This window comes from Neomonachus schauinslandi, chromosome 4, assembly GCF_002201575.2.
Source record: "Neomonachus schauinslandi chromosome 4, ASM220157v2, whole genome shotgun sequence".
Classification (NCBI taxonomy): Eukaryota; Metazoa; Chordata; class Mammalia; order Carnivora; family Phocidae; genus Neomonachus; species Neomonachus schauinslandi.
The window spans coordinates 102,082,805-102,226,983 of record NC_058406.1 but is presented as its reverse complement, the minus strand read 5'-3'; the positions used below and the strand labels follow the sequence as shown (position 1 = coordinate 102,226,983).

Sequence of the window (144,179 nt, the reverse complement as noted above, 5' to 3'; positions counted from 1 at the left end):
ATAAATATTTTTTTATTATAAATGTATTTTAAGAATGTAAATTACATGGGGCGCCTGGGTGGCTCAGCCAGTTAAGCATCTGCCCTCAGCTCAGGTCATGATCTCAGGGTCCTGGAATCCAGCCCCATGTAGAGCTCCCTGCTCTGCGGGGAGTCTGCTTCTCTCTCTCCCTCTGCCCCTTGCCACCCTCATGCTCTCTCTCTCTCTCTCAAATCTTAAAAAAAAAAAAAGTAAATTACAATCATATTACTAAAAACTTGGAAAATAGAGGAAAGCAAATAAAAACTACCACAATATAATAATTGCTTATTATAATGTATATTTTTAGAGTTGGAATCATAGACTGTAAATTAATATTCTGTTTATTTTTTCCTTTAATATAATAATATATAAAAACTTTCCCCCATATTATTAGAATTTCAAATGAAATGGTTTTCAAAACAAATGGAATTTCAAATGAAATAAAATTTTAATCTGTGGGGGCACCTGGGTGGCTCAGTCATTGAGCATCTGCCTTCGGCTCGGGCTGTGATCCCAGGGTCCTGGGATCGAGCCCTGCATCGGGCTCCCTGCTCCGCAGGAAGCCTGCTTCTCCCTCTCGCACTCCCCCTGCTTGTGTTCCCTCTCTCCTGTCTCTCTCTCTGTCAAATAAATAAATAAAATCTTTAAAAAAATTCTAATCTGTGGTTATAGCATAATTTATCCAATATTTTTTGTCTAATTGTTTATTTCTCTCTCTTTTTTCTTTTTTTCTCTTTCTGTGTGTGTGTATAAATAACCCTCTAGTGAACAGATTAACACTATGATTGCATTCCCATTCCCGTATTTTAGGATAGTTCCTTAGAATAAAATCCAAGAAGTGGAATTTCTAGGTTAAAGGGCATTAATATTTTTATGATTTTTTTTTTTTAAAGATTTTATTTATTTCAGACACAGAGAGAGTGAGCACGAGCAATGGGGAGAGGCAGAGGGAGAGGGAGAAGCAGGCTGCCTGCTGAGCAGGGAGTCTGATGCAGGACTCTATCCAAGACCCTGGGATCACAACCTGAGCCAAAGCAGACACTTAACTGACTAAGCCACCCAGGCACCCCTATTTTTATGATTCTTAATTGCCAAATTATTTTCCCAAAGGACATTTAACAAGCTATCATTGATGATGAGAATAACAGTTTTACTTCACTTGTCCTCATAGTGGTCATTGTCTGTCTTAAACATTTATTTAATAGGCTTATACATTCATTTATTCATTAAACATTTATTGAGTACTTATTATGCTCCAGGCAATGTCCTAAGCTCTCATGACACAGCAGTGAATAAAAGACAAAAATTCCTGTCTTCCTAGATCCTCTTGGATGAAACAATCAGCTAGATAAATAAAATATAGGTGCTAAGTGATAAAAATCAAGCATGAAGGAGTGTCACTGGGGAGAGCATTTTAATTAGAGTGGCTAGTAAAGATCTCATTGAGTAAGTGACAAAATTTAAAAATATATTTTAAATTTAAATCACAAGCCTACAGAAAACTTGCAAGTATAGAAGCAAAACCTTTTTTTTCTGAAGCATTTGAGAATTACCCATGTAATGTCCCACCTCCCCAAAGAGTTTAGTGTGTTTTTACTACAAAGACATTTCTCCTACATAACCAAAATATAAGCACCAAAATAAGGTATTAACACTGAGACATTAATACTGTCTTGTCCTCATACCCCAGTCAGATTTTTGCCAATTGTCTCAATAATGCCCTTTATAGAAAAAGGATCCTGTTCTGCATCAAGTTGTTGCTTTTAGTTATCATTTCTCTTTAGTATCCTTCAGACTGAAACAGTTTCTCAGTGTTTCTTCAGCTCTCGTGACCTTGATACCTTTGAAAATTCCAGGCCACTTATTTTGTAGAATATCCCCTAGTTTAGGTTTGTTTGCTGTTTCCTCATGATTAGACTTAGGGTTATTCATTTTTGGTGGGACTATGACAGAAACAATGCTGTGTTCTTATTGCGTCTTATCAGGTGGCACATAATTTGTTTGTTCCATTACTGATAATGTTTACTTTGATCACTTGATTTAGATGGTATCTTTCAAGCTTGTCCACTGTAAAGTTCTTCTTCTCTTCGTAATTAAGTGTTTTGTGGAGAGAAACTTGATCACACTCCTCATCAAACTTTCAGTTTGTTTGTTTAATATGTATATGAGCTCAGTTTCCTATTTTAGTCAGTGAGCGAGTGTCATTATTTTGGTGTTTAAATTGTTCTTAGATTTTCCCATTGGAACCTCTTCAAGCTTAGCTTCTGTGTCCTTTTGACATGGCCCCATCGTTTTTTGAGCACTTCCTTGTTTTCTGGCACACCAGTATGTTCCAGGCTTATCTTGTACTTTCCTGGCTGAGCCCTGTAATCCGCCATTTCTCTGAGGAGCCCTTGAGAATGCTATTTTGAAGTCACACTTTGGGTGCTAGGTGTGCTCATTGCTACTGGGGTTGAATGGAGTTGCTCCTCCCAGTCCCTTTTAATGGACAGAGAATATATGTGTATATATAAATTTATATATAGGTGTAATATATACACACACAATATTCACATAATTATATCTGTATTTGTGTCTATATATCTATATTGAAAACCATGAATTCACTCCAATTTCAACCTAACACCTCAGGGTTCATTCTAGTTTTATCCCCTTTCCATCTTTGTGCCTCTATAATCTGACAGTGAGAAATTAGCTCCCTTTATCCTCTATTTACTTATTTGATCAAATCCTCTGTGTATTATCAGTCTCTTCCTCTGCTGCCACACCTTTCCCTGCCTCAATGGCTTTCTGACCTCATTCAGCACGCCCCCACCTCGCTCAGGTCTGACATCCCATGCATGCCGGGCCACTCCTCTGCAAGGGGTCTCTCCTTATCCTTCTTGGCTCTGACACACCTCTGTGTACTAGTCTACCTGGTTCTGCCCCATCCTAATGTCTGTAAGACTGAAATGTTTAGGAAAGGAAGAGAAAGGGAGGAGGAAAAGTAAAGGAAAATTTTTAGTAAAGACCCAAAGGACATGAGAAAGCTAACTATTTGATACCTTGGTAAGACCACTTCGGATAAGGATAGCAAGAGTAGAGGCTGTGTAGTAGGAGCCTGGCTGGTGTGGTGGAGGGATGTCAAGGCCATACGGGTAGAACAGTGTCAGCAAGAAGGATGGCAATATTAGATAAGGTCTTGGAGATAAGGGGTAGAGCAGCGTAAGAAGGGGACAGGTCCTGTAGGGTTTGTAAGGTCTTTGGATTTTAGTCTTAATGGGAATGGGCAACTATTGGAGAGCTGAGCAAAGAAGTGAGAGCATCTGCCTTCGGTTTTAACAGGTTCACTCCGGCTATTCTCTGGAAAACAGAGGAGGAGGGGCAAGGACAGAAGCCAGGACACAAGTTAGGAGGCTATTGCAATAATCCAAGTGAAAGATGTTGGTGGCTTGGATCCTGGTGGTGATGGGAGAAGTGAATTGAATTGTGGGTATGTTCTGGAGGCGGGGCTGACAGGAATTGCTGACTGATGAGATGTGGCAGATGTGGGAAAAAGCGGAGTCAGGGTGGTACCAAGATTTTTGGCCTGGGCAACAGGAAGAATGGGATTGCCATTCCCTGAGAAGGGGAGGGCTGCAGGGGGGAGCGGGTTTGGGGGAGAGAGGTAGTATCAGTAGTTCAGACTGCAATACATTTTCATTAAGTTTGAGTCACTTGTTAAAAATCCACGTGGAAATGGCAAGTAGGCAGCTGAATATTTCAGTCCAAGCTGGAGATACAAATTTTGGGACTCATTGATAAATAGATGCTATTTAAAGCCATGAGACTGGATGAGATCATTAGGGAATGAGTAGAGATAGAAAAAAGAGAAGTCTAAGTACTGAATTCCTAGAGCATTTCAACACACAGAAGTTGGGGAGATGAAGAGCAAAAGAGGCTAAGAAGGAGCTGTCAGAAAGGGAGGAGGAAAAGTAGGTAAAAGAGTTACCTCGTTGTTGCTTTCATTCGCATTTCTTTGATTACTGGTTGCAAGTTCCTTTGTAGATTGTTTATAACCTTTATCAGTGGGCTTTTACTGTTTGATTTAAAAAAATCAATTGTATTAATTTGTTTATGTAATAGGGACTTTAACCCTTTGTTATACTAGATAAAAAATATTTCTTCTATTCGTCTTTTTATTTTGGTTATATGAATGTTCAAAATATTTATGTAGTAAATCAATTAGTGTTTTTATTTGTGATTCATCTTATTCTTATGAAGCCTAGAAATTTGTCTCATCCTCCAGAGATTTGATGATCATTGAATTCTATTTTATTCTAGCTTTTAATTGTCTTGATTTATTTTTATTGACTTGTGGACCACCTAGAATTAGTTGTTGTGCATAATGTGAGGTCAGAGTTTAAACCCGTTATTTTCTCAAGCAAGAGGGCTCAGTCAAACACCAGCAAGCATTATTTGGTTCAAGCAGTAATTCATAAATAGAGGGGTCAGCAGGATGCATGCGGCCATGTGCTCACCATCCAGGAGAGTGATGGGCTTGAGTGTACCATGTGCACTGTGGTCAAACATGGGAGCAGCCTTGAGAGTGGATGGAGCTGAATTTGGGTGTCAAATATCCTGAGCTTGGGTGCCAGTTCTTGAGAGAGCTGCTGGGAGTGCTGGCTGCCCAGCACTTGGATACTCTGGGGGAAGGTGAGATCAGGCATCTCCAGATACCAGCCAGCTCATTGTCAGGTAACCTTGGGAGAGCCCCCTGGATCATTCTTTGGACAATCTTTGTTGTTTCTCCACACCCACCAAATTGTTAGTTATTCCAACACTACTTATTATTGAATAATCTATCCCTTTGCCAGTGATTTGTGATATCTTTTTATTTTTTTATTTTTTATTTTTTTAAAGAGTTTATTTATTTATTTGACAGAGTGAGAGATAGCGAGAGCAGGAACACAAGCAGGGGGAGTGGGAGAGGGAGAAGCAGGCTTCCCGCGGAGCAGGGAGCCCGATGCGGGGCTCGATCCCAGCACCTTGGGATCACGACCTGAGCTGAAGGTAGACGCTTAACGACTGAGCCACCCAGGCGCCCCTGTGATATCTTTTTAAGCATATATTAAATTCTTATGTATTATATATATATATTTAAAGATTTTATTTATTTATTTGACAGAGAGAGATGCAGCAAGAGAGGGAACACAAGCAGGGGGAGTGGGAGAGGGAGAAGCAGGCTTCCCGCCAAGCAGGGAGCCCGACGCAGGGCTCGGTCCCAGGGCCCTGGGATCATGCCCCGAGCCTAAGGCAGATGCTTAACGACTGAGCCACCCAGGCACCCTTGTATTATATTTTATATATGTCTAATTATTTGAAAATATTAGTATCATTAGCATCAGGATATTTACATCATTAAGTTAAATTTTAAACATGTATTAATCTAATCTGTAAAACGTACTATCATTTAATACAGGAATAAGTGTTAAAGCATTATATATATTTACTATTCCTATTTCTGAGACGTCTTAAGTTCTTTCTCTAATATCAGAATTTTCTCTCTCTAGCATGAATGCTTCAACAGTAGAGAATTTTCAAATAAAGACAATGCTTAAAATAATGGTTTTCTATTTGATTAAAGCAGAAATTTGCAAGTAGGTTTATTTTCATTTCACTTTTGAATACATTTGATTTTTGTTACACTCTTCAAGATGAGGTATTTTTTTATTTTTTAAAGATTTTATTTATTTATTTGACAGAGACAGAGATAGCGAGAGCAGGAACATAAGCAGCGGGAGGGGGAGAGGGAGAAGCAGGCTTCCCCCCCAGGAGGGAGCCCGATGTGGGACTCGATCCCAGGACCCTGGGATCATGACCTGAGCCGAAGGCAGACGCTTAACGACTGAGCAACCCAGGCGCCCGGTATTTTTTTATTATTCCTTTATAATTATAAGTGGCTAATAATGTTATGGTTTATCTTTTTTAGTTACCTAGAAGATGCCCTCCTAACCTGAAAATGAAATTATCCATTGGAAAAAATACTAGTAAGATTAATACTGACTACTAAAAATGAGTCTTACCTATAATATATTGAAAGAATAATTCAGTAACCGAAAAATGCTTATCTCAGAAATTTGAGGATGGTTCAATAATAAATCTAATCTTAAACTTTGAATATGAAAAATATATATAAATACTTCTATATATATAGAGAGAGTATATATATAGATAGAGATACTCTTGGGGCGCCTGGATGGCTCAGTCATTAAGTGTCTGCCTTCAGCTCAGGTCATGATCCCAGGGTCCTGGGATCGAGCCCCACGTTGGGCTCCCTGCTCCGCAGGAAGCCTGCTTCTCCCTCTCCCACTCCCCCTGCTTGTGTTCCCTCTCTCGCTGTGTCTCTCTCTGTCAAATAAATAAAAATCTTAAAAAAAAAAAAAAGAAATTATATATACTCTATATATAAAACATTCTATTTTAAGTACTGATTAGGAATGAAATAGAAGGACAACTTGACATGATAAAATCTTTTTCAAAATAACAATGCTATTTTTTTTTTTTTTTTTGACAGAGAGATAGCACAAGTAGGCCGAGTGGCAGGCAGAGGGAGAGGGAGAAGCAGACTCTCCGTTGAGCAGGGAGCCCGATGCGGGGCTCGATCCCAGGACCCCGGGATCATGACCTGAGCTGAAGGCAGCTGCTTAACCAACTGAGCCACCCAGGTGCCCCACAATGCTATTCTTAATGGCAAAATAAATAAGAATATTTCCATTAAAATGAGGAGCAAAATTAAGGGATGCCGGCTGTTGCCTGTGCAAATAAATGAAGACCAACCAAACAAGAAAAACAAAAACTATTTATTCTGAGTTTGCTATAACAAGAGAGTCAGCTACCATCACTGGAGTTTTGTCAGTTACTCAAAGGCAGGCAGAAGATTGGGAAAGCTTTACAGTAGAGAAAAGGGAAGGCTTCACATGTGCTCTGCCCAACTGGAGACTATTGGCATGGGGAAGCTTGTAGACAGGCTAACTAGAAATGGGACATCGTATGTGATTGGTTAGGGGTGCATATTTTGCTTTCTATTGTTGGTCCCATGTTGGAAGTTGGGACCAAAATTGGGAAGGCTGTCAGTTATTAATGAAGTCATGGCCATTTGGGGCAGATTGTTACAGAAGTTATTGTTTAGCTTCTTGGATTGTCACTATAGATAGCAGCCTGGCTTCCTGTAAGTCTGACTTGTAAGAGGCTGGCTTCCTGGGTTATTTATTGTGGATAAGGGGTTGGTTTCCTGGGGAGGTGGCTGCTGCTTGTGGGCCAAGGTTCTGTTTTCTTTTCTTTTCTTTTTTTTTTTTTAAAGATTTTTTATTTATTTATTCATGAGAGACAGAGAGAGAGAGAGAGAGGCAGAGGGAGAAGCAGGCTCCCAAGGAGCAGGGAGCCTGATGTGGGACTCGATCCCAGGACCCTGGGATTATGACCTGAGCCGAAGGCAGACGCTTAACCATCTGAGCCACCCAGGCGCCCCAAGGTTCTGTTTTCTGTATGGTCTGGCCATTGTCCATTTGTATATTGTCTCTCAACCACTGTAATTTAAAATTGTTTTGAAATTTCTGACTAATGCAATAAGATAGTAAACAAGTGATTTAAATTCGGGGAGGGTGCAGAAAGTAGATGGTGGAATTTTTATCTTAAACTAAACGTTTGAATTAATAAAGACGTTTAGGAAAAAGCACTCTACTGTTCTGGCAATAATTAGGTAGGAAATATAATGAAAAAAGCTTTCATTCACCATACCAACAAATAAAATTTAGGGATGCCTGGGTGGCTCAGTCGGTTAAGCAGCATCTGCCTTGGGCCTAGGTCGTGAATCTGGGGTCCTGGGATCGAGCCTGCATGGCATCAGGCTACCTGCTCGGCAGGGAGTCTGCTTCTCCCTCTGCCTGCCGCTCCCCCCTGCTTGTGCTCTCTCTCTCTGACATATAAATAAATACAATCTTTAAAACAAACAAACAACCCCAAATAAAATTTATAGTTATGCTCTTAATGGAGTATGTTTGATCTATATAATCCAAACTATCAAAGAAACTATTACCAGAAGAAAAAACACTGGAAACATCTTTTAATAGAAACACTCTTAATTTTTCACCACTGAATAAAAGGAGAGGCATGCTAAGTTTTGGATGGAAAGCCTAAGCATTGTAAATATTTCAGGCCATCTTAAATCAACTTAAAAATTTAATACAATTTCTATTTAAATTCTCAATGGAATTTTTTGGGAGGCAACTAAAATTTTTTTCTAAAGTTGATCTAAAAGAATAAACAAAGAGCAAGACATATTTATTCATTCAATACATATTTCTTGATTTCTGTGTTCCAAACTCTAGGGGTACATTAGTGAAAAAGGTATTAACGTTTTAAAGTAATCCGATGTGAGTAAAATGTGTTTTCTTCTTTTCTAATGGATTGTTATCATTAACAAATTTAATTTTATGAAGATGTAGACCTGACATAAAAAATTTTGTTTTAAGATTTGTTTAAACAAATAAAAGTAGAAGTGTTAACATCTCTTTCTTACTAAATTCCTGTTATAGCACCTCCAAAGGGAAAATTCCTGGAGGGCAGAAATTTGCCTTTTCTACTTTTTGTAGCAGTGCCTTGTTTATAATAGTGTTTAGATTTTTATAATCCCCTCAGTTATTAGTTGTCCATTACAGAAATGCAAGAAGGAAAATATTTCAAGTATAGGCTAAACATGGCTAGAGTTTACTTTTCTTGAAGTATTTTCCCTTAAACTCACATTGTACTTGTTGTTTAGACAGAAAACATAAGGTTGTCTAGAGACATTTTATCATATCAAGGAAGGAGAAAAATAATCCCTAAATTACTATACATATTTAATCAACATATTGCCAATTCAGGTTAAATTGCTTAGTACAAGGAATACCTTGATGTCCACATTTATACCAGCTGAAAATAAAGAAAATGTTCTATATTGAATTAATTAACTCTGTGGACACTAAGAAGCAATGAACTCATGTTCTAATTGAAAGGCCAGATGCTATTGAAACAGGACAAGAAGAGATGAAGCAAGAGAATTTCTGAATTTTACTTTCTTAAACTGCAAGTGCTAAGTTAAACCAGTTTCTTACATTTCAAATCAGGGAAGAACACATTTTGGCCAATTTAGGAAACAGCATCTGGATTAAATGTTCTTGTTTTTCATAAGTACTTTGGAGAAGATGTGTACAGAATTTTCTTCATAAAGTTTCAAGAACAAAATCATAAGCAACAATGAACGTTATGTTTGGAATTGTATCTTTCTAGATTTGTCCATGGGTTAGCAAAGGAGGGAAAGTTGTTTTCTTTTGGGAGTATATGCCATTATTGTAGTTATTTGAAGGTAGATTTTAATTATAATTCCTTAAGGAGTGTCTGAATAATACTTCTACCTCAGAAGGACTAGTGTATGGATGCTTGCTGTCAGAAGGACTATGGGGAGTTGCCTCAGAATGAGGCATGGCAGACTGTGTAGGGAGCCTTCACAGTGGCTGCTTTCACTGTTAAAATACCAGTGAAATGAGGTGAGAACACACTGTCAGCCAATTCCCTCTATCTTCAGGCTCTAGTGGAAAATCCCTTCCTTGTCTTTTCCAGCCCTCATTGCTAAGCTCATGGCCCCGCCATCTTCACAGGCAGCCTCTGTGTCACTCTGATCCCTGCTTCCACGATCATATCTCCTCTGACTTTCCTGTCTCCCTCTCATCTATAAGGACCCTCGTGATGGCGTTAGGCCCAGCCAGATAATTCAGACGAATCTCCCCATCTCAAAACCCTTAACGTATCATACCTGCAAAATCCCATTTACCATGTACGGTAATATACTCACAGGTTCTGGGGATTGGGACATGGACTTCTGGGGGGGGGGTGATTATTCTGACTATCACAGTTCCTTTAAATCAAAACCTAAGGCAATATTTCCTTCATGGAGAAGTTTAAAGTGGTGTGAAATTATCAATGAGTATATAAACTAATTTCTAGAATAATTTGCTTTTTTTTTTTTAAGATTTTATTTATTTGAGAGAGAGAGCATGCATGAGGTGGGGGGCAGGGGCAGACAGAGAGGGATAAGCAGACTCCCCCCCTGAGCAGGGAGCCCAGGATCATGACCTGTGCCCAAGGTGCTTAACCAAGCTTAACCAACTGAGCCACCCAGGTGTCCCTAGAATAATTTGCTTTTCTAAAAAGCTTGTGAATGCTTTAAAATAATTGCATATTACAGAATAACCTGGACTTTCTGTATAAGTGAAAAAAGTTACGAAGGGTGCCTGGGTGGCTCAGTTGTTAAGCGTCTGCCTTCAGCTCAGGTCATGGTCCCAGGGTCCTGGGATCGAGCCCTGCATCAGGCTCCCTGCTCCGCGGGAAGCCTGCTTCTCCCTCTCGCACTCCCCCTGCCTCTGTTCGCTCTCTCGCTGTGTCTCTGTCAAATAAATAAATAAAAATCTTTTTAAAAAAAATTTATGGAAATAACTCTCAAATAATATCACTTGGTGACATATATGTCTCCTCTCTCTCTGATCAGAGGGATATCTTTCTAGATTTTGTTTTCCTTTGGTCCAAGTCATGTAACTTTTCTGTGTTATCATTTTAAAGATTTTTTATTTATTTATTTATTTATTTGAGAGAGAGAGAATGAGAGACAGAAAGCAGGAGAGGGAGGAGGGTCAGAGGGAGAAGCAGACTCCCCGCCAAGCAGGGAGCCCGATGCGGGACTCGATCCCGGGACTCCAGGACCATGACCTGAGCCGAAGGCAGTCGCTTAACCAACTGAGCCACCCAGGCGCCCTCTGTGTTATCATTTTAAATATACATTCTAAACCATCTGACTGTCCTTTAAAGGCTAAAACCTATTTGTGCCTTGCTTTATTACATGATTAGGAGACTTTCTAATTGAATTTAATTAGAGAGGATAGATTGAAACCAATATATACAGAATCAGGAAAGCAGAAACTTCTCAGAGGAGATCAGGGAGTGATCACAACTGCTCTGTGTAGCTAAAATAGATTTCCATCCCAAGATTCTGCTAATAAGAACTTGACAATTAAAGAGCTATAGTATTTCCAATTTCACTAAGTAGTAAATAAAATAGTAGATTGGAATACATTAATAAAAAGTGATATACTCTTAATCATATAATAAAAATTGTTAATTGAGTCTTATTTATTGTTTTTTTCTTTAGTAAAACCAATTAACTCAGTGAGAAATTTGATAAGGGGAGGAAGTTACATTCAGTGCCAGTCCAAACCTGGGTAGCTTAGTTGGTTAAGCATCAGACCCTTGATTTTGGTTCAGGTCATGATCTCAGAGTCCTGGGATGGAGCCCTGAGGGGAGCCCCACCCTGTCGGGCTCCCTGCTCAGCGGGTGGGCTCCTTGCCTCCTTCTCCTTCTGCCCCTCCCCCTGCTCTCGTGGGCGCGCGCTCTCTCTTAAATAAATAAATCTAAAAAAAAAAAAAAAAATCTAGTTCTCAGTCATTTGTAGGTTTTATTTTATTTTATTTTTTATTTTTTTTTTAAATATTTATTTTTGAGAGAGCGAGAATGAGAGAGAGAGAGTACATGAGAGGGGGGAGGGTCAGAGGGAGAAGCAGGCTCCTCCCTGAGCAGGGAGCCTGATGCGGGACTCGATCCCAGGACTCCGGGATCATGACCTGAGCCGAAGGCGGTCGCTTAACCAACTGAGCCACCCAGGCGCCCCATTTGTAGGTTTTAAAATTCACAGAATCAGGATTTATTTTTTAAAATTGTGTTTTAAAGATTTTATTTATTCATTTGACAGAGAGAGCACAAGCAAGGGGAGCGACAGGCAGAGGGAGAGGCAGAAGCAGGCTCCCAGCCGAGCAGAGAGCCCGACGCGGGGCTCGATCCCAGGATTCTGGGATCACGACCGGAGCCGAAGGCAGCTGCTTAACCAACTGAGGCACCCAGGTGCTCCAGAATCGGATTTATAAGCATAATGTGCTTACATGAGGAATAATCATTCACAGCAGATCTGAATAAACCCTCTTAATGTAACTTTCTAAAATCCAGGTTTGAAACTCCTTTCGATATTTAGAAAAATTTTCATATGATGTTTATAATTATTATGTTTCATATTATGTTAGAACACAATACAGACACATACCTCACCCCCTCCTTTTCCCTGCCATCTTCCCTATATTCAGCTAGAAGTGCAAGCTTTGTTTTCTAAGCACTTTGAAAGGAAGTGAACAGATCTGAGAAGTAAAACTGGAATACAAAGTCAAAAGTGTGAAGAAGTCTTCCACTAGCCAGGACTTTGGGGGGTGGGGTGGTGGAGAGGGAGACCTGAAAATCTTAATGCCCTGTTTTTTGTTTACTGCAGAACTGAAATTCTCCTTTATCTCACTTAGAGTAATTAGTCTACAGAAGAAGACCTTTTCTGCTTATAATTTTCAGGACTAATGTGACCATTTTGGACAACCTTTAGCATGATACAGTGGTTTTCAACCAGAGATGATTTTGCTCCCCAGGGGACATTTAGCAAAGTCTGGAGACATTTTTGTTTGTCACAGTTGGGGTTGGGGAGTGCTACTGCATCTAGTGGGTGGAGGCCAGGGATGCTGCTAAACATCCAACAATTCAAGGGCAAAGACTTATTGGCCCACAATATCAATAGTGTGAAGTTGAAAAATCTTGGGTTTATAGGATGTTATTTAATTTTTGACGGACTTTCTGTGGTAGTGATGTGAGATAGTGTTTAAAAATTTTATTATAAAAGTATAAGCACTAGAGGGCAGTACCTGCCCAACAGTTGCAACTGATGTTACTTTACTTTGGTGGGGGAGGGGAGGGTCTTTGAAGGAAAAAAAGAGCTTGTGATTTAGGTAACTTGAAGGTAAGTGACTGTAAAAGATCCTTAAAGAAGTATTTAAGTAATTCTAGATCAAAAGACAGTTTTAATGATTACCGTTTCTGAAGTCAGTAAAAGCAGAGCAAGAAGGGTTTTTTTTTTCCTTCTTTTTATAATGATATCTTGTGAACTGTTGCCAGAGAAAGGGGAAAATTCACGTGAGGTTTTCACACACTGAAACACTAACGTCGTTGCCACTAACACTTGTATTTGCTCTCTTGAAGCAGGTGATGGAAAGTCGCTATTCCTAGGACATAGGGATTCCTGTAATGCTGTTGAAGCTGTGTCTAGAACAGGGGAACTTAGAAAGCCAGTGATTGAACCCACTAGGCAACTCAGAGTCTGACTCAACTCTGTGATTCTATGAAACATAAATAATACCCAGTTTGTTGCTGGAAGTTATTTACATTAGCTATCTATACAAGAATGCAATAAAATTTTCCTAAGGGTCGGTCCAGTTTTTAAAAATGAAACAATTGAGGTGGGTGGGGGGATGGAGTCACTGAGGGATGGGCTTTAAGGAGGGCACGCAATGTGATGAGCACTGGAGTGTTATAGGCAACTGATGAATTATTGAACTCTGCATCTGAAACTAATGATGTACTATATGTTGGCTAGTTAAATTAAAATAAAAACAGAAGAAAAAGAAAATTCCTTTTTAGTATGAGACATCCAAGCTTAAGCCTGAGTTTTTGGGGATTTTAATAAAAATTGAACCCCTTCCCCAAAACAGGTTAAACCATTTGCTAAACTCATGTTAAACTCACATTTTTATTATTAAACATTCAAGGTGTACAGCATGGTATAAGGAATGGACACGTCTTCTCCAGTTGTATCCTTCCCTCCCTGCCTCCTGCCCTGCCCTCAGGCCCAGGGAACTGAGTCTGATGTTTAACATTCTCCTGTGTTTCTTTGTACTTTTATTACATGTGTTAAAAATGCACAGTAATATATAACTTTTGCATATTTAAAAACTCCATATGCATGGCATGGAAGTGTTCTATAATTTGTGTTTTTCCTTCAACATTATGTCCATGTTGATAAAAATAGCTCCAGTTATACCAACATTTATTTATTATCTTTACGATTATAAATATTTAGGTTGTTTCCAGATTTGCTAATACAAATAATGATGTTATGTACGTTTTCATATATAGTTGTTTTTGTGTACATGCTTATTTTTCGCTATTTTACCAAATATAATTTTTAAAAATGCAAAAACCTATAACCTGTTGCATCAGACTGTATATTTTCTGAAAGTCTTAAATATGAAGAGAATTCTCTGAATCTTATGCTTTCATTTGGTTTAAGTAATGAGCTTAAACACATCTTTTTTGTTGCTTCTGGGGCTAGGAAGAGGGTAGTAATTGGTGTAGTGGTACAGAATACCCATTAGGTTTATCTTTCTTTTGAGAGGGTGCTAGGAATTGAGAAAAGACTAGGAAAATAATGGGCTCATGTAATTTTTAAAAAAATATTTATTTATTTGACAGAGGGAGAGAGGGAGAGCACAAACAGGGGGAGCAGTAGAGGGAGAGGGAGAAGCAGGCTCCCCGCTGAGCAGGGAGCTCGATCCCAGGACTCTGGGATCATAACTTGAGCCAAAGGCAGACATTTAACTGACTGAGCCATCCAGATACCCTGGGCTCATGTAATTTTTGAACTTGAAGATCTCTTTTAAATATTCAAGAATAGGTCATATTAAAAAAACATAAGTAGTTCAGACTGACTTTATTGGTCTGGACTGGCTTTATTGCCTTCTGCTAGATCCATGAAAGCAGTAATTTTTGTCTGTTTTTGTTTATACTTGTAAAAATGCCTAGCATGTAGTAGATGTTCAAGGAATATCTGGTCATTGAATGAATGAATATATAGAACCCAATCCATCTGGATGAAAGTTTGAAATTCATTGAACTACTTGGATATTTATAATACATCACTTAATACTAAGCAATACTATATTTGGAATTATCAAGATATTCTTGTTTTTCATCTAGGTTTTTTACACAGTAGAAACACAGTTTTGACTTTGCTCTCCATGGTGAATAATAATGAAAAGAGCTAACCCTAGTGAGTAAGTGCTAGGCACAGTGCATTACATGTATACACTCTTTTAATCCATGTAAGAACTCTGTGAGGTAGGTATTATTATCATCTCCATTTTTACCAATGAAGAAACCAAACACAGAGAGCTTACATAACTGTCAGAAAGCTAAAAAGTGGCAGAGCAGATATTTGAAATCAAACAGTTTGGAAGAATTTTATTGTTTAAACCTGGGATCTTTGAAGTCTTAGAGTCCAATCCTTTTAAGTCAAGCTTTATAATAGAAATGTAACATGAGAGGCCCCAGGGTGGCTCAGTCAGTTAAGCGTCCGATTCTTGATTTCTGCTGGGGTCTTGATCTCAGGGTTGTAGGATCAAGCCCTGTGTTTGGGCTCCATGCTCAGTGGGGAGTCTGCTGGAGATGCTCTCTCTCCCAAACTCCCAATCCCCCTCCACACTTGCACTCTTGCTCTCTCTGTCTCAAATAAATAAATAGATCTTTAAAAAATATATAACATGAGCTACTTTTTAAAAAAAGATTTTATTTATTTATTTGACAGAGAGATAGAGCCAGAGAGCACAAGGTGGGGAATGGCAGAGGGAGAGGGAGAAGAAGACCCACTGATGAGTAGAGAGTGAGATGTGGGGCTCGATCCCAGGACCCCAGCACCTGGGTAGCTCAGTTAAGTGTCTGCCTTCTGCTGGGGTCATGATCCTGGGGTCCTGGGATCTAGCCCCATGCCCCGCATTGCATCAGGCTCCCTGCTTGGTGGGGAGCCTGCTTTTCCCTCTCCCTCTCCCTGCCCTCCCCCTGCTTGTGCTCTCTCTGTCAAATAAATAAGTAAAATCTTAAAAAAAAATTATTTTTATTTTTTTAATTACTTACTTTTTAAAGATTTATGTATTTTAGAGAGAGAGCGTGAGTGAGCAAGGGGAAGGGCAGAGGGAGAGGGAGAGAAGCAGACTCCCCACTGAGGCACCCTAAAAGATTTTTTATTTTTAAGCAATACTTACACCCTATGTGGAGTTTGAACGTACAATCCCAAGATCAAGAGTCTCATGCTCTACCAACTGAGTTAGCCAGGCACCCCCCAAATTATGAGCATTTCAAAAAAATATTCACAAATATAATTTAAAATGCCTACATGCCAATAGTGTGATGTATCATAATTTCTTCAGCCATCCCCAATGGCTAGACATTTATTCCAGTTTTCCATACAGGTATACTTTGGAGATATTGTGGGTTTGATTCCACAGCTCTGCAATAAAGCAAGTCAAATGAATTTTTTGGTTTCCTAGTGCATATAAAAGTTATGTTTATAATATACTGTAGTCTAATTAGTATGCAATAGCTTTATCTCTAAAAAAATGTATATACCAGGGCGCCTGGGTGGCTCAGTTGGTTAAGCATCTGACTGGCTCAGGTCATGGTCTCAGGGTCCTAGGATGGAGCCCCACCTCTGTCTGGCTCCGTGCTCAGTGGGGAGTCTGCTTCTTCCTCTCCCTCTGCCCCTCACTCCCCCCCCCCGCCCCCCGCTCATGCTCTCTCTCTCTCAAATAAATAAATAAAAAAAAATCTTTTAAAAAATGTACATACCTTAATTAAAAAATACTTTATTGCTGAAAAATGCTAACCATCATCTGAGCTTTCAGTAAGTCACTATCTTTTTTGCTGGTGGAGGGTCTTGCTGCAATGTTGACGGCTGCTGACTGATCAGGGTAGTGGTTGCTGAAGGCTGGGGTGGCTGAGGCAATTTTTAAAAATAAGACAACAGGGGTGCCTGCCTGGCTCAGTTGGAAGAGCATGCAACTCTTGATCTTGGAGTTGTAAGTTCAAGCCCCACGTTGGGTGTAGAGATTACTTAAAAAAAAAAAAAACTTAAAAAAAAAGACAACAATGTAGTTTGCCGTAGTGATTAGCTTTTCCTTCCACAAATGATTTCTCTAGCACGCGATTCTGTTTGATAGCATTTTACCCACAGAGCTTCTTTCAAAACTGGAGCCAGTCTTCTCAAATCCTGCTGCTGCTTTATCAACTACATTTATGTAATATTTCAAGTCCTTTGTTGTCATTTCAACAATCTTCACAGCACCTTCACCAGGAATAGAGTCCATCTCAAGAAACCACATTTTAAAAAAATTAACATATATTATTTGTTTCAGGGGTACAGGTCTGTGATTCATCAGTCTTACACAATTCACAATGCTCACCACAACACATACCCTCCCCAAAGCCCATCACCCAGCCAACCCATCCCCAAGAAACCACTTTCTTTGTTCATCCTAAGAAGCAGCTTCTCATCCCTTCAAGTTTGATCACGAGATTGCAGCAATTCAGTCACATCTCCGGCTCCACTTCTAATTCTCATTCTCTTGCTGTTTCCACTACTCTGCAGTTACTTCCTCCACTGAAGTCTTGAAACCCTCAAGGTCATCCATGGGGGTTGGAATCAACTTCTTCCAAACTCTTGTTAATCTTACTATCTTGACCTCTTCCCATGAATCACCAATCATAAGACATGAATCATGTCTTATAGCATCTAGAATAGTGAAAACTTTCCAGATGGTTTTCAATTTATTTTGTCCAGCTCCATCAGAGGAATCACTGTGGTAGCAATATCCTTATGAAATGTATTTCTTAAATAAGATTTGAAAGTTGGAATGACTCCTTGATCCATGAGTAGCAGAATGGACGCTGTGTTAGCAGGCATGAAAACAATATTAATCTCATAGTACATCTCCATCAGAGCTCTTGGGTGACCAGGTGCATTGTCAAGGATCAGTAATATTTTGAAAGGAATCCTTTTTCTGAGCAGTAGGTCTCACAGGTGGGCCTTGTTTCATTTCTAGAGCACAGGCAGAGTAGATTTAACATAATTCTTAAAGGTCTAGGATTTTCAGAATGGTAAATGAGCATTGGCTTTAACTGAAAGTCACCAGCTGCATTAGTCTCTAACAAGAGAATCAGCCTGTCCTTTGAAGTTTTGAAGCCTTGAAGCCATGCACTGACTTCTGCTTCTAGCTATGAAAGCTCTAGGTGACATCTTCTTCCAACACAAGGCTGTCTCATCTACACTGAAAATCTGTTATTTAGTGTAGTCACCTTCATTAATGATCTTTTTAGCTAGATCGTCTGGATAACTTTGCAGCTTTGACACCAGCGCTTGTCACTTCATCTTACACTTTTATGTTATGGAAATGGCTTCTTTCCTTAAATCTCATGAACCAACCTCTGCTAGCTTCAAACTCTTCTGCAGCTTCCTCACCTCTCTCAGCCTTCCCAGGAATGAATAGACTTAGGGCTTTGCTCTGGATCAGGCTTTGGTTTAAGGGAGTATTGTGGCTGGTTTGATCTATCCAGACCACTAAAACTTTCTCCATATCAGCAAATAGGCGGTTTTGCTTTTTTATCATTTGTGTGTTCACTGGAGTAGCACTTTTAGTTGCCTTCAAGAGCTTTTCCTTTACATTCACAATTTGGCTAACTGAATCCAGAGACTTAGCTTTCGGCCTATCTTGGCTTTTGACATGCCTTCCTTACTAAGTTCAGTCATTTCTAGCTTTTGATTTAAAATCGAGAGACAGGGCGCCTGGGTGGCTCAGTCGGTTAAGCGACTGCCTTCGGCTCAGGTCATGATCCTGGAGTCCCTGGATCGAGTCCCGCATCGGGCTCCCTGCTCGGCAGGGAGTCTGCTTCTCCCTCTCCAACTCCCCGTTTGTGTTCCCTCTCTCGCTGTGTCTTTCTCTGTCAAATAAATAAATAAAATCTTAAAAAAAAAATAAAAAAATAAAATAAAATCGAGAGACATAAATAAATAAATAAATAAAAATAAAATAAAATCGAGAGACTCTTCCTTTCCTTTAAACACTTAGGGGTCATTGTAGGGTTATTAATTGGTCTAATTTTAATATTGTTGTGTCTCAGGGAATGGAGAGGCCCAAGGAGAGGGAGAGAGGCAGGGGAACGGCCGGTCAGTAGAACAGTCAGAACACCTACAACATTTATGATTAAGTTTGCCATCTTACATGGGCATGGTTCATGGTACCCTGAACAATGACAATAGTAACATCACAGATCAGCATAAGAAAAATAATATAATGAAAAAGTTTGAAAATTTTTGAGAATTACGAAAATGTGACACAGAGACACGAAGTGAGCAAAGGCTGTTGAAAAAATGGTGCCGATGGACTTGTTCAATGTAGAGTTGCCACAAATTCTACAGTTGTAAAAAATTCAGTATCTGTGAAGCTTAATAAAGTGAAGTGCAATAAAACGAGGTATGCCTGTGTTTGTTTTGTTTTCTATTTTAACATTTACTCTGCATTCTTTTTTTTTTTTTTTAAGATTTTATTTATTTATTTGACAGAGCACAAGCAGGGGAAGTGTCAGGCAGAGGGAGAGGGAGAAGCAGGTTCCCCACTGAGCAGATGGAGCTCGATCCCAGGACCCCAGGATCATGCCCTGAGCCGAAGACAGTCACTTAACCAACTGAGCCACCCAGGCGCCCCTACTCTGCATTCTAATATATATATACATATATATATATATTCTTTTTAATTAACATATAATGTATTATTGGTTTCAGGGGTACAAGTCTGTGATTCATCAGTCTTATATAACACCCAGTGCTAATTACAACACATACCCTCCCGATGTCCATCACTCAGTTACCCCATCCCCCCACCCCTGCCCTCCAGCAACCCTCAGTTTGTTTCCTATGATTAAGAGTCTCTTATGGTTTGTCTCCCTCTCTGGTTTTGTCTTGTTTCATTTTTCCCTCCCTTCCCCTATGATCCTCTGCCTTGTTTCTTAAATTCCACATATCAGTGAGATCATATGGTAACTGTCTTTCTCAGAATGACTTATTTTGCTTAGCATAGTACCCTCTAGTTCCATCCATGTCATTGCAAATGGCAAGATTTCATTTTTAATGGCTGCATAATATTCCATTGTATATATATACACCACATCTTCTTTATCCATTCATCTGTTGATGAAGGCATGCTTGTGTTTGTAAACAAACTCTTTTTCATATTCAGGATTCTTTTCTTTTTTCTTTTTCTTTTTTGGGGGGCTCTATACTCTTTGTTTTTATTTATAAAAATCTTCATTTTTATTTCAAGTTTTTATTTAAATTCTATGTAGTTAGTATATATGGTAAAATTGGTTTCAGTTGTAGAAGTTAGTGATTCATCACGTACATATAACCCCCCAGTGCTCATCACAAGTGCCCTTCTTAATATCTATCACCCATTTAGCCCATCCCCCACCCACCTCCCTCCATCAACCCTCAGTTTGTTCTCTATAGTTAAGAGTTTCTTTCTTTCTTTTTTTTTTTATTTATCTGAGACAGAGAGAATGAGAGAGACAGAGAGCACATGAGAGGGGGGAGGGTCAGAGGGAGAAGCAGGCTCCCTGCCGAGCAGGGAGCCCGATGCGGGACTCGATCCAGGGACTCCAGGATCATGACCCGAGCCGAAGGCAGTCGCTTAACCAACTGAGCCACCCAGGCGCCCCTATAGTTAAGAGTTTCTTATGGTTGGTTTCTCTCTTTCTCTTTTTTTTCCCTTCCCCTGTGTTCATTTGTTTTTTAAATTCTACATGAGTGACACCATATGACATCTGTCTTTCTCTGACTAACTTATTTATTTCACTTACTATAATAATACACTAGCTACATCCACATCATTGCAAATGGTAAGATTTCATTCTTTTGTTGGCCGAGTAATATTCCATTGTGTGTGTGTGTGTGTGTATACCACATCTCTCTCTTTTTTTTACAGTATTTATTATTTACTTATTTATTTATTTATAGTGCAGGAGATGGGGGAGGAGGGAAGGGGAGGAGCAGAGGTAGAGGGATAAGCAGACTCTGCACTGAGTGCAGAGCTGGAGGTGGGACTCGATCCCACCCCCCTCAGATCACGACCTGAGCTGAAATCCAGAGGCTACTGCTCAGCCAGCTGAGCTACCCAGGTGCGCCTACACCACATCTTCTTTATCCATTCATCAGTCGATGGACATTTATACTCTTTCCATAATTTGGCTTTTGTTGTTAGTGCTGCTATAAATATTGGGGTGCATGTGCCTCTTTGAGTCAGTATTTTTGTATCCTTTGGGTAAATACCTAGTAGTGAAATTGCTGGATGGTAGGGTAGTTCTATTTTTAACTTTTTGAGGAAACTCCATACTGTTTTCCCGAGCAGGATTATTTTCTTTAGGTCCAATTCCTGCAAACGGAACTGCCATTCTGAAGAATATAAACATTTTTAAGGTTCATGATATATTTTAACAAATTGCATACTAGAAGGGTTGTCCCATTTGCACCTCATCGTGTGTGAAAGGGCCCATTTCACGGCAGTCACCAGCACTGAAGTAGTCTCATTTTTTTTTCTAAATCGAGAGACCAAAAATGTTATTTTATTGTTTTAATATCAATTCTTTGGTTGCTATTATTTAGTATGAACATTTCCTCGTATATGGCTGTTTTCTATATTATAATTTACTTTGCCATTTTCTCAGGTTTTTCTTATCACTTCATTTGAGTTCTTGATATATTAAGACATTGTTAGTTTTTTAAATGAATAGTGTTGATAGTTCCTTTAAAATAATATTCCTTTCAACACCAACTTTCAACATTAAGAGTTTTTGTTTTTTTAAATATTATTCGAAGAAAACATTTAGTTTCAGTTCTTTTAGGTGCCCTTTTGAACTGCTTTCTTATACTGTCAATGGCTGTGGGATCCATTAATTTCTGCAAAAAAATGTAGAAAAAATGCTTTTGGAAAAAAATACCTTTGGGAATATTTACTTTGGATTATCTGCACCAACTCTTCTCCTCTGATAGTGCCAATAGAGTTGGTTGCATGTGAAGATCTTTAAAAAATTAATTTATTGAGCTGCAAATCACATACAAAACAATTTTCACATTCAAATTTTGGAAAGCTGTATTGTTTGATTTGGAAAGGATGGATGGGCTATGCACCACTTTTTTTTTTTTTTAATTTTTTTATATCCCAAAACCTGAAGAGTGCCTTATTGTTGATTCCCAGTGCTCAGGACTGACTTTTTTTTTTTTTTTTTCTTTAATTAGTCCTGGTTTCTCTGGGTTGCAAACTTTTCTCCAGTAGCTGAAAACAGAGACTTCTGGGTACTTTTTTATTTCTTCTTTCTTCACAGTTTTAAAAGAGCCCCTTGCCTCCACTGTTTGTCATTATGTGTACTGAAGTACAGAATAGAAAATGCAAAACAAGACAGCTGTACAGGAGGTTTTTCTTTTTAAAGAAGTGCATAGACAAATGGCACAAGGTTCACTGTTCTCACCAGCTGAGAGCTGAGCTTCCAGAAAGCACTACTTCAGGGGAACAAGTGAAGTAGTGTGGGAGGTCTGAAAGTCTTCATTGACACAACAGCCGGGAGCCTCTTGTACCACATTGTCTGGTATGCGCTGCCCTTCGGAAACCAGCTCTTGAGACTGCCAGACTCCCAACATCCCCCAAAGCTTAAAAAATAGTTTGTTTTTGTTTTTTGTTTTGTGTGTGTGGGGTTTTTTTTTTTTTTCTTTTGGTCGTTGTTCTTAGTTTTCTAAGTGAAATTCCTGAAAAGGTGTTTGTTTTTGTTTATCTTTGCCCTTTGGGTGTTAGTCAATGATTCCCATAATCCCGTGGGGGTCTGGGCAGTAAGGCCATGACCCTGACAAATCAGTGGTCTAGCATTAGTGTTTGTTTTCTCGAGCTGCAAGCAAAAAGGAGCACTGGAGTGGGGGAACATAAGGCAAATCTGAAGCTGATGATTTAAGCCATTATTGATAGTTTCCCAGGTTTCTTGAAGGATGATATGGAGAGATTTAAGTTTATTGTAAGAAATAACTTTCCAGTGGAACAAGGTATTAAAAGTTATAGGTTTATATCGGTGAAGTTGTAGACTCATTTGTAAACGTAGAGAGCTCTTCAAGGAAGACACAGTCATCTGTGGCATGTTGGTTTGGTCTAGAAGGGCTGGGGCCAGGCAACCTCTTCATCAATGGCTTTCATTCAAGTCTTAATAGAGCTCTCTCATTTTGTGTCTTGAGAAAGGATGCGGCCTGTGCTCCTAACTTTGAGGAGCTCAGAGTCAGAGACCCGTAGCCTGGAAGATCCTTAGAGATCAGTACTCCACACTTATTCTGCAGGGAGCACCGAGGCCCAGAAGGGTTATTTGCTCAAGACTACACTAAGAGTTAGTGGCAGACTCTTGACTTTCTGGAAGCTAAATCTTTTTACGTCCAGGTTGGTATTTTTCCATTCACCTATTGTTGAAACTGCTTTATAGCTGTTAGAGAGCAACTCAAGACAATATATAATTTAAGTGTGAATTGAATAATCAGTTGCCATCGAATATGGGGAGAGTGCCTTGTTAACTGTAGTTATCTGGACGTATATGACAGATTTTGAGGAATTGGGTATGGTGCGGACATTACAAAAGAACCAGAAAAATCTGGTCTCTGTTCTGTGTTGTTGGGGGACATACACGAAGAAATTTACATCCTTCAGTCCAAGGCCGAAGGCTTTAAAGGTGCTCTCTGTTGGTGCACAGGCGCCCACGAAATTCCCCTGGCGAAGATCAAAATGAAAGCAGGGCTGGGTTGGGAGGTCAGGGGTGGGAGAGGAAGTGCAGTCCAGGTGATTCACAGATTTCTGAGTAAGCTTGGAAAGGCCAGCACACCTTTGGGGATTAACCTAGATTGCTAGACCTTTGGGTCTATGACAGGAGGGTCCCTTGTACAAGTCTGGATGTAAAGAACTTGAGTTGTCCCCCCCACCCGATAACTTCTGCTTGGCTGTTAGGAGTTAGTTCTTGGCCTTAATATTTGATTTCTTCTCGCCCTCTATGCCACATAGGTTTCCTTTCCCTTCTTAGAGGATTGCCGAAAGCAAAAGTAACAATCAGAACCATCTGCCACTTAAACAAGAGGAGATTTATCACTTTTTAAAAAAATTTTTTTTTTTAAAGATTTTATTTATTTATTTGAGAGAGAGGGAATGAAAGACAGAGAGCATGAGAGGGGGGAGGGTCAGAGGGAGAAGCAGACTCCCTGCCGAGCAGGGAGTCCGGACTCGATCCCGAGACTCCAGGATCATGACCTGAGCCGAAGGCAGTCGCTTAACCAACTGAGCCACCCAGGCGCCCTGAGATTTATCACTTTTAATAGAAAGGATGCTTGTTCCAACAGAAGAAGGGTAATCATCAGAGGGGAAAGCCTGTGGTCACTGCTCTGCAGTCAAGTTGGTGGGTGAGGGTGGGGGGTCCCCAAAGAGCAAACATCAGATACAGAGAGTTCGAGGCCAGAGAGAGCACACGGCTGGCTCAGGGAGCAGGAAGTTCAGTGCCTCTGCAGCAGGGCTGGAGTTTAGAGCAGGGGGCAGGCCCTGAGGCATCTAGTGAGGGGGGCGGGAGGGAGAGGCTGAGGCTGAGGCTGAAGAATCCAGATCTAGAGGGCCCTGTAAGCTACGTTAAAGAAAGTACATTTTAGAAAACAAATGAAGAGAAATAAAACCAAAAAGTTAAAAAAAATGTAGATTTTACCTCAAGGGCAATGGGGAATATTAGTATCATTTAAATTTTAGAATGTTCGGATTGCAGTGTGGGATGGCTTATGGAAAAGGGAGGAAGAGAAACAATGGAATCAGGGAGACTAATTACAACACTGTTCCAGCAGTTGAAGTGAGGGGAACCGATGGTCTGAACCACGTAGGGGCAGAACTGGGAGCAGCGCTTTTGGGCCTCAGGGCAAACATCCCCAAATTGACCTTCAAACAACTCTGTAATTCAAGATTTGCCCTGCAGATGGGTGGGACTGGTAATGTGCCTTTCAAGAACATTCAGTTCAACTAAACATTCTGGATATTTAGTGCTATTTTAAAAGTGCTGTTCTTTTAAAATAATTATGTAAATAAAAAAAAAATCTACCTCCTTTAGATTTTTGTCTCCAGGAACAAAGTACAGTCAACCCCTGGCAGTTGGTCTGGGACAGAGGTGGTGAGGGAGGGAGGTAATCAGATTTAGGAGATATTTAAGAAGTAGGCTGGACAAGGAAAGCTTTTGAGGGAAAAATATTTTGAATTCATTTTTTAAAGTTGTTTTTTAATTGAAAGAGTAATATATGCTATGGTAAAATTCAAACAATACTAAAGATATACAATGAAAATATGTTTCCTTAACCAAAGTTAACCGGCATTAATAGTTCTTATGCACTCTTCTAGAAATTTTTTGTGCCATTGTAAACTTATATAGGTGTTGCTGGGTGAACTGGGGAGACCCTGGGCCCTGGTGCCTTGATCCAGCCAGACCAGAAGAGTCGCCAAAGGTTCTTGGTCTTGTCATGAGAATGAATTCAAGAACAGACACATAAACCTGGATGAATAACACAAGCAGAAAAGTTTGTTAAAGTGAAAAGTGCACTCTGGAGATATGAGAGCTGTGTGCCCTGGGGGTTGGGTTTCTATCTTTTATTGACAGTTGTTAACTAGGGGGTAGAATATTTACTACTTGGGGTGGGAGGCAGGGTTTCCCAGTTTTTTTTCTTAATTTGGTCAGGAGTTTCCTGTGAGGGCATTGGCCATTTTGGGCCTGTTTGGTTTGATCTAGCTTCTTGTGGAGTGCTGTGGGGAGAGGCCTCCGACCTTCCCAGTATCTGCCCATGACTTCCTCATTGCTGACCTCCAGGTATCCTGTCAGAACCTAACTAACTGCCTACTCTAACACAGGCATACCTCAGAAATATTGTGGGTTCGGTTCCAGATCACTGCAATAAAGCGAGTCAAATGAATTTTTTAGTTTCCTAGTGCATCTAAAAGTCATGTTTATACTATACTGTACTCTATTAAATGTGCAATAACATTGTGTCTCAAAAATTGTACATTCTTTAATTAAAAAATACTTCATTGCTAGGGCGCCTGGGTGGCTCAGTTGGTTAAGCGACTGCCTTCGGCTCAGGTCATGATCCTGGAGTCCCGGGATCGAGTCCCACATCGGGCTCCCTGCTCGGCGGGGAGTCTGCTTCTCCCTCTGACCCTCCTCCCTCTCATGCTCTCTGTCTCTCATTCTCTCTCTCTCAAATAAATAAATAAAAAAAAATCTTAAAAAAAAAGACAAAAAACTTCATTGCTAAAAATGCTATCATGTGAGCTTTCAGCAAGTTGTAATCACTGATCATAGATCACCATAACGAATACAATAATAATGAAAAAGTTTGAAATATCATGAGGATTACCAAAATGTGATAGAGACATGAGGTGAGCCAGTGCTGTTGGAAAAAAGGTGCCCTTAGACTTGCTCGATGCAGGGTTGCTGCAAACCTTTGATTTGTAAAAAAAAGGCAATATTTGCAAAGCACAATAAAAAGAGGTATGCCTGTTCTTTTTAATAGTTTTGCAAAAATATTTATTTGTATTAAAATAAATATTAAAATATTTAATATCTCTCTTTTTATAAAAAGGGGAACACACTATGCACCCTGCTCTTCCCTTTACCAATTCACTGAAACATTGTCTTTTGGCAGTTTTGCCACATCTACTTTATTCTTTTTAATGATTGCTTCATGGTCCATTGAATTAATGTGTTATCATTATTTATATTGGTTTCCAAACTGATGGACTTCAGGGCTGTTTCCAGTTTTTGATATTTGAGTTAGATTTTAAATAAGAGCAGACACATGAATTAACGAAGGAAGAATTCTAGGTGGTGAAAGAGGTTTACACATGAACAGGGACCCCTAGCATTTTTGTGACTGAGGAGCTGTTCTTGACTTGCCTAAGCCTGAAGGTGATATATCTATGAGGGCAGAGGTGGGAGAGCAGTGGGTGTTTATGCAGACCTTCGAGTCTGTGTTGCAGATTCAGAATGTGACTTAAGAGCTGGGCATTTCTAACAGGCAGTACCCCACTTCGTCAGCAATTAGAGATCTTTCAGGGAAAGAGGTGTGAACACTGACCACATTCCCCTCCCATAGAAATGCCTTCTTGCCCCTCCATAGCTGTCACCCTATTGCATTCTATTTTTTTTTTTAAGATTTTATTTATTTATTTGACAGAGAGAGCGAGGGAGTACAAGCAGGGGGAGCGGCAGAGGGAGAGGGAGAAGCAAGCTCCCCACTGAGCAAGGAGCCTGATGCGGGGCTCGATCCCAGGACCCTGGGATCATGACCTGAGCCAAGGCAGACGCTTAACCAACTGAGCCACCCAGGTGGCTATTGCATCTAAATCTGCCGGCTATCGTAGTTGTTTCTCTGGGCACCCTCGCCGGAGTGAGAAACATGAAGGATTTGTAAAAGACAGAAAACAGGCTTGATGGCTTGAATAGAAACTTATGTCAGGGGAGAATGAGAAATGGGCCATCTGTGTAAGGCCACGCCCTTTCATCTAAGCCCATTTGTCCTTCCCACTGCTGTTGGAAGAGTTCATCCCGGATGTACCCATTTTTCAGTTGCATGATTTTGAGAGTCTCCAGCTTCAGTTCCCCTATCAGTAAAATGGGCATAATTAGTCCTGGTTGGCACAAGTACTGAGAAGGTTAATAAGCCAATGGATATGAATGGGCCTATTTTACTTTTTCCAAGGCCTTCACAGAATGGAATTTGTACAAGGCAATATGTGATCCAATCCAAGACAGTGAAGCATAATCTATTCTTTCCTGGGATGTGCCTGCCAGTGGCCAAGGTAAGCCTCAGCCTGTGTGCTTTATTTAAACAATTCCTGAAAGTTCATCACCTTTTGGAAAATATTACCAAATTTCTTACCTATCACCTTTAGGAAAATATTACCAAATTGTATATCACTCTGTGGTTGGCAAAGAGACCTTAGCAACAGTGGTCTCATATAAGCCTCCAGGAAACCATCCAGAGTAAGTAAGGCATATTTGATTCCCAGGTAGCGGGCGGTATAACAGGCTCAGAGAGATTGATGTAAAGAAACTGAGACTCAGAGAAGACACAGAAATAATAAACAGCAGAGATCAGGAATAGGTCTTCTCTAAACTACTTACAGGACTGATGAGGTGAGAGATAACAGCCCTGCTCTCAGTCTGCCTAGGCTTGTGATTCTCGTGTCTGTTTTCCCAGTTTTCCCCAGTCATATTTTACATCCTAGTAAAATGTATGTCACTTTTAAAATAATTTTATTAAAGATTCTATTTATTTGTCAGAGAGAGAGAGAGCATGAGCTCTCTCTTACGATAACCCTAGGAGGTAAGCAGAGCAAATAGGAGTAATTCCACTTTGCAATGAGGAAATAGATTTAGGAATTGAGACCTGCCCAAGGTTAAACACCCAGTAAGGAGCAGAGCCAGAATGGGAACCCGACTCTTTGGTCAACAACTTCAATGCCCTTTTTATACTTTCGTTAATGTTATTAGGCTTTTTATTATGCTTTTATTGTACATTTGTAACTTTTTCTAAAATTCAAATTAGATAACCTTGTGTAGACATTCATTACAAAACATTTATTGAGTACCTTGGTAAACTGGTCAGCATCTAGTTACAAGAAAAGTAAATAAACAGTTACAGTCAAAGATATAACATAGTTTGCAATTTGGAGATTTAATAAATGGTTTTTAATGACAGCATGGTGACAACTTTTCCTCAAAAGATAATAATCACAATTGACTTTTGTAAAAAGTGGGAGAAGGAAGTCACATACACACATACCCGTGTGTGTGTAACACACACAACCCTACCCCCCATCAGTGAAAATCATCTGAATTTTCCATGCCAGTAAGTAACTGGCATTTTCTTGGCATACTGACCGGCAGGGGATTACAGGCTGCCGTGTTGTGTATCAGCAGAGGAAGTCAAGTGGATTTCGGTATTCTGTTACTTTGATGTCACTGTCCAGCATTGTCTGGTCTTTTCCTTGCTAACAGATACCACAACATCATGTGAAAAAAAGAGAATTTGTAATAATTTCCTTTGTAAACAGCATATTTCTTGCTTGATAATGAAGACTTTGTTTACAGAAGTCCTCTTGCTATTTTGGGGCCATAATTGGTTGTTGGTCTGCTCATCCTTCTTAGTTCTCCAGGGCAAATGTGACCTGGAGCAGATTCTAAGAGAGGAGGGATGGGGCAACGACTTAGAGATCAAAGATTAGACAGAACAGTACCTTCAGAGCGCTAGATTTGGAATTAAAAAAAGAAGAAGAAGAGCAAAACTCCTCTATATAGTGAAGAATTAACTTTACGCAAAGAAAAGGGAAGAGTTGAAGCAGAGCTATGACTTTTGCCCTCTGCTCCCAGGAGGTGATCTCTAGGCATCTAGAATGTTCCACTTCATAGGGGCGTCTTTGCTCTGAGGCTGAGGCTGGCGACTGGACAGTCTAACGGTGTGATTTGTGACAGCTTTGGAACACGCTGTATCAGTTCCAGCCTCCAGAGGAGCTGAACACTGTGGGTCAGCAGTGTGGGCAGTGTGTGATTGAGCCCTAGTAAAAGCTCCGGACTCCAAGGACTTGGTTAAGGGTCCCTGGTTGGCAACACTCGAGGATTGTCCCACATTGTAACCAGGAGGAAGTAATGCCATCCAGGACTCCACAGATGATGAGAAGCTTTGTGTTTGGGCCCCGCAGATTTCACCCCATCTGTCTCTTCTTTTGGCTGGTTCTGATTTGTATCCTTTTGTTATAATAAAACTTTCACTGTGGGGCGCCTGGGTGGCTCAGTCGTTAAGCGTCTGCCTTCGGCTCAGGTCACGATCTTGGGGTCCTGGGATCGAGCCCCGTGTTGGGCTCTTCGCTTAGTGGGGCTCCACTGCTTCTTCCCCTCCTTCTCCTTCTGACCCTCCCCCCACTCATGCTCTCTCTCAAATAAATAAATAAAATCTTAAAAAAAACCACCTTTAATTGTAAGTACAGTGCTTTCCTGGGTTCTGTGAGTATTTCTAGCAAATTATCTTGAGGAGGTAGTGGGATCCCTGAACTCGTGACTGGTGACTGAAGCGAGGGCAACCCTGTGAGCACTGTGCCCTTCACCTGTGAACTTTGTCTACCTGTATCACTGGGGTCAGACATCACTGCGTTTCCCAAAACCTGATCTTAGATTTAGATTTTGGCACTTTCTAGCTTGGTTATTTCTGTCAGCTTCAGGGTTGTTTTTTTTCCCCTTAATTTGGGGGTCATCCCTGTTCTATTTTCCTTACGGAGTTAATTCTTAATGTGTGTAAAAGAATACGCTACTTAAAAACTGTGATGGGGGCACCTGGGTGGCTCAGTTGGTTAAGCGACTGCCTTCGGCTCAGGTCATGATCCTGGAGTCCCGGGATCGAGTCCCGCATCGGGCTCCCTGCTCGGCAGGGAGTCTGCTTCTCCCTCTGACCCTCCCCCCTCTCATGTGCTCTCTCTCTCATTCTCTCTCTCTCAAATAAATAAATAAAATCTTAAAAAAATAAAAAATAAAAAAATAAAATAAAAAAATAAAAACTGTGATGGGCCATCAAGATATATTAATATGACCACAATGGACGTAAATGGTGGGGATGAACGTAGCAGAGATGTGGGTGGGATAGGCAAGACTTTATTCCATCATTCATTACACAAATAATTTTTGTGTTTCTATATTGTGTGCAGAGTGCTAGGGAGATAAGAGTGAAGAGTCAAGGCCCTGCCCCTGTGGGGCCTGTATTCTACTCAGGGAGAGAGAGAATGAAAAGGCAAAAGTGGCAAATGATTAGGCTGTGGTCATTGTTGGAAGCAAAGAGTGATATGACAGGGAGCGGTTCCACTGGACGGGGTGCTTCCACTGGAAGAGACAGAGTGACCAGGAAAGAGCTCTCAGAGGAGCTGACATTTGAATAAAGATTTTAAGGAAGAGAACTAGAGTGTTTTTTAGGCAGAAGAATAGCAAGGGCAAAGCGCCTGAGGTGGGAAGGAGGTTGGTGTGTTTGAAGAATAGGAAGTAGGTCTGTGTGGCTGGATTGGGAGAACATAAGGTGGGAGATATGCATGGGTCAGATGATGAAGGGCCTTATTTTCCAGGAAAAGGAGTTTGGATTTTTATTGGATTTTTATTTTAAGAGTGATATGAAGCTTAGACGATTTTAAGTAGGCAAGTTACATGAATTGCTTTAAGAAGACATTCCAGCTGCTGAATGGGGAAGAGCTGAAGCAGAGAGAGAGGTCATCAGGAGACCATGCAGTTACTCAGGTGAGGGGCTGGCAGAGGACAGATAGAGAAATGGGCGGATACTAGCTATGCTTTTCAAGTAGAGCCAAACGCCTTGCAGTGGATTAGATGGTGGCGCTGGGCAGGGCACGAGGAAGAAAAGTGTGTTGGGTCCTCTGGGAAGCAGATGCCGAGGAGTGGGGAGTGTAAGAGGTATCAGAGGTGGGGTATATGTCTATGAAAGGAAAGGGGAGAGGAAGCAGGATTGGTCAGGGAGAGCCTCGGTCTGAAATGCAGGTAAAATCTTGGGCAACCCGTTGGGGAACTTCAGGGCAAAGGTGTCTTGTGAGAGGAGGTTCCATTGGGCAGAAATGTCTAGTCCCTAGTGACCCTTCACATTGCTCTCAGTCACTGGTGGGGGGCTGCCTGGGAGGAGCGTGCCCAGGCTTGAAAACTGAGGCAGATCCTGAAGTTTCTACCAGCTGGAGGCTGACGGCTGACTGCACTTCTTACAGCTGATCAGCAAGCTCTCTCCTGAAGACAGATCCAAGCGGGGCAACCCCATGGCTACCACAGTCCATCCCTTGTACCATGTGGATCCATTCTCCGGACACATGGTGGGGGGGAGGGGTAGCCCTTCCAGAGTCCTAGTGAGCTGTCTTCCTAAAGGGACTTAGAAAAGGATGGTCTGTGGATTAACCACAGGCTATTGCTGTGGCGGGTCTTGGGGCTGCAACTGATAAATGACTGTCTCCCTGCTCCATAATCCACTTCAAATTCCACTGTCCCTCTCTGCCAGAGATTATCCCACTCTCATCTCTGCTGGCCCTGATGGCTTGCCTGGTAGAGAAACCCAAGCCCTTATTCTTGAGGCGGTCTGAGACCCCAATAACCTCACCCTTCACAGGCTGTGCTGGATTTGCCATTCACATCACAGTTAGGCAACGGAGTGCCAAGAGGTGCCCATGGGGATCACCCGCGTTCCATACATATTCCTGCCCCATGTGTTTAGTAGCATTCCATCTCCTTTTGCTGGGCAGGCTCAATATCCCTGTCTCAGTCCCCATGCAAAGCCACCACCTTGCGTGTCACCCAGGATATGGGCTAGAGCAGTATTCCTAGGTATCCAACGTATTGTTTCCGGAACAAAGAGGTCCACGAGGTATGTGCTTCCTTTGTGGATGTAATATGCAGCAGTTTGTCTTTTCTTTATAGGAGATGTCCTAGCATGCCTCTGACCCCTGGGTCCCCCAAACTATTGCAGGGGGAGGTCCCTAGAATCTTCATAGAGTTTATATCACACCCTCTTGAGTGAGTGTGTCTTACCAAGGCTTCCAAGGGCCTTCTTGTGCCTTCTCTCCAATCAGCACAATGTCATTGATGCGGTGGATCAATCTGGGATGTCCGCATGGTCTAGATCTTTTCTGAATATATCACAACAGAGATTGGGAGAGTTGTTACAGCCTGGGGGAAAAGCTTAATGAATGTTGTTCAGTCCATGTGAATGATGCTTCTGATCCTCTTTCCTGATTGGGATACAGAAGAATGTGTATGTTACATCGATGGCCACATGTCATGTATTTGAAGCCATATTTATCTGCTGTAGCAATGAGACCACATCCAGTGTGGTGGCTGCAATCAGGGCTTGAACTGAGCTGGCTGTAGTCTACCGTCATTCTCTAGGATCCATCTATTTTCTGTAGGAACCAGACTGGAGAATTAAACAGAGTTATGATAGAGACCACTACCCCTTGAGATCCTTAAGGATGGTGCTGATTTCTGTCTTCCTTCCAAAATGGGATATACATATATATATAATTTTTAAAATTTATTTTCCCCCTTTCAATTAATTTAATTTCAACAATCTGTCAAAAAAGAGCCAATAAACAAATATTGAATTACATTTTGTTGGTTTTTTCAAAATGTCTTGTGCGTCTCTCACCCTGACCACCCTGCTACTTTTCCATATTCCATGGGCCGCGCGAAGATGCAAAGCTGGTGCGGTCTACTTGGAGCCAGTAGACAGGAGGGCAAGGAGGCCTGATGAAACACTTACGGACAAAGTATAGTTCACTGTGGGGTTGAAGTTCGTCAACATAAAGAAGGAAGCAACAATGACCAAGACCAGGAATAGGGTGTTGTTATAGAAGATGGAAAATGTTGTAGCTTCATAGTCAGCAACTTCCCTCTTCTTCCACAAGATTCTTTCAACTTTTTCCTTTCGAGACATCTTTCTGTTATCAGCTTCAGAAAGTTTGCAAGCCACTTCTTTGGCAACAGCATCCTCCCTCTTCTGTGCTACTAGATGGGGATGGTGGACACGATGAAGGCGTTCCCGAGGAAGAGCGTGGAGGACTTGGCTGAGAGGTTGCAGCTGAAATCCTGCAGAAGCAGATCCTCCTCAGATTGCTGCTTGGAGCCACCATGGGGGCCATGGTGGAGCTCATATTTTAAATTGAAGTGTAGTTGACACAATGTTACATGAGTTTTAGTATACAACATAGTGATTGGACAACTCTGTATGTATGCTGTGCTCACCACAAGGGTAGCTGCCATCTGTCACCATACAACACTATTATAATACCATTGACTATATTCCCTGTGCTGTACTTTTTACCCCCATGACTTATTCCATAATTGGAAGCCTATTACCCCCCCACACACACACATACCCCTTCACCCTTTTTACCCATCCCTCTAACTCTCCTCCTCTCTGGCAACCACCAGTTTGTTTTGGGATATTGTTTTTTATTTACCACATTGCTTTAGAGGTGTGAGAATGGGGAGAGAGGCACAATTTCAGAAGCTTCCCCACTGTGATAGCTCTTGTCACATAGACCAATGACCCAACATAGGGACTTTCCCAACAGCCAAAATCAGCTCCAGTTACACATACAGGAATGGGGCAATGACCACCAGGTGGGGCCATGGACCCGTGGAGCATCTTAAGATGGACTTCAGCCAGGACTCCATTTTGATGGGCCAGGAGTCCATCAGTCTAGTCCACCAAGCAGTCCACAATGACAATTTCAGGTCTCTGACTATCAGGATCATTTCAGACCTATGTCATACTGGATACCCCCCTCCTCTGGTTCACAGATGCCCAAGTAAATGGCTGTTAAGGCCCTTTGCCGGAAGGACTGGTGGAATTATTACAACATATACTTGCTGTAGGGTCCTTCCTCCTGGGGACTCATCCACATTTTCATTCAATAGATTTCAGGTCTGAAAACAATTTCAGATGTAGGAACTGGGCAAGGGATCATGACATTTTTAAAGTGTCTTTAAAACATTTCATATTTAACTGTGACTTAAAGACCTATAATAAAATTTATCATCTTATCCATTTTTAAGTGTGCAATTCAGTAGTGTTAAGCATATCCACAATGTTGGGCACCCAGCTCTAGAACTTTCTCATCTTGCAATACAGAAACTCTGTACCCATGAAACAACTCCCCATTTCCCCCTGCCCCCCAGCCCCTGGAAACCACCATCCTACTTTCTGTTTCTATGAATCTGACTACTTTAGATACCTCATGTAAGTGGAATCATACAGTATTTGTTTTTTGTGTGTGTGTCTGGCTTAGTTCACTTAGCAAAATATCCTCAAGGTTCTTGCGTTGGGCTCCACACTGGGTATGGAGCCCACTTAAAAAATAAAATAAAATAAAATAAAATGTCCTCAAGGTTCATTCACGTTGTAGTATATGACAGATTTCCTTCCTTTTAAAGGCTGAATACTATTTCATTATATGTATATAGCACATTTTGTTTATCCATTCATCCTTTGATGGACACTTGAACTACTTCCATCTCTGGCCCATTGTGAATAATGCTGTTACAGACATGGGTGAGCAGGTATCTCTTCAAGATCTTGCTTTCGATTCTTTTGGGTATATACTGGGCGTGGGATTGCTGGATCATGTGGTAATTCTGTTTTTATTTTTTGGAGGAACCACCATATTGTTTTCCATAGTGGATGCACCATTTTACATTGTTACCAACAGTGCTCAGGGGTTTCAGTTTCTCCAGTTTCTTCTGGCTGGAGACTGTTCCATTCTCTTTTTTATTTCTCCCTCAACTTTTGCTTGCAAACTGATTCCATATTGGTATTGTCAGCATTCTGCTTGGAAATCTCCTTAGCCACCTCCAACAAGTTTATTACGTTCATTTTCTATTTTCCAAGTACCACAGGTGACAGTTTCATAAATTATTCCGCTGCTATATAGCAAAGATGACCCTTTCCTCTGAGCATCCAATAGCAATTTCCTCCCTGCTCATCCAGCTGTACTAATGGTTTTCTTGCCGCCTGCCCTGTTTGCCTCTGTCTGCTCCCTGGGCCCAGTGCGAATGCCATGTGTTTTAGGTTTTAATTATGGACGTCTTCCACTTCCACGTACCGATTTCTGTTTCAGTATCTACTGCTGAATTGCAAATCACCCCCAAACTTAGTGGCTTAAGACAACAACAATTTATTCATTTCTCACAATTCTGTGGTTTGATCGGACATTTGGTCTTCGGGTCTTGCATGGTGTGCTGTGTTTAGCCATGTCTGTGCGGAGGCTTGGATGTTGGGATGATTCTATGCGGTTTCCGGACCTCTTCCCCACGTGGTCTCACATCTTCAAGAATGCTCGTCCAAGCTTCTTATATGCAACTGAATTTTAAGAAGCCCAGGCTTCTTACATGCAGTGAGGGAACTGCAAGACCTTTTAGGGTCTAAACTCTGGAACCTACACAATGGCACATTCTATTGGTCAAAGCAAGTTACAAGGCAAACCCAGATGCAAATGGCAGTTGGAGAAAGAGCAACGCCTCTTGAGCAGAGGACCAGTAAACTCACATTGCAAAAGAGCATGGAAGGAGGCTGGTTCAGCAAGGACCATTATTTAAGGATTTTCCACATTCATTTAAGTTTAAGCCGCCTGTTAGGCACTGAAGTAGAGACGTCAAAAGGGCACGTGGCTGTGCGTGCCTTGATCTCTGAGCGGGCTGGGGCCTGGAAAGTGAATTTGGGAGTCATCCACATATAGACATGATGCTTTTGTGAATTGTCCTGCCCACCCGGTTCCTGGTTGCTGTGTAAGTTTGGACTGTGGATGGGGCAGGGTGTGAGCGGAGTGCAGCCCACTGCAGCCAGAGCTGGGGGGAGGCTGGCGGGGAGAGAAACCTTCTGTTCCTGCCAGGGCTCCAAGTCCCCCTCCCCACTCGGGCAGAGAGCACTTCGCTAGGCTTCTCTTTCCCTTCCCACCTCAATTGAGACCCCAGGGCTAGGGATGAGGTTAGGACAGCTTGCCTGCACACAGAGGACGGAGGACGGGGAAGCATTCTACTGCCTTGCTTTGCCACCTACAGAAAGGAACCCAGGAAACTGAGGACCACATTGCCCTGCTCCATCTTCTTTCTGTTGTGTTGCATTCCTGCCAGGTGGGAAAGCTGCACGAGCAACCCGATTCTACCACTCCTGGCTGTTCTCAGCCTTCATCTAGAAGACAGTAATTGGGCGTCGTCACAATACTTTGTTAACCCAAACCTGATCACCTTTATTTTACACTTTTCTGTGTTTCTCGGGAAGAAGGGGCTCTTCGCTCTCATTGTTTTAATATCTGGAAGAAGGGAGAGCAAGAGTGAGGCTGAATCTAGCATTGCTGAAAGAAGGAGGTGATTTCAGAGTTATTCCAAACCAGCTGGAAAGACAGGGGAGACCACCCCAACTTGTCCAAAGCAGGAAGCAAAGAGGAAGAGGGATTAAGAGTTGGAGACTGGGGTGCAGATCAAGATTCTAGTGCTACCCACTCTTTTAGGAGTTACTCTTCTCCATATTGTCCCTTAAGAAAGAGAAAACTGCCTTATGCGCCTCGTTCCCATCACTGCACCAACCTCTACCCTCCTGATAACTTAGGAGGAGCTGGGAATCTGTATTCTTTCCAACCTTAACGCAGTTTTCCGCACATTTGTTAACTCTCCAAGATCCTATTTTTAAACTGGTTCTGCTATTTTTTGCATTCTCCCCCTGCCTGCTTCCAGGGCGGGGTTGGGCCGGGGCTAGGCTGGGGCTGGGGTGAGGCATGTACGAGAGTTTCTGGCTCCATCTCTCATTTCCTGAGCTGAGCTGGGTTGTACTAATTGACCTCAAGGGTCTCAGCTGTGCTAAGCTGGGTGTTTGTTAGATCTCGTTAGGCTTGTGATTAGTGCAGAAAATCTAGGTCAGAGGCAACTGGTTGGAGTGATGGTCTCAGGGGGTGTGAATAAAGGTGGGGAATAGCAAACAGGTTCCTGGTTCTGTGGGTGGGGTGAGCCAGGGACAGGGACCGGTGAGACTGGTGTCATACACACAGACGGAGAGACACAGGGTCACGTGCAGAAAGGCGCTCAAACTCTTGGGGCGCGAGTGTGCTGGCGTGCGTGTGTGTGTGTGTGTGTGTGTGTGTGTGTTGTATTTGCTCCCGCGTTTACTCGGGTTTCTTTCCAACCTCTCCTTATATGGTGTGGCTCCAGAGCAGGCTGGGGATTGGCTGCTGTGCTTGGGAGACTGGGAGCTTGGAAGAAAGGAGGAAGAGAACTGTACCGAGCAGGGGCTGGGAGTGAGAAGGGGAGGGGGCTGGAGCCGAGCTTCGAGCTTCGAGGGCCGTGGAATGGGGCTGGGCCCCCCCCCCCCCGCTTCCCTGTGAGGTGTAGAAATGGGAGAGATTTGGGGGCATGGTTTTGGTAGAATATACCGGTGACAGAGGGGCTGGGAGCTAGGGTCAGAGTTGCAGGCTCAGCAGGGCATGCTCTCCGAAGGCTGGAGCAGGACTTAGAGAAACTTGTGGGGTTCTCCGCTTTTCTTCTCACCCTAAACAGCCTACAGCTCTGCGAAACAGCATGCGCAGGAACCCATCAGCTCTTCAGGTCAACACCGCAGACATTTTCCTCCTGCCCCCCAGACCGCTACTTCACAAGCGAGTGCGGGGGAACAGGCAAAGTTGAGGAAAAGGTCACTGAAATATGCAATGGCATTTAGTTCTTCACCCGTCTCCACTCCTTACCCCGTTTCAACTCTGCGTCCTGGATTCCCCCATCTCCCCAGCCTAGGGCCTCCCAAAAGAGTCTCCCTTTTGGAGTTCCTTTGTGTAAGAAAGGAATATAGCACAACTGATGGGAGAGGGAAGGCGAGGAAGAAAAAATACACATCCTGAAGCAGGTCCACTGGCAACTGTGTAATAAGCAAGTGGGCTCACAGCCCCCTACCCAATCTACCCATTCACCCCAGAAGCCAGCAACTGGGAGGGAGTGGAGGCAATATGGCAGGTGAAGAAATTGGGCTGATGGAATGCGGGGAGAGAGGTCTGGGCGAGGGGAAGCTGGGCTCCCGTGCTCTTGTCCTCCCGTCCGCCCACCTTCAGGGTCCCAGGGGCAAGGCTGGCTTGGTGCTGACCGCCGCGGCTCCGGAGGACAGGCGATCTGGCGCCCCCCGCGTCCCCCCCATCTCCAGCCGTAGCCCCGTCCCTGGCGCTGCGTGTCCTTGAAGAAAGGGCGCGGGCACTGCGCGGGGCGTGCGGGCTCAGAGCGCTCCCGCACTACAACTAAGTGGCAGCGATCAACCGCGGGCCCGAGGCCTCCTAGCCCGCGCTGTCCCCAGCCCAGCGCGTCGTTCTCCTGGCCACAGGCGCCGCAGGCGTTTGCTGAGTGTCCGCGGCGGGCATTTCCCTCGGGCCCCTTCGCCTGCCCGCCCAACAGGAACTCTCCGTGCTGCGGAGGAGAAAACGGACAGTCGGAAAGCTGGTGCCTTGGGGCCTCATAAGGAAAATGTCGGAATCTGAACCCAGATCTGTCTGGTTCCAAAGCTGGGCTCGTTTCGCTCCCCTGTGGCCTGGTTCTGGGGCCTGGGCCTTAGTTCCGCGCCCAGAGGCCCCCCATCTTTCTTTTCTGCTCCCCTCACCTGTCCTTCTCCTCCCAGTGCCTCCCTGTGTCCTCTAGCCCCCCTGGCAGCCACAGGGAATTGGCACCTTGGGACAGACATGTTCTTCCGGCTTTTGTCTTTTTCTTCATTACGTAGGAGCAACCAGGAAGAAAAAGAAGAGGGAAAGTGCTGGTAAAATAAAATTAATACGAAGGTAGGGACTTCTACAAGGAAATATTTTAACCTTGATTTTCATGATTGGACAACAGGTGGGTCTACTGAGCATGTGAGTTTAGGAGAGCGAGGCCTGTCGGGAGGATGGCAAGTCTGCGGACCCAGATTTCCTCACCTGCTGCCTCAGGAGACCCTGGGCAGGACATTCAGGTGGCACTCTGGTGTCGTCTCCCTCACTCAAGTAGGATACATATTCGTCGGGGAAGAGACTTGTTTAGAGAACTACAGGCTAGATCTGGGGAAAACCTGCAGGATCGCATGGTGCAAGAACCTCTCTTCCATGGAGACATCCCCCATCGTGCTTACTTGGGATGTGCAAGTAACATCAGAGCAGAAGATTGGGAACTGAAGGGTCTGCACTCCCCCCAAGGGATTTTCCTTTTCTCCCTCCTACCGCATCTTCCTGAATGTCACATTGGGGCAGCCTCACCACCAGCACCAACAGGCCTCTGTCCCCACGTTCTCCCCTCTCACCCCCAAGAGGAGCGCTAGGTCTTGACTCTTGGAAGCAAGAGGAGATCTAGGGAAGAGGGTCAAGGGGCTAGCAAGGGGTGCATAAACTTCCAAGTGGCTTCTAACCCCTTTAGTTGATTCGTGAGGCTCTCTGTCCCCTTCCTGTCAAAACCCATTCAGCTCTTGCCTTCACAACCCTTCTCTGGCCCGTCACTGTTGCTAATCTGATCTTAGGAACTTCAGAGGGAAGAAGCAAACAAAACAGAATGAGTGTGTGAGATCTACCGTTGACAAGAATGCAAGGGAGACTGGCCAGGAGGGCGGTGGCGTGAGCACAGAGATGTTTTGCTGAAGTCGGGGCCTGATGAGTGTTGGGAGAGAGGTTTGAGGAAGGAGAGGGAGAGGCTACAGGAAACCTAGCTTGGCCAAAAGAGGAACCTGGCCACACGTTTGGTTTTCCCCTCAATCCTGCCCAGCTTGCATTGCAAATCAGTTTCGTTCTTAGTGCGGTTCTTCTGTGGGGTCAGCCGCCCCTAGTTCCCCTGCCCTGGGCGCCCCCCCCCCCCCACCGAAGGACCACACCAACTGTCCAGCACTGGATCTTCGCGTCGGTGTTGGGAAAGGTAGGGAAATGAAGGGAAGACACACGGCGAACAAGATAGCCAGGCAGCTCAGTCTCATTAAAGGGTATGAGCAAGAAGCTGGTGTGTCTGGTGGGATCCCACAAATCCTACTCAGGGCAGGGACAGATGTCACTTCTGTGTGCGCAGTTGGCAGTGGCTTCCATATCCCCAGGGCTAGAGCTGGACAGCTGAAATTTCACCCTCAGATTGAAAACCTGGAATGGGATGGAAGCGAAAAAGCCTCCCCCGCAAACTTGGCTTATGCACGTCCTTGGGAGCAGCAGAACGTTCCCTGCCGTGTCTGAGGGGTGGTGTGTGTAAATGGCCAGACTATGCCTTTACTCCCCCCTCTCTTCGTCTAGGTGAGAGCTTCTTAATACTGCTGTCGGGGTCACCTCCTCAAATCTGAGGCAACTGAGGTGCCAGAGAAACAGCCACGGATAAGGAAGGAAACGGGGGTGGGGGGAAGGTTGGGCAGCAGCAAGAGCAACGAGTTTGTGGGGTTTTTTTTTTTTCCTTTTTTTGACTGAGGTAAATAAAAAAGCTTTATCCTGCAACACTTGGAGATAAGAGTCCGTGTACCCCACCCCCCAAGTTCCAGCCGCTGTCCCCCTCGCTCACATCAGGCTCTTCCGGTACTGACTGTGCTGAGTGGCTGGTCTGAGGTGCGAGTCGGGGCTCTGCAGGTCCATCTGTCTATACAGGTCCCTCAGCTCCCTGACTTCCTGCAGCACCCTCTTTGCTTGGCTCCAATTCGAGGACGCCTCTCCCAGCAGCCGCTCTGTCTCCAGCAGCCGCTGCTCTGACTCAGAGTCAGGAGGAGACCCCGGGGGGTCCTTGGCCTTTCGCTTCCCATCTCCCAGTCCCTGAACCTCTGTCAGCAGCTCCTGAGTCTTCTCCAGTTTCCTGGCGACCAGGTCCTGGATCCGGGACAGCTGCCCCGGGTGGGGTGGAACGAGGCCTGGGGGGTCCCCGGCCCGCAGCTGGAGGGTGCAGGCCGGGGCAGCGTCCCGCTGAGACAGGATCTCCTCCAAGGAGGCACAGCGGCCTTTCTCTGCGGGGCTCAGCTTCTTGGGGGCCTGGGGCGTGTAGGTGGCCCCTTTGTCTGGCTTTTCCCAAGCCCGGGGGAGGCCGCTGGCTCGGTCTGAGGAGGGCTGGATGCGGTCTGAGTCTGCTCTCCGCCGGCTGCCGGCCAGGTGGGCCACAGACTTGTCCAGGTCCACGCGAAAGTTCTCGGCGCAAGAGGCTGGTTCCTCCGGGGAAGGGTCTTCCTCCTGGATCAGGTCCAAAGTCAGCATCCCATCTGAGGTAGAGGTGGAAGCCTAGGGAAGGAGAGGGTCGGGGTGAAGGGGGGAACTGCCATCAGTAGGCGGTTCAGCAGTGACTGTCTGTCGGAAAGACAGAGGCAAACTGGCCATTTTCCTCCTCCATCCTGACTGAGCCCTTTGACTTTCTTACTGTTTCTTATTCCTTTGATAGTGATTGGAACTTTTCTCTTATTGTTCTGTGATTTAAAGTAACTTCTCCTGCTCGTGTCCCATACTCTCCATTTTACTACAAACTTCCTGCAGAGTGCCTTTTTTTCTCCGTCTCAGGGACTCTAAGCATCAAATCGGGTTTGACACCCACAGGATGCTCCGCATGGCACAGCTGCTGTCCTTTTCCATCTGTGTCCTCTGAACCCTATGCCCCAACCGCCTCTGCCCCTTTAGAGCTCAGAACCCCGCGCCTTAAAGTAAAACTTGTTCTATTTCCAGAACACTACAAGAATACAAAACAATACAGGTACTATTCGGCACCTCATGTATATCGATATATATGTTGTTTCAGTCATTCATTCCTCACAGCAGTCCTTCAAGGTAGGCATGGCGCCTGCCCCCTTTCCTGCTGAAGAGGAGCGGCCTCAGGGAGGGAGTTGAGAGAGAGTAAACTGCAAAGCTAGGTTACAACCTGGTTCTGTCTGACTCCAAAGCCTGTATTCTTTCTACTATAACTGACTGCCTCTCTCTCTAGAGACCGAGAGCTCGGACAGTGAGAGGAACCGGCACTCGGTGTGTTGCGGGGGGTCACGGTGATCCTTCCTCCTGGAAGTGACTGCAGGGCCTGATGCCACCACTGTGTGGTTAATTTCTACTCCGTGGGACAGCACTCACCTCTTCTATGTTCGCTTTCCTTGTGGGTAGATCTCATTTTCCACCAAGAATGATACATTTATTGAGGGCAAGGACTTTTGAACTCATAGTAGGTGCTAAGTAAGTATTTCTGATTTGGAGGAATCAGGCAGGGGGACGGGGTGCAGGGACTTCCTGAGCCTTTGACCTTGGTACCACAAATGCCTCTGGTGGGCTGAATACTCTTGTCTGAGACGGGCCCACATGGAGTTGGCCCTTCAACAAGTTTTACTTTCTTACAATCTTACGTACCACAGCCATCAGGTGTCCCCGAGTTGGGGGGCGGCGGGAGTGTTGGATTTTTGCCCTGTCTCGAGTGGGGTGTGCAAGATAGCTGTCCTCCTCAACGGTGACCTGAAGAGATGCGTTGTGAGTCATGGGCGCTCTTCAGAGACTGTACCAACCCAGCATCCCCTGTGGCCTGAACATGCCTGGACTGGGAAATAAACCCACCCCATTGACTGGTTCTGAGAAAATCCAAGGGCAAGGCCTTTACTGCACATGCGGGGGCTCCAAGGCTGGCCCCAGGCACCACAAAGAATGGAAAGAGGAGTTGGTGGAAAGACTCAGAAGGTGGGACAATGGGGTTTTCAAAGGGAGCTAAAGAAGTACGGCTCGTGGCGGGTAGCAAGTTAAGTGGGGTGCACCCCCAAACCTCCCCCTTTACATGAGTCCTGGGTACTGCCTCTGCCCTGGTGCTCCTCCCCGCCACATGAGCCCCCCTGACCTCATCCAAGATACGGTTCTTGGCTCGGGTGATAGCAGAGTTGAGGGCATTGATCCATGATTCCTTCTCTTCTGGACTCACGGCCAGGAAGATCAGGTTGGGAGCCTGTGAGGGGAAGATTCTTGGTTCAGCCAGCGTTTTAGGGTTGGTGCCTCACTAGGAAGGGTGAAGAAATAAGGAATTATCATCTCATTCTCTTAGACCCAGCTCCTAGAAGGAGAGAGATTCTGCTTCCAGAGTCATCCACAACCTAAGGAAACCAGCCTCTAGTCCTAGAAGATGCCACAGCTTAGAGGTTGTTTTAGAAATGACCAAGGAAGAGCTAGGAAGGGTGATGGATATTACTACGTCATTGGAGATAATTACAGGAGGTTTGATAGATAATAAAGGACAGGTACTAAAATAAAGATCTTTAATGTCTGAGTAGACAGAAAGTGACAGGAACTTCCCGGAGTCCCCTCAGACAAGAGAAATTAGATTCAGAACTTCACCTATCAGGGTACAGGGAAAAGTGATTTTCTTCCAAGAATGTATGATGTATGTGTGCCTGTGTGTGTGAGAGAGAGACAGAGAGAAAGAGAGAGAGAGCTGATCTCTGTGGTTGGATAGTTTAAAGGCTGGCTCGCCTGGAGGGAAGGCAATGGCCACAATATTCTCAGGTTAAATAACAGAAGCTGGCAGGAGGGCAAGTGCGGGGCCTCTGGGCCCAGAGTGGGAGGAGAACCTGAAGGGCAAAGGTGTCCTCTGCCCCCGACATGCAAGCGGCCTCGGTTCCAGGGGCCCAGGAGGCAGGAGAGACATACCGTGTTGCCGGGCTGTTTGGAGTGGGCAAGAGTAAACTTGCTATGATTTTTCTTGCTCCTGCTCTTGGATTTCCGGAGCTCTTCACACTTTTCATAGTCACTCAGGTCAAACACCTCTTGAATATTTTTCTCATCTTTTACCTAGGGGAGGGTTAGAGGTGAGGTGCTGAGGAGATGACTTCATGCCTTCCCCCAGACTGTTAATTTAGGCCGGTTCTGGGAAGCAGGATGAGCCTAAGGAGAGGGGAGGGAGGACAGGGTAGGAGAGCTGTCTGACCCAAGGCCCACACAGGCCTGAGCGTGGGCATGGTCCTGGGGCACCCCTCAAGCCCCGACTCCTCAGGTGGGTTTCCATGTAAGCCCCTTATCCCCTTATCCACACTCTCTTCGGCTCAGCTCCTGTTTCCGGAGCCCCAGGATGTCTCTCTTCACCATGACCCCCGTTATGTCCTTCAAAAGACACGGCTTATGTGGCGGCTAATAGGTTAATCCTATCATCCCTGAAGACAGACAGACCTGGGTGGCTGTTGATCATCCAGAGGGAGGAGATAAAAGCGGGGTCAGCATCAGGGATGTCTCCAGGCAAATGCTACCTCTGGTCTCCCCCATCTTATTAAATGTTTACACTGTCGCTTTATTTTATTTTTTTAAAAAAGATTTTATTTATTTGTCAGAGAGAGAGAACACAAGCAGGGGGAGTGGCAGAGGGAGAGGGAGAAGCAGGCATTCGGGGCTCGATCCCAGGACCCTGGGATCATGACCTGAGCCGAAGACAGATGCTTAACTGACTCCCTACACTGTTGCTTTTTTTTTTTTTTTAAAGGTTTTATTATTTTTTTTAAGTAATCTCTACACCCAACATGGGGCTCAAACTCAGAACCCCAAGATCCAGAGTCGCAGGCTCCACTGACTGAGCCAGCCAGGCTTTCTTACCTGACTCCCTCCTCAAATATATATTATTCTAAAGAGAGTCATCGGCCTCCTTCATTTTGGGAGCTCCAGCACCATAGAAACAGCAGTGCCCTGTGCTGAGTTTGCTCAGACAAGCTGAAAAATACACCTATAGTTCCTGCCCTACTCCTGCCCTCCGAGCTCCTGAGACGACCCGGCCTGGCCCTTGCAGGCTTCGAGAGCCATTTAAGTCATCCACCTCTCCCTAGACAAAGATGCGCTTACACTGTCCCTGGAGGACATTTCAGACTTGTATTCTGCTACTTCTCTCCATGGTTCCAGTTTTGAGAGCTGGTTCTCCTTTGTGTCTAAACTGAGCCCTTCCTGCTCGTGCTGTCTCTCTTGCACCCTACCCTTTGCAGCGTTAGCCAGCATTTGGCCCTTCACCCTCCTGCCGAACGTCTCATCAGACCACAGTTCTCTCTCCGTCCTCTGACCCCAACCAGCCTTTGTGGAGGGCCACAAAACAAATTCCAGTAATACTTCTGCCGAGGTCTCGTGGAAACCTCTCCGTTGTTTCTCCTCTCCACTAAGGTGTTCCCCACAGGCCTGGGACTCTGAAGCTGTGGCTCATGGATTGTTCTGGCTTACAAGAGGAGAGGGACTTAGTCGCCGGCCCAGACGAGCAGCCTGTGATTAGAAAGCCCTTTCGCCCTCTACCATTTGAGCCTGGGCTCGGAAGACCCTGGGAACGAGAGATGAAGAGCGCCAGTGCCTGTCTTGTCAAAACTAAACAAACAGATAAAAGTAGTCTCCTGTCTCCCTTGGAAGACACCCACCCTCCCTGACTGGAACTGTTTCTTAAGCGCGAACTAGGAACTGTGTGCTCGCAGGTGACTTCATCTATTCCCCTGGTTCTCAGCAGCCTTGAGGTGGGGGAGTGAGTCTCTCTTCCACTGCCCAGCCCATCTCTGGTCTTGCATCTGCCTGTCCTTCGGACTCGCCGCTGGGGCCAGGGGGCTGACACAGAGGCGGAGGGCTCATCACACAGCCTCGCTGGGGTCAATGGCTGCTCATACATCTGCCTGTTTGTGTTGGCCCGGCGTGCCTTCCCCACGGCTTTCCCCTTCCAGGGCTCCCCGGCTTGGGGCTGGTAAGTGACCAGAGGCCTGGGAGGCTTGTGGATGGGAGCGGAGAAGGTGTTGGCAAGGGGTGTCTGAGAACAATTCCCGGAAATGTGGGGCAGGGAGGGAGGATGATGCATCAGCCCTCCTGTCCTTCTTCCTCAGGCTTGAGACTATCAGCAGCCGCCAGGACTCTTAGAGAGGAAAGTGCTGGGTGTGTGTATGGAGCCAGGGGAGGAGAGTTACTTGTTCTGTTTTCCTTTCAGGAAGGGAAGGGAAGGGAGAAGGGAAGGGAAGGGAGGGGGGTATTCTGCCTCAGACACGCTGACAAGGAGCTCCAGGAAGGAGACAGTGACAGAGGTTAGGCCTCGAGAGGGCAGTGGTAGGAGAAAGGGCAAGACAAACGGCGGGACGAGTAGATTCCAGTCCCACGGAAGATGGACAGCTCCGAGACCCTTGTCCCAAAGTCTCATTTATAACTACCCATCTTCCAAAGCTAGCCCTTCCTTTCCCCTGGGCCCACAGAAAGGGATTTTCCCTTACCAAAAAAGATGCCCTGAACCCAATTTCCTCTACCAGGAGATCTCCTAAGATCTAGTTTCTGTTCCTATACATCAACCCCGTGATCATAGGGTGCCCTTTGACTGAGAATGAGGAAAATGATTAATAACAACAAATACAGAAGGATTGCTTTGATGGAGGTGGTGATGGGAGACCCTGCTTTTATGAGGAGAGGTAACAAAAAAAGACTTGAAAATTCGAGGGGAGAGGGTTAGGGATATTCTTGCGTTAACACATAAATTACAAACATTATACTTTGCATTTTAAAAAAAAATCTTGAATCTATTAGCTCTGGAGCTTGTGGGAAGTGGACAGAATAGAGCCCAGAGTCCTCTGTCAGCTTCACCCTTAGCCCAGACCTGCTGTAGCATGGTAACGGGCTCCAAAGAAGAGGAGTAACAGTAGGCTTGTCCCCACTTCTCCTGCGCCCTTCTCAGCAGGGGACAGTGGGCCCCATGACCAGTCAGATGCTCCTGACTCACAGGACACCAAGCCTTGGAGGCTGAGGTCATTCGAGCCTTCCCCCTGTCTCTGTACTCCTTCATCCACAAACAGGGAGCAAGCACGCTCTTTCGCTCCAGACTCTTTTCTTTGGACAAATACAAACAAGAAAAGATGTCTTGTTCCTTCTACCCTTCCACTGTTCTCATGGTTCCCCTCTGACGTGTGGGAAGTTCTCCCTGATTGCTCACCAGAGTTTCCTGCCATTATGAAGTTCGGGGAAGACAGGAGATACCCTTTGACACTTGCTTATTATTATTATTTTTTAAACTGGAAAGCCAGCAAACTGTGGAAAAACCTTCTGTAGGATTCGGGATTGGGTAGAGGTGGCCCTTAAGAAGAAATCCTGCTGTCCAAGTCTTCTCCCACCGCCCTCCATCACCAAGTTCCCAGCCTGGTGTAAACAGTCAGGTCGAAACACCCAGAAGAGGGATGGCTCGGGCCCGGGCACAGCTCAGCTCTCCCCTACTTGCCTAGGTACACGTTCTGTTCAGATGAATACTTTCTCTAGGACTGCGCATGTGTCTGTTTCAATACCATAAAAGGATTTATTTACCTAAATATAGTCTACTGCAGAAAGCAGAAGAGGTTAGAGCTCCGGGTGGACTTCCCAGTTAGGCTGGGTGGGGGGGGTGCACAGGATTGGGGGAGGAAGGGCCACCCAACCAGGGGAGCACAGGACAGTGTCCTAGCCTAATGCGGACACAGTCTCAGAAGTAGGGGACTGGAATGACTTCCAACTCACGGAAGGCAATGTCAGTTTCTCAGGTGTTACTGATCTCAAGAAATAGAGATAAAAGGGAGAAGAGTGTGGGTTCAGTGATCTGGGCTCAGGTTCTGAATGCCGACTGTGGTTTTCATTTTAACTACCCAGGGACGGACAGGGGTTCCTGACTCCATTTGTCTCCTTTCTGATACAACTGGGGGAAGTTATGAAGAGGGTGGAGAATGAGTTCCTTGCTTCTTCTTTTTTTAATGGAGTGGGAAGCATACAGGTTAGGAGCGTTGGCTTCAACAGAAATAACTGCCACTCATAGATACTCTGCCTGAGGTCATATGAGACTGACCCAGGGTTGTGTACGTGTTTTCTGTGACTGGGGCAGCTGCAGCTGTGATATGACCCGCATATGCCCCCCTGCTAGAGACAGGACCGAGGAGGTCCACTGGCTGGGGGCAGGGGCACAGGAAGGGGTGAAGAAGAAGCTGAGCAGAGTTTTTCAGCAGCCGTGGCAAAGGAAAAAAAAAAAATCCTACCTCCAGCTAGCTGCCAGGATAGTGTAGGGGGCAGCAGGGGACACTTAGAACTTTTGGGACACCTTGGGAGGGGGGGTCGTCGTCGTTGTCAGAAAGGTGTTTGCCAAGAAAAATCATTAAGTAAAATGCACGCTCGACTTGGAATTCTAACTCGGGTCTTCTGGAGAAAGGGTGACCTTTCTCTGCAGATCTGACAGGGGTAGAGACCCACCGAATTGCTGAACTTGCTTTTGGAACAAAATGGGGGGGAGGTGAGGGAAGCGGGAGGCGGAGGTAGGTGAGTCCCCTGTGGAGGGACAAAACGGGGAATGTGAGGACGCAGGGACAGCGGAGGCAGAGGGCACCTACCTCCTTCTCAGAGATGTACAGCTGGTCCCCCTTCAGCACCACATAACGGTTTTTCCAAATCTCCCTGAAAATCCCTTTCCCGCAGAATTTCCGGACCCAGCCGACCTTCTCAGGCGGTGCGGACGGCTGGTTGCCATCCTGAAGCCCCTGCCCCAGGGCAAGAGCAGAACCTTCCGGTTAGGTGGCTATCGCCTTCTCCTCGTCTCATTCCGGCCCTCACGACCCCCCTCGGCTCCCCTCTCGCCGGCTTTCCCGTGACCGCCCCCCACCCCCCCAGAGGCTGGACTCAGGGCGCCCCGCGTTCGCGCCCCACTCCTCGGAAGGTTTTCACTCCGGGCAACTCTCTCCCCCACCGCTGCCCTCCCGCTTCCCCCACATAAACAACTCCAAGTGCGAGAGGAAGGGGCCGGGGCCCGGCCTGGGCGGAGGGTGGCCTCCGGCTGGCCGCCAGGTCCCCCGCCCCCTCCCGCAGCCTCGGTCCCCGCCGCGCCGGGATTAACGGCATTTTATTTTATTTCTCATTGTCTCGGGGCCGCTGCAGCGCGCACGCAGGCGGCGGCCGGCCGCCCGGGGGAGGGGGCGCCGGGGGGCGGGCGCAAAGTGAGCCAAGTCCAAGCCCCCGACCCAAGTCCGCACACAAAAGCCCCCCCCCTCCCCCGGCGGCGCCGGGGCCGCGGGGCCGGGGTCCTCGGAGCGGCCGGCGGCGGGCGCACTCACCCTCTTGGTGGAATTGTTCTTCTTCATCATTCCGGGTGGGCGCGGGCGCGGGCGCGGGGGGAAGGGGCCGGCTGGCGGAGCTGCCCCCGGCGCCGCCGCCGCCGCTCCTCCCTCCCTCTCCCGGACTCTCCCCTTCTTTGTAGCTCCGGTTACACTAAAGGCCGGCCTCCCTCGCACTCGCACACACACGCACGCCCGCTCCCCGCCCCTCGGCGCCCTCCATCCCGGCGCCCACGCGGCCCGGGCCCCCGCGCGCCCCCGCCGCCAGCTCCCCGGCCCGGCGCGCTGTGGGCGGCCCGGCCCGCGCCCCGCGGTTCCATCCGCCGGCCCGCTGACGTTGCGAGTTCAGAATAAAGGGCGAATCGCGGAGCCGGAGATGGTGCGCTCCCCCACCCCCCTCCTTTGTTTCTGACTCGCTGAGGGTGAGGAAGACAGACCTAAACCCAGCCGGAGAGCGGCTCCCGGGGCGGGGGACGGGGCGGGGGGTGGTCCGCGGGACCCACGCTCGCACCTGCGGCCGGAGCCGGGGGTGGAGCCCGAGACACCGACCCGCCGGACCTGCCCAGACAGCCCGCGGAGGCGGCTGGAACGGATAATGGAGAGAGGTTTAGGAAGACCGAGATAACCTAGATCGAGATCGTCTCCCTCCCAACACAAAAACAAAAACAAGAGCGGGAGGTGGGAGGGCGCCCGCCTTACCGAGAACCGGCATCTGGAATTCACACTCCCTGGGTGGTAGAGATAGTGGCCTGGGTAGGTCAGGTGCTGGGGAAAAGTTTTATGTTCCCGGAGGACCGGGGGTATTGGTGTGTAGGGGCACGCGGGGGGAGTGGAGTTCATAGTAATCCACATTGCTACCAGTTTACCAAGCCTCAGGCCTTCTTTGAGCCTCCTGAGTATGAAGTGGATATATGTATGAGCTCCATTGCACATAGAGAAAAGTGAGACTCAGGATGGCCGAGGGATATGCAGACACACACGCTAAGGCCTGGCAGGAGTAGATTTCTCTGTCTCCAAAGCCATTGTCCAGAGTACCATGTGGCTTTGAATACAAGCTCCAGGTGAGGCTTAAACTTCCTATTACCTGGGTATATCTTCCTGCTGCACTGACCTGGAAACATCCATCCGAGTCCAGTGGAGGGAAGGGCTCCATGCCCAGAGGATGCCCTGACTGGGGGAAACCTCTGCTGATGCCTCCCACACCAGATCTGCTTCAGAGCTTACAGAACAACATCTTCGTAACTTCATTTTTTTCCAATACAGATTTAAGGGGGGTGGGGAGTCAGGAAACCCAGGTTTGGGTACTAGTTTCATCATCACGACTTTGTGGCCTTTGGTCAAGTCACTGAATTTCTTTCTTCTTCTTCTTTTTTAAATTTAAATTTTAGATTTTATTTATTTGAGAGAGAGAGATAGGAGCAGAGGGAGAGGGACAAGCAGACTCCATACTGAGCTCAGAGCCCCAGGAGGGGCTCCATCTTACAACCCTGAAATCGTGACTGAGCAGAAACTCAGCTTAACCCACTGAGCCACTCAGGTGCCCCAAGTCACTGAATTTCGTTAGAACTCTGTTCCTCAACATAGTAAACGGTGAGGGATGAGCTGCCAATTCCATCAACAAGGAAAGTTAGAGGGATATAGGAGATCACCTGTCGAAGTCCTACGAAAATCTGCAAGTATTGTCCTCTAGGGCTAATTATTGAACAATAATAAGCTAACAAACACATTGCCTGGCATATGGTAGACATGCAATAACCAAAAAATGAATACAAATCCCTGGCACACAAGAGCCGGGAAAAGGAAGAACTCTTTTTTTTCTGGAGATGTCTCAAGATAAGAGAAAGTATTGACCAATTTTGTGGTTTCAGGAATGGGGTGGTCTTGGCTTTTTCTGGCATCTGTCAGATGAAGAAGGGGCTTTTCTCTTTTCCCAGCCACCCCCTGTCCTCCTAATCCAACAATATTCCTCTTAACCTCTTTCCATTTACCACAGTAATTAATTCCTCTATTTTAGACTGATACAGAAATTTATCGTTTCAAAATGCTCTCAGATATAATTTCTTTAAATCTTTAGTGCCACCTTGTGAGGTATATGGAATAAATATTATTCCCATTTGGAAAATGAGTAAACTGCATGGCAACTCAGTCGACTTGGCCATATTTACAAAGTTACTGGCTAAATGGATTAGAATCCAGGTGTTCTGACTCCAGTCTACTGTTTAGGCTTTGTGTACACACACACACACACACACACACAGGCACCCTCCTCTCCCCTTCCACCATCTCTATTTCTCACTCTCTGTTTAAAAAGTGCTTTAAAAAGAATGAGAAAATCCAGGATGTCTTCATAAATAAGGAAGCAAAATGTCCCAGTGTACTGGTGAGGAAAAAGTAGCAGGCATGCTCTTTTGAGGGCTTGCTGGCCAGGCAGATGAGAGCAGTTTGGATTTACAGTTTAAATAGATTCTGGCTTATGGGAGACAAGAGATTCATTTGCCCCATCTTCTTCCTTTCTCCTCTGTTCAAAAGTCAACAAATACTTGAGTGTCTGCTGTATGCAAGGTAGTGCGGTCCTTGTGCTGGAGCTTTGTGGAACATCAGGCAGAGGGACTGCTAAAAAATCAAAACCCTCCAAAGTAATTTTCAGATTCCAGAACAGATGCATGTGGGCTGGAGAACCTTTCCTATTTGCTCCGTAAGATGTTACATAAATCTCTGGGTTTCTCTCTCACTAACCTGCACTGCTGCACTGTCTCGTCTTACTGTCCTGCCCCTACCTGCCCTCACTTTGCCTCCCGGGGTCCTGTTACTCACACCTCTTTCCCTGGGCCATACTCCTCCCGGGCCTATTCCTCAGCTCACTTCTCTCTCACCAGGTGAACATCATGGCACCTGAATTGGGATTTTGGATTTAGGACTATTTCCAAATACCAATTCTTAAGTGAGAAATCTGAGTGAGAATTTATGGCTTTTACACATTGTCATAGCACTGTCTCCTCAGTGGGCTTGACACCATCGTACACACAAACCACAAAGATGACTCAAGCCAATGTCTCTCTTTGGTGGAGAAGATACTGGGAGGACTTGTGATGGGGTTACCTCCCTACTAGCATCACCGTGGGTAAGACACACCTGCCAGCAACTTTACTCTTCAGTTGACTGTTTTAAAAGCCACTCCAAGCAAGGGAGGAAGAAAGGAGCTATCAGCGATAAGGCCTGTGAGTTGCTGCTTGCAAGTTCACCGTGCAAAAACTGCTGTCCAGACAGTTGGTTAGCTAAAAACAGTGCCTTGGCTTTGTAGAGTAAATGGGACATTTGACTAGGGCATTTCAGTCTGTGGAAGAGAGGTCATTAAAAGCACATGAGACTTCAAGGAAAATGCTGTTTTTAAACTTTTTTTTTTTAAAGGTTTTATTTATTCATTTGAGAGAGAGAATGAGATAGAGAGAGAGAGCATGAGAAGGGGGAGGGTCAGAGGGAGAAGCAGACTCCCCGCTGAGCAGGGAGCCCGAAGTGCGACTCGATCCCGGGACTCGAGGATCATGACCTGAGCCGAAGGCAGTCGCTTAATCAACTGAGCCACCCAGGCACCCGGAAAATGCTGTTTTTAAAGGGTAAAGATAAAGAGCCACGGATAATGTAATCAGTTCTGTAAATCTTAAGTAAAAATGTAAGTCTTTGGGGCATCTGGATGGCTCAGTTGGTTAAGCATTGGACTCTTGACTTTGGCTCAGGTCATGATCTCAGGTCATGAAATCGTGCCCGAGTTGGGCTCTGCGCTGGCTGTGCAGCCTGCTTGGGATTCTCTCCCTCTCCCTCTGCCCCTCCCCAGCAACTCACATGCGTGCATGCCCGGGTTCTCTGTCTCTAAAAAAATACTTAAAAAATTATTTAAAAATGTATGTAAGTCTTTGATCCTTAATAAAGAAATGCCAACTTCTGGCATCAAACATCCTGAGGGTAAGGCTCACTTTTTAGATTTCTTGGTATTGTTCGTTGAGTAGGCACAATGGAAGCAGGCAAATAATAGGAGGAAGTGATATAAGAAAAGTCTCTGTTCCTTTTTGTCCTTTTTTATTTAATTATTTTTTTAAAAGATTTTATTTATTTGACAGAGAGAGAGATAGCGAGAGCAGGAACAGAAGCAGGGGGAGTGGGAGAGGGAGAAGCAGGCTTCCCGCCGAGCAGGGAGCCCGATGTGGGACTCGATCCCGGGACTCCAGGATCATGACCTGAGCCGAAGGCGGTCGCTTAACCGACTGAGCCACCCAGGCGCCCTGGAGGTTTCTGTTTATTTGAAAAAACTACGTAACTCATAAAATGCTGCAATTAAAATAATGTGTCCCCAAATGAAGGCAGTCTCACTTTATTATAAAAAAGGGAAAAATTTGTAAAAATATACCTAAAAATGACCCACAAAAAAAAAAAAAAAAGGAAAGGAATTTAGATCTTAGCTCTTAGCTGAAATATGGACACAGCCTTAGGGCTTCACATGAGTATGAGTTAAAGAGACAATGGAGAAAAGGGAGAGGGAATGGGGAAAAGGGAGATGGATAGAATGACCTTTATTTTTTCCCTTATTTCTTGAGCTGCTGATTAGTGCAGTGGGAGGGTTGACAGGAATCCGATCTTTCTGTATAGTGATTTTGTATCCCCAGGTTGGAGACAGGAATCAATCTTATTGTCTATTATTAGTGTTTGCAATGTTCTAAGTGCTTTATATGTATTATCAAATTCTTATAATCCTATGAGGATGGTACTTTATTACTCTCATTTTTTCAAAAGATTTATTTATTTTAGAGACAGAGTGGGCAAGCGGGGAGAGGGGCAGAGGGAGAGGGATGGAGAGAGAGTGGGAGAGAGAGAAGCCGACTCCCCACTGAGCACAGAGCCCAATTCAGGGCTCAATCTCACAACCCTGAGATCGTGACCTAAGCTAAAATCAAGAGTTGGCTGCTTACCTGACTGAGCCACCCAGGTGCCCCTATTACTCTTATTTTACAGATGAGGACACTGAGCCACAAGGAGAGTAAATAGCATTCCCAAAGCCTGATAACTGTGACAGACTGGAACTTAGGCTATCTGAGGCTAGAGAATATTTTATGTTCAACATAAAAAGAAGGTTAAAAAATATATAAAGGACTTACAGAGAACCAGGGCAGGATTGTGCTGTGGTGTTTTTGCTATGATTCAAGGATGCCATAACTTCCTGGCATTAGTGACATCACCACTTTCCACTGCTTTCAAGAGAATCGAAATTGACACCAGAATTTATCATTTGCCTTGACATACTTTAAATATCCTTTGGATAGAAGCAATGCCTTCTCTATGTTTGGTGTAAAGCCAGCTCATGCCTTGTCTCATGAATTCCCATAAATAGTTATTAACCCCAAAGAAATAAAAACTTGTATCTTTTCACAAAATGGATTTTTATTGTAGTCATCCATGGTTTCTCAGTGCCACAAAAAACTGCAATGTAGGAACAATTTTTGGATGGTTCTTTACAGAAACATGATGAGTTTTCAAAAAATGAGGTGTGCAGGAATGTGGTTAATGAAAAGTAAAAGGGGTCAAGAGAAGAGAGGATGTGTATGTAGCGTGTGCATCAGATGATTACTTTTTAAACTCCTCTGAGCTCTGATAACCCTTTTCTTAAGTAAGATCCCAACAGAATTCATCAGAAACTGAAGTGATTGTGCTGTCAAATACAAGGAATACATCTGTTTATTTAATACGAAACCATGAGAAAAGTGGGTTGGGATGGGCATAGACTTATTCTCAACTCATCACTGGGAGTCTTGGTGTCTGTGCCAACAGTTCAGGAATTAGCAGGCTACTTGGAGATGGGTTATAACGACAAGCACAAAACCCAAGGCTCTTCTCCAACACCTCTGGCCAGCGGGGAAGGCCTGCAGAGAGCCTAGAGGGGAAGTCACGCCATTCTCTTCACCTCGCCATCACCATTTCATCTTCTGCTTGCTGACCTCGATGGAACTTGAGAGCTCTCCCTGCTTCGGCTGTGCAGTCCAGAAGCCAGAACTTCCTCTAGGAAACTGAGCAGTAGATTTGAGGTTACTCAAAGGAAAAAAAAAAAGCATCTCCAAAAACAGAGTATCTCGCCCATGACATGTAACTGGCTAAAGGATAGCATGATTAGTATGCAAGGAGTACTGGTCTGCTATTTGGGTGCAGAAGAGGAGCATCAGTTGAACGCTCAAACATCCGGACTAGAAGGAGGGCCCCTTAGTGCTCTTCCCCAGGGTTCTCACTAACCTGGAAGATCTGTTAAGACTGAGTTTCCAATTTGAAATTTCTAGTTAGGAACCCAGTTTTTTTTTTTTTTAATTTATCTATCTATCCATCTATCTATCTATCTATCTATCTATCTATCTATCTATCTATCTATCTATCTAGAAGAGAGAGCACAAGTGGCGAGAGGAGTAGAAAAGGGGTGGGGGGGGGAAATCTCAAGCAGACTCCATGCTGAGTGTGGATCCTGATGTGGAGCTGGATCTCATGACCTGAGCTGAAATCAAGAGTCTGATGCTTAACTGACTGAGTCCCCCAGGTGCCCCGGAACCCAGAATTTTTAAGGGCAAGGCTACTGTATTAATTGAGAACCGTGTTACATCAGCACCTCTTATTTGACTCTTAAAATGGCCTCAGAACATGGACTGTGCCTCTAGTCTCCGCTGTAGCTAGGGGACTCTGCAAAGTGGCACCAGAGTTGATTTTCTAAAACACAGATGATATCCTATTGCATACTTTCACCTCATCAGCTTTAAAACCTTTCTTTTTAATACCCATCACCAGGCTAACCCATCCCCCCACCCCTCTCCCCTCTAGAACCCTCAGTTTGTTTCTCAGAGTCCATAGTCTCTCATGGTTCATCTCCCCCTCCGATTTCCCCCCCTTCATTTTTCCCTTCCGACACGTATTGAATGGAGCACTGGTTGTTATATGCAAACAATGAATCATGGAACACTACAACGAAAACTAATGATGTAATGTATGGTGATTAACATAACATAATAAAATAAAATTAAAAAAATAAAACCTTTCTTTGCTTACAGAATAATGTACAGATTAAAATTCAAGGCCCTTGGGCACCTGGGTGGCTCAGTTGCTTAAGCGACTGCCTTCAGCTCAGGTCATGATCCTGGAGTCCCGGGATCGAGTCCCGCATCGGGCTCCCTGCTCGGCAGCGAGCCTGCTTCTTCCTCTGACCCTCCCCCCTCTCATGTGTTTTTTCTCTCTCATTCTCTCTCAAATAAATAAATAAAATCTTAAAAAATAAATAAATAAAATAAAATTCAAGGCCCTTCATAATGTATCCTCATAATAACTAATACTTGTATTTATTTTGTTCTGAGGACTGTTTTAAGCCACATGTGTATGTGTATATGTGTGAAGTAGATGCTATTATTCTCATTTGAGAGATGATGAAACCAAGCTATAGATAGGTGAAGTGACTTGCCAAGTTCACCACAGCCAATAAGCGGCTTAGCTGGGATTCAAACCCAGGCCCTGGAACCTGCGCCCTTGGGCCCCACGCACAGTGCCGCTTGTCCGCCCAGCAGCGTCCAGCCATTTGCTCTCCCCTAAACACCTCCTGAGCTTTCCCACCTGTATGCTGTGCTCTTCTGTCCTGTGTCTGAAACGACAGACAGCCCTTCTTTGTCTGATGAAATCCTTTTTCTCCTTTCAGGCTGACGATTAAAAGTCACCTTTTCTGTGAAGCCTTCTCAAACGTCTTCAGGCTGCATGGATCCCTCCCATCACTATAACCCTCACTGTTCTACTGCTATATGGGCTCCGTGTTGGTCTTCACCAGGTACCCTCTCTATTATTGCTGCCACACTAGACGGTGAGCTGCTCAGGGCGGGTTGAGGCCTTCTTCAGCTTGGATCTGCAGGGCTTAGCACATAGGCTGATATCTAGTAGGGACCCACTAATGGTGTACTGAATAAATGAGCTCATCAAGATAGCTACGCATGGGGGTGCCTGGGTGGTACGGTCGGTTAAGCATCCAACTCTTGGTTTCGGCTCAGGTCATGATCTTGCGGTCGTGGGATTGAGCCCCGAGCTGGGCTCTGCGCTCAGCTTGGAGTCTGTTTCAAATTCTCTCTCCCTCTCCCTCCTGCTCACTCTCGCTCCCTCTCAAATAAATAAAGTCTTAAAAAAAAAAAAGACAAAATAGCTACACGTTGGCAAGAGAGCCTTCGCTATGATACAGGCGTTTGGGGGCAGTATGGTAATTGTGCCGCAGTCCCTCTCAGGAGCCAGATCTGTAGGGAGGGTTAGAGGGGTGACCAGGTACCTTATCATTGCCATCGTTTTGCAGTTTTAGACCTGGCAGATTCTGGACTTGGAGGATTTAAATTCCAAACTCCTTTGCAAAAGAAAAAAAATGATGAAGTAGAGGGAAAGGAGTAGAAGTTAAATTTATTTATTCCCCTACTGAAATCCAGGCACCTCTGTCTGGCCTGGGCTTTTAGCCAGTTGGACTGGAGACACTTGGAGGGCAGAAAACAAGTGTCAGGGAATGAGGCAGCATTGCTTTTTTGAAAGATAACACAAGAAGTCTTTGATCAGTGACTTATGGTAAGAATGAAACAAATGTGCTGGGAAACCCTACAGGAATTTATCAGGTGATCTTTGCTTCGCTTCAGACTCTGCAACCAGTGCAAAGGAAAGAAGTAACTTAACTGAAATTATACTTCAAGATCCTCCTCTGTGTATCAACAAGACCCCACATTCTTGACTGCAAAGAGAAAATACTATTTATATTTGCCAAGTCTAATTTTGTTTCCTAGGGCCATTGTGACTTTCTAAAAAGTATCTATTTGAGGACTTTGATGAGTCACAGCAGAATGCTTTCAAAATTATGGGCGATGAACATATTGGTATCTATACCCCAAATTTTGACTATGTTTAAAAACAACAACAAAAAAAATGATTTTTGTTTTCTAGCTTTTTTTTTTGCATACAGAGATTTATTTAATTTAAATTCAATTAGCCGACATATAGTACATCATTAGTTTTTGATATAGTGTTCACTGATTCATTAGTTGCATATAACAATCAGTTATGATTGTTTTGATACAGCAATAAGCAAAGTAAAAAAAAATTAGATAGATTGTTATGATTCCTACCTTTAAGGGACTCTTAGAGACAGATACACAATCACAACTCAATGTGAGACAACATATAAACAAAGATGGTACCAGGAGCTAATGGAGGGGATTAATGCTACTGCTTGTCTTGGTTTGTGCTGTCATCATTCACAACTTTATGGAGAGAAGCCAGGTGGGCAGAGAAAAAGCCCTGATTTTATTTTATTTTATTAATTTATTTACTTAGAGGTGGGGAGAGGCAGAGGGAAAGGGAGAGAATCTTAAGCAGGTGCCCAACATGGAGCCTGATGTGGGGCTCGATCCCACAACCCTGAAATCATGATCTGAGCCAAAATCAAGAGTCCACCGCTGCACCAACTGAGCCACCCAGGCACCCCAAGAGACCTGATTTTAAAAAGTCAACCCCAAGGGTCACCTGGAGGGCTCAGTCGGTGAAGCGTCTGACTCATGATTTTGGCTCAGGTCATGACTGCATGGGTCCTGAGACTGATCCTGGTCTGGCTCCACGCTCAGTGGGGGAGTCTCTTTGAGATTCTCTCCCCCTCTCTCCCAACTTGCGCCCATATGCGCACGCACTCTCTCAAATATATAAATAAATCTTAAAAAAAAAAAAGTTAACCTCAAAAACTCTTGTATCATGCATTGGAAAAAGAGCTTCTTCACTTTTCAGTCTTTGGTAAGGAACTGGAGACTAACACTCAAAGGATTTTAGATTGTAATTACTAAAGTAATTGAGTTGAACAACTGTGCTTCTAAACAAAGCTGTATAAGACTATATCTATCTATCTCTCACTTATATCTTCCTCTTTTTTTCACTCTATTCCACAGATAGAAGTTATGAGTTTCTTCATAATAAAAAACCAAAGACATCAAAGGAAGTTAGAATCGAATGTGAAGTGGTAAATGAAACAAAATGAATAGAATTTATAGGAAGCAGGAGCCTAGAAAAAGACTTCCTGGAAAATAATGAGAAAAAAACCCCCCAAATATTTGTGTTAATGGAGTAATAATCTTCTAATTACAGCCAAACACTTAGCTGGAGACGCTGCAACATAGGAGTGGGTGAGAGAGAAGGATACGACGGAGCATTTAACAGCCCAGAGCACTGACAAGCCCTCTCCATGTCCACTGCTTACAGCTGTCGGAGCTGCCATTGTGTCTCGTACCTCTCTGCTTTTGCACACACTATTCCCTCCATCTGGAAGGCTGCCCCATCCCTCTCGTACTTTATCTGAACTGTGCATCTGTTACAACTCAACTCACATTATCAATCCTCTAGAAATTCATTTGCCTATATTTCTTTTTCTACATAAGCCTATAAGCTTTTTGAGGACACAAGTAATACATGAATACATTCTTTTGGCAAAAGTTTTAAATAGTACACATAGAGCTCAAGGCTCCTGGATCTTTCTTCTCCCCATTGCTCTTTCCAGAGGTAACAATTTGATTAACAAACATTTATTAACTGCCTACTATGTGCCAGGCACTGCTCTAGCAGCTATAAATACAGCAATAAGCAAAGTAAAAAAAAATTCTTCCCTCATGGGATTTATATTCCAATGGGAGAAGGGGAAGGTAAATGAAATTAGTAAGTAAAAAGTAATAATAACATAACAGTAATAATAATGGTGAGCTCATATCACTGTATGCGAGGTTCTCATTAGATAAAAACTATGCCACTTTACAAAGAAATGGAGGCTCAGAGAAGCCGAGGTCTCACATCTTGAAAGTGACAGAGTCGGGATACAAACCCAGGCATCTGCCTTCAGAGTTTGCTCTCCTAAGCACGATGCAGCATTGCCTCTCTACGGTATGTGAGATGAACAAAGTGCTTTGGAGAAAAATACAGCAGGTTTGAAAAAGAGTTGGAGTGGTGCTGGTGGTGTGAGATTTTAAATCCTGTGGTCAAGGAAGGCCTCACTGAGAAACTGACATCTGAGCCAAGACCTGAATGAGGCAAGGGAAGGTATCTGGGGGAAGGGCAAGTGCAAAGGGACCAAGGCCGGGTGTGTTCAGGGAACAGAGGGGAGGCTAGTGTGGCTCGAGTGAAGTGATTAAGGTACTGGGTAGTAAGATATAAGACTGGAGGGCGCCTGGGTGGCTCAGTTGGTTAAGTGACTGCCTTCGGCTCAGGTCATGATCCTGGAGTCCTGGGATCGAGTCCCATGTCGGGCTCCCTGCTCAGCAGGGAGTCTGCCTCTCTCTCTGACCCTCCCCCCCCCTCATGCTCTCTCTATCTCATTCTCTCTCTCAAAATAAATAAATAAAATCTTTAAAAAAAAAGATATAAGACTGGAGATGTTAAGGAAGGGGATGGAGGGGAGTATGCAGATGAGATCACGTGAGGCCTGGTAGCTTATTGTAAGGATTTTGATTTTTACTCTGAGTAAGATGGGTAACCCCTGGAGGCTTTTGTGCAGAGATGAGACTTTCCCTGAGTGACCTGGGCATGTCTCTATCACTAGACATATCCCTAGAGTGACCCAGAGAACAGACTGTAGGGTTAAGGGTTAAGGGTGAGGCAATTGTAACAATCCAGGTGGGAAATGGTGGTGTCATGGACTAGGACAGCAGTAGTGAGAGGTGTCAGATTCTGGACATATTCTGAAGGAAAGGATCATAAGATTTACTGATGAATCAGGATGTAGGGCAGTCAAGAAAACACCAAGTTTTTGGCCTACGTAACTAGAAGGATGGATATGCAATTAACTGAGATGGAAAGTCTGAGGGAGGACCGTGTTTAGAAAGATGTATCAGAAGCTTGGTCTTGATCATGTTAAATATGGGTAATTAGACATTCAAATAGAAGTGTCAAGTACACAGCTGAATATACAAATCTGGAGTTTGGGGGAGAAGTTCAGACTAGAAACAGTGGTTCTTAATGGGGAGGGGTGTGAGAGAAATGTGATTTTATCCCCAGGGGACATCTGGCAATGTCTGGAAACATTTTTGGTTGTCGTAACTGGTGGAATGCCACCAGCATCCACTATGTAGAAGCCAGGGATGTTGCTGAACATCCTACAGTGCACAGGACAGTTCACCGCAACAAAGAATTATCTGGTCCCAAACACTAATAGTGCTGAGGCTGAAAAACTCTGGATGAGAGATATAAATTTAGGAGTCAGTAGCAGACAGATTTTAAAGCCATGAGCCTGGATGAGATTGCCAAGGAAGTGGGTATAGATAGAGAAGAAGAGAGGTGGTCTAAGGACAGAGTTCCAGGGATTCCCAAAATAGGAGAAATGAACAAAAGTGACAGAGAAGGAATGGCCAGTGAAGTAGGAAGAACAGGAGACTATAGTTTCTGGAAGCTAAGAGATGAAGGTGTTTCCAAGGGAAGAGACTGAACAACTGCATCGAATGTTGCTCACAGGTCAAGTAAAATGAATGCTAAAAGCTGACTCTGGGGTTAGCCATGTGGAGGTCCCTGGGGACCATAGCAAGAACAATTCCAGAGAGCGATGGGGTGAAAGCCTGAACAGATCGAGGCTTAAAATATGTGGGTTCAAGAGAATATGAAGGAGAGGAATCAGAGACAATGATTAGAAACAATTCTTCAAGAATTTTTGCTACAAAAGAGAACAGAGAAATGATATGGAACCTGGAAAGAGATTAATACAGGGTTTTTAAAGGCGGGGTAAAAGTCAGTATGTTTCTATGCTTCTATGAATGATCCACTAGCATGGGAAAAACTGATTGAGGAGAGAGGAGTCAATTTGGAGTGATAACCTGGAGTAGGTGAGGGATGAGACCTGGTGCCTACCTGGGGGTGAGCTAGGCTACGAACACTGGTCCCACGGGATGGGACAGATGGCAGAGGGGGTGGTGGCAGTGAGAGCTTGGGGAGTTCTCTTCTAATGGCTTCTCTTACCAGTTAATGTACATCTTGAGTAATATCTTTTTGATCTGTGTATCTGCAGTAAAAAATAGATGCTGCATTTAGAGTTTGCTGAGTGAATACCTGAATCAGATATGTATTTCTATTTTATTTATTTGAGAGAGAGCGAGAGAGCACGAGTGAGAGAGCACAAGCAGGGGGAGTGGCAGGGAGAGGGAGAAGCAGGCTCCCCACTGAGCAGGGAGCCCAAGGTGGGACATGATCTTGGGACTTCAGGATCATGACCTGAGCCAGACAGATGCTTAACTGACTGAGCCACCCAGGCACCCCCAGATTCATATTTTTTTAAAAAGTTAAGACCTTATCTTAAATGTCACCTGTCATGCTAAACATTTTCTAAATATCCAACAGCAATTTTATCAGGAGCAAAGAAAACCATTGGCATTCAAGCACCGATGTCTGAAAATAGTAGGAATCTTATATACAGCTCTTCACTGGATATATGATTTACCCATAAAGAACTTCTCATTATTTCTCAAATGTGCTGTTCCTCTTTTTTTTTTTTTTTTTTAAGTTCCTGTCCTTAACTATGCTGTTTCCTTATCCCTGACTGCTCTTCCTATGGAAATCCAACTTATTCTTTAAGGTCTAGCTCAAATGCTATCTCCTCTGTGAAGTATTTCCCGATTACTTTGCCTGAATTAATTATTTCTATTTAGGACACATTTTACTTAAATTACATGCATTAACACCTCTCAAAATTAAAAAAAATTTTTTTATTTAAATTCAATTAATTAAGATAGAATTTATTATTAGTTTCAGAGGCAGAGGTCAGTGATTCATCAGTCTCATATAATACCCAGTGCTCATTACATCACATGCCCTCCTTAATGTCCATCACTCAGTTACCCCATCCCCCCACCCCTGCCCTCCAGCAACCCTCAGTTTGTTTCCTATGATTAAGAGTCTCTTATGGTTTCTCTCCCTCTCTGATTTCATCTTGTTTTATTCTTCCCTCTCTTCCCCTATGATACTCTGTTTTATCTCTTAAATTCCATATATGAGTGAGATCATATAATTGTCTTTCTCTGATTGACTTATTTCGCTTAGCATAATACCCTCTAGTTCCATCCACGTTGTTGCAAATGGCAAGATTTCATTTTTCGATGGCTGCATAATATTCCATTGTGTGTGTGTGTATGTGTATATCTTCTGTATCCATTCATCCTGTTGATGGACATCTGGGCTCTTTCCATAGTTCGGCTATTGTGGACATTCCTGCTATAAATATTGGGGTGCAGGTGCCCCTTTGGATCACTACATTTTTATCTTTGGGGTAAATAGCCAGTAACACTTCACAAATTTTTGTACCTGAAAACCCCTCACAACAGAAAAGAATGAATTTATTATTATTATTTTTTAAGTAGGTTCCATGCCCAATGTGGGGCTTGAACTCACGACCCTGAGATCAAAAGCCACATGCTCTACCAACTGAGCCAGCCAGGCACCCCTGAATTTATTAGTCTCAAGGGTATAGTCCAAATTGGTTTACCACCTTACATCTTTCTTTGAGGTCTGGTATTTTGTTTTTTAAAACTCCATAAAAATTTTGTTATTTTTCATAAAAGGACCTTTTAAATTTTGATATAAACATATTTTAAGGTAGTAATCAGTTATTTAATTCTACCTCTGAACATCTCCCCAAAGTATAAGAAAACAGACTCTCCAAAAGATGTGTCATGTTTATTTTGTGCTTTTTTGTGTCCCTGGGACTAATTATATCCTGATTTGAGAAATACAAAATTTTTTGATCCCCCTCCACTGGACCATACGATCATCAAAGATAATGACATCTTATTTTCTTTGAATTTTAGACACTGACTTGAATAATACCGTGTATAAAGCAGCTACTCAAGAAATATTTTCCCTTGTGCTCCCAAACAATATAATCATAACCTCCGTCAATATTGTGGCTCACATTTCCTCTTGCTGCTCTTTGATCGAAGCAATAATAGTAAACAAGACAAGACTAAACTAAACAAAAAGCCAACAACTTAAAGGTAGATGGACAGGTGAATGGAGAAGTAAACTGTGGTATGTTCACACAATAAAATGTTACATAACACTGAAAGATGAGTGAACAGAGGTTATATGGTACAATATAGATGAATCTTAGAAGCAATGTTAAGTGAAAAAAAATGAAACCATTTTCTATAAAGCTCAAAAATAAGCAAAGCTAAATAATGCATTGTTTAGAAATATATAGATAAGCAATAAAAATCTCCCACCAAAGCAAGGGAACTAAACACAAGATGTAGCATAGTGCTTACCTGTTGTAGGGAGGTAAGGGATGTAATTGGAGAGGAATACAAACAGATCCATGTTATTGGCAATTTTCTAGTCCTTGGGTTATGTGAAGGATTCAAGAGTGTTCATTATATTATTATACCTTCTAACTTGTATGTTACATATATTTATTTATAAATATAAAAACTATATTAAAATACAATAAAGGGGGAAAAAAGCTGAATGGGTTTCTTTACTCTGGAGTTTCTCAGAATCTTCAACACATTAATGTGAATTGTGACTTTCCAAGAGAAGGATGCAGTATTTTCTAAACTTAGTTGGCTATAGAATCCTTTTTTTAAGGCACTACCTATCAACACCCAACAAATACCAAACACATTTTCTATAGGACAGACCTTAGGAAACACTGAATTAAGACATAAAATATTTCCTTGATTATAAACCAGTTCCACTGAGGTTACTTTGTCCTATGACACTTTCTGACAAACAATGTACTGCCTACTTCCCATTTCCCACCTTAGTACTGGACACGTGACTTATAAAAACAAAACAAAACAAAACAAAAAGCCAAGCAAAAGAAAACAAACAAAAAGGAGCCCTTGGCTTTATTTCTTCTCCCACTGAGAAGAAACAGGACAAAAAAGCAAGCAATGGGATTCTGCATGTATCCAGCACTGTGCATGTATCATTCACCGGAGCGCGTGTGAGGAGGAAGGGTTATCCTCTTAGTCCACAGGGCACAAGATGGACTCCTCAGGGACAGAACTGCCTGTAATATCACTTACATGGAGGTCTGAAAGGAGGTTATCATCTGAAAACAAAAAGAGCTAGAGATGTATTTTCTCACCACTGGGAACATTCAAGACCACATCAATCTGTCAGAGCCACCACAACTATAGGAGTAGAATGGTGACCACCATAAAAAATGCAAGAAACGAAGCTCCCAAATAACCTACCTGCAGCAAGCATAGCTGCTGAAGACTCTGCAGACCTATTAATTACAGAGGTGCTGACTCTGGCAGCCTCAAAGGGGACATTTGAAGTGAGCGCAAATGGAACTTGAGCTACTAAAAATTTTTGTCCTCACAGACCACAAAGGTCATCTGGCAACAGGGCTACCTTCACAGTAAATTTCATCACTGCCCCAGTATATTCCTACTTGGGATAATAATATAATTCTGCTCTTGAATTATGTTAAAGTAAAGGTTTTCAAAGCAAATGATTTGGAAGTATAGGTGATGACAGAGGTGGTAATGATGAACAATACCCAAAGTCCCTTTTACTTTGTGTCCCCCAAATACAATAGGAGCAGTATCAGCGGCAGCGAGTAACAGAGTGCTTACACTGTGCCAGATTCTCCTCCAAGCATTTTATATATATTCTATATCCAGTCGTCACAATGATATGAAAGAACTATTATGACCTCCCTTTTACAGCTGAGAAACGGAGGTGCAAAAAGGTTAAATAGTTTGCATAAAGTCATACAAGTGGACACATGGCAAAAGTGGGATTTAACAAAGGTAGTCTGGCGCTGGGGCCCGTGCTCGTAACTGCTATGCACACTGCCTTTCAAAAGACCAAAGCGGGGCACCTGGGTGGCTCAGTCGGTTAAGCGACTGCCTTCGGCTCGGGTCATGATCCCGGAGTCCCGGGATCGAGTCCCGCATCGGGCTCCCGGCTCAGCAGGGAGCCTGCTTCTCCCTCTGACCCTCCCCCCTCTCATGCTCTCTCTCTCTCTCATTCTCGCTCTCTCAAATAAATAAATCTTAAAAAAAAAAAAAGACCAAAGGGTATCATGTCACGTGCAAGAGTGGAAGTTTGACTTCTTTGCCGATAGAGCAACAATGTCCGCAACAGCCAAAAGAGCCCAGCTGTCCTTCGACAGGTGAATGGATAAAGAAGGTGTGGTATATATGCACAATGGAATATTCCTCAGCCACCAAAAAAAATGCAATCTTGCCATGTACAACGATATGGATGGAACTAGAGGGTATTACGCTAAGTGAAGTAAGTCAGTCAGAGAAGGACAATTATCATGTGATCTCACTCATTACGTCGAAGTTAAGAAACAAGACAGAGGATCATAGGGGAAGGGAGGGAAGAATAAAATCAGACAAAATCAGAGATGGGGAGAAACTATAAAAGACTTAACTGTAGGAAACAAACTGAGGGTTGTTGGAGGGGAGGTGGGTGGGGGGATGGGGTAACTGGGTGATGGACATTAAGGACGGCATGGGATGTAATGAGCACTGGGTGTTATATGCAACTGATGAATCACTAAACTCTACCTCTGAAACTAATAATACATTATGTTAATTAAATTTAAATTAAAAAAAAAAGATACATATAAAAAAAAAGACCAAAGGGTACCCAAAGGTGATTTGTAAATCACAGGTCCTATTCAGCCCAGAGGCTCTAATGATAATCCCAGTGAAAGAACAGGTGTCTTGACGGATGCATCATTTGCGGTTGGGGAAGGTAATACAGCTGGAGGAATGACAATACAGTGGAGGAATGACAACTCGGGGCTGTGCTGAGGATAACCAACTACCCTTAGCACTTAATAATTCCAATGACATCAGGTTGATGACTTTTAAAAGTCTGTAGAATATCTTAGTATTTTATCATAAAAAAACACAGAAATGTAGATAATATAGAAATGTAGATAATACAGGAAGGAAACAAGTCACTTTTGTGTCACTCCACAGAGTTAACAATGTTGAACTTTTCCTTCCATTTTCAACCTTTTATTGTTTCACCCAATAAAGCCGGAAACAAATAAGCAAATATGTATTGGGTCTTATATACTGAACAAAAAAGCATATCCTATAAACTTGTAAGAGACGAGAACTTTGTCCTAAAATGCAACATTCTGGCTACAAGAAACAAACTATTTAACCAAGTTTACGCAAAGGAGAAAGGTGTACCGGATGGCACGGGGCTGGGTGTGAGATGGAGTGACCTGGAAAGGGGATGAGTGCTGCTCTGCGACCAGACGGTATCTACCTCTGACTCTCTTGCTTCTGTGTCTCTCATTTACTAACGGGATACACTCTATCACAACTCTGGTCCCAGCAGGAAAGTAAACTCCCCCTAGCATCTCTACAGAGATGGTGATGATTCCAACAGTTTCAAAACCGATCCTGAAATGCCCATAAGTGAACAAGAGTGTCCTCTGGATTCCTCTTCCTTTGAAATGCAAATTGTTACAGGATCCTAATTTTTTCTGTAAATAATTCAGAGATCAAACCAACTCGTGGTTACAGGAGAAGGTCCAAGTTTCTAGTGTTACTTAAGTAGAAATCTATAAAGTACCTATTGATGATATGAATCAGCCCCCTCCCACCTTCAAATTTATTTACAGAAATTCAAAATGCCAACTGTTTTCTAAGCCCTAAACTGTGCTCTCTACAAAAAAAACCCTGTACTCTCTACATTGTTACTGACTTACTCTGTCAGGATTATATTATTACCAACACTTAGGCATCATCAACAGCTGCAACTAGTTAATCAAGTTAACCATTTTTATTCAAAGAGCAACACTGTCTTAAATCTCATTCTTAATTACATTTCGATGACAAAAATCTTAAAACAACACTAAATGATCCCTTACTTTTGTACTATTTTTCTCCCTGCTTTGGTTTACAATTTCTTAGTAGGCAGAGAGCTACATACATTGTCCATTTGGTAAAAACAAATTTTGCCTACCTTATAAGTGACATTTATAAGCAAGAGATTAAAATAATCATAGCTAGATAAATCTTCTTAAAATATTATTTCAACCAAGTGCTTAGGTGCCCAGACTGGAAACAGACTGAGTTCAAGTCCAGCTTTGTCACTTATTAGCTCTATGACTTTAGACAAGGTTTTCACTTCCCTAAAACCTCAATCTCCGCATCTGAAAAATGAAATCAATGATAGTAATAAAAATACCTACTTTGTTGGGTCATCACGAGACTGAAACAAAACTGAATGGGTAAGGCAGTACAATCCAGTAGAAATGTAAACAAGTTACAAATGTGAGCTGCTGTGTAATTCTAAATGTTCTATAACTATATTAGAAAGGTAAAAAAGAAAGGTAACATTAATTTTTTTTAAGATCTTATTTATTTATTTGACAGAGAGAGAGAGATCACAAGTAGGCAGACAGGCAGGCAGGGAGCCTGATGCGGGGCTCGATCCCAGGATGCTGGGATCATGACCTGAGCCGAAGGCAGATGCCTAACCTACTGAGCCACCCAGGTGCCCCAAGGTAAAATTAATTTTAATAGCATATTTGACTTAACCCATATATCTAAAACATTATCAACTTCTAAAAATTATTAATGAGATATTTTACACTTCTTTTTTTGGTACTAAGTCTTTGCGATTTGATATATATTTTATGCCTGTAGCACACCTCAAATTAGACTAGGCACATATCAGGTGCTCAATAGCTACACGTGACTCGTGGCTACCTTATTGGATAGCACAGGTATAACGTGTTAAAACAGTGTCTAGCACATAGTATGTACTAAATAAATTTTAGTCCTTGGTATCATCATGATCCCCTTTTTAGGAATTGCTATGGATCAGTGTTTCTCCAGGTATGTGACTCATAACGCTAGCTAATATCAGATGGTTCTAGAGCAATGGCGTTAAAAAAACACTGAATTACACAGTAAGAAAACTATTCCTTTTTAAATTACTTTTTTATCTTTCTGACTGTATCAAGAAAAAAGTGTCAGTTTGATACTATAGTACTTTGTTTTTTAAAACTTTAATTTCTTATTGATAATAGAATTTACCAATTTATTTTATTTTATTTTATTTTATTTTAAAGATTTTATTTATTTATTTGAGAGAGAGAGAGTGAGAGACAGAGAGCATGAGAGGGGGGAGGGTCAGAGGGAGAAGCAGACTCCCTGCCGAGCAGGGAGCCAGATGCGGGACTCGATCCCGGGACTCCAGGATCATGACCTGAGCCGAAGGCAGTCGCTTAACCAACTGAGCCACCCAGGCGCCCTAGAATTTACCAATTTTAAGGGCATCGTTTGATTTTGACAAATGTATACAATTGCGTAACCATTTCCTTAATCAAGATATAGAACATTTCCATCACCTGAGCCAGGGCTTCTAAAAAATCAGGAAACTCGCACTGCCTCAACAACAAGAGCCCTGAAGTCAACCCCATATCTTTGAATACATAAAGTCAAATTGCTTTCCAGAAAAGTTATACCAATTTATACTTCTAGTAGTAATATTTGAGTCTGCCTCACTGCACTTTTAAGGAAATAGTCAGAGATGGGACAAGGGTTTATCAATATACAAGATGTTTATTGACATCATATTAAACAAAAATTGTAAACAATCTAAATGTCTAATAGTAATGGTTAAAGACACATTTTTTTTTTTTTTTTGAGAGAGAGAGCGTGCACGAGTGAGTGGCGGGGGAGAGGCAGAGGGAAAGAGAGAGAATCCTAAACAAGCTCCATGCCCAGAGTGGAGCCTGATGTGGGGCTCAATCTCATGACCCTGAGATCACGACCTGAGCCGAAATCAAGAGTTGGATGCTTAACCAACTGAGCCACCCTACGTGCCCCTAAAGACACAATCCTAAAGTTGAAATTATACAGCTATTAAGATTATTTTAAATAATTTTTAAAAAGATTTTATTTATTTATTTGACAGAGGGACAGCGAGAGCAGGAACACAAGCAGGGGAAGTGGGAAAGGGAGAAGCAGGCCTCCCGCTGAGCAGGGAGCCCGATGTGGGGCTCGATCCCAGGACCCTGGGATCATGACCTGAGCTGTAGGCAGACACTTAATGAGTGAGCCACCCAGGTGCCCCTATTTTAAATAATTTTTAATAACATGGGAAAGTATTCTCAATATAATTAAAAGTAAGAAAACAAGTAGAAAACTATATAGACAATATGATCCTAATTATGTCAAAAACAAAATAAAACGTGGGACGCCTAGGTGGCTCAGTTGGTTAAGTGTCCAACTCTTGATCTCAGCTCAGGTCTTGATCTCAGGGTCATGAGTTCAAGCCCTGTGTTGGGCTCTGCACTCAGCAAAAAACATAAAAACCAAACCAAACCAAACACAAAAGAAAACACTCAAAAAACTTTAGGTAAAGAAAAAATAGGAAGGAATATGCCAAAATATTGACAGTGGTTAACTTTAGTTGTACTGTTATGAAAGATTTTTACTTTTTAAAGATTTTATTTATTTATTCATAAGAGACAGAGAGAGAGAGAGAGGCAGAGGGAGAAGCAGGCTCCCTGCTCAGCAGGAAGCCCGATGTGGGACTCTATCCCAGGACCCTGGGATCACGACCCAAGCCGAAGGCAGACGCTTAACCATCTGAACCACCTAGGGGCCCAAGATTTTTACTTTAATATTTAATTTTTTTATTATAATGACAATGAATTACTTCGGGGGAGGAAAGCTTGTTTTTCTTTATTTGTCTTTGTTTTCAGAAAATAACTGAAAAATGGGACCATTAATTATTGTGCAGGCATATAGAGAGTTTAACTGAACCCAGGAGTATTACAGAGAGCCTACTATGTGTAGTCATTATTACTGGTTCAAAAGGGAATCTGGCAGTAAGAGGATTGTTGTTTTTTTTTTAAAGATTTTATTTATTTATTTGACAGAGAGAGACAGGGAGAGAGGGAACACAAGCAGAGGGAGTGGGAGAGGGAGAAGCAGGCCTCCCACAGAGCAGGGAGCCCGATGCGGGGCTCGATCCCAGGACCCTGGGACCATGACCTGAGCCGAAGGCAGACGCTTAATGACTGAGCCACCCAGGCGTCCCAGTAAGAGGATTGTTGATCTGGGGTCACCTTCTAGCAGGGTATGTTTTCCTCCTTGTCAAAATTCTTAAGTAACTAAACTGATAGCACTGGAGACTGAAGTGCTCTCTTCACCTAAGTTTAGGTGGGATTCAGGCAATGGCAGCACTGTTGGCTAATACATCTACCTAGCTTTCCTTCCCCTTCACTTCTATCCTGAATTCCAAGAAGACAGAGGGATTTCTTCTATTGGGAGAAGAATTCCATCCATACGGATCTGGTTCTTGGCCTCTCAGCTCACATAGCTAACTTAAAGTGTCAATTGCGGCCAGCAGGGACTAGAACTCTTTAATATTGATTGACTTGTGAAGTGATAAGGCAAGCCAGCTCAAATCCCTAACCAAGATGCTCATTTATTTGCAAGGTAGGATCATGTGCATCAGAAACACAACTAGAATAACAGATCAGTCTATTGTAGGTGAATAAATAGTGGGTATTGTTCATTTAAATACACCTAGGAATTTGCATTTTTATAACAACACATGTTTATTTTGAACATTTAAGATAAATAATACTTCTCTTAAGCATATTAGCTTTGATAGCCAGCATGATCCTGATAAAGTATGTCAGATTTCACGATTCTGCTCAAAAACCTACAATACACACAAAAACTAGTATGTGTTTATAGCAGCATTATTTATAACAGCTAAAAGGTGGAAACAGCTCAAATGTCCATCACTGACAAATGGATAAACAAAATATGATATATGCATATAATGAAATGTATTCAGCATTAAAAAGGAACGATTAAAAAGGATACAGGTTACAACATGGATGAACCTGGAAAACGTTATACTAAGTAAAAGAAACCACTGACAAAAGACTACATATTATATGGTTCCATTTACATGAAAAGTTCAGAACATGGAAATCTATAGAAACAGAAAATAGATTAGTGGTTGCTTAGGCCTGGTGTGAGGGAAATTCTTTCTGAGGTGTTGAAAATACTCTAAAATTGACTGTGGTAATGGTTGCACACATCTGTGTACATACCCCAAACCACTGAATTGTATACTTTAAAGGGATGAATTGTATATAACATAACAGAAGTTATATTTCGATAAAACTGTTAAAAAACAAACAGACCCCACACCCGACAATGCTCTCTAACTCATAGTGAAAACCAGTCCTCGCAAGAGCCGACAAGGCTCTCCACTGTGAGGCCCCAGATACCTCTCTCACTGCAGCTCCCTCTCCTTTTCCCAGCCTCTCCGGTCTCCTTACACACACTGCGTGATTGTGCCTTAGGACACGGCTCTGCTGTGCCTGGGATGTTCTTCCCTCCATCTGTTTGGTTCACTTCCTCACCTCCTTCAAGTCTTTCCTCAAATCTCTGAACGAGGCCTTTCCTGACACCATACTGAGTAGTGTAATTTATCCCCACAGCCCCCATGCAATACCAATTTCCCTTTACTTTGCTCTGCTATTTTCTTCCATAGTATTTATCACCTTCTGAATTACTATAAAGTTTACTTATTAAGTTTGTTTATTTTTGTCTCCCTCTGCATTAAAATGTAAGCTTCACAAGGGTTAGGATCTTTGTTTTATTCACGGAGGTATCCCATGCTCAGTAAATATCTGCTGAATGAGTGAATGAACTATTAACTTTATGCTGTTCTTGTGTGTTCAATATATATTTACTTATGTATTCTAGAACTTGTAACTCGGGCAAAATGATTTCTGACTGTTCCACATAGATGTTGGTGAAAATATCTGTCGTGCTATAGAACAACTCATGTCATATATATAATTCCTAGAAGCTGAAATTTGATGTATTCCTCCCCACCTCCTCTGCAATTGAGGGGCAGTATGACTAATGAGACAAATGAAGACGGAAGTTGGGGGCGGGCAAGCACTGAGACAGGAGACCACGGTATGCACACTGCAAACCCGCATGGACCCCAGAAGCACAATGGACTAACCACTTAGGGCAGGTACCTGCTGCATGTGTTCAGAGCCCTACGAAATCCACTACCCAGATCCTTTTTCAGGGCAGGTTCTCGGCCTTCAAAAAACCATGAAAATTATGCCTTTAAAGAGGTCCCTATGATTGGTTAGTATCTTTTTTTCTTTGTGTTTCATTATGTACAAAGGAGGGGGGGGCAATACAAAATTCATATTAAACTTCATATGGCTATGGAGAGAAGAAAATATTGACTGTCTCTCTTTATCCAGAAGGCAATTTTATTAAGAATGTTGCTAAGGAGGGATGCCTGGGTGGCTCAGCTGGTTAAGTGTCTGCCTGCCTTAGGCTCAGGTCATGATCCCAGGGTCCTGGGATCGAGTCCCACATCGGGCTTCTTGCTCAGTGGGGAGCCTGCTTCTCCCTCTGCCTGCCTCTGTCTCTCTCTCTCTGATAAATAAATAAAATCTTAAAAAAAAAAAAAAAGAATGTTGCTAAGGAGGTAATTAGCTTCTGGAAAATTCCTTGGTGTCTTAGTAGCATATACATGCCTTCTATTTTAAATGGTGTTTAAATCTAAACAAAGATAATTACAGTTACACCTAATCAGAGCAGGCCCTATAGAAACAAATCATATAGCACACTGCAAGCCCTATAGAACTTTGCTTCTTTGTAACCAGTACTTGAATCACTGAAAAATATTGTCACAAAAAAACCCTTTTAAAGAAAGAAGACACTTATATGCTACATTAACAAAATGAATGGTAAAAATCCTATGGTCAATCACCTCATGAGATGCAGAAAAAACATTTGACAAAATTCAACAACCATTTTGGATAAAAATTCTCAACAACATTGAGTACAGAGGTAATGTACTTCAACATTAATAAAGGTCACCATGACAAGCCCACACCTAACATCATACTCAGTGGTGAAAAGCTGAATCTCTAAGCTCAGGAACAAGACAAGTATGTCCACTTTCACTACTTTTATTTAACATAGCATTGGAAGTCCCACCCAGAACAATTAAGCAAGAAAAAAAAAGGCATTCAAATTGGAAAGTCAAAAGTAAAACTCGGGGCACCCGGGTGGCTCAGGCGTTAAGCGTCTGCCTTCGGCTCAGGTCATGATCCCAGGGTCCTGGGATCGAGCCCCGCATCGGGCTCCCTGCTTGGCGGGAAGCCTGCTTTTCCCTCTCCCACTCCCCCTGCTTGTGTTACTGCTCTCGCTGTGTCTCTCTCTGTCCAAAAAAATAAATAAAATCTTTAAAAAAAAAAAAAAAGTAAAACTTACTGTTTGCAGATGACATGATATTATATATAGAAAACCATAAAGATTCCACCAAAAAAAATATTAGAATGAATTCAGTAAAGTTGCAGGATACAAAATCAATATACAGAAATCTACTGCATATCTATACACTAATAATGAACTATCAGAAAGAAAAATTGAGAAAACAACCCCATTTACAATTGCATCAAAAAGAATAAAATGCCTAGGAATAAATTTAATGAAGGAGCTGAAAAGACCTATACACTGAAAACTATAAGACAATGATGAGAGAAAATGAAGACGCAAATAGATGGAAAGATATTCCATGCTCATGGATTAGAAGAATTAGTATTATTAAAATATCTATACTACCTAAAGCAATCTATAGATTCAATGCAATCCCTATCAAAACTCCAACAGTGGGGTGCCTGGGTGGCTCAGTCAGTTAAGCGTCTGCCTTCGGCTCGGGTCATGATCTCAGGGTCCTGGGATTGAGCCCTGCATTGGGTTCCCTGCTCAGCAGGGAGTCTGCTTCTCCCTCTCCCTCTGCCCCTTCCCCTACTCATGCACGTGCGCACGCTCTTTCAAAGAAACAAAACAAAAACAAAACACCTCCAATGGCATTTTTCATAGACATAGAACAAACAATCCTAAAATTTGTATGGAACCGCAAAAGACCCTAATAGCCAAAGCAAACTTGAGAAAGAAAAGAGTTGGAGACATCATGCTCCCTGATTTCAAACTATATTACAAAGCTATAGTAACCAAAACAGTACAGTATTAGCACAAAGACAGATCAGTGGAACAGAACAGAGATCCCAGAGATAAACTCATGCATATATAGCCAATTAATTTATGACAAAGGAGGCAAGAATAAACAATGGGGAAAGTCCAGTCTCTTCAGTAAATGGTATTAGGAAAACTAGACAGCCACATGCAAAAGGATGAAACTAGACCATTATCTTATACACAAAAATAAACTCAAAATGGATTAAAGACTTGAATGTAAGATCTGAAGCCATAAAACTCCTAGAAGAAAACATAAGCAGTAAGCTCTGTGACATTGGTCTTGGTGATAATTTTTTGGATTTAATACCAAAAGCAAAGGCAACAAAAGCAAAAATAAACAAGTAGGACTACATCAAGCTAGAAAAGCTTCTGCACAGCAAAGAAAATAATCAACAAAATGAAAAACCTACTAAGTGGGAGAAAATACTTGCAAATCATATATCCAATAAAGGGTTAATATCCAAAATACATAAAGAACTCATACAATTCAATAGCAAAAAGATCCCAAACAATCCGATTAAAAAATGGGCAGAGGATCTGAATAGACATTTTCCCAAAGAAGACATACAGGAAGCCAACAGGTAGATGAAAAGATGTTCAACATCAGTAGTCATCAGGGAAATGCAAATCAAAACCTGTTAGAATGGCTATTATCAAAAAGACAAGAAATAACAAGTGTTGGCAAGGATGTAGAGAAAAGGGAAGTCTTGTGCATTGTTGAGGGAATGTAAATTGGTGCAGCCACTATGGAAAAGAGTATGAAGGTTCCTCAAAAAAATTCAAAAAAGAACTACCATATGATCCAGCAAGTTGACTTCTGGCTATTTATCCAAAGAAAACAAAAACACTAGTTCAAAAAGCTATACACACCCCCATGTTCATTGAAGAATTATTTTCAATAGCCAAGATAAGGAAACAACCTAAGGGTCCATCAACAAATAGATGGATAAAGAAAATGTGGTGTGTGTGTATATATATACACACCCACACACACACATACACACACACAATGAAATAATATTCAGCCATAAAAAAGGATGGAATCTTGCCATTTGTAGAAACACTGATGGACCTTGAGGGCATTATGTTAAGTGAAATAAATCAGACAGAGAAAGACAAATATTGTATGATCTCACTTATACATGGACTTTAAAACAAAGCACAACAAAATAAGACAAAACCAAGCTCACAGATACAGAGAACAAACTGGTACTTGCCAGAGGCAGAGGGTGGAGGGGTGGGTGAAATGGGTGAAGGGAGCTGAAAGGTGCAAACTTCCATTTATAAAATAATTAAGTCATGGAGATATAATGTAAAGCCTGGCAACTATAGTTAATAATACTGCATTGTATATTTGAAAGTTTTGCTGAGAGAGTAAACCTTAAAGGTTCCCATCACAAGAAAAAAATTTTTTGTAACTATATGTGGTTGTGGATGTTCACTAGATTTAGTGTGGTAATCATTTTGCAATATATATAAATATCAAATTATTATGCTGTATACCTGAAACTAATATACCTCAATTTTAAAAAAGAAGGTACTTAAGAAAGAGGAGCTTAAATTCAAATAACTTTGAATGGCAAGGTGAATTTCAGATTCAACTAATGTATATCTTCTTTTGAAATTTAAGGGACATCTTCAGATACCTTTTGGCTTAAGATGAAGCTTACTTATATACAGGCCCCATTCTTACCAAAAAATTACATTAATTTCTGGAAATATACAAGGGAGAGAAGAAAGAATTGCTTTCTATTCTTTATTTTTTGTCTACAACTAAGATTTTTTTTCAATATGCAGTAATCTTGATATATTTTATTTAGTAAAAAAAAAAATTTTTTTTAAGTAAACTCTACGCCCAACATGGGGCTCAAACGTATGACCCCAAGATCAAGAGTTACATGCTCGGGTGCCTGGGTGGCTCAGTTGATTGGGCAACTGCCTTTGGCTCAGGTCATGATCCTGGAGTCCTGGGATCGAGTCCCCGCTTCGAGCTCCCTGCTCAGCAGGGAGTCTGCTTCTCCCTCTGACCCTCCCCCATCTCATGCTCTCTCTCTCTCATTCTCTCTCTCAAGTAAATAAATAAAATCTTAAAAAAAAAAATGCTCTACCAATTGAGTCAACCAGGCACCCCCAATCTTGATGTATTTTAGAAATAGAAGGTATCCCAGGATGAAGGTTACTCAAATTGCTACATCAGAGGTAAGGGTACATGTAATTTTCTAGGATGCAAGAGATCAATTTTGACCTATCTGCCATTACATTAAGTATCTTGTCCCAAATCATAAACTAGTAAGTGGTGGTGCTGGGATCTGACTGCAGAATAAACCTGTAGTGATCTCAAGTTTTACTTAAGAAATCAGGGAAATCAAGTGACCTGTATCCCAGAAATATCCTGCAACAGGCATTTCCCACTCTGGAGGGATAGCAGTTTCTATATCAGCACATCACACTCCCAGCTACAAGACATGATTTTTTTTTCCTGATCCAATATCCCACTAATCCATATCCTTGAAGGGCAGCCCATATCACATTTTACATGATTCCAAGTATTAAAGGAGGACACTCATCAGTCACATCTAAAAGTATACTGTTTCATGATCACCAGTCTCTTAAAATACTACTTCTGTGCTGTACAGCTCTTGAGGTCAATGCTGTGTGGCACTTACTCCTTTGGACTTTTCCTTAAGAAATAACCCACATATTACAGGGGCACCTGGGTGGCTCAGTCGTTTAGCGTCTGCCTTCGGCTCAGGTCATGATCCCAGGGTCGTGGGATCGAGCCCTGCATTGGGCTCCTTGCTCAGCAGGGAAGCCTGCTTCTCCCTCTCCCACTCCCCCTGCTTGTGTTCCCTTTCTCGCTGTGTCTCTCTCTGTCAAAAAATAAATAAAAATCTTAAAAAAAAAAAAAGAAATAACCTATATATTACATAGGGAATTGTACAATAAGCCCCCTGCACAAAAATTAAACCCTAACAATTCACAGAAACAAATTCTTAAACTTTCTCTCCCCCAAAACAAGGTTCTTTGCTAGCTCACAGTAGCCCCACTATATCCAGTTATAAAACTGATTTAAAAAAATAATTAACCTTTCCACTTACTGAGAGTCTAAGATTTCAAAATATATTAAGAGTTGTAATCTTACTCAATATGCTAGTAATACCCAAGGTCGCCCACACTCATCACGAAAATGGAGCCCTTCCACTAAAAACTGAAGCTAAGTTACTTTCGATTACTTAAGCCTTTACAATAACTGATCTCTGAAATACAAATTCCATTATTATTTTTTTAAAAGATTTTATTTGACAGAGAGAGAGAGAGAGAGAGCACAAGCAGGGGGAGCGGCAGAGGGAGAGGACCCTGAGATCATGATCTGAGCTGAAAGCAGATGCTTAATCTACTGAGTCACCCAGGAGCCCCTTTTTTTTTTTTTTTTTTTTTACTGATTGTGATAAATTTCACTGTTTACCTATTAGCTAGAGGTTATATCTTTGTAAATATAAATGATAAACACCTGATTTTGGATCATTTATGTACTGTAAACTTTAACTAAATATTTTCCAGGTTGGCAATTACCACAGTAACTCCCTCCTTAAAAAGTTTCATTGGTTAGGACCAGTGAACAATCCTGCTCAAGATTTTTATTTATTTATTTATTTATTTATTTGCTTGCTTGCTTACTTGATAGAGAGATAGTGAGAGCAGGAACACAAGCAGGGGGAGTGGGAGAGGGAGAAGCAGGCTCCCCGCTGAGCAGGGATTATTTATTTATTTATTTATTTACTTACTTACTTACTTATTTGACAGAAAGAGAGATAGCGAGGGCAGGAACACAAGCAGGGGGAGTGGGAGAGGGAGAAGCAGGCCTCCTGCCGAGCAGGGAGCCGGATGCGGGGCTCCATCCCAGGACCCTGAGATCATGACCTGAGCCGAAGGCAGACACTTAATGACTGAGCCACCCAGGTGCCCCCCTGCTCAAGATTTTATCAAACCTTCTATTGCTAATGCTATTGGCTCAAACATAATTCAGGGTACTGCTTAGCATACTGTCAGGTCAGACAAAGAAATACCAAAGCTGGCTAGTTGGAAGAATCTAGTCTAGACCTTTTGCAAAGCAGCCTCACTTTCTTACTTTTACATAAAAGATTATTTAATTGCTCAAGAACCGGAAAGTATTTGGGGTTATAGAACTAATGTGATTAAAGAAAAATGAAGGATTCGAAAACATGAGGAAAGAAGAAATTAACAAAAACATCAGGCAAATTTGAAAAAGAGGCAAAATGAACTTATAGGCATAGAAATATAACCTTTGAAGTTAAAAACTGAATGGACAAATTAAACACAGATGAAGACAGAATTATTGAACTGGAATACTGATCTGAAAAAATTACACAGAAGGCAGCACAGAAAGATACGGATATATAAATGAGAGGTTAAGAGACAGATGAAGGCCTAACACATATCTCATAGGAGTTCCAAAAAGGGAGAACAGAGGAAACAGAAAAGCAGCAATGTTCAAAGAAATAATGACTGGAAAATTTCCAGTAATTATGCCAAACATGAATTTTCATACCAAGTAGCATAAATAAAAATAAATCCACATTTAGATACATAATACTGAAACAAGAACACCAAAGACAAAAAGATAATCTTAAAAAGAATCAGAGAAGAATATATTGTCCATAACCCCAAAAACAATTATAGTGAGAGGAGACTTCTTTTTTTTAAGATTTTATTTATTTATTTGACTTCTTAACAGCAACAATTAAAAATAATATTCTATTGCCTTCTAACTTTTAAGTGCTGAGAATAAATTATCAACCTGGATTTCTAAACTTAAACTAAGATGTTTTTAGAAAAAAAAAATCAAGTTGACCAGGAGCTGAAAGAACTACTAAAGGATATTTTTAGTAAGAAGAAGATTGGATCAGAAAGAAGGACCAGGGTGAAAAAGTGGGAGGAATGGAAAAGGGCAAATACATGGGTAAATCTAAATAAATAATAACTGAAAATAATGATGATGATTAATTTGGGGATTATAAAAACAAGATGGAACCAATATGCTGGACAATGATAGCTTGGGATAGTCAGTTGGGAGGAAGCTGATTAGAGATCCTTCACAGGATCCTTCCAAGATCCTTGTATTATTTGAGAAAGGCAGAAATAGATTACTTTTAACCTGTTTCTTATTCATCCAACAAGCATCCTTTAAAGGCAAGTAAAACTAATCTACGGTGATAGAAGTCATAATGGTGATTACTTTGCGGGAGTTGTGACAAGGAGGGGATATGAGGCATAAGGGAGACTTCCAGAGGTGCTGGTAACATTCTACTACTTGGTTTGGGTGGTGGTTACATAGTTATATTCACTTTGTCATATTTCATTGAGTGGTCTGCTTACCATTTGTATGCTTCTCTGTATGTAATGAAGTATGTAAATATATGTAATATTTCTATAAATTATAAAAGGAAACTATGGCACAGTTTACAAAATAAAATTTTGATAGATTATAAAGCTATAACTTTAAATGCAAGTCCTAAAAATGATGGAAAAAATAGAGGTTAGTATTTATATAATTTTGGCTGGAAAAGAACTAATAAGCATGACACCAAAGGCAGAAATCACTGGTAGCTTTGACTACATAAAAGTAAAAAATAAAATATAATAAAATAAAACCTTTATACAACAAAATACTGTGAATAATGTAAAACAAAAACATCAAACAAGGAAAACTACTTGCAAAAATATGTAACAAATGGTTAATATCCTTAATTATATAGATATAATTAATAAAATTACTGGGGAAAAAAGGAATACCCCAATTGCAAAATGGGAAAGAATATGAACTGGCAATTCAAAAAGAAATATATAAATGGCCAGTAATCTTTGGAAACTGACAAAGAGGGGTGCCTGGGTGGCTCAGCCATTAAACTTCTGCCTTCGGCTCAAGTCATGATCCTGAGGTCCTGGGATTGAGCCCTGCACGAGCTCCCTGCTCAGCCAGGAGCCTGCTTCTCCCTCTCCCACTCCCACTGCTTGTGTTCCCTCTCTAGCTGTCTCTCTCTCTGTGTCAAATAAATAAACGAAATCTTTAAAAAAAAAAAAAAAGAAAGAAACTGACTAAGAGTTTCAGTAATTTGCTTAAATTCATAAACAGTAAGAGGGAAAGTCAGGATTCAAACCCAGGTAATCTACTTTTCAATTAATATTTCTTTAATGAATGAATGATTATATATTTAACACTAAAAGATGTTTATATTTACATCATAGACTACAAAATTCAGGTCATAAAACAGAATGTAGAAGAAATCCCTTTTCTGCTGATACACTCATATAAATGTTTATACAGGCTTAGAAATAAAAGGTCTGAAAAGATCAAAGTGTAACAGTGGTGAGATTATGGGAGCTTTTTCTTTCTCTTTATATTTTCTGAATTAAAAGAATTTCAGAATGAATGTGTACTACTTCCACAGTAAAGGGGAAAAGTTACGTTAAAAAGCCAAATAATAATACAAAAGGAGGGGCGCCTGGGTGACTCAGATGGTTAAGCGTCTGCCTTCGGCTCAGGTCATGATCCCAGGGTCCTGGGATTGAGCCCCACATCGGACTCCTGGCTCAGCGGGAAGCCTGCTTCTCCCTCTCCCTCTGCCTCTCTCCCTGCTCATGCTCCCTCCCTCTCTCTCTCTATCTCTGTGTCTCAAATGAATAAATAAAATCTAAAAAAAAAAAAAATACAAAAGGAAAAAGTACACAAACACCTCTAATGACTCCCAATATATCCGTGCGTATGTACATGGCTCGGCATGGATCTCTCAGGGTCTCTAATCATTAAATTCAATTATCATGCCACGCTTCTCCAGTCTCCTCCTCCTGTCTTTCCTACCCTTAGTTTCCAAATTAATCTTCCTAAAATACTGTGACCCTCTTGTAATTTTACTGCTTAAATAACTTTCAATGATTCTTCATTTTCTAGACAAGAAAGTGAAGATTCCTCAGCCTGGACTTCAAGGCCTTTCACAATTACGGCATTCAGTCAACCCTCTCACTTATTATGCACATTCCAGCTGGTTGACTATTTGCCGTCCTTTCTCTATGCTTGTTGTCTATAGCTTCCGTAACTTGTTCATGTGGTTAACTCTGCCTAGTATGTTCTCTCCCTCATGTCCATTTTCTACCCAAGGTTCAGCTTATGCACTATCTTCTCCATGAAACATTTGCTAATTTTTCTTAGTCACTCTGATAATCCATGGCTCTTTAGTTTGTCTCTCTAGGCACTTATTTTTTTATTTTTTATGTTCTATCTTTCCTAATAGACAATGATTTCCTTGAGGTAGGATTTTAATCTTATTCATCTTTGTATTCTTCTTACTAAATACTTATTGAATGAATATAATTAATCAACAAAAAGAGAAAAACTCGCAGAATTCAAAACCATTATGTTTCAGTATATTCAAAGTGCCAGTCTGTGGCTATAACATTTCTCCTTTGAACACAGGAAATATAAATTGTTAATGGTACAGGCTGGTCCTTACTCTTCAGGTCTTTGACCTAACTGGCTGATTTATGAAGCTAAAGGAGTTAGATCCTTCATCTCTATTACACTATGAACTGATGCATTTTGGTCTACCAGCAGTTTATTCAGCTTTATAAATTTAAGCTTTATTCTCTAGGAAAGGGAACAGAGTCGTAGGACTGAATGTTCTCCCTTACCTTTTCGTGTTATGCACTGTGGTTCCTCCCAGGACAATCCTCACTCCAGGAGTGGTACGGTTCAGGTTATAAACTGTTAGAGCCTCTTCATAGGTGGCTCCTCCAATTATAAACACAATGATATCCTGAGGTCTGCAATAATGAAGAAAGTTAACATCATAGGATAAGAGGGGAAAAAGGCAAAGATTTGGTGTTACTATTATATGCACAGTTTTAATTTCTAAATCTTTCATTTTTGGTGGAGGAAGCAGAATTAAAGCAGAATAGAATAAAAGGCTTAAAAAAGTTTTAATTATCTGAAATTGGCAGGAAACAGAGCAGGAATTGCTGAATAGTGATTTGCTTTCTGTTTATGAGCGGATGTCTTATAATTTCTGTGCTGTGGATTTCAGAATAGCACAATAGTGTTTGCTGGAACCAAATGTAGAAATATTCTTTTATATTCAAGAGGCTGCAGAGTACTTCACTGTGCCATGATATCAATATAGCAGTAATTTATACTTGTACTACACAACTCCTTTCGTATATAAACCCTCTGTCAAATACTTAGTACAGTGTCATTACAATGGCCTCTGTCCAAGGACTTCAAAGTATTTTGGAAAGTACCAGTATATTAGGATATTCCCATAAGATGGAAACTAGAAACATTTAATATTTTGAGTGTAAAAAGAGAATGGGACATATAAATTAATGGCACTTCTGGGAACTCCACCTCTTCTTAAAATCTTTGTTTTCAAATCCTTTGATAAACCAAGAAAAAAAAAAAAAACCCTGTGAAAACAAACAAACAAAAAACTCTTGAGTATAGTTTTGATACTGGACATACTGACATATCAGCTCAGTCACTTGCCTCACTGTGTAGTTTTATTGTGTTCCAATCTTTATCAAAACAGCTTCATAACAGAAGAGCCTCCTATTGGCCCCTTCTGTAGATATCAACAAGAAGGAGACCGTATCATTTCAAAACAGTTTGCCTTGTTTTTCTTTTCTTATGCCACCAAAAGAAGATAAAATTACTTGATCTTAGCAAGCAAGTAATTTTGTTAATGACTTATTGGACATTATTTAAAACTACATCAAGTAGAAGCATCCATTTTGGAGGTTATAGCACAAAACTAAATAGAAACCTCTTTAATCATACAGGCTTATGTATAAATCATGGAAAACCCCCCCTACATTTCCCTTCTGTTTGTCTCTTTCTAAAACCTTGAAGGAATTAACTGAGAGAGTATTTATTCTTATGGCACTTCATGGAAACAGAATCAGATATTATGGCTAAAATTAAAAATGTTCAGATAATCTCTGAATTGCAGAGAAACCCAATAAAAGGCTCCCAATGATGAAAAGGTGGTTATTTTGCAATTAATTAGGTAGAGAGTCAATCATGGCATTTCTATGTGAAATGCCTGGAACTTAAAATCATGCTTTAAACACTAAAATTACTTTTTCTGAGAGAAAGAGAGAGAGAGCGAGCGTGAGCAGGGGCAGGGGGAGGAGGGAGAGAGAGAATCCCAAGCAGGCTCCATGCTCAGCATGGAGCCCAACATGGAGCTGGATCCCACAACCCTGAGATCATGACCTGAGCCGAAATCAAGAGTCGAATGCCCAACCGACCAAGCCACCCAAGTACCCCACAAACATACTTTTTAAGACAAAATAAGCATTTAAGACTACTCACCTGAAACAATGTATTTAGCAAAACAATGCTTAAGAGTTACCTACTGTTATATATTCTATAATCATTTTTGCTATTTTATTTTTTATTTTTTTGGAAAAGATTTTATTTATTTATTTGAGAGAGAGTGTGAGCTAGACAGAACACAAGCAGGGCGAGTGGCAGAGGCAGAGGGAGAAGCAGGCTCCCCGCTGAGCAGGGAGCCCAATGTGGGGCTCAATCCCAGGATCCTGGAATCATGACCTGAGCTGAAGGCAGATGTGTAACTGACTGGGCCACCCAGGCGCCCCGATTATTTTAAAATATACTATTTTTGACTAGATAAATGTTTGCATATAATATAAAATACAAAAGGGTATACTATAAAAAAAGTGAGTTTCCCTCCCACCACAGTGCTCTTCCACTTCAGTTTCAATGTAGAGGCAAACACTACTACTTGCCTTTTATGTGTCCTTTCGGAGATATTGTCTATGTGTATATATAAGTAATTATATGCATAAATACATATTCACACACATATATACACACTACACATATAGGTATATATACGTATAGCACACACACACATACATATACACAAGTAAAGCATTTTATGTGCACTGTTCTGCTCCTTGTCCTTATCTTGGATCTAGTGTGCATTTTAAATTTTGGTAGATATCACCAAGTTGCTCCACAGATGTCATTCCACCAGTAACTCAGGAAAGTGCCTATTTCTCCCCATCCTTTCAGCACCATGTATTATCAAGGCTTTTGGTCATTTTAAGTTAATTAAGTTGATCACCTGTTCCTCCTTTATATACTTTCTTCACTTGGTTTCCAAGACATCACATTCTTGGTTTTCTTACTTCGTTAGTTGCTCTTTTTCAGTGTCCCTTAATGGCTTCACCTTATCTCCCTGACATCTTAATGGTGGAGTCATTGGTCTTCCTTTCTTCTTCATCTACACTTACTCTCTAGATCTACTTTGCCTAATGTAGTTACCATCAGCCACATATGGCTATTTAAATTTAAACTAATTAAAATAAAATAAAATATTCAGTTCCTCAGTAGAACTAGCCACATTTCAAGTGCTCAATAGTCACATGTGGCTAATGACTACCTTATAAGATGGCACCAATAGAGCACATTTCCATCATTGTAGAAAGTTCTATTAAACTTATCGATCATCCCTAGATGATCACACCCAAGTTGTATGGTTTTAAATACACCTCTCTGCCGATGACACCCAAATCTCTATATCTAGCCCAGACAGACCTGTCTCCTAAATGCCACATTTCTACTAGATGTTTAATAAATTTCTCAATTCAAATGTTCTAATTCCTCATCTCCCCCAAGCTTGTTTCACCCATAGCTTTCCTCATCTTAGTTGATGGCCAGTCTATCTTTTCAGTTGCTTAGGATAAAAACTTTGGAGTCATCCTAACTCCTCTGGAATGAAGCAGATAAGTTAGAGACATAGTGAGAGAAAGAGAGGGAGAAATAAGCAGTGGCCACACCATGAAAGGCCTTGAGTCTTATATTTCATGGGGGATCACTGAATCACTGAAGGGATATAACAGGTTACCATGATCAAATTTGCTTTTTTGGACAATTCTGGCAGCTGTGTGAGAATGAATTGGGGGATGCAGGGGGGGAAAAGATGGAGAACAAAAGGCCACTGTAAGACTTCTAGAAAGATATGATGAAAAATGGGACTAAAGAAATACCAGGAGTGGAGAGGAGGGACTGGATATAGGAGACAAAAAAAAAAAAAAAAGGACTCTTCAGTATTTGGTCAATGGTTAAATATGGAGGATGAGAACAAAGGACAGTCCACGATAACTTTAAGTTTTCTGGTTTTGGTGACTAGGTGTAGTGGTTTAGGTTTGAGGAAAAAAAGCAAGACTGATTTCCTGAAAGACAAAAACATGTGTTGGAGATACCTGTGGAACATCCCAGCAGAGATGTCCACTAAATATATTATCTGGACATTTAGGCCTAATGATTTCCCTGAATACAGGTGGCAGCTGAAGCCATGGAAATAGATGAGTTCGACCAAGGGAGAGCGTGTAGAGTGAGAAGAGAATCGAAAGACAGAGCTTTGGAGAGTTTTTAACAGCCACAGAACAAGCAAGATGAACAGCCAGCAAAGGCAACTGAGAAGGAAACTGTCAGAAAGGTAGGAGGAGAACCAGAAGGGAGAGGCCAAGGGACAAGTGACTTTCAAGAAGAACAGAATGGTTAACAGTGTGAGAACAGTCGGGTAAATAAGGTGAGGACTGAAAGAGACCACTGTGTGTGCTGTTGTATATGAATTTGTAAGAAAAGTCTTAGTGTATTATAGTGGAGTAAGAAGCCAGGGTGCATGGATTGAAGAAGACAGTGACTTCATCCAGGAAGCTTGACTGTGAAAGAAAGGAGACAGGTTAGAGGAGAGCCCGGATTCAAGGGCTTTATACTTACTGCTTGTTTAATAGGAGAAACCCAAGTATGCTTGTAGTCTGTGGGAAAGTAGTTAGACGAGGAGAAGCTGAAAATATAGGAGGCAGGGAGAGAAAGGGAGCAAGCAAATAATCAATACAGGAAGGCTGCAGAAGAGATGGTAGGAGTCTAAAACTAGAGCGCGGACAGAATGATTAGCTCTAAATAGGAAAAAGGATGTATTTCCTTTAGAACGGAGGAAGGACATAAAGGTAGGTATATGTAAATAAGTTTATAAATATGGGGGCTAGACACTGAGGGAGTTAATGTCTGACAGATTCAATTTTTTTTTTTCTAGGAAACACTGCTGTGGGCTGGGGTGGGTTAGGTGATTTGGAGAGAATGGAAAACATTCAAAACTGATGTGGAGAAACAGACAAAGAGAAAGAACTAAGGATGCATAAAAGTTTGAGTATCTGGGAAGGCCCAACTGAGTTTAGAAACAATGAATTTGTAGTGGCACTAATCCATAATTTGTGTGATTTCCTCTAGTATCACAGAGAAGTAGATACTAAGTTATTAATCCAATATTAATCTAGTGCTTTAGAGGCTGCAGGGAAAGAGGTTCTTTGTAACTTACAAGAAAGCATTACCTGAATCACTAAAATACTCTACACCATCAAGGTTTCTTTCCTTCAAGTCCTTGCCTCCAGTTACTGGCCAGCTTTCTCTTGCTGTGAAAGGTCATTTGCTTAGGAAATGTTGCATGATTATGACAGTAATATTTTTCTACCAAGTATGATGAACTCTTAATTATTCAAGGACTGAATATTCAGGTAAAATACAGGTTCTCTTCTTTTTCTCCAACTGATAGGTATTGTTTCGGTTCTGACTAATCTTTCTACAGAAGGGGAAAGGGAATATGAACAGCTAAGACTCAAGTTCAGTTCTTGTCAGACTCTTTAGGAATCGATTTCATAAGGGGATCAACTAAGCTACAGTTGGCTATAATTTTAAATAGCGACATGAGTCTCTGTAACCTTTATCATTGTATTACCCTCATGGATAGATACAATTTCTTTTCAACCAAATTTCAAAGAATGTAAATTTTTAATTCTTCCCACTCTATTGGTTCTAGAGTACCAATGAGCTGAGATAATAATGGCTTCTCAAATATAGTCATAACTGGTTTAATATTCATTAAAGGATGTGAAGAATGAGTTCTGTGGAGAAGAAAAATCCAATGTTGCAAGAATGTGCTGTCGAGGAGACAGAAGACATTCTGCCAATTGTTTGGTCTATGTTGTAACTATCTGGGTGTCAGCCTAGGTAGAAACAGGAAAAAAAAAGTAGTTGCAGTGTTCAGAAGTAATAAAATCTTCAAAGCTGAAATGAAATTCTATTCTCAGAAAATGAGTATTTTTTTTTTTCTTTACAGGGAGATTCCACATGCAATAATACTCTTTATGTTGAGGGGCAACCCTAGGCTGACACTCATTATGCAGTTTATCTTGAGTAAATACTCATTAATTGCACAGATTATTTCATTAAGAAGAAGGGAAGGAAGTTTCTCCCTTGCAGGGGTACAGTGACTGATGAGAGGAACCGGACAGTAACATTTTTGAGCTCCTGATCTGGTAAGTCAATTTAAAAAGCAGCTGAGCAGACAAACAAGGATCATCCAGGAAAAGAGATGCTGCTTCTCTATAGCTGCCCTCTGCCCATCATCTGCCTCAAGAGTACGTCTGTCTCTTGTGGAAAAGAAAGGCAAGAACTGGGAAGGAATAAACTCAAGCAGACTCCTAGAAGAGTGCAAGAACTCTATCCTTTAGTCTGATAATTTCAGGGTGCCAGAGTATTTTCGTATTACTGGAGAGGGAAGAAAATGTCGCAGATGGTAACTGTGGGTGTAGGTTATATTAATATAAGGACAAAACTTAGATACTGGGATAGATTCTTACAGCTTGACTTAATTGTGTACCTAAAAAGATGACTATGTTACATTTGGTTATGAAAACATTAATAAATGTTTTCCTGAACCTCCTACTACTTACTCAAGCTGGCTTAAGGAGGAACATCGATGGGGAAAAAAATACAACGCTGACATTTTTCCTTTTCTTTTCTTTCCCTGGTGAATTTTAAAAGTAGATGTTCTGATGAGGCCAATGGCAAAATACACAACAAATCATTTTTATATGATGACTGAAGCTAAGTGGAATACACAAGTTCAATTCTTTGTACACATCTTCCTGTGCTCTGTAATTCACTCCAGCAACCGAAGGCATTAATTAATTCAGGCAGCAAACATTAGATAGAGAATAGCAGCCAGTTCATGCTGCATATAGATATACAAGGACATCTTGAGAACTCAACCAATTTACATCTTATTTTATTATAAAAATAAACATTTTTCACATATAGAATTTTGGAAATCATTACTTCTATACATGAATAAACGAAGTAGAAAACCTTAAGCTTTTAAGAGGCAATATTTTATCTACTTTGTGGACCATTACACTTATGGCTAAAATTCAAATTTTTGAGTTCTTAGGGATAATAAGGATCTTAGGAGCATTTACTGTAGGAAAAAAGGCCAATGGAAAAGGACTGCTGTCTATTATAGAAACAAAATGAACTGCTGCAACAAGATTCCACTAAATTTATGTAAATGTGAAAAAGTACTTCCTTTTGAATTGACTGTGGAACGCATGACCAGATAGCTCCATTCTCTCACCAAATGTTTAAGTTGCTTGTTTTTATGAGGGACAAGGAGCAATTCTGGAGTGAGAAAGAAAAATGAGGCTGCTAAATAGAATAGGTGGGAGTCCCATCTGCAGAAGAAAGATCAAAACTCAATTTGTAGATATGGCTATACTGCCAAACAAGTTAACCACATATTTAATAGCTAAGGGCTAAAACAATTCTACAGGTGTTCCTGATTTCAAAGTTGTATTCTTGCCACATCTTCTTTGATACTTCCTAATAACAACAAAACCAAGGAATTCTATCACGATGAGACTTAAATTATCACAAGGATGACTAAAATCAATGACTCTTCTCAATGTGATGATCCAAGACAGCGGCTAGAACTGAGAGTGAGGCCTAGTGGATGTAGAGCCAAAATATTGTAGAGCATTACTGGCAAACTGTAAAAATCTAAATTTTCTGGTAACATCAACCAAATTTATTCTCTAGTTTAAATTTTCCAACTGTAAATCTTGTCATATCAACTGTTATAGATGCTTACATGAGAAATTCGACACCTATCGAACACCTATTTGTAAAGGACTGTGTTAAATATTGTGAAAAACCCAAATACTAATATAGTTCTTACTTCAAGAAAATGATACTTAATACAATATCAATATCTAATGGGACAGACAGATCGGTATACAACTAACTACTGTCTCAATATCCAGAGGTAACCATGCTTAACACTTTCTTGTTAATTCTTTCTGAAGTATGTATAGTATACATAAAGATATGCGTGCTTGCATATATATTACATACATACTATGGATAGTTGAGCAGACTTGTTTATATACACATGTGTATATAATAATATTTATGCTTAGATATGGGTTTTTATTTTTTACACAAAAAGGATATTATAGCATTTTGCTTTTCTATCCAATATATCTTAGAAAGTTTTTATATCACCCCATGAAGAGTTACGCTATTTTTTTTTTTAAAGATTTTATTTATTTATTTGACAGAGAGAGAACAGCGAGAGAGGGAACACAAGCAGGGGAAGTGGGAGAGGGAGAAGCAGGCTTCCCGCTGAGCAGGGAGCCTGATGCAGGGCTCGATCCCAGGACCCCGGGGTCATGACCTGAGCTGAAGGCAGACGCTTGACGACTGAGCCACCCAGGTGCCCGAGTTAGGCTATTTTTTTTTTTTTAAGATTTTATTTATTTATTTGACAGAGAGAGACACAGTGAGAGAGGGAACACAAGCAGGGGGAGTGGGAGAGGGAGAAGCAGGCTTCCCACGGAGCAGGGAGCCCGATGCGGGGCTCGATCCCAGGACCCTGGGATCATGACCTGAGCCGAAGGCAGACGCTTAACGACTGAGCCACCCAGGCGCCCCGTTATTCTATTTTTTAAGAATGCATAGCACTGTACTGTAATTTAGGTAACCAGTCCTCTATTGATGGATATTTAGCCTGTTTCTGTTTTTTTTTTTTTTTAACTGTTACAAATAATGTTTCGGTAACTATCCTTGTTTATATGTCTTTTTGTACTTGCACAATATATCTAGACAGCAAACTTTTAGAAGCAGAATGTTCAGTAGGTCTTTTCAAGGCCTCTGCAGTCTACCTGCTGTTAAGCAGGGCCAGAAGGTGGCGTAGGCATCTTCTGTGCCCTGTCCTGTTGTTTCGGAACCAACTTCTCTGCCTTCTTCAATGTCTCCGTTATGTTAGAAGCTCATGATGCGGTTGCACTGTTTTCTCCTGACCTCCTTTCCTGGTCACTCTCTTATTCCTTGAAGATTTTAGCTCTGGTTTACTGTCCTCCTTTTCACTGCTGTTCCTTTCAGGATTTTCAGTGACTTTCATATCAATGTGGATTACTCATCTCACATCCTGGTCTTCTCACCCAGGATGATGTGTTCTTCCATCCCTCATAACCAACACCCATGATTATAACCTAAACTCCTTCACTTTAAGTATCTGCATTGTGAAATCTTGCATTCAAGATCTCTTCCTTCAACAACAAGCTCAACTTCTAATTCACTTACACTAATACTTCTACTATAATAATTCTTTGACCTCATCAAGACCACTAATTCACTCAACAATACCTTATTTACCATCTAATACCCTCCTTCTGTTTTCAGTTCCCCAAATCCAGGTTGGGCCTAGCTGCCAGCCTTATCCTCATTTAAGCTAGTACAGCCAAAAGTTGCTGGAGAAAACCACACAACTAGGCTCATGGGCTCTATTTTAAAGGTTTTATTTATTTATTTATTTGGGAGCGGGGAGAGAAAAAGAGGGGGGGAGGGGCAGAGGGAGAGGGACAAGCAGACCCTGCACTGAGCGTGGAGCCCACTTGGGGCTTGATCTCAACACCCTGAGATCATGACCTGAGCTGAAATCAAGAGTCCGTCGCTTAACCGACTGAGCCACCAAGGTGCCCCTCTATTTTAAATTAATGACCATAAAACTCTAATGGGCACTCAATTTGGCTAGAAGTCCTACTTACATTTCCCTAGTAAATCTGATTCCTGGCCTGCAAGATGACAGTTTCACAATGTTTTCTCTTTTTACCCACTACCTCAGTTGATAACTTGACATTGTATTTTACTGAGAAAATAGAAGCAATCAGCTTAGATTGTCCCATATTCTCACCATCAAAATTGTTAAAAAGAAAAAAGTACCTCTGTTTCTATCAAAGGCTCCTCTGCTTATGCTCTGGATCCCTTAAAGACTTGTGCAGTTCTTCCTCTTTCTCTTCAGCATTTTTTTTTTTTAAAGATTTTATTTATTTATTTGCGAGAGAGAGAATGAGAGACAGAGAGCATGAGAGGGAGGAGGGTCAGAAGGAGAAGCAGACTCCCCGCTGAGCAGGGAGCCCGATGCGGGACTCGATCCCGGGACTTCAGGATCATGACCTGAGCCGAAGGCAGTCGCTTAACCGACTGAGCCACCCAGGCGCTTGTCTCTTCAGCATTTTTGACTTTTCTTTCTTTAGGGTAATTCTCATTAGATTACAATCTCATCAGATATGCTCTAGAATCTCTTTCCCTTGAGTACACACTCTCTCCTAGCTACCATCCCATTTCTCTGACACCTTCATGCAAAATTTCTTTAAAAGTGTTATATACATTTGTTATCTCTATTTTATCTTACATCCCATAACCCTAATTTGGTTTCTAATCTCCCGGAAACTGGGAATAGGTCACCAAAGACCTTCGTGTTGCCATATCTGATGGATTCTTCACCGTTTTCACCTTTACCTCTCAGAAGACTAGACTCAGGTTACCACTTGCTTCTTCGTCTGTATGACACTATGCTCTCCTGGTTTTCTTTCTATCTTTATGTCTCCTCCTCCTCAGTCTCCATATCTGGCTCCATGTCTTCCACTCAATCCTCAGTCCTAGGCTCTCTTCTTTTCTTTCTATGCTCTCTCCCTAAGTGATCTTATATATCTTATATCCCATAGCTTTAAATATCGCCAAAATCTTGTTGACTCCCAATTTATTATCCAACATTTCTACTTGGGTATAGGCATCTGCAACTTAACAACTTGATTGCCCCCCACCCCAACCTGAGAGTTATTCTTCACTTCTCTCTTATTCTATGGTAAGAGGGTAAGAGTAGATAATCTCTTTAGTGGAGTAGATGACTCCATTAAATAAGTCTATTGATTCTTTCTCTCCCAGCCTCCTTATCCAAACCTCTTTCATTCCTTACCTGTACTATTATAACGGCCTCCTAAGTAGTCTCCCTGCTTCTATTTTTGCCTTCAAATATCCATTCTCAAAAAAAAAAAAAGAAAAGAAATCAATTCTCCCTAGAAGATGATCCTTTAATAAGTAATTCAGTTCATGTCACTTATGTCTAAGCTCTTTAATGGTTTCCTTTGACATTTAAAATTTAAAAACCTTCTTAAGACCCTATGTAATCCAGCTCCTACTTATTTTTTCAACTTATTTCCTCCTTATTCACTATGCCCCAACCACACTGGGTTTCTTTCCGTTCCATGAACTTGCCAAGTTCTCTCTTCAAGGCCTTTGCTCCAGTGTTCCCTCTGCTTGGGATGCTTTTTCTCTTAATTGTTATGTGATTGGCTCTGTCTTGTAATTCAAAGCTCATCTTTTTTTTTTTTTTTAAGATTATTTATTTATTTGAGAGAGAGAGGAAGAGCACAAACAGGCGGAGTAGCAGGTAGAGGGAGAGGGAGAGAAGCAGGCTCCTCGCTGAGCAAGGAGCATGATGTAGGGCCTGATGCGGGGCTCGATGCGGGGCTCGATCCCAAGACCCTGGGATCATGACCGGAGCCGAAGGCAGACGCTTAACCAACTGAGCTACCCGGGTGCCCCTTCAAAGCTCATTTTAAATAGCATTTCCTCAGAGAGGTTCTCTCCATTTAAAACAGCCCCCCCACTTCTACAAAGTTACTTTGTAGCTTATTACACTATTTATTTCCTCAATAGCACTTATCTCATTCAAATCATAGTCTTTATTTGTTTACTAGCTTACTGTCTCCTTCATGTAAGTTCCTATAAGGGCAGGTAACTTGTCTTTCCTGTTTTATTTCCCCAGCATTTACAACAGTTTTTGACATACTGAAGACACTCAATAAATATCTGTTATATAAAAGGATGCAGCAATTGAATTATTAACTATATTTGTATTTAGGTAATAGTGACAAATGCTAACAGATGCTGACAACTGATAAATGTGCATTTTGTTGGAAAAGCATCATTCTGAGCTTTGTTCGGAAATGAATCACCCAAATTAGAAAGGTTTGCTGTTATGAACTAATCATACACAATATACTTTTCTGGTGGTGTATGGTGTCTCTTTAGTAATACATAGCTAATTGATAATTCTTATATGAAATTCATGAAAAAGTATTATTTTTACTTCTATCATACTAATTAGAAGGCCATTTAATAGACTTATACTGTTTTTGAAAAAGCCTCTAAGATAGGTAAATAGCTTTAGCTGGTTTGCATTCTTTCCACTTAGCTGACATTTCTGAATCTTGACGCCAAGGTCCTTAAACATTTTATCTGAATGAATGTACTGTCTGAATTTAACCCCAGATATTCTGCCTCTCAACCTTGGATTTTTTAAAAGATCTTTCTTTTCTGTTGTTACCAAATTACAGAGGTTTTTTTTTTTAAAGGAACAAAATGGAAAAAAAAATATTTTATCATATAAAAGAGTCATCTTTTTCCTTTCAGAAGTTTATTATATCTATAAAACACTATTCTTCCAAGACTCTTAGGTTATGATTAGCTGAAATAATTGAAGAAGTCTACCAACAGTAACAATTTGCACATCAATCTATCCCATTACATATATTAGGTTCTTTATAATATGTGGTCCCAGTAAAAAATACACAAGAATATAATTTATAACAAAGTAGACTTTGTGTATATTTAAAATTTCAGGTTGATCTAAGTAAGTTGATCTGGACGAGTTTTGTTTTTATTAAAACTAACAGACCACTCGATTAAAATGACGATTAATTCCTTCCTTTGGTTAATACCCCAAAAGCAAGCCATCCTTTGCTTCTGTGTAACAAATGGCCTCTGTTAATTAGGTCTCAGTTCGTATGCTGGCCACATTTGGCAAAGTCCAGTCCTCACCAAAAATAGTAACAACCTGCTCTGGATGGCAACCAAGCAGCAAATCTATTTTTGGCCTTAATTTTTGAAACTCCAAATGTTAAATGCCATGGAACTGAACCTTAAATGGCATAAGTAAACTCATCTGATATCAAAGGACAGAATACAAGTATATGGGATACTTCAAAACACCTGTTTCTTTATTCCAAAAGAAATAATCTTGCAGGCTTAGTAGGTGAATCTAACCCTGACACATGTAAAACCAAAAGAATCTCAGAACTGAAAAAACAGGAGAAGGAGGAGTAGAGCAATATCATCTTAGTTGTTGTCTCTTACAACCCTCCACATTTCCTATTTTCTTAGTGTTTCTGGTTTTTATTATTAGTATCTTAGTTACCTTACCTGTCTCTGAGTGTGCTGGGGCCTAGATAAGGGTACACGTTTTCCTTAAGCTTTCCTTTGATGAGATGGTCCAGGGTCTCATGTAGGAAAGGTTGATGTTGAGTATACACATTTTCTACTCCCTAAGACAGGGGAAGATGATTCTTATATCATTTTGGGGGAACTTGCAATATAACAGTTAATGATACTCATCAGAAAAGGACATGCACTCAAGAGGGATTTCATGGGATAGATTCAAATGGGAATTTTCTGGTTAAATAACTTAAAAATTTCTTTTCATCAATTAGAAATGTTCTAATCTCATAAAAATACTTTGTAACTTAAGCCTAGCTATTATAAAAGAATTTCGAAAATGGAATTGCTTAAATCCTTTATCATCTTTTCAGTGATTCTTATCCTTTTGTGAAAATGTTATAGGGTAGGTAGAGCAAATAAAAGGAAAAGACCACATAGAAAAGGAGTCAAGAAACACTCAGGTAAATGGAAACATTTCAGGAAACATAAGAAAGGCTTGCGGATTAAAACTAATTTTTTTTACCATTTTAAGAAAATAGTAATTTTAAAAGATCTACAGTTGTTTGCTTCATCTTTAATTTCCTTCAAAGAAAAACAACCAAACAAATCTTAAATGATAAAGAAATGGAGTAAAACAGCTATAACCAACAGAACTGTCTGTTTTACTCTGGGGTATTTCCTGGAAATATTCTATTATTCCCTGTTCAGCTGCTCAGTCCAATGCTGATGCTGCTCCCATACAGAAAGCATTTGAAGAAAAAGCTTTTGGGAGATGTCTGTTTTAATTTCATTTAATTGACATAGTACTAAATTAGCAGCAATCCTGAAGTTACTCTGAAGATCTTATTTATTCACTCTCAGCCGCAGGGGCTTCCACTGTTTCTCATTTAGTAAAGTATAGAGGACATGCCATACCTTCAATCCTTTGAGGAACTGTTTGGTGATAGCCACAGCATCTTTGGGGCTGAAAAGGTCACTTCCTCTGACCCGTTTACCACCATATTCAACTACTGCAGACACAAGCTATTAGGAAAAAAGAGAACCAGCTCTTATTGCTTGGGGATCAGGAAACTCATTTCATAAGAAAATACCTTTATTAAGGAAATGAAGACATGAGAGGACATAATTATACATTTCTGTAAGTAAAAGCAGTATGATTTGTCAGAACTAAGAATATAATAATAGAGTTGCTAGCTGTTTGGTGGGATTAATATATAAATTTGGTTACCTTTCGATACTTCTCAGAAACACCTTTATTCCTGAGGTCCATCATTAGTCCTGGTAGGCTATTGCTGCTGTGTCGCTCATAATGTAGAGCATAAAGCATCACCAGGCGGGCAGCATCAAACTCTGTCACTTTGGGGTTCTGCAGGAGCCTCTTTACATTCTGAAAAAACGAAGAGCTGATATTTATCTCCCCTTCACCTGAGTGATGTATAAGATCTTAAGTCTAGTAAGTCTAATGAATGGCAGTGATGCATCTGAGTTCATGACTAAGATTACTACAATGGCAATGTACAGGTTATAGGTTTAGCAATTGTTTCAACTACAGAAAATTAAATGCCTTTGCCCAAGACAAGAATTTCCCATTGCAATTGCTTTAGGACAAAAATGAATTTAACTATGGATAGTTCCTTCTTTCTTTCCTTTGATGAGATGGTCTATGGTCTCATGTGGGAAAGGTTGCAGTTTCCTTGCTGAAACAAGGAACATATACTATTTCCACCATTTCAATCAACACAGCACACAACAGAACTGACCCGTTGACTTGCAAAACTATTGCTTAGCATTAGTGACTGACCAGTGAAATGGAGACAAGTTGGTAGAATTTTATGTAGAAGGACTGGGCTTAATCTCCAAGAAGCATCAGATGTAACAATATGTTTCCACATGCCTTTCAGAGATATGAGTATGTAAAGAAAATGAGTGTGTAACCTCTAAATTGAACACTTGTGATCTTAAGAGGGCAGGTATTGACTGCAAAGGAAGCTGGACAAAATCATTTAGGTTTTGTCAATCCTCATATTAAGGAACTTCCCCATAGTACGTATTTATGCTTATTATGCAGCAGAACAAATTAATTCAAGCCAAGAACTACTCTGTGATCCCCCTCTAAGCATACGGCACTATGCCAGGCACTGGAGGATATAGAGGTGAGTTAAACACAGTTTCTTTCCTCAGTGAGTTCACAGACAAGGTGAAGGGGAATGAAACAGTTACAGCCTATTCTGCTACAAAGCACGTTTCTTGAATGCACTTTAACTCTATGAGATCATTAAATATGGGAATGGTGTCAGTTTAACACAGAAGGTATAATGGCTTATACGTAGTTTTTCCAGTATGTTAGTATTAAGAAGGAAATAGGGCCAAGCTTCCTCTTTAAGAGGAAGCTTTAACACTATGTTAAGAAGAAAGGATGTAAACCCTACACAAGAGTTTTCTGCAAGAAGTAGCTGGTTTTGTAGCTTTAAGAGCTGTTATATTTTCCACTGTATTATCTGGGGAAAGGGCAAGTGCATGAAAAGGATGTGAAGAAATTTCTCTGAGTTAAAAAGCAAACAAAATGACAGCCAAAAACTGACTGATATCCCCATATTGTATTTTTAATTTTGGTGAAACTAGTTTGTATAGAAGCAAAAGTTTTTCTGACCTTACATCTTGAAGAATAAAATGTGAGCCCCAGGAGTAAGGAAGGCTACAAAGGATGGACTGAGTATATTTCTAGGTACAAATGTCTGTGGAGATTTAACTGTGCTAATATTTTTATTAGGACTGTCACTATTTTTATTAGGGCTTTGATTACAAAGTTATATAGACTTTTTTTTAGTTATGTGGATTTTAAGTGACCTGCTTATAATCCTATTTTCCCATAATACTTGTTTATTTTTAGTACATGATTTTGCAGAACTGGAGGTTTTTCAGGAAAACACGTGGTATTATAGCAGAAACATATGTATGCAAAAAACAAAACAAGAAACAGAAACTGAGAATCAGCACAATGCGGGGAAGGGGACACAGAGTGAAGAAAAGTACATCTGGTTGCTGAGGAATCAAGAAAGACTTCATGCAAAAGGCCCTAAAGAATCAGTAAGTGTTAGAATTAGTCTGGGAGACTAAAAGAGGAGATGCTCTTAACAGGAATATGGAAATCAGAGAAAGAAATGGGTTGAGTTGAAAGACTGGCAAGAGCCTTGGAGGGCACTAGAGTCTGAGGACATACATCCAAATGGAACTTTACAACTTATGAGATGCTTTCACATACCTTATCTTTTTAATACTTCACAACAACCAGGCTTAATGTTTAAGAACTCTTCTGTTCACACCAAAGAGGACTATGATGACATGGGGAACCACCCAGGTGGCTCTCAAGTAGGAAGTTCTCTGGGTAGGATTTCTATTGTTGCTTTTCTGGGTGAATATTTCACTAGCATCATCTTTAAGGAATCAAAAGGGAAGATATTTCTCTTCTTTAGATTTAAACCCTGCAGTCATAAGAATTTCCTTACTTTTTTTTCTTTTGTAGTACCCTTTCCAGAGCAATCACAGAATACAGACTATTTAGAATACCTGTTCAAATTTGCCACTAGTTTCTACCATAATAAGAATACCCTATTTCCTATGTCTCTCATCAACTTAGCCTAAGTTTAAAACATCCATCTGGGATCTCTGTTGCCACTTTTTTTTATAGGCACAATGTTTCAATTCCTGCCCTTGGGATCACTCTCTTTTTACCTTAAATCTACTCAATTTCTGTATTTTTCAGCAAATCTGAGATTCTCAAGTATAAAACCACAAAACTGGTATAGGGACAAAGACTGCCCCAATCAGCTGGTACCCTTCCTACTTGCTCCCTTTCTAACTACTTTCGCTTGCATCTTGACTCTTGGCTCTTTCCCATTAAAGAATTCCACTTCTCTTCCTTGAGTTCTGGTGCTGGTATTTAGAGTCCCTGGCTTGACTCTTAGCTCTCCCTTGAGGATGTGGCTCAGATCTGATCCAAGATTACTTTGAGTAGATTACTTTGCTACTTTTGATCCCTTAGGACCCAACCCATGACTCAGGTCAGCGTTCCAGCTAGGCTTATCTATTTCCTCATGAGAGGAAACATGTAGGTACAAGCTGAGTTCTTTCTTCTCTTTCAGCTATGTAAGTCCTTGAAGAGGAAGGGCATTTTTGTCTGCCTGGATCCCACATTATCCTCTGACTTATTATTTTTTTTCAAAAAGATTTTATTTATTTGACAGAGAGAGACACAGCGAGAGAGGGACTACAAGCAGGGTGAGTGGGAGAGGGAGAAGCAGGCCTCCTGCCAAGCAGGGAGCCTGATGCGGGGCTCGATCCCAGGACCCTGGGATCATGACCTGAGCCGAAGGCAGACGCTTAACGACTAAGCCACCCAGGCGCCCTATCTTCTGACTTAATTTTGAACATTTCACTCATGGCTACTTGACTCATCAACTTGACCAACAGTGGTATATGTTATATTGAGATTCCAGGGTACTAACCAGAGAAGAGAAAACAATCCGAGAGACTTCTAATTACACAGCAGGTATCTGCTACACGGTGGTATTTATATGTTGGAAATATGAGTGAATTACATAATGAACTTCTGGTTTCTCTTATGAAATTTTATGAAATTTTCCATAACCCTTGACACTTTCAAGAGAGAAAAGTATATTTCACATAACAATGGCTGAGTAAAGAGCAAAAGAAAACTATTGTCCTCTTAAGAAGATAGGATTCAAACACAGAATTCACTGAATTCTAACATTCATATATGCCTAATCAAGGAATAAGAAAAGCAAAAACACTCTCTCTGAAGGTTAAGTTTCAAAAAGGAGCTAATGTTCACTCAAAAAACATCAATTAAAAAACAATTCTTTTCTGATATTTAAAGATCCTTCCATTGTTTTGGGCAACTTTTCTGTTTTCTTCTACCAAAATTATGATGAAGCAGCACAAGAACAAACTTTTATAATGACTTAGTTATACCACTGTATAAATTACAGATGAAGTCAGCAACTAAAAATAGTCTTTATTTTTTGTTTTAATTTAACCTAAAGAACAGGAACTCTACCTTGTTATCTGCTATCACATTAATGTAGTAAAATCATCAATGACTAGCATTAATAATCCAGCAGATTAGAATAGCAAGATGAAATTCGCAGAAGCCTTTAACATGCTGATATGATAAAAAAAAATGAGTCTTAACAGTTTGAGAGAACAGTGTTATGGGACTATAAAGAGCTTATCTAGAAAAAATTATAGAAAGTAGGCAGGACCCAATTCTACTGACTGGTAAATACATCTGAGTTAGTATTCTTTTCCTTAATGACTAGTCAACATAAAATTTAGCTTTGCTGTAGGTCTTCTGCTGGTCAACACTGTCTGAAACACTGGCTAAATGTTGGTTTAGAGAGAAAATGATCATTTTTATTCTTAATTGGTGAAAGTAAAATTGTCACCTCAATGTGTCCCAAACAATTTTCTTATGATTTTAATGAGAAGCAGAAAACCCTTCTGAAATCTGGGAGAGAGAGAGATCCGAGGTGATGAGTAGATTGGAAAACAATATCCTAGATGTCATAGAGAAAACAGAATGTATCATCAAATAATAATATGGATAATGTGACAGTTATTACTTATTGAATGTTTTAAGTACCAGGTACCATATTGAGTGCTTTACATGTACTAGCTCACTACACCCTCACAAAAATCTTTAAGTACTGTAATTTTTCCCCATTTTACAGACAAAAAGACTAAGAGTGGTTATAATTTTCAAACCCAAGCCATCAAAGTCCCAAGCTCTTAGCCAGTACTCCATACTGCTTCAAACAGAACTCTTCCTCTTAATTTTTCTAAGAAGTATTTACTGAGTCTTTATATCTTTAATAGGATGATTTGAGGCCTTTTACCCAAGGTCAGGAAAGAAGGATATAAAAACAGACTAGTTCTTCCTTCTAAATGAAAAGCTATGACATGACACACGATGGGGGAAAACTGCTTACTTTCTGAAGATATTTCTCTTCATGGCATGAAAAAAATATCTTCCTCACTAATCAAATGAGTCTTTTCCAAGGCTATAGATATGTTTTAATGATAGTACATTGCAGTTCGGTTCTAGTGAAAATTCTTCTAAATCAAATTTTTGTTAGCCTGTAGGATAACTGGTTAGAAGTGGCAGTCATTTATATAAGTTAATTTTTAGCAATATGTGTATTTTTTTCCTTCATCATGATATAGTTACTATTCAATAAAGCAAACGCCATCTCTACTCAAAAACCTCAATTCATTATTTCATGACGTATTATCTAAGGTCAAGCCAAGGAATGCTATAACCCATCTAGGGGTCAGGCCCCTGGCATGTACTCATTATCAAACAAAAGCTCCCTTTATAGACTATTTAAATCATGTTGCCAAAGAAATCCTTTATGGTGGGGGAGTCCAAATCAACGGCTCACTGTAAAACCCTAATAACATGGGCAAGAAAACCTTCAGAGGATAACTTTTTAAAATATAAAGTGGATCACAAATGGAATTCATATTTTAAAGTATCCATTTTTTTCTTTTAAAGTGAACAAGAAATAAGGTTTCAGGCAAGGAATTATAGTAAACTTGTCTAACTGCTTTCTGTATGGTAGGGAAATACAAATAAAGATACTAAAACTGGCTAGTGGTTAAGTCTGGTTCTATTGTTTCAAAGGGAAAAATAAAAGATAAACAAGGAAATTTACATTTAATTACAGGACAAAATTTTGTTTTTATTTAATAAGAAAAGAAAATTTATTTTCTTGGAAAAAATAAAAAGTTTTAATAGGAATACTTTTATTAGGCCCACAAAACTGCAAACTGTTATTAAGTACTGCTTCAAGTAAGTTGGTCAAATTAAACAGATTGCTATACATCTTTATAAAGGAATACTACTTAGTGATTAAAAAAAATGAGTGTTTAGGTTCTGATCTGGAACAGTCTCTAAGATACACGGTTAAGTGAAAAAGAAAAATGCAGAACTATGTGTACAGTATGTTATCATTTGAATTTAAAAAAGAGAGAAGGAGATACACACACTCACACAGACTTGCGCATATACAGAATAACTGTAAGGATGCATGTGAGACTAGTAACAGACTGAGTTTTTACTACATACCTCTTTTACCAAGAACTGGTATCATCTATTTAAGAATTAGAATTCAATACAATTAAAAAAATAATAAAATCAGCCTAAAAGTTCTTTGAAAGGTTTTAGAGCACAGGGATAAAATTCAGTGTTGATAGAAGGACTTTTCATAAATATAAAGCAAATAGAATCTTCATGATTTTCAAACTGATGATGTTTTCAGAGGAAATCTTAATAAACAGTAAAACGTAACAAATTGTAAATCCCAGTAAAGACCTCGCTATAACTAGAGCAACCACAGGTGGGTGGATTTCTTTGCTTTAGTTGTACCATATATTTAAAGCATTATGTTTAGAGGAAGGGAACAACATTTACAAAGCACCTATCATATGTGAAGCATTTTATATATCTCACTGAATCCTGGTAAAAATCTAGAAGTTTGAAATCTTTATCCCTGAGGTTTGGGCAAAATAAGTAGTATTTTCTCAAAAAAACTTTGGTATATAGAGACAGGATAAAAGCCAGGACAGTCTGGCTCCAAAGCCTGTGTTGTTTCCATTATACCATGCTGGCTTTATTTTATAAAGTCAAGTCGACTTACAGCAGGGAAAGAAAGAGACTAAGTTGTAGAATATAGGGTCCTACTAATAAGGAAATGCACTTCTTATGGTGAGTGCCTTAGAAATGGCTACCTCCCAAAGGACCCTCATTCCCAAGTGACTTATTGCCAGTGATACCACACTGTCATTTCTCAGGAACCTTGGAATTATCGAATTTGTTCTGTCTTGTTATCCTTATATCCAACCTGTTGCTAAATTGTTTTCTCCCTTTGAACTGTCTCTCAGATTTGCCCTTACTGTACATTTTTAGTACTATCACTGTGAGTCTACTAGCCCAACGTCAGGTTTTTCACCTCCAAAATATCCTTACTAGATTAAATTTCCTTAAATACTGCTTTCATCGTATCAACTTTCTACATATGGCCCTACAATGGATCTCTCTGTTTATCTCAGCAAGTGCAAATTCCTCTTACAAGCTTCTTCATAAACTGGTTCCTGTTTACCAATTCAATTTTATCTCCTATTTCTCTTCCACACCCACTCTCCAACAGGTCACACTGTTTATTATTTTCTGCATACTTCTGCCTCTTTGCTTTTGCTGTTATCCCTGACTGAAATCCTCCCCCCAGATTCTATTCATTCTTGATAGCCCATCTTAATATCACCTTCTCTAAGGAACTGTCCCTAATAACCTCAAATCTAATTATAGTCAGCATCACAATTTTAACTTAATTAAATATTACCTTGAAACACCGCCTAAGTGCTCCTTGTGCTTTAGTGTTGTCCCTTCAACAATACTGTAAATTTCTTGAGGCCAGAGTCTGATTATGTCCCTTTTCTTCTAAAATACTCTGGAAGCTCTCAACATTTTAAGATTAAAGCCCAATCTCCTTTCAATGCCCATAATCAGGTTCCAGGTTGTCTTTCTGGCTTATCTAAGACTATTCCTCATCTTGTACCCTGCACTAGCTACACTGCATTATTCTCTGTTCCCTTAATTTTTCTCCCTCCACATCTCCATGCCTGCATTCTCTCTGCCAAGAATCTCCCCTCTTCTCTCTGGTTGGTGCACTTCTACTGTTTGGTGCCCTCCTCCTTATTTGTCCAGACCCAAATCTAATGTCATCTTCTTCTTTAAGAAGCTTCATCCTTAGGGGAAACAGTTGTCCTTCCTCTGTATTTCCATATCCCTTTGTAAATACCTCTAGTAAATAGCACTTATAGCATGGTAATTCTTGGTTTAAATTTCTTTCTTCCCTACTATATAGTGTGAGCTCTTTGAGGAAAAGGATGGTATCTCTTTCTTCTTTGTACCTCTGGATCCTTACAGCACAATGTACATGTAGCAGGCATTTACATGTTCATGGAACGAAGAGCAGGTGTTCAATAATAAAAAACTTAGATAATGCATTTTAATACATACTGTATCTTTAAAATCTTCCTTACAACACTGTGAGATAAATATCATTACACCTATTTTACAGATGAGGAAACGGGCTCAGAAATTAAGCCAACAGCTCCAGGTCACAAAGCCAGTAGGTGGCAAGTGGCTAAAATGCAGATCTTCTGATTTTAGTCTAGTATTCTTCCTGTAGACTACGATGCCCTCCTAAATACTCAGTTAATTGTCTGAACCCTTTGCTATTGCACATTATTCTTCTCCTGTGGTTCTTGAATCTATCTTAAATAAAATTAATCTGTGTTCTTGTCTCAACTCCTTGTTAGATTATAAATTCCATGTTGGTGAAGAAGGATTACTTGCCTTTGTATCTCTTGCTCTGCCTGGCACAGTGCCTTACACATAGTAGGTGCTCATCAAATTGGACTGAATAGATACCTGGAGAGCACTAGAATGGTCATTTTGACAGGCCAGTTCTTGCTCAACTTCTGAAACCTCCAGCAGATTCCGCTCACTGACCAACCGAGACAGCTCTCCAACCACTGTCACATGCTTTGATACAGTCCCAGACATCTTCTTAAACTGTGGGTAATTCTCAACAAAGGCCTGCCATGGGAAAAACAGCAATTGGGGGTTCTGTTATTTCTTGAACGAGGACAGACATGCATGAAGGGAAAAAATAAGCAGGAATTGTTCTGCCCAGACTAAGGCATCTACAACTTTCAATCCCATGGCATTTTGTTTCTGCTTAAAAAGAGAAGAACTGGTACATGTCAGTAGACTGACTTTTTATTTTATTTTATTTTATTTATTTATTTATTTATTTTTTTTTTAAAGATTTTATTTATTTGCACGAGAGAGAATGAGAGACAGAGAGCATGAGAGGGAGGAGGGTCAGAGGGAGAAGCAGGCTCCCCGCCGAGCTGGGAGCCCGATGTGGGACTCGATCCCGGGACTCCAGGATCATGACCTGAGCCGAAGGCAGTCGCTTAACCAACTGAGCCACCCAGGCGCCCAGTAGACTGACTTTTTAAATAGTCCAAATGTGACTGAAGAATGGAAAGAAGCACATGGCTTGTTATGAAGTTTTCACTATATTGTTTCCTAAAGAGAAACAGTACAGAAAATTATCTCAAACCAAACAAAATCAAGGCAGAAATCAGACTGAGAATATTCCAGAAATGTTGCTTACATGAATAGTTCCAAAGTCTTGCATGTTAGTCATCCATGAACATGTTCAATTTACCTTCATGTCTGCTATTGATTCTAGTTTTTGCTGTTCTTTTGGTTTCTTCTTCTGAAAGTCTTCCATGAGATTCTTTATATTGCTACCAATCTCAGCAAAGTTCAGGTACATATTCTGTGAAAAAGGAAATTGGAAACACAGTTCTATCGAAGAGTCTGACTTTCAGACCATTTAAAAGAAGAAGTGAAAAAGAATCCTGAAGGCAGAATTGAAGGGCAAGAAAATTCCATTATAATGACCAAATCTGGACATTGGCCAGGACACTGGTGATGAATACCATTACTATTCTCACAAAGGGCTACAGAAGTAAATAAATTGGGTTCTAATTTTAAAAGTACAAAGCTAAATATGTGAATTCTATGAAGAAAAAAAAAAACTGTTAAAGGGTCAGAATCCAAATCTTCCGCCTTCTTTTGAGATGCAGTTTATCTACAGGATGCTCTATCATCCTTCCACATGAAATCCCATAACTATTCTCATTCGAACAAGTCAATACTGGCCTTCTTACATAACAACTAAAAACAATTAAAAAAAATTTTAACCACCTACGTTAGCATAGAATTCATCGTTTTCAGCAGATAGGACCACCTCTCTTAAGTCTTTACTGATCCCCGGCACTCTGGAAAGATCAATCCGATTGTTGTTTATGCCCAGTAGTTCATGGACCATGGCCTGATACGTCCACTAAATGAAGAATTATGACAAAAAAAATTGGTAACTGACAAACATGGAAATAGTAAATGTTGAGGAAAACAAAAACTGGTAACATTCTTAGCAACTAGTCTTCTTTACATAGAGGTTCTTTATTTAGTTCAAGTTTTATTAATATTTTGTGTTCTACTCAGCATTAAGACTCATTGTAATTGGTTAAACTAAAGGTCAAAATACTTTTAGATTTTACACGTTTGGAAGAAGGGCAGCAAGATTAATATTCCTGATAGAAAGAAAACAAATTAGGTCTATCATTAGCTCCAGTTTTTGCCTGTGAATTAAGAGTATATTTTTGGCTTCGCAGATAGGGCTACATGGGTACTGCAGTTACAAGCTGTACCATTTCCTGTACGTTTCTGTGGTTTTCTGCAGCATGAGAAGTGTGTTTTTACAGATCTGAGTGGTGCTATATTTATCCTGGGAACACTAATATTATCAGAAACAAACCTTGTGAATTGATCAAAACACACATATTCAGAAGCTTTGCCTCTGAATCCATTTTATTTCATATTTTTACTTAATATGAATTGTGAAGAAGGATTGGTTTCCATTCTTCAAAATGTGAACTTATTTGGTGAAAATGGAATGGAGAAACCCCAAATTTTGCCTTCTCACCATTTATGGAGAATGGGTTTCTTCTAGTCATAGGTCCATTATACAAAACTAAGTATTTTCCAGCATATTACTTTCTAAATCTAGAATCTAAATGCTAGAAATATTTATATACTTTTACTTCATCTTAAACAATCTAGATTTATTAAGAAAGAACTTAAGGTTATAAAAGAAGGTGCTTCATTTCCTAAAATACTTGCCAAATGAATCCTTAAAAAAGCAAGTTTCAGGGGCACCTGGGTGGCTCATTTGGTTAAGTGTCTGACTCTTGGTTTTGGCTCAGTTCATGATCTCATGGGTTGTGAGATAAAGCCCAGAGTCAGGCTGTGCTCAGCAAGGTGTCCGCTTGAGATTCTCTGTCTTGACCCCCCCCCCCCTTTCTCAAATAAATAAATAAAATCTTAAAAAAAAAAAGCAAGGTTTGTGGGGGCACGTAAAATAAGTATAACAAAATATTTATGCTTCCATAGACAGCATCCTGTGCATGCTTCTACCATTAGTACTGATCAGTTTACTTCTCACCCCATTGGATCATGAACTCTTTGAGAGCAGAGATTGCATCTTTTAGCCTTTTACCTCTAATACTTCTTTTTTTTTTTTTAAGTAGGCTGCACACCCAATGTGTAGCCCAACATGGGGCTTGAACTCATGACCCTGAGATCAAGACCTGAGCTGAGATCACGAGTCAGACACTGAACCGACTGAGCCACCCACCAATACTTAACACAATACCTGGCAGGCACATAATAGGTCTTTAATGAAATTAGTTGAATGAATGGTTGTTTTTCTCTGGGTAACAGAATTAGAGGCAATCATTTTTCTTTCTACTTTTTTATATTATCAAAACTTCTTTAGTGAACAGATATTACTTTGTATTTTAGGAATATAAGGCTATCCTATTATAGAGAAGCTGCACTCCACAGATTTCTCCCAGCATTAACATGATTATAAGCTGGGAAGAAACTGAAATATAAACTATGTCTTTCCCTATGAATTCAAAGTCACTATTAATAAAGCCTCTACTTTGTGTAAAGTACTGTTCTGTTTGTTTTTTTTTTTTAAAGACTTTATTTATTTGACAGAGAGAGACACAGCGGGAGACGGAACACAAGCAGGGGGAGTGGGAGAGGGAGAAGCAGGCTTCCCACGGAGCAGGAAGCCCGATGTGGGGGCTCGATCCCAGGACCCTGGGATCATGACCTGAGCCAAAGGCAGACACTTAACGACTGAGCCATCCAGGTGCCCCTGTAAGGTACTGTTCTTATACTTGCAGAAGAACACAGGTAAGAGAGTCTACCTTGAAGGACTGTGTGAAAACAATCAAAGGTACAACATGGCAAATGAAGCACAAGACATAAGAGAGATACAAAGTTCTGCAGTAATTTAACGGAAAAAAGAACATGTCTGACTAGAAGAATGAAAGACTTCAAGATATTTAGAGTGGTTTTAAAGGAGAATGTTGATAGGTGAAGATAGGGAGAGAAGGTATTCGAAACATTCCAGCGTTTAGACAAAGGTCACAAGAGGAATAAAATGATGGCCGGAAACCACACGGCATATATGCACAGTAGTGAGCTGTAGGTTAAGGTTGGGCCCATATTGTGAAGGCTCTTGGATGCCAAGTTCAGGAGTCTGTATCTAAGCCAGTAGGCAAATGGGAACCAATGAAGATTTTTTTTTTTTTTTTAAGATTTTATTTATTTGACTGAGAGAGACACAGCAAGAGAGGGAACACAAGCAGGGGGAGTGGGCGAGGGAGAAGCAGGCCTCCTGCCAAGCAGGGAGCCCGATGTGGGGCTCGATCCCAGGACCCCGGGATTATGACCTGAGCCAAAGGCAGAAGCCCAACAACTGAGCCACCCAGGTGCCCCCCAGTAAAGATTTTTAAGTCAGGAGTAGTAAGATCAGAACTGTGCTTTAGGAAAAGTGATTTAACAACATTGTTTCTATGAGATACATTAGAGTAGAAAGAAATTAAAAGAGGGGAATCAAGGCCTTTCTGTTTCAGGCATCTTGGAGCCTGTGAAGGCCTGCTGGGAACAGGACTCCTAAAATGATAAATATGCCTGGAAGGCTGTGGTTCAAGGTCATTTTTTGCTGGCAATAAGCAGGATCTCCAGAACCAGAGGGAGCACACAGCTCTTCTTAAAATTGAAGGTGTTCATGTTCAAGATAAAACTAAGTTCTATCTAGGCAAGAGATGTGCTCATGTGTTCAAAGCAAGGAATAACACAGTGACTCCTGGTGGCAAACTGAACAAAACCAGAGTAATCTGGAGAAGGTAACTCATACTCATGGAAACAGTGGCATGACTCATGTCAAATTCTGAAGAAACCTTCCTGCTAAGGCCTCTGAACACAGAACCCATGTGATGCTGTACCCTCAAGGATTTAAACTTATTGAAAAGCAAATAAATAAAAGTATAGATTTGATCTCTTATAAAAAAATGAAATAAAAAATAAAAGTGAGGAAATCGGTAGATGACTATTTCAGTATTCCTTTAAGAGATTAGGGTCTACACAAAGGTAATGGCAGTAAGAATGGAAAATTGCAAATAGATACTGGAAAAGGAGAAGCTAAATCTAGAAGTTGCCTTGATCAGGTGAAGGTGGTGGCAGAAGGGAACAGGAAAGATGAGGCAGAAGAAAGAGCCAAAGGAAGACCATGGTTGGAAGAATAGAAATACCAAAACACCAGGAAATACAAGGCAAAAAAAAAAAAAGCTGAAAATAAGGAGGCAAATACATGGACGACACTGTTCATTTCCACATCTGCATTTTGATGAATACCACTTGAAATCATGCTTCTATTATGCTAATAAAGGGTTCTGCACCTGGTTTAGCAACGGGGTGATGGCATCATCGCAACGATCTAAAATAAGCAGCAATGGAGGCACCTCAGTCCGCCGGAATTCAAACAGTTCATATTCTTTAGTTATTACCTGCTGTGGATGTGAGAGAAAGATGGTTTGGTCAACCAATTAGTTGCAGACAGAGATGACATAAACAGAAAATTAATACATAAAAAACACATTTAACAACAGTTCTTTGCACCTTCACAGGCCTTCCGAAAAGGATTAAAGGCTTGACAAAGTTTGGTAGCATCCTGTTTAAGAGGTTAGGATTTAAAACTCTATTTTACAAATGGCTTAATTGGATCAAAATAAGTATTTAACTTATTTAGCTTGCAAATGTTTCTGGAGTTAAGCCTAAAAATTTTAGCCCTAATTTGTTGCTTTTGATTTTTTATTACAAAGACCTCCCTCTTTGCCAGTAAAACTAACACGTCACCTCCTTGGTTATAGAAAAAATATTGCTATAGTTTCTGAAATATGATAAGGAAATGGATGGTCTTCATGCTTTGGAACTGGGGATAGGGAAAGCCATACCTTAACACATTCTGCAAGTCTTTTTGCTGCTTCTGATGAAAGCTGGTAGCGAATCATGGGACATTTCTTCAGAGATAAAAGGAGAGCTGTCAGTCCTTGAGTTGTTCTGGATAGCTGGGCTGGATCCCAATTTCGACCCTTTTTGTTAAAAATGTATATTCAGAGAAAATATGTGAATTTTTTCTTACAAGTCCAATTACTTGCTGAATTAACTCCCACCTGATAAATAAACTTATTTTTTTATCCTTTCCTTCCATACCTGGCAGCAACCCAAAATATTGAGGGAAAACAAATGTGGATTCACAGCAATATAATCACCATAAAATTCCTGCAATCAAAGCATCAAGATAAGTCAGTCATTTCATAAATTCCAACTGTATCATATAGTAATATTTTCATATGTGATATAATACTATGTGATATAATCAAATTTGAGGAAATGCAGATGTAAAAGAGATACAAAAATTGATCAATTGAGTAGCAATAGTCAATGTGGAAGAATAAATTATAAAATGGCAGCAATTATAATAATCGTTTAAAAAACAAAAAGTTGTAGAAGTATGTATATTACATTTCTGGAGACTTCTGTGTACACTTATCAATTAGTAAAAATAAGACACTGCTATAGGATATACAATGTTACACACAGATGAAAAAGAACTTTGCTGTCCAGTGTATTCTTTTTTTTTTGGTCCAGTATATTCTCATGAGGGAGAATATGTCTTAAAATAGGTCATTCTTGGGCGCCTGGGTGGCTCAGTTGGTTAAGCGACAGCCTTCAGCTCAGGTCATGATCCTGGAGTCCCCGGACCGAGTCCCACATCGGGCTCCCTGCTCAACAGGGGGTCTGCTTCTCCTTCTGACCCTCTTCCTTCTCGTGCTCTCTGTCTCTCATTCTCTCTCTCTCAAATAAAAATAAATAAAGTCTTCAAAATAGGTCATTCTTTTTTTTTTTATTATTATTCATTTATCACCTAGCACATCCTTCTGAAAATCCAAAACTTGTTAATTTGCTGCCCTATTCTTCACTTAGGTGATAAATGTATTCAGACATTTGTGATAAATGTATTCAAGAACACTAAAGTTTTTAAGAAGTAAAAGGTAACATGACATGTTCTGATGTGATGTATTATATAGCATGCAGAATATTCAGGAGTTATCAAAGACAAAAGTCTACTTTTTACCTCCCAGAGCAAGATAATCACAAACAGAACTTTAACAAACCTCTTTCACATCCTTTACTTCCTATTCTTTTCCAATCACACATAGCCCTGTAGATGAACATTCTTATAATGTGGTTCATAAAACTAGCATAGAATATATCTGACTCTATTCCCAACCCTGTGAAACCCTCCCTACCCATTCAGTAGGATCCAGTACCAGTCCAATCTCCTTATTCCCACTGACTCCTTTAAATTCTGTTCCCACCCAATTTGATACCTCTTACAAACTTTCTAAGTATGAGTATAAATAGTTTGGTGGAATGCACATTTACAATGTCTGATCAATAGCCTCCCTTTTGAGACAGTACCTTTCTTATTGTTAGACTCAAATCTTTAAAACGGGCCAATATAGGAGATGTGTTGAGGACCAATATGTTTACCTGAACCTCAGCCACAACTTCCTGTTCATCAGCTTCAGCTAATGACTTCACATCACTCTTGCTGATCACATTACTGAAATCTGAAACAGACAAATGAGTTGTGGCTGACTCAGAGGAGATCACTTTTGCTGCAATTAGACATAAAAGAGCCTAATGACTAAGTGAAGTTTGGTATACACTGTGGTATATGTCAAAGTCAAACACCTTCAAACTGAAATGAGTAGTACAAATATATTTAAATCCATAAATTCATAATAATACTTAAAAAAAAGATCACCATGTAGGCATTGGAGGATGCCAGGGAACCAAGTCATTATGCTGAAAATAGCAAGTAAAGGGAAAGAAGTGAGTTTTTATTCTTTTATATACAAACTGTACCACAGATAACCAAATAGTAGATGAGGGGAAATTTCTCTTTATGGAAATATTCCAGCTAAAAAACAAAGAAGGAATGATCATGATAGAATTAAAACATCATCATTTTTATCAACCACTAATGAATCAATGGATGGACCTAGGCATTGAGCATCAATTGATGGTAATATCACAATAAGAGACAAAGAAAGCACACAACACTGACTATGAAATATTCTTCCCAAGAAGAAATCAAATCTAAATCTAATTAAGCTTCTATATCCAAGTACCAATTTCCTAAAGGATAGAGGAATATTTCATTTATTTGGTTTTTTGTTTGTTTATAAGAATCATTTATTTATTGTAGAGAGAGAGAGAGAGAGAGCGAGCATGCATAAGTGGGAGGGGAACAGGGAGAGGCCGAGAGAATCTCAAGCAGACTCCACACTGAGCGCAGAGCCCGGCGGGGGCCTTGATCCCATGATCCTGACATCATGACCTGAGCCGAAGTCAGATGCTTAATGGCTGAGCCACCCAGGTGCCCCAAGAAAAATCATTTTTTTTTTTAAAGATTTTATTTATTTATTTGAGAGAGAGAGAATGAGAGACAGAGAGCATGAGAGGGAGGAGGGTCAGAGGGAGAAGCAGACTCCCTGCTCAGTGGGGAGCGTGCTTCTCCCTCTCCCTGCTGCTCCCCCTGCTTGTGTGTTCGCTCTCTCTCAAATAAATAAATAAAATCTTAAAAAACCAACAACCAAAAAACCCTAAATGATTGTTTTTAGGACCCATATTTAGGTGGCAAAAATATAAAGAAAAAGCAAGTAAAACCAAGAGTCAGTGCTTAACTGATTGCACCACCAAGGCGCCCCAGGAAATTTTAAACTGCAAAGAATATGTTAAACTACCCTATCGGGATGCAATCAGCAAGATGCAGGCTGTGAGAAATTTTAACAAAATGATATAGTTTCCTCAATAAATAAATTGCACTGCAGAGAGAGAGATCAAGAGAGACAGACAGAGAGAGAGAAAACACCTATAGAAGATTAAAGGAACTTAAACAACATATCAATCAACAGCTTGTGTGGATCTTATTATGATCATAATTCAAATACAAAAACAGTGAGAAAACCACCAAAACAAAACCATAAGAGAATTTGAAATTTGAACACTGAGTATTTGAAAATAGGAATTATTGTTCATTATTTGGATATGTATAATAATGGTATTTTATTTTGTTTTTTATAATAATGGTTATTTTATAAAATGTGTCCTTATCTTTTAGAGATACATACTTAAATATTTAGGGATGAACTCATATGACGCCTTAGATCTCCTTCAAAATAACATTGGTGGGGGAGTAGGTGGCAGTATAGCTAAAACAAGATAGGCCATGGCAAAGCAACTTTTGAAACTGGGTGATGGGTACATTGGAATTTATTATACTATTTGTATATATTTGAAAGCTTCCATAATAGAGGTTTTTTTTTAACAAAGGAAGGAGGAGCCTATTATACAATATATTTAGTAGACATAAAAATACAAAAATAAAATTATAAAAAAATGAGATGAGCAGAAGGCCAGTTTAGTGTTGATATAAATTGTGCTGAAAATTTGTAATGGATAAAATCACTATATACAAACTCATTTAGTTCATTTTAATCAAATAAAATTGTGAAATTGATTGCTTTACCCAAGTTCCAAGAGTCTATTTTTCCTAGGCTTTAGTGCTACTTTAATATATACCATTTTTTTCTTCTACTTCATAGAATCACAGTGCAGATCAAACAACCTTTAGAACCAGAAGAATAGACATTAGATTATTGGTTACTAATCTCAACTGCTGCCTCAAAGAACTCTCTTTAGAGGAAAAAGGAGTCTTTCATCTCATGACCTACTCAATTTTTAAATGAGAGCCTCAGCACAAGAAGTGATTCCATTATATGTCTACTTAAATTCGACAGCACAAGGAATCTCTCATATATTCCTACACACACACACACACACACACACACACACACACACATCACTAAGTAAAAGTTTCTACACTTTCCTAAGTACCTAACTTGTGATCAGACTAAAAATACTGTAATGACTACACACTTATCAGAATGGCTAAAACAAAAAATAAGGGCAACACCAAATGCTCATAAGGATGCAAAGAAATTGGATCACCTGTACAATGCTAGTGGAAAGTAAAATGGTATGGTCACTCTAGAAAACATTTAGCAGTTTCTTAAAACACTAAACATGGAACTACCATATGACCCAGCAATTGCTCTCCTGGACATTATTTACAACAGAGAAATAAAGGCTCAGGCTCACACGAAAACTTATACACAAATGTTTATAACAGCTTTATTTGTAGTGGCCCAAACTGAAAACAACTCAGATATCCTCCAATGGGTAGTTAAACAAATTGTGGTATATCCATAACATGGAATACTACTCAGTAATAAAAAGGAATGAACTACTGATACATGCCACAACCTGGATGAATCTCTAAAGAATGCTGAGTGAAAAAAGCCAATCCCAATGGGTTATATACTGTATAGTTTCATTTATGTAACATTCTTGAAATGACAAAATTATAGAAATAGAGGACAGATTAGTGGTTGCCAGAGGTTAATAAGGGGATTGGGTGGGAGGGAAGTGGATCTGGTATAAAAGGGCAATATGAGAGATCCTTATGAAGATGAAAATGTTTTGTATCCTAACTGTATCAGTGTCAATATCCTGGATGTGGTATTGTACTATTAGTTATGTGAGATGCTACACTGGGGGAAATGGGTTAAAGAATAAATGAGATCTCTGTATTATTTCTTACAACTATATGTGAATCTACAATTGTCTCAAAATAAAAAGTTATATTATGAAAGAAAGCCTGTGACTATAGCCAAAAGGAAAAAAACCCAAACAAACACTAGGGTGGAGGAAAGTAATAAAATTGCCAATTTTTACCTCTTGAGGTTGTTGTAAGGGCTAAATGAAATAATATATGCGAAAGTTCTTTATAAAATACTCTTATCACAAATGTTAATTTTTGGTACCATTATTTAATTGTAGCATATAGTGTAGAAAGTATGTGTATCTTGGAGTATAATCTAAACCCTAAAACTCCAAAGCCTTCAAGTAAGTTTTAAAATTTTGCAAATGCCCTACATACTGAGAGTTAAGGTTTGTCCTTGGTTTTGGAAATGGCACCAAATAAACTAGACTTACTAATCCCATAAAGATCAATAATGACATCTAGAGGAGAATGGATGTAACTTCCAAAGCAGAATGTATTACATCAAGAAAAATCATATAAAATGTATAGTAACCACAAACCTAGTTTATTTCCAGAACTCTGCCCTCCCCCTATCCCCCCAAAAAGTTATGTACATAAGAGATACCTACTGGATATCTTGTACTTTCAAGCATTACATAAAGTAGCAAAAAGAAATGGAATGTTTTCATCTGGTATGTAAGTAAATCTCTGCTTTTCCAACAAACTCAAGCATATCCTCCTCCAAGTAAAGAAATCAGCTTCTATGCCTCAGTTCATAAAAGTATAAAATAGGAATAAGTATACACCTTTTTTGTTTTGTTTTGTTTTGCAGAGGTGGGATGTGAAATTTGGCTACTTGTAATTTTTGACTTATAAAGAATCTTGATAGGCAAAGTAAAACTTAAAAAGTAATTTTTACCTAATCCATCAATTATATAGAAAATCCCACTTAGCTCTCTAAAATAACATTGCTTGGGGGCACCTGGGTGGCTCAGTTGGTTAAGCGGCTGCCTTCAGCTCAGGTCATGATCCCAGGATCCTGGGATCGAGCCCCGCGTCGGGCTCCCTGCTCAGCAGGGAGCCTGCTTCTCCCTCTCCCTCTGCCTGCCTCTCTGCCTACCTGTGCTCTCTCTCTCTGTCAAATAAATAAATAAAATCTTTTAAAAAAATAAAAATAAGGGGATGCCCGGCTAGCTCAGTCGGTAGAGCATGAGACTCTTAAAAAAAATAAAAATAAAAAAATAAAATAACATTGGTTGTAAGACTTTTTTTTTTTTTAAGATTTATTTATTTATTTACTTATTTGACAGAGACACAGCAAGAGAGGGAACACAAGCAGGGGGAGTGGGAGAAGGAGAAGCAGAAGCAGGCTTCCTGCGGAGCAGGGAGCCCGATGCGGGGCTCGATGCGGGGCTCGATTCCAGGACTCTGGGACCATGACCTGAGCTGAAGGCAAACGCTTAATGACTGAGCCACCCAGGCGCCCCTAGCCAGTTTGTTCTACTGGACACTTCATATCACCAATAAGTTAACTGAATCAGTCACTATATGAGTCTGATTTTTTTGTCCTTTCAAAGTATTAAAAGTCTTATGACCAGGGGCACCTGGGTAGCTCAGTCATTAAGCGTCTGCCTTCGGCTGGGGTCATGGTCCCAGGGTCCTGGGATCGAGCCCTGCATCAGGCTCCCTGCTCCGTTGGAAGCCTGCTTCTCCCTCTCCCACTTCCCCTGCTTGTGTTCCCTCTCTCGCTGGTCTCTCTGTCAAATAAATAAATAAAATCTTAAAAAAAAAAAAAAAAACCTAGCTAGGGTACAGTTACATGATGGAATAAGTGAAATAATATACTTACAAATAAAATATATACTGTATTTTGGTCTCCGGAGCTCTTGAATCAGATAATCCACATTCTCCTAGAAAGGAAACAACAAATAAATAATATGTAAGAATTGTTTAAGTGAAAAAATAATAAATACTGTTCATTGATTTAAGTATTTACTGAGAGTCTACTGAGTGCTGAGGTCTAGATTTAAGTGTATGTTGTGGGGATGAGGGTTGAAGGTGAAAAAGAGATACATTAAATATAATGATCAGGAATCATCTATAATATTAATGAGCTGCATTACCTTGGCCAAGTTAAGATTTAAAAATATTAAAAATACAAATGTTGAAGTATAACATAAAACTGAAAATAATTCTGCAAATTTGCCTCAGGCTGCTTATCTATAAATTATTCATCTAATCAATATTCTTAGATAGAATATCAAAATGCATCTAGTTCTTTAAAAACCAACATTCAAGAAAAAATACACTTAATTGTATTCACTTTGGCTTTTAACTTATTGGTACCTAAGACTGTACAATTGTAATGTTTGTAAAGTATTTGCAAACAGCAGACTAAGACCTTTCATATAATTACATTATTTAAAAACAAAATATGGGGGCCCCTGGGTGGCTCATTCAGTTAAGCGTCTGACTTGTGATTCTGGCTCAGGTCACGATCTCATGGGTCATGGGATCAAGCCCAGGGTCAGGCTCCACACTCAGCGGGGAGTCTGCTTGGGGTTCTCTTTCTCCCTCTCCCTTTGCCCCTCCCCCCACTCACATTTTTCTCTCAAATAAAATAAATCAATCTTAAAAAAAATAAAAATGAAATATGAAATTTAGAAGTAAAAAAGTTGATTTTCATACGGTCAAAACATAAGAATTTCAATTACATAAGATCATAATGCAGGTTTTATGTATTTTTGATACTATTAACACATAGTTAAATTTCAATATGAATTTGGTCCCCAGTCTAAACATGATATGAAATACAGTTTTGAACATTTAAAAAAATCATACATTTCCTAAAAGAACTAAAAATAATATAAGCAATACATATTGCTTGTTAAATGGGAAAAAAGTTTTTAAAATTGTCATTTAGATTAAAAAAATACATTAAAATTAACTTTACAACATAATCTTAAAGAAAAATCATTTTTTAAAAAGATCTATTTATTTATTTGACAGCGAGAGAGACAGCAAGAGAGGGAACACAAGCAAAGGGAGTGTGAAAGGGAGAAGCAGGCTTCCTGCTGAGCAGGGAGCCTGATGCGGGGTTCAATCCCAGGACCCTGGGATCATGACCTGAGCTGAAGGCAGATGTTTAATGGCTGAGCCACCCAGGAGCCCCAAGAAAAATCATTTTTAAGAACACATTTTATATATATATACATATATATATATGTATATATATATATATAAAGAGGTTCTCTAATGAAAATTATTAGGAAATGATGGACTAGATGATCTCTAAGATCCCTCTCAGCACCAAACTTTCATGAGCTACAAACGTGAAAAACTGGAAATGACTGTAACACAGTATTAATGTATTCATTAATTCAGGAACTATTTATTGAGGTCCACCATGTAGCAGGCACTGGAGACATAACAGTGTGAAAAAACAGATACCATCTCTACTTTCATGGAGCTTACTGCTGGTAGTTGAGACAGATATTAATCAAACCATATAAAACTTCAACTATGACAAACAAAAGGGAGAAGAAGATGGTGCTGTAAGTGCTTATAAGAGGGGGGTTTGACTTGGACAGCAAAACCAGGGAAGATTTGCGGGAGGAAGTAAAGAAGTTCCAAGCAGAGGGAAGCGCCTGTGCAAAGGTCCTGTGGCATGATGGAACAAAGTGGACTGAAAGATTAATGTGGCTAAGAGCAAAAGGGGGAATGGTTTGAAATAAGGCTGTAGGAATGACAGGAACTAGACCACACAGAACCACAATTAAGGAGTTTTGCCTTTAGCATAAAAACAATGAGAAGTCATTCAAGGATTTCAAGTGGGGGTGACATGATCAGATTTGTATTTTAGAAAAAATATAATATACAAGCATGATAAAAGAGTGCATTGGAGATGAAGATCATGAATATAAAGAGAATATACAAAATAAGGTTGAAATAGTATAGGAGTTTTATAGGAGGACTCAAGCTAGATTTGGAAAATGATGGATGAAAATGGACAGAAGGCTAAAGAACCTTTAATTAGGGGAAGAGAACGAATAGAGAAGAGGAATGAGCATGTAGAGGGATGATAAAAAGGCGCAGTTGGCAATAGTGGAGGAGCAGAGATTGGACATAGGAGGCTGGATACATAAAGGCAGACCAAACCAGCTAAAGGAGGGATTTAAGGACTGGGCTACTAAAGATTGATTTAATCATGGAAGTAAAATTGAGCCATTATATGTTCCTGTGCATAGATATGAATAAAATGATACAGACTCAAGATATTGGTGTAGGTGCATAAGTATATAAGATTAAGCAGCAATGGTGTTCAGAGTGATAGGTATGGATGTTAATCCAGGAATTAAGTGATGTGGGTCTCTGCTAGGATCGTTAGTGGCTTGGGAAGTAGCTGGGAACCTAAAAGGCATCTTGGAGGAAAAACTGTAAGGAGTAAACTGAGATGTGGAAAGCAGGAGAATCAACTCTGATGAACCAGGTTAATTATGATGCCATAAATGATAATACAAATTTATTTTGCTTTCTTTTTTTTTTTTTTTAAGATTTTATTTATTTGACAGAGAGAGACACAGCGAGAGAGGGAACACAAGCAGGAGGAGTGGGAGAGGGAGACGCAGGCTCCCCGCTAAGCAGGGAGCCCGATGCAGGGCTTGATCCCAGGACCCTGAGATCATGACCTGAGCCGAAGGCAGACGCTTAACGACTGAGCCACCCAGGCGCCCCTTATTTTGTTTTCTTAATGCTTTCATATCAGAGTGTTCTGTATTTGCCTGGGCAAATGACAGCTCAGTACGTACCTTCGTAGGACGAAGAAAACAAATTGCTTTCAGGTGTTTCATGATCTCTCGATTTTGAGAATCAATGCGTTCAAAAAGGTACACTTCCTTCTGAAGAATCTCCGATTGTGTGTATACCATACTCACTATGCCAGTCTGTAAAGAAAAAGATTTAACTAATATTATGCTAGTCAAAAATAATATAAACAATCAGCAACAACTAAGACTTAAAATTTTTTTCATTAATACTTAGCTGGATAATGTAAATATTAACATATGTAACATTTACTGAGCATCCAGAACATGTAGGTAATGTACCAGGATGAAAAGCATGTTCTCTCTGAACACAGACAATCCATAAATTTCAAAAAGAAATTTTTTCCATCACCTTAGAGTGTTTTTTTTTTTAAATAAATCTGTGACCAACAAATAATAATCTGTTATCTCAGCTTGAGCACTAACAGCTTTATTTCAAAAACACAACGGTGACTGGAAATAAAAGTCTTCCAAATGTTCTGTCTCACATATTATTTCTTGCCAAAGACATTTAGAAAAGGACTTCTGATTCCAATAAATTGTTCCGGGTAGAAGAAAGCTCTGGTGGTAGTTAGAACCATTTACACTGAAAACCTGCTAGACAAGCTTTATACCACCTCTCAGTTCCACACAGAACTGGCCCTCGCTTCAAAATCTTTAATTAAATACCAAATCTTACAGTGGAGTGGGAGTAGCTATTATAAGGGAGGGAGAGGTCCCTCACAAACAAAATACCGAGCAAAAGCAAACTCACCGTCTCTTTATCCATGAGGAGTACTTTCATACCCGGTCCGCTGTCCTCTATCATTTTGGACACGTACTGTTTCACAGCAAAAACCACGTTCATGGTGGCGAATTGACAGGTTAACCCTACAGCCCTTCCCGCCCCCTTTTCTCTTGCTAAATTAACCCCCGGCCTTTTGGCCGGGTCTCAGCGGCTTCCTCCCCGCCCGGCTTCGGCTTCCGGAAGTCCGGGCAGCTCCTACGGTGCTGGGAGTTGTAGTTCCGCTGCGCGGAGCCGGCGACCGAGCCTCCCGGCTGAATGGAAAAGTCCGGCTGAGACTCCCCTCCCACCCCGCCCCGGGTCGCAACGCTTGAAGTGATTCTCTACCCACGTCCAGCCTGGAGGTGTTTGAGGCCTGGACTCAGACCCCGGCGGGCCGTGGGTCCGGGGTGCCCCGGCTGCCCCCGAAAGCCTCTCCTGCTGGCTAGGGGAGAGACTAGCCGCTCGCGGCGTGGAGGAACTTGGCATCAGGCTGGCTTGGAGGCAAGAACCGCAGAGTGTAGCCGTGGTCACTATTTGCCATTAACACTTTCTTGGGTGGCAAGTGAAGGATTAAGGGAAGAGAGCTGGCGTGATGGCTCCCGGCCGCTCGGGAAGGTATTTGCTAAGAAATGGTCGAGATTCGTCCTCCCCCGTTTCATCGTGTCATTGACAAGGCGAGGACAGTACTCCTGCAAAGTGAGGCCCGAATTGGTTTTCTGAATGCCCTTGAGGGATGTTTTGGGAGCGGCCTCAGATCCGCTCCCCGGGAGGGCTGGGAGCTGAGTCGGCAGCGGGGACTCGCAGGACGCGTGAGGGACCCCGGGTTTGGCGCCCCGGGCGACCGGACTCCGCGGGCTCCCGCTGAGCGGGTACGAGGGACCCGCGGCGCTGAAACTTTGGGCAGGAGCCCAGTTAGTCAGAAATGGGTAGGGGGCACGTATACGGTAGGGCTAAAGGAAAGTAGCGTGGGGATTTTAAGGGAAAACTCACAAATTTTGATTTAAGAAACAACAAAAACTTAGCCACAAAATGAGTCTTAAAACCATCAACTTCTAAATGTTTGCATTTGTGTTTAATACTTCAAAGGTCTTCTCTCCTTTATGCCATTTCTCGAAAAGGAGGGGAAATGTTAGTTTGCCCACACCTTTACGTTAGGGAATTGAAAAATCAGGAAGATAATAAGAAACAACTGCAAGAAATCAGCAACTATAATTGCTTGTAAATATTTCCACGAAAATAGTGACCAGTGTTTGTTGGGGTCACTTTAATCAATAGGTTCAACATTACCAAATCATTCTTTCGTTATATTTTAAGAAGTACACAATTAAAACTAGACCCAGAGCACGTTAACATTAAACTGGCTATTAAGATTACTTTATAAAACTTTATATACAATTATCAGGTCCTTTAAGGGAGCTCAGAAGCCACCTATCGTAGATTTTTGTCACCTCTGAAATTGTGAGGAATGTGTTTATTTTCTTTTCAATTTTTCTACCGTGTAAATAAAACTTCCCATTGGGCTTTTTATCAATTTTTGAATTATGTTTTGAAAGAAAAGTTATATTAAAATGAAAATGTGAACTTTAAATGGATACACGTGAGAAAAATCTAATTTATATAAAATTCTATTATTAACTTAAAATGTTAAGATTTAAAATATATTAATATATTTAAAATACATTACAATTTAAAACACAGAACACAATGAACCAGTGAAATACCTGCAAATCCTGTAAGTTATCAATATTTGAAAATTCACCTCATTTAGACTTCAGTATAAGATTGTTTTCCACTTTATGCGTTTTTTAGAAAAAACAAGGAGAGAAAATCTTTTCTATGAAATGTGTGCTTTTTTAGACAGTAATCAATATGTAAATAATACTTTTATTTATAGTTGGACAATTATAACATTTTAGAGAAGGAAAATGCCTATTTTGACAAGGCTTAGTAATTCACTCCATTGCCCAAGAAGTTCCATTGATGTCAGTGGCAGTGATATTTTGTACGTTCATAAGATGCAGAATGTAAACATTCTGTACAAAATAGTTATAATTTAAAGAATGCTGTGATAGTCCTAAAGTTTGCAAGCCTATTGTGAGAAATAAATGAAATAATGTGCAGAAAAAATGTGCCTGGCACATACTAAGTGCTCAGTAAATAGCAACCTTATTTGTTTATTTTTAAAGATTTTATTTATTTGAGAGAGAGTGAGAGAGAGCACGAGTGCTAGGAGTGGGAGAGGGAGAAGCAGGCTCCCAGCTGAGCAGGGAGCCCACCTCGAGGGCTCTATCTCAGGACCCTAGGATCATGACCTGAGCCAAAGGTCCACGCTTAACGGACTGAGCCACCCAGGTGCCCCTCAGCTTTAAGTATTTAAAATCAAAAGATACAGAAACGTGGGTGACTCAGTCGGTTAAGCACCTGCCTTCGGCTCAGGTCATGATCTCGGAGTCCTGGAATCAAGTCCCATGTCCAGCTCCTCGCTCAGCGGGGAACATGCTTCTCCCTCTGCCTGCTGCTCGCTGTGCTTGTGCTTGCTCTTTCTCTCTGGCAAATAAATAAATAAAATCTTTTTAAAAAAAATCAAAAGGTAGATATATCTTTTAGCTTATTTTTTACATACGACATATTTTATTCCTCTTTGACAAGAAAATCTTAAAATATAATCAATTTCAGAATCTGTAAACTACAGTTTCTGAATATAATTTCTATAATATGTTTATCTTGCATTACTATATGATAATAGAAGTGTCGATGGGAAGAATTGGGCTGCTCCTTCATAATTTGTAAACCATATATTTTTCACAGAAGTAAAACTTAGGAAAAATATGCTTCAAGTTCCTTCAGAGGCTTAGTGATTACCCAACCTCAAATCAAACAGTTTGTTAAGCTTTTGTCACAGTTGGTGGTTTAATACTGAACTTTATGGTAGCAAAAACAATGAATTGCTTTAAACCATTAAGTAAAAATTATTTGCATGAAGGGTTCTGTCTGCACATTCAGTAGTTTGGGTGGTTTCATCTTTCTGATGGTGATACTAACTTTGATCACTTGGTTAGGTGGTGTCTGTGGGTTTCTCCACTGTAAAACTGTTTTTCTCCTTGTAATTAATATATGCAAATAGATAAAGGGGATTAAGAGGTAAAAACTTGGGTGCCTGGGTGGCTCAGTTGGTTAAGCGACTGCCTTCGGCTCAGGTCATGATCCCAGAGTCCTGGGATCGAGTCCCACATCGGGCTCCCAGCTCAGCAGGAAGCCTGCTTCTCCCTCTCCCACTCCCCCTGCTTGTGTTCCTGCTCTCGCTGTCTCTGTCTCTGTCAAATAAATAAATAAAATCTTTAAAAAAAAAAAAAGAGGTAAAAACTTGCAGTTATAAAATAAACAAGTCATGGAGATGAAAAGTATAGCATAAAGAATATAGTCAACAATATAATAATATTGTATGATGACAGACGGTGATTCTTATCGTTATGAGGGTTGAGGAATGTATAGAATTGTTGAATCAATATGTTGTACACCTGAAACTAATGCAACATTGTATGTTAATTATACTTCAATTAAAAAATGTATACCTAAAGCAAAAATAAATAAAAATATCACAGGGAGAGATTCCTTGATGTGCTGCAAATGTCCTATTTCTTCATTGTACTTGTTATACCTACTAATTTTAACTGGAATCCATTGATGGGTCTTGCCTGCAACCATTGGTGTTTACCTGATGGTAATTATTTTTCTCATTTCTTCTGCAGTTATTGTTTGGAATTCCTCTGTAAAAAATAGCTATACTCTCCCCCCCCTTTTTTTAATTTATTCAATCATTTATTTATGTCAGACTCATAGATACTTAAGAAAATTACTTTTAAGTAGTAGGAAAGATATGTAGAGGTTGAGAGTGCAGCCTCTGAAATCAGGCAACCTGGTCTGGATTCTGCTGAATCCTGGCTGCAGGACTTTGGCAAGTTACATAACCACTCAGTGCCTCAGTTTCCTCATTTGTAGATGGAGAAAATAACATCTACCTCAGGCTGGGATGAGCATTAAGTGAGTTAATACGTGTAGTTGTTAGCCTAGCTTTAGTTACTTTTTCTTCGTGAGTATTTTTAACGGTTGTTAAGTTTTACTGTTTATAGGTTTCCCCACCTACAAACTGAGTATAAAAATACTTGACACACAGGGGTGCCTGGGTGGCTCAGTCAGTTAAGCATCTGCCTTTGGCTCAGGTCATGATCCCAGGGTCCTGGGATCGAGCCCCGCATCGGGCTCCCTGCTCATCCGGGAGCCAGCTTCTCCCTCTCCCTCTGCTACTCCCCCTGCTTGTGATATCTCTCTCTCTCTCTCAAATAAATAAATAAAATCTTTAAAAAAAATTACTTGACACACAAATGGTAGCTGTGCTTGTGGTGAGCATAGCATAAGGTATAGACATGTTGATTCACTATGTTGTTCACCTGAAAATCACGTGTGTCAACGATACTCCCATTAAAAAAAAAAAGGGAAGAACATCAGAGAAGAAAGAAGTGAAGGTAAAATAGCAATGAACAAACAAATACATTTTCATGTGCTTGCCTCCCTGAGAAATTATTAAAATTCACTTCTGAAATGAATTCAGAATTGTAATGTTAATGAGATGCATAAGTTCTTATTTAAAAAAAAAGATTGAACTAGAATTTTGCTAAGATCTCTTTTATGATCGTAATGCTGTTCTTGAGTTACTCTCTGTGTTAGAAACATAAATGACCATGAAATGTGATGAAATTATTTTTAACATTTAGATGTTTCAAGAGAATAGGCAAGCCATGTTAAGTAAGTATCAGAAAATACATGTTCTTATAAATCCTTAAATTTCTTAGTGGTAAAGGAATTTTAATTATATTTTTATATTGAAATAATTCCTTTAGAAATGGCTCATTATTGAGTTGATCAAGCATTTGATCAGGATTACTTGTTTTTCTTCACTAGAAAGAATAGTGTTAAAAAATAAGATACAAAATATTTTGTTTATACATCTATTTGAAACAAATTTAATGTAGGAGTTTATTCAGGATTTCTCTTAATAATTTTTTAAAAATTTTAAAAAATTTTTGTTTATTTATTAGTGGGGGGGGGCGAGGAGCAGAGGGAGAGGGACAATCTGACCCCACGCTGAGCCCGGAGCCCAACTCAGGGCTCAATCCCACGACCCTGAGATCATGACCTGAGCCAAAATCAAGAGCCCAGCGGTCAACTGACTGAGCCACCCAGGTGCCCTATCTCGTAATAATATTAATAAATAAAAGCAATCACCTTTTAAAAAAAATTTTTTTTTTAAGATTTTATTTATTTGTGAGAGAGAGAATGAGAGACAGAGAGCATGAGAGGGAGGAGTGTCAGAGGGAGAAGCAGACTCCCTGCTGAGCAGGGAGCCTGATGTGGAACTCGATCCCGGGACTCCAGGATCATGACCTGAGCCGAAGGCAGTCGCTTAACCAACTGAGCCACCCAGGTGCCCAAAAGCAATCACCTTTTAATAAAAGCAATCACCTTTTACTGAGCTTTAACTATGTGCAGAGTCCTTTACAAATATCTCCGCTTTTGCAACTTTCCTTTGAGGTATTGTCTCTATGTTACAGAGAAACTGAGGTTCAGAGAAGTTGAATAACTTCTCTAAGGTGACACAGCAGCAAGTTGAGAGAAGCAACCTTTTTTTTTTTAAGTTTTATTTTATTCAAGTAATCTCTACATCCCACGTAAGGCTGAGATCAAGCGTTTCATGCTCTTCTGACTGAGCCAGCCTGAAACCCCTAGAGAAGCATCTTTTTCACTAGGCATTTTACCACGTTTCTTTGTACATATCCTTTCTGTACATCCATTTTTAGAAAGTGGATTGTCATTTCTTTGAGGAGAGAGGTGGTTTTGTTTTTTTTTTTTCTATCCTTTTTCACCTAGTGCAGTCCTGTACACAGAAGATACCCAATGAATATTTAATGTTGGTGATACTCATTACTGGGCTAACTTCTACAATGGCATGTTAAGTAAAGTGTAGAGTTTTACATGGACAGTACAAAGAGATCAAAATACAGATCCAGATGATGTATGCCAATAATTTTATTGAATGATATGGAATAAACTCCGGGAAAAATATCATGGGTTTTCTTTCCAAATTCCCAGGTAAATTACAGGGATGTAGACTTAACTGTTCTGGTGCTCTAGTAACAAGTGACATGACTTTTGTTTTTTTTTTTTCTATCTGCTAGCAGTGATTAGAGAGAATTAACTTCATAAAATTGTTGGTTAATTATTTACCTGAGAAAGCATCAGTTTTCAAAAAGCATTTAATTCAGCTTTGAATTTTTTCAGTACTCAGATAGAGGGCGCCCTTGGACCACCATGAAGGTATCAATAACTAAAGAGGCTCTTTAACATTTGATGCTGGCCCACTGAGTAATGGTTACGTGACTGAGGGAGAATGTATTGTTTTGGTCAAAATAGATTAGAAGATGCTTTAATGTTGAGTTTAATCTGGTTTTGGCTTTAAATCTTATTGAATTGTTGCATAAATTGACTGCTTTCCAATTTTTTCATTTCTTAAGACACTAGGCAAAAGCTGTAAGGTTCAAACCAACAAGCATTCAATTTGGGAGATTTGTTTGATAAATATAATGTCACATCGAAAATTTGAAGGGTGGAAATCTGATTATAACTTCTATTCATGTCTGATTGCAGTTGACAGTAGGTCTGCCAATATGAACATGTATGTGTTAGACAATGTGCTGAGTACTTTTCTGTGCCTTATTCATACAAACAACTCAATGACATAAGTAGTGCTGTTACCTTCTATTTATTTATTTATTTATTTATTTATTTATTTTTTTTTTTTTTTTCATTGCTCATGTTCTTTTTTTTTTTTTATTCTTATGTTAATCCCCATATTTATTTATTTTTAAAGATTTTATTTATTTCTTTGACAGAGAGAGAGAGAGCACAAGTAGGCAGAGCGGCAGGCAGAGGGAGAGGGAGAAGCAGGCTCTCCGCTGAGCAGGGAGCCGGATGTGGGGCTCAATCCCAGGACCCTGGGATCATGACCTGAGCCGAAGGCAGCCGCTCAACCGACTGAGCCACCCAGGCGCCCCTGTTACCTTCTTTTTAAAAAGGAGAAAATTGAAGCCTAGGGAGATTAAGAAGATTTCCACTAATAAGTGACAAAAGTGGAATTCAAATCTGGAGGTGTGAACACCAGAATCCATACTTCTAGCCAGAATGTTATACTAAAATGACAGTTTCCTCTGTTCGTGGCACAAAATACACAATTAATGGTGAAATTGCGTTTTTTTTCCTCTTTAATTTCCCAATTATTATTGAAAGAATACAGCAACATTCAGACTCACCATGGCTTAATTTAGGAATAATTTTGGGAAATTAGACTTTATTTCCTGGTGATGTAGTAATTTAAATTCAGATGCTAAAGACCAATCAACTCCTGGTCAGAGGAACACTCAAGTTTGCCGTGATAGAATGAAAAGAACACTGAATTGAGAGCCAGGTAATCTGATTTTTAGTATATTTTACTACTAATATCTGAGTGAGCTTCAGAAATGATTTAAGCTCACTAGACCTCTGTCTTTTAAATGAAGGGAATGGACTAGAAAACTTCATAAATCTGTGAGTTTTAGATTTTGCATATGGAAATCATTCTCTTTGTTTTGTATCTGCATACTGTACATGTCTTGTTCCATTTCTGGGGGCAGTATATTTATATAAATCTAATAATGTCATGCATCTACTTTAGCACTGGTATGAAGTCCCCCTCGCCCCCAAAGGTGCATCTATGGAAGCACCTAGTTCTCAACACTGGTTACTAGAGAATTTGTGGAGGGTATTCGTTCTTTCAACCAGCATTTACTGAACACCTACTATGTGTTAGCTATGAAATTTAGCATTGAACAAACAGACAAAATTCCTAACCTCATGAAGTTTACAATCTTAGGATAATCAGACAAAATAAGTAAAATTTATGGTAATTAGATGATGATAAGTTCTATAGAGAAAAACAAGACAGGTTTAAAAAAGGGACATGGTGGGTATAGGGATGTGAAGATTTGCAGTTATAAATAGGATGGTTAGGGAATCATTCACTGAAAAGTAGTCATTGAACGCAAACCTGAAGGAGGTGAAAGGAATAACCTATGTGGTCTCTAAATAAAGAAACTTCCAACAAAAAGGAAGAGCAATTGCAAAACCCCTGAGGTGGAAGTGGCCTCTTCATCAAAGCGGAAAGTGGCCAGTGTAACTGGAGCTGAGACAGTGAGGGGCAAAGGTAGATAATGGGGAACAGTGTGTACAGGACCCTATTGTCAGGGCATCGACTTTTATGTTGAATGAGATGGAAGTCACTAGAGAGCTTTGAGGAGAGGATCAATTTGGCTGTTGGGTTGAGAATAAACTGCAGAGGGCAAAGGTAAAAAGCAGGGAGAGTAGTTAGGAGCATTTACAATAATCCAGGAGAGTGATAGGAGGTCTTAGCCAGGGAGATGGAGATAGTGAGGGAGTGGTTGGATCCCAGAGATCGTGACAGGATTAGCTGATGGTTTGGATGAAGGATATCTGAGACAGGAGTCCCAGGGAGATGCCAGGGTTTTAGCCTGAACAACTAGAAGGATGAAAGTGCCATTAACTGAGGAAAAGCAGCCTTTGCCCTTTCATTTCCACTGTTACCACATCACGCATGTGCCACACATCTAAAATGCTGCAATGGCCAACTTTTAGCTTCTTTCTTTTCCAATCCATCCTGTGTGCTATAGGAATTAAGAACAGGTTGTTTAGATTGGGGGAAAAGTGAAGGCTAGATCAATATTCACAAGGTAAACATACTTTGCATTTTTTAAAAATTTAATTTAATTTTATTATGTTATGTTAGTCACCATACAGTACATCATTAGTTTTTGATGTATTGTTCCATGATTCATTGTTTGCCTATAACACCCAGTGCTCCATGCAATACGTGCCCTCCTTAATACCCATCACTGGGCTAACCCATGCCCCTGCCCCCCCTCCCCTCTAAAACCCTCAGTTTATTTCTCGGAGTCCATAGTCTCTCATGGTTCATCTTTCCCTCCAATTTCCCCCTCCACTTCATTTTTCCCTTCCTTCTCCTAACGTCCTCCATGCTATTCCTTATGTTCCACAAATAAGTGAAACCATATGATAATTGACTTTCTCTGACTGACTTATTTCACGTAGCATAATCTCCTCCAGTCCCGTCCATGTTGATGTAAAAGTTGGGTATTCATCCTTTCTGATGGCTGAGTAATATTCCATTGTATATATGGACCACATCTTCTTTATCCATTCATCTGTTGAAGGGCATCTCGGCTCTTTCCACAGTTTGTCTATTGCGGACATTGCTGCTATGAACATTGGGGTGCATGCATATGGCCCTTCTTTTCACTACATCTGTCTTTGGGGTAAATGCCCAGTAGTGCAATTGCTGGGTCATAGGGTAGCTCTATTTTTAATTTTTTGAGGAACCTCCACACTGTTTTCCAAAGTGGCTGTAGCAGCTTGCATTCCCACCAACAGTATAAGAGGGTTCCCCTTTCTCCACAACCTCTCCAACATTTGTTGTTTCTTGCCTTGTCAGTTTTTGCCATTCTAACTGGTGTAAGGTGGTATCTCAATGTGGTTTTGATTTGAATTTCCCTGATGGCTAATGATGATGAACATTTTTTCATGTGTCTGTTAGCCATTTGTATGTCTTCTTCAGAGAAGTGTTTGTTCATCTCTTCTGCCCACTTTTTGACTTATTTGTTTTTTGGGTGTTGAGTTTGAGAAGTTCTTTATAGATCTTGGATACCAGCCCTTTATCTGTGGTGTCATTTGCAAATATCTTCTCCCATTCTGTGGGTTGCCTCTTTGTTTTGTTGACTGTTTCCTTTGCTGTGCAGAAGCTTTTTATCTTGATGAAGTCCCAAAAGTTCATTTTTGCTTTTGTTTCACTAGCTTTTGGAGATGTATCTTGAAAGAAGTTGCTGTGGCCGATGTCAAAGAGGTTACTTGCATTTATTGTTTTTCCATAATAGGGATTTGCCTTTGTATTGGATTGTTTTTGAAGTTGTTTTTAATGGTTCAATAAACTCAGAGTAGAACTACAAGCAATATAATTATTCCCTCTGCTTTATTAGAAATGCTTTTGTAATCATGTTAATTATATTACCTTATATCTCTTTGTAATTGATATTTATGCCTTCTGTAAGATAACTATAAAGCCTTTTTGTTCACATTTTTATATTCTTGAGGACTTGCCGTAGGATTGCAGGAAGTTTAAAAATTGGCAGTGGAGTGGATTTGTATTATTAGTCTGATCTTAATGTTGTAACATACTGATTATGCAAGATATATAATTAGTTTGCTTTTGTTATTTAACATATGCAGGACTGTAACAACACAAACTGGAGATGATATAAGGTACAAGAAGAAAGCACTTAAATTACTATCTGATCAAAACATTTAATTCTATGTCTCCAAAGGCAAAGGAAACAAAGGCAAAAAGGAACTATTGCGACTTCATCAAGATAAAAAGCTTTTGCACAGGAAAGGAAACAGTCCACAAACCCAAAAGACAACTGACAGAATGGGAGAAGATATTTGCAAATGTCTTATCAGATAAAGGGCTAGTATTCACGATATAAAGACTTATCCAACTCAACATCCAAAGAACAAATAATCCGATCAAGAAATGGGCAGAAGACATGAACAGACACTTCTCCAAAGAAGACATACAAATGGCCAATAGACACATGAAAAAATGCTCCACATCGCTTGCCATCAGGGAAATACAAATCAAAACCACAATGTGATACCACTTCACACCAGTCAGAATGGCTAAAATTAACAAGTCAGGAAATGACAAATGTTGGTGAGGATGCAGAGAAAGGGGAACCCTCCTACACTGTTGGTGGGAATGCAAGCTGGTACAGTCACTCTGGAAAACGGTATGGAGATTCCTCAGAAAATTGAAAATAGAGCTACCCTATGACCCAGCAATTGTACTACTGGGTATTTACCCCAAAGATAGTGATCCGAAGGGGCACCTGCACCCCAATGTTTATAGCAGCAATGTCCACAATAGCCTAACTATGGAAGGAGCCCAGATGTCCATCAACAGATGAATGGATAAAGAAGATGTGGCATACTACTCAGCCATCAAAAAAAAAAAAATGAAATCTTGCCATTTGTAATGACATGGATGGAACTAGAGGGTATTACGCTAAGTGAAATAAGTCAATCAGGGAAAGACAATTATATGATCTCACTCATATGTGGAATTTAAGAAACAAAACAGAGGATCATAGGGGAAGAGAGGAAAAAATAAAATAAGACGAAATCAGAGAGGGAGAGGAACCATAAGAGACTCTTAATCATAGGAAATAAACAGGGTTGCTGGAGGGGAGGGGAGTGGGGAATGGGTAACTGGGTGACGGACATTAAGGAGGGCATGTGATGTAATGAGTATAAGACTGATGAATCACTGACCTCTATCTCTGAAACCAGTAATACATTATATGTTAATTGAGTTAAAAAAATAAAACATTTAATTCTTTTTTTTTAAATCTGTTTTTATTTTATTATTTTTTAAAGATTTTATTTATTTATTTATTTGAGAGAGAGAGAGAGAGAATGAGAGAGAGAGATCATGAGGGGGGGAGGGTCAGAGGGAGAAGCAGACTCCCTGCCAAGCAGGGAGCCCGATGTGGGACTCGATCCCGGGACTCCAGGATCATGACCTGAGCCGAAGGCAGTCGCTTAACCAACTGAGCCACCCAGGCGCCCTAAAACATTTAATTCTAATATTAGCAGAATTCTCTAGAAAATTTACAATGCAATGCTTTTTTGTCTCCTTTCCCCTAAAATTTCCCTCAACTTTGGTATGTGTCTGTTGAATAATATTTCTAATTTTGAGAAGTTAGTTTAAAAACAAAGTATTAATTTTTTTTCAATGAGAATTTGAAATCTGAATCTAAAAATCCTTGATGTTATTACTGATCCTCCTTGGCACTGCTGGATAATTTTCTGTTTAGGGATCTTGGCTACAACTACTACATAAATATAGTAATATATAATTTATCTATTTTGATACTGAGTTTCTTTTTTTAAATCAATTTAAAGGCACACAATGGAGGAACCATTTTCACAGGCTAATATATCTTGTCTCTGCTTCAAATTTTGTTTGTTTGTTTATTTATTTAAAGTTTTATTTAAGTAATCTCTACACCCAACATGGGGCTCAAACTCACCACCCTGATATCAAGAGTTGCAAACTCTTCTGACTGAGCCAGCCGGGTGCCCGGTCTGCTTCAAATTTTAAATTCGCATTTTTTCACCTTTATGAAGATGGAAGGAGTAGATGAGTTATTTTATAGACAGATTGTAATACTGGGTTGTTATAAGTAGTTTTCTTTGCCACATATCCTTGACTTTCAGGTAAGCAATGAATGAGTTTATTTGGTCATTGCACACCTGATTTTGATAAGTTTTGTGTTTTTAACTCTTAGAATAGGATTAGCCATCACATATATGTACAGAAATATGATCTAAATTAAACCTTTAACAACTCTCAAATTGGAAAAAATATAATTGTGCGAGACTTATTTTTACAGACCAATTTTTGTATACGTTGTATTAAACCACCAAGTGTATCTGGATCCTTCACTATGAAGAAACAGGCTTCCTGTGTCATCTGGAAATGTTTAATGAATATAACTCTTATTGAGCTCATGAACCTAAAATTAGAGAATCTGAAGAATCCTAAGAGGTGGAAGGGAATGTAGAAATCATCTGGTCTGATGTAAGAGTCTTCATCTCTGACACAAAGTCATTTATTATCTGCTTTAGATATGTCCAAAAAGGAGTGAACTCACTAATTCATAAGAAAGCTATTCCATTTTTGAAGATTTCAGACTGTTAAAAATCTGTTTCTTATGTTAGAGCCAAGATCTGTCTCCGTCTAATTTTTACCCTTTGGACTTACCCTTTAAAAGCTATATGGCGGGGGGGGGGGGGGGGGTGCCTGGGTGACTCAGTCGGTTAAGTGGCCAGTGGCCAACTTTTGATTTTGGCTTGGGTCATGATCTCAGGTATGGAGCCCCGCGACGGGCAATGCACTCAGTGGAGAGTCTATTTGAGGATTCTGTCTCTCCCTCTCCCTCTGCCCCTGCCCCTGCTCTCTCTTTCTAAAATAAATAAATAAATCTTAAGAAAATAAAAGCTGTATGAAATACATTCGAAGTATCTTTCATAGGAGCAGCATCTCTTGTGTTCTTCCCACCAAGTCTTTTTTCTAGCTTTAAACATCCTAGCTTTGTTCAATATTCTTTATATGACGTGCTTCTTAAGGCCTTCGTACCTAGCTGACCTGCTCTGAACTTACTGAAGCTTACCAGGTATTCATGTAGAGCAATAGTTGCTCAACGTTAGTTGTGCTAGAATAGATGCACTTGGGATGCTTGTTAAAAATGGAGATTCTGACTTCATAGATCTGAGATGCAGCTCTGGAAACTTTACTTTTAATTAGTATCACAAAGTAATTCTGATGCAAAAGCCCTCTGGGCCTCCCTTTGAGAAATGTTGTTTCAAAATGTAGTACTAACATCTCTGAATTCCTTCCCCAAAGGCCTCAGCTGGTGACAAGGACAAATGTGTAAAATGACCCTTACAAGGCAGGGCAGGGTGAAATGAATGTGAGGTCCACAGGCTGGAGAGATGCTGATCTTTAGGCCGACAGATGGGGCAGGTCTTGGGAGTAGTTTGCCCCGAAGTGGGGGGAATGGTTCTCTGGGTGAAAATGAGTGTGAGGGGAGGGGTGGTAGGATATATATATATGCCATATATGTATCTACTGCCAAAAAGAAGTAGCTAAAAAAAAACCCCCACAATACTACCTGCTTGTAAGGTAAACAGAACTCTCATGATAAATAACTTTTGAGTTGAAAGAAAAGAAAAATTGAAATTAAAGACAACATGGAGAATATTACGTAGCAAAGCCTAAAGCATAGAGAAAGTAGTATTAAAAAGAAAACATACAGGGCGCCTGGGTGGCTCAGTTGGTTAAGCGACTGCCTTCGGCTCAGGTCATGATCCTGGAGTCCCTGGATCGAGTCCCGCATCGGGCTCCCTGCTCGGCAGGGAGCCTGCTTCTCCCTCTGACCCTCCCCCCTCTCATGTGCTCTCTGTCTCTCTCATTCTCTCTGTCTCAAATAAATAAATAAAATCTTTAAAAAAAAAAGAAAACATACAGCTTTAGAAATACTCCTAGGAAACATGAATTATCGATGTTAATCAATGAACCACACACTGAACTCAATAAGCTCGACGAAGAACATCAACAACAAACCTAAAAAAGCAGAGTGATGGAATGAAAAGAGATAATGAAGTCGAAAACAATCAAAAGTATACTTGATCCATGTACCCAAACTGATTCTTGGAAAGACCAACAAAATAGACAAGCCTTGGGCAAGTCTCATGAAAAGAGAAAACAAGATGGAGAAGGAGAGAAAATACCAAAAAAACAACGTTGGTGATGGAAAGGGGACATAATCATGGAAACAGTGAAGACTTAAGAAGCATAAGAATTTACTGTGTACTGCTTTAGAGCAATACATTTTAAAATCTAAGCGAAACAGGAATTTCTAGGGAAATACAAGCCAAAAGTAACCCAAAAAAGAGGTCGAGAATCTAATAGCCCAATAACCATAGAAGCAGTTAGAAAGTAAAAGAAATGTATTTAAAATAGGAATAGTGAAAGGAATAGTAAAATAATGTACTTAAAATAGGAATAGTAAAAGAAATGTATTTAAAAGGAAAAGAGCACAATGATGTGAATATACTTTATTGAACTGTACACTTAAAGATGGTTGAGACGGTAAAATTTATTTATGTATTTTTTACCTCAATTGAAAAAATTTTTAAAGGAGAAGAAAAGACCCCAGCTCTCAGTGATTTTATGGGCAGGTTATAGAAAAGCCTTAAGAAAGAGGGGCGCCTGGGTGGCTCAGTTGGTTAAGCGACTGCCTTCGGCTCAGGTCATGATCCTGGAGTCCCGGGATCGAGTCCCGCATCGGGCTCCCTGCTTGGCAGGGAGTCTGCTTCTCCCTCTGACCCTCCCCTCTCTCCTGCTCTCTCTCTCTCTCATTCTCTGTCTCAAATAAATAAATAAAATCTTTAAAAAAAAAAAAAAGAAAGAGATTAATTCATTTGTTACTTACACATTCCTACAGCATGGACAATAAGGAAAAACTTGCAATATATTTCTATAAGGTTAACTTATCCAAGAAAAAGAAAGGAAAAAGTATAGCACAAAAAAGGAAAACTCACATCAATCTCACTTATGAATATAAATATAAAAATACTAAATCAAATATTAGCAATTTAAATTCAGCAGTGGATTAAAAGCAAAATAGATCATAGACATCTGTTAGACCATAAGCTCCATGAGGAATCATTGCTGGTTCCCTAATACTTGCCAAGTGCTTGGCATGTATTAGGTACATACATTTTTGTCGAATTGAATGAGTCGAATTAACCAAATAGGTTTAATTCCAGGAATGCAATGTGCAATGTATGGTTGACATTAGGGAATATGTTTATTATGCCGGAAGAATAAAGAATAAAAAGATAATCTTATAAGATGTTGAAAAATTTTTTTGATAAATCGCAACTCCCATTCCTGATAAAAGTTGTTCTAACCTAGGCAAAGGAAATTGCCTTAATTGAGGGCTATCTGTTAAAAACGTAATTAAACTTCACACTTTATTATGAAACTTTAAAAGCCTTTCCATGAATAAAACAAGAATGGTTGCTATACCTGCTGCTGTTCAATGGTGTTCTAGAGGTCTTAGCCAATGCAAAAAAAAAAAAAAAAGGAAATAAGTACTAGAAAAGAGGAGACAAAAATCATTATATGCAGGCAATAATGATTGCCTATTGAGATTATGTAAGGCAACTAATGAAACACTAATTAGAATTAATAAGAGAGTGCAATAAAATGGCTCCATATAAGATAAACAAATCAACATCTTCCTGTACGCTAGCAATAACTAATGAAAAAATGTAATGGGAAAAAATTCCATTGATAAGAATAACAAGAGTATAAACCCAACAAGAAATATCTGACTTATATTAAAAATACTGTAAATATTTCGTGAAAGACAATTTAAGACATTTTGAATAAATGGTGGTGGAAAATTAACCAAAATATACCAGTGATCACGAAAATCTAAATGAATTAAACTCATGTGTTTGAAAACATCTTATTTTCTTTTACTTTCTTTCTTTTTTTTTTAAGATTTTATTTATTTATCAGAGAGAGAAAGACAGCGAGAGAGAAATAGAGAGCACAAGCAGGGGGAGTGGGAGAGGGAGAAGCAGGCCTCCCGCGGAGCAGAGAGCCCGATGTGGGGCTAGATCCCAGGACCCTGGGATCATGATCTGAGCCGAAGGCAGATGCTTAACCGACTGAGCCATCCAGCCATCCCTAAAACATGTTATTTTCATATTATATTTATATTATAAAAATATGTTTAAAAAATATTAACTTATGAGATTTTTAAAAAGGCTATATGATGTTTACAATACATGTAAAATATAAAGATTTAAAAAAATAACAAAGAATGTTTCAAAGTAAAACTATAGGAAAATCTACAGCAGGCAAACACTAACCGAATTAAAAGCTATACAACTTGGGTGCCTGGGTGGCTCAGTCGTTAAGCGTCTGCCTTCAGGTCAGGTCATGATCCCAGGGTCCTGGGATCGAGTCCCACATCCGGCTCCCTGCTCAGTGCAAAGCCTGCTTCTCCCTCTCCTGCTCCCCCTGCTTGTGTTCCCTCTCTCGCTGTGTCTCTCTCTCTCTGTCAAATACATAAATGAAATCTTAAAAAAAAATAAATAAAAGCTATACAACACATGCTAAGGCAAAAAGAATTAAGACCTCAATGTGAAAATAAGAAGTAAAACTTAAAATTTTGAGTTTGAGATGTGAAAGATCTGTTCTTAAACCAAAGATGAGTTCTTAAACCAAACACCGAAAGCACAAACTTAAAAGAAAAAGAAAGATTAATTTTACTACATTAAAATCCCATCCACTGGGGCGCCTGGGTGGCTCAGTCGGTTAAGCGTCTGCCTTCAGCTCAGGTCTTGATCCCAGGGTCCTGGGAACGAGCCCATGTCTGGCTCCCTGTTCCGCGGGAAGCCTGCTTCTCCCTCTCCCGCTCCTCCTGCTTGTGTTCCCTCTCTTTCTATCTCTCTCAAATAAATAAAATCTTTAAATAAAATAAAATAAAATCCCATCTACAACAAAAGCCCCATAAGCACAGGAAAAACGGCCACATACTAGAAGACACTTGCTAGGGGTATGTTTGGGGGTTGTGTGTATGAGTTTACATCTGAAAGGGTTAGTATCCAGGATACCTAAAGTACCTTGTAAAACAGGTGGAATTTAAAATGGATAAATGTGTAGAATCTTCTGCTTAGTTTAGTTGGCTCAGGATGGGGAATATCTGATTTATGAGCAATACTTAGATAAAGACCATGGGCTTCACTATGAGGCAATAATTTGATCTGGCTTACAAAAGAGAAGCAGATGCCAGCTTCAATCATAGTACGAGAAGAACACCGTCCAGAACTCTATTTTGTCCAGGCTATACCCAGCATATTGAGTTTTTCATAATTAGCGAATATTCAAGTAATTTTTTAACTAAAAAAAGGAAAATGTATGATGAGGTTTGAAATCGGACTGATAACGTGCCAAGTCTGCTAAAATAGATATTTATTATCCAACTTTCAAATTTTTGTTGCTGTTATCTTTTCTCCCATTTTATTTTTAGTATATGTGCTGCCGAAGCGAGCACTTCTCCCATTTTATTTGTTCTTGGAGGAATATTGTCACTTTAGTGGCGTTTACACAAGGTAAACACTTGTGTTCAATCCACCATCTATAAACAGTCCTTTTCTTCAGATTAAGGAATGAGCAATAAGATAAACAACTTTTATTAAAAAAAAAGAGGGAGTGGCATTTTGTGCTACTTCTTGAATATTTTGAGATCTATCAGGGACAGCTAGCATGCTTTCTTAGGAACTGATCTGCAATATTATTTTCATTACATAAAATGTTGAGCTGACTGGGCCATATCTGACCTAATTTTTGCTAGCCCATATTTTCTCATATATGCTTGAAAATAGCCATAACTAAAGAAAGTCTTTTATTTAAAAATTAACTCTTATATTTTGTGTCTATAGGATGTATACGAGCAATAGAAAAGCAGTTCGTTCTTATTTTTAAAGGCCTGGACAGCAGTGTTTATGGTGCTTCTGTTTAAATCCTACCTGATGAATAATTCAATTCTAGGAAGGAATTAAAGACATATGAGCTCAAATTCTTCAGTTTTGTGGGTATTGTTAAATTGTTGCGGGACAAACGTTTGTTAGGTAAGATGAGTTAATGACTTTAATCAATATGAAAATCACCAAAGCATATCTTAATTTCATACTTTTTCTTTCTGGATTCATTCCCTTGTGGATCATTCCATTAAAACAGTTTTTCTTATATTCACCACAGCTTTATTTATGATCAACACAAAAATGATTGATTATATAATGATGGCTTTATTCCTTTGAATGTTGAACAGTCACAAAAGTTATAATGATGAACATAGTTACACGGTAAAGTCTCACAAGAGAACAATAGATGAGCAAGTATCAGACAAAGATATTTCATGAGGGAGGCAGTGTGATGTCATAGAAAGACACCAACTTTGAACCCAAAGCAACCGAGGTCTCAATCTCAGGTTTACTACTACACCAATTGTGTGGCTTGACTCCCTAGACTTCAGTGTCCCCATCTGTCCAATGGGTATATTGTTAGCTGCTCTGCAAGTTTGTTGCGAAGATGTGAATTAAACCCCTACCTAGCACAGTCCTTGGCACACAGTGGTAATGTTAATTGAGTACCTACCACAATGGCAACCGTAAACCAGACTTAAACCTTAAAGGAAGATAGAAATATACACATATGATAGCCCAATGCTAAGGGTATAGTTGGCATGTTGTTCTTCTCTTTTCTAGAAACTGGAGCCATGGCAGCTGACTGTCCTGTGTTAGAGGATAATTGATGTTCTAAATGTCACTGTATTTTGCAAGTGAGGGTGCCCATGTCACTCACACTTGCACCCTGTGTTCTTCTCTCTGAGGCTCAGGCTTCAGAGATTCAGGCTGCCTTTTTCTCCCTGGATGCTCAATTCCTCCCAAGTCTAGCTCTGGACTGGAATACTCTGTCGCCCCATTGCTCATTCCTCCCAGGGCTTTTTCATTTTAAGGATGCTATTATAAACCACTTTGGGGAGTTAGAAAAAACAAGCACTGAGAAATTACAAAGCACACAAAGATCTTAGAGGAGTGGCCTTTGACGTGGTAACTCAAAGGTGAAGCTCCCCGTTGTAAGCAGAATAATGCCACCCTCCCAAAAGATGTCCACATAGGATTAGGATCCTTAGAACCTGTGAATATGTCGTGTTAGACGGTAAAGGAGAATTAAGGTTGCAGATGGAATTAAGGTTGCTCATCAGCTGACTCTAAGATATAAAAGAGTACTGGTGACTATAGTCAATAATACTGCATTATATATTTGAAAGTTCCTAAGAGAGTAGATCTTAAAATTTCTTATTATGCGAAAAAAGTGTAACTATGTGAGGTGAGGGATGTTAACTAAACTTATTAGTTGACTTATATTGTGTAATCATTTTACAATGTATATGTATATCAAATCATTATTTTCTACACCTTAAACTAATACGTTATATGTCAGCTACATCTCAATAAAATCGGAAAAAGTAAAAATAAAATTTTTATAGTTAAAAAGAGATAGCAAGAATACTATCTAGGTAGGCCCAATGTAATCACAAGGGTCCTTAAAATTGGATAAAAGAGGGAGAAGAGAGGGTCAGAGAAAGGTATGACAACATAAGCAGGGTCAGAGAGTTGCTTAAAACAATATTCTGGTATTAGAAAAAAGTGGCTTTTTAAAGAAAAGATTTCAGCTGCTAGAAAAGATTTTAGGAATGGTTCTGATGAAATATTTCTTTTTTTAAATTTTTTAAATTTTTTTAAAGATTTTATTTATTTATTTGAGACAGAGAGAATGAGAGACAGAGAGCATGAGAGGGAAGAGGGTCAGAGGGAGAAGCAGACTCCCTGCCGAGCAGGGAGCCCGATGCGGGACTCGATCCAGGCAGTCCAGGATCATGACCTGAGCTGAAGGCAGTCGCTTAACCAACTGAGCCACCCAGGCGCCCCATGATGAAATATTTCTGATGAAATAACCAAAAAGTATGTGCTGAGTTAGTGTGTGATTTCTTAAGCCAAATACTTTTGAACTAAGCAGTAAATAGAGTAATGGTCCCTGAGACCCTTTAAGGGGAGTTGCAAAGTTAAAAATCATTTAAAAAAAATTTTTAGGGCGCCTGGGTGGCTCAGTTGTTTAAGCGACTGCCTTCGGCTCAGGTCATGATCCCGGAGTCCCAGGATCGAGTCCCGCATTGGGCTCCCTGCTCGGCAGGGAGTCTGCTTCTCCCTCTGACCCTCCCCCCTCTCATGTGCTCTCTCTCTCTCATTCTCTCTGTCTCAAATAAATAAATAAAATCTTAAAAAAAAATTTTTTTAAGACAGGATATGCCTTCTCCCCTCCCCCAGTCCCACTGATACTACTACATTGATGCAAAAGCAATGGTAGGTAAAACTGCTAGTCCCTTAACACAAGTTAAGCAGTGGCACCAAACTATACTGCTCAGTGGTCATTGTATTCTTCACTGCCATCCACTTGTAAAAAGAAAGGGAGAGGGGAAAGAGAAAAAAAGAAGGAAGAAAGGAAAGAAAGGAGAAAAGGAAAGAAAGGAGGAGAGAAAAAAAGAAGGGAGGAAGGAAGGAAGGAATAAAAAACAGAAAGACCAGTTTCACTTAAGACTGATCTTAATGAAGCAGAAGAAATTATTTTATTAAATGTTGATCCCTGGGTAGGTGTGTTTTTGACATTCTGGGGGATGAAATAAGAACACAGAAACACTTCTGCTATATACCAAAGTGTGATGGTTGTCCTGTGGAAAAACATTCGTGCAGTTGCTTGAATTGTGACCAGAACTAGCTACTTTTTTGGCCACGGACGCCATTTTTACTTGAAAGAATGACTACTAACGAATCTATGGTTGAGACAGGTATATGGTGGATGTTTTCTTGAAAAGGAACAAAGTGAGCCTGCCACTTCAAGGTAAACAACTGACCAAATCTGTTGCCAATGATAAAATCTGGGCTTTGGAACGAATGTAGGAATTTTGGAAAAATTGTACTGTCAGTGTGAACTTGACAGCTTCTTAATACTTAAAGATTTTCTAATCGGATCATATTCATAAATATAATATCTTGCTATTATACAATGAAATGTGTTAACATTTGGAAGATCTGCATAATTCAGTGACCCAGTATTTTTGAAAGGATCAATGCATGATGTTACAAAATAAGCATGAGTAAAAGATCTATTCAAAGAACAAGGTGGACTAATTTTTTTTTTAAGATTTATTTGTTTATTTTAGAGAGAGAGAGAGGGAGAGAAAGCAGGGGGAGGAACAGAGGGGAAGGGGGAGAATCCTTGATCTGACTCCCCGATAAGCGGGGAGCCCAAGGTGGGGCTTGATCCTGGGACCCTGAGATCATGACCTGAGCTGAAATCAAGAGTTGGATGCTTAACTGACTGAGCCACCCAGGTGCCCCTGGACTAATGGGTTTTAATGTAACAGTATGAAAAGTTCATTGATATGCTTTCAGATTCCACATTGCAACTAACCTTTTATTTTTTATTTATTTATCTTTTTATATAGTAACTTTATTTTTTCTCTTTTTAAAATTATTATGTTCAATTAGCCAGCATATAGTATATCATTAGTTTTTGATGTAGTGTTCAGCGATCCATTAGTTTCATGTAACACCCAGTGCTCATCACCACACGTGCCCTCCTTAATACCCATCACACGGTCACCCCATCCTCCCACCCCCCTCCCTTCTGTAAACCTCAGTTTGGTTCCTGGAGTCCACTACTACTTGTTGGGATGCCTGGGTGGCTCAGTTGATTAAGCGTCTGCCTTCAACTTAGGTCATTATCCCAGGGTTCTGGGTTCTGGGACCAGCCCCATCCGGGGCTCCCTACTCAGTGGGGAGTCTGCTTCTCCCTCCCCCTACCCCCATGCTTTCCTCTTACTCTCTCTCTCAAATTAATAAATAAAATCTTTAAAAAAACAAAAAACAAAAAACAAAACCCCTACTACTTGTTAAGTTTTGGGTTAGTGTCAAAGAAGAATATCCACAATTATTTGAAAAGGCCATTAAAATAGTCCTCCTCTTTCTAACTACATATCTTTGTGAGGCTGGAGGCTGGATTTTCTTCAAATATTTCAACCTTTTCAAAGAATATATCACAACAAATTGATTGTAGAAGCAGATATGACAGAAAATCCAGATATCTACTGTTAAGCCATATATTAAAGAGATTTGCCAAAATGTAAAATAATGCCATCCTCTTCCAATTTTTTATTTTTGAAAATATAATTATTTTTCTTAAAATCTATGTTAACATATAATGAATTTATTTTTAAATGAATTAATAGATAGTTTTAGAATATCGCAGTTTTGGGGTGCTCAGTGGGGAGTCTGCTTGAGGATTCTCTCTGCCCCTCTGCCCACTCACACTCGTACTCTCTCTCAAGTAAGTAAATTAATCTTAGAAAATAAAATATCTCAGTTTTAATTTTTAATATGGTAAATATCAATAGGTATTACCCTCCCAGTCAAAACTCTTTGGGGTTCTCAA

At 40.5% G+C, this 144,179-nt stretch overlaps 2 protein-coding genes, 1 non-coding gene and 1 pseudogene across 4 annotated transcripts; all 4 read right to left on the bottom strand.

The window, feature by feature from the left end:
- Positions 1-33,089: 33,089 nt before the first annotated feature.
- On the bottom strand, positions 33,090-34,013 carry LOC110578541 (annotated as a pseudogene).
- Positions 34,014-40,775: 6,762 nt separating this feature from the next.
- Positions 40,776-49,595, bottom strand: PLEKHO1 (pleckstrin homology domain containing O1). Its single transcript, XM_021688060.2, has 6 exons — positions 49,374-49,595; positions 48,657-48,803; positions 43,978-44,118; positions 43,175-43,279; positions 42,700-42,801; positions 40,776-41,598 (listed from the first exon to the last, which is right to left on the bottom strand). Exons 1-6 carry the CDS (start codon positions 49,401-49,403, stop codon positions 40,894-40,896), a joined length of 1,230 nt encoding a protein of 409 aa, XP_021543735.1. The 5' UTR covers positions 49,404-49,595; the 3' UTR covers positions 40,776-40,893.
- Positions 49,596-54,779: 5,184 nt separating this feature from the next.
- Positions 54,780-121,474, bottom strand: VPS45 (vacuolar protein sorting 45 homolog). 2 transcript variants are annotated; one of them, XM_021688061.1, is made up of 15 exons: positions 121,292-121,474; positions 120,523-120,657; positions 117,564-117,624; positions 112,594-112,673; positions 111,250-111,318; positions 110,991-111,128; positions 110,436-110,546; positions 106,829-106,963; positions 106,280-106,393; positions 105,472-105,639; positions 97,186-97,344; positions 96,873-96,980; positions 95,943-96,064; positions 83,165-83,296; positions 54,780-55,426 (listed from the first exon to the last, which is right to left on the bottom strand). In XM_021688061.1, exons 1-15 carry the CDS (start codon positions 121,382-121,384, stop codon positions 55,339-55,341), a joined length of 1,713 nt encoding a protein of 570 aa, XP_021543736.1. In that variant the 5' UTR covers positions 121,385-121,474; the 3' UTR covers positions 54,780-55,338. The 2 variants fall into 2 exon arrangements, with proteins under 2 accessions (XP_021543736.1, XP_044770076.1); XM_044914141.1 differs by having other exon boundaries at positions 112,600-112,673.
- On the bottom strand, positions 63,782-63,854 carry TRNAK-UUU. Its single transcript has one exon. It is a non-coding gene; the product is annotated as a tRNA-Lys (tRNA).
- Positions 121,475-144,179: the final 22,705 nt, after the last annotated feature.

Excerpts from the sequence above, each read along its gene's own strand:
- PLEKHO1 (XM_021688060.2), bottom strand. The coding sequence starts at position 49,403 with ATGATGAAGAAGAACAATTCCACCAAGAGG. Across the intron at positions 48,804-49,373 it reads AGAACAATTCCACCAAGAGG|GGGCTTCAGGATGGCAACCA; the intron begins GTGAGTGCGCCC and ends GCCCTGGGGCAG. Across the intron at positions 44,119-48,656 it reads TGTACATCTCTGAGAAGGAG|GTAAAAGATGAGAAAAATAT; the intron begins GTAGGTGCCCTC and ends ACCCTCCCCTAG.
- VPS45 (XM_021688061.1), bottom strand. The coding sequence starts at position 121,384 with ATGAACGTGGTTTTTGCTGTGAAACAGTACGTGTCCAAAATGATAGAG. Across the intron at positions 111,129-111,249 it reads ATATTTTGGGTTGCTGCCAG|GGTCGAAATTGGGATCCAGC; the intron begins GTATGGAAGGAA and ends TTTAACAAAAAG. Across the intron at positions 97,345-105,471 it reads ACCATTCTAGTGCTCTCCAG|AATGTAAAGAGGCTCCTGCA; the intron begins GTATCTATTCAG and ends TCGTTTTTTCAG.